The sequence below is a fragment of the Rana temporaria genome, chromosome 1, assembly GCF_905171775.1.
Source record: "Rana temporaria chromosome 1, aRanTem1.1, whole genome shotgun sequence".
NCBI lineage: Eukaryota > Metazoa > Chordata > Amphibia > Anura > Ranidae > Rana > Rana temporaria.
The window spans coordinates 391,619,793-391,763,971 of record NC_053489.1 but is presented as its reverse complement, the minus strand read 5'-3'; the positions used below and the strand labels follow the sequence as shown (position 1 = coordinate 391,763,971).

Sequence of the window (144,179 nt, the reverse complement as noted above, 5' to 3'; positions counted from 1 at the left end):
ACTGAAGGTTTTGCCATGGCCTTCACAATCTTCTGACCTCAACATAATTGAAAATCAATGGATAGACCTTAAAAGAGCAGTGCGTGACGGACCATAGCGAATGAAGGAGAGGAAATCCCCCATGCAGCACGCAGCATACCTCGCAGCACATCCCACCCCTATGGAGCCGGAGGGACTGACACACTGAGAGCCGCAGATAGGGAGATAACTCCACGCCGCATCAAGGAGCGGAGTTCACGCTGGCAACTAAACTTCACAGACGTGAGTATGTTGAGCCAGCTGACAGGCTGAGCGCAGATGGACTCCTAGCGCACCCTCTCTCCCACGGACCTGGAATGAAAAAGGTACACTAGGTGTTTGACTAAGCTATGTTGAAGGGGGCTCAGAGGACCGGCTAGTAGTGTGTTGATTGAACTTACTGGGAAGGGAGACATATTAAATACAGTGGAAAAATCCCAAAAAAAGGTATGACACGCTGTTGGCTGCATGATACGTTAAATGAGATATTACCCTTATTACATGACTGAATTATGGTTGCTGGATGCATAAGGGAAATGATGTCTAACAAATATATGGTCTGAAGTAAAATAATGTACACTAAAGTATGAACAGGAGGACACATAGAGGAGAAGCGGTGAAGTGAATTGGATACTTGGAGATAATCAACTGCCTCCCCCAGATTAAACAACTGAATAAACAGGTTAGACAATGATACATTAATGAATCAACTAATTAATCAACTAACTAACTAACTAATGAACTAACTGAAGGGGATTGTATATATCTCAAGTGGGAAAGCCTGGAAAATGGTTTAGGCAAATTTATACAAATATATGTATTTTGGCTCTCTGTCTTTACCTCATTTCCCACCCCCCCCTCTCTTTTCTTTTGGGAGCTCCGGTCCCTCAAACATACGGCCTTAAAGGTGGGTCTATTCCCCGATTCTCCTGGGACTGTGGCTGCCGTCTAAAGGACATTTATTAGTACTCCCTATATTAGGGAATTGCTGGAACTACCGGAGGTTTTCTGATTTAGGCCGTTTTTCGCAGCCCCCTCTTTTTTATTTGGATTCCCGGGTGTAGAGAGGAAAGGAAAAGAAGGAAAAGTAAAAAAAAAAAGGGAAGGGGGAAAATAGGAAAAAAAAAAAAAAAGGAAAAAAAGGGGAGAGGGGAGGGAGGAGGTAAAGGAGAGAGAAAAAACAGGAGGACTGAAGGGGGAGAAAACCGACAGTCACTCAGCCCCTCCCTCTTGGTTACCCCAACTGTGAATGGTAGATAGGCGAGGCCCGCTCGAGCGCCCTTCTGCACATGCAGACCCTGTCCGCACAGAGCCGGATCAAGTATTAATTAAAACTATCTATAAATATATGAAAGAGAAGACGGAGGAGGAATAAATCCACTAGGATATCCTGCGGTTGTGCGGTACAGGATCAGCCAGGCAATCTTGGAAACCCCGTAGAAAACACAGTTCAGACATACTGACTCCCCGGCAAAGCCGACCCCGGTGCCAGTTTGTTGGAAACAAGGGGTCAAACTGGGGAAGAGAATCAGAAGGAGGGGGATCAATATGAGCAGAATGACAAGTAGATCGACAAAGGGGGGACCCCCTACCACTCCAAGCAATACAACTGCAACAAGCTCAATAAGACCCTTCATGACCAGAGGAGAGAGTCCACGAGTTATTGGAGCCCAGACAACAACTAAGCAACAACCAGCAAATAAGGCAAAAAAAGCTGAGGATAAGAAATCGCAGAAGGAAGACCCCAGAGAAACATCTATGGAATCAAGAGAGGAGGGACCCCTGGGAACTGGATTGGAAAGCAGTAGGGCTGAGGAACAAAGCCCAGACTCACAGTCCCCCTCTAAGAGAGAAATGGCAGAGATGCTGTTAAATTTGGAAAATGTGATAAAGGGGGAAATACAGAACCTGAGAACCGATGTTGGCCACATGTTATCCAGAATAGAATCAGCAGAGGAACAATTAGAGAAACAAGAACAAGAATCAAACCTATTAAAAGATCAGATTGATCGGATCCAACTGCAGCAGAGACACATTCTCTATAAACTAGAAGACCAGGAAAACAGAAATCGGAGACAAAACCTTAGGATAAGATCTATACCAGAGAGGAGGGGTGAGGACCTAAGGACAATAATTCAGATGATATTTAACCCATTATTGGAAAGAACAGCAGACAACCCAGCTAGGATCGAAAGGGTCCACCGAGTAGGAAATCCGAAAAGAGGGGCCTCTGAGCGAACAAGAGACGTTATAATAAGGTTTCGATTATACGAAGACAAAGAAGCAATCTGGAAGAGATTGAGGGGACACCCCCCGATGGTATTTGAAGGGGCAGAGCTCCAGATATTTACGGACGTAGCCCCAGAAACTTTGGCAAGAAGATGGTTGTTAAAACCACTCCTAAAACAAATGATAGATCTGAATATCAAATATAACTGGGGCTTCCCTTCTTGTTTAATCGGGACAAAAGAGGGGAGATCCGCGACACTGAGATTTCCCGAGGAGTTAAATGATTTTTGCAAGAAACTGGACATGCAGGTGCCTGATCTACCGGGTTGGGAGTAGGGGGGAGGCGGAGACGGGAGGGAGGGGGGAAGTGGGGTTCCCCCCCCCTCTCTTTGTCTCTCTGCTCGCTCATGTGATGTACCCTCTCCCTGGGGGCCCCTCGGGAGGCTCTTTTTCTCTTCTTCTTCATTTTTTGTAAGCCACTGTTTTTTTGGGGACCCGGGAGGGCCCCCTTGGAGATAGGGAGGAGATAGGCCAACCTCCACCCCCACCCCTCCTGGTGAAAGAACAGCAGGAGGGGGGGGGGAATTCCCAAACCTCACCCAGAGCGAAACTGAACCAAGATTTGGAAGATGGTTCAGGGGTCTGTGATAGGCCAACAGGGTGGGTGGGAGGGGGGGGGAGAGGGTGGGGGGAGGGAAGGGGGAGGGGAGGGAAGGAGGGGAGGAGGGGAGGGGAGGGGGGAGGGAAGGAGGGAAGGAGGGGAGGGGAGGGAAGGAGGGGAGGAGGGGAGGGGAGGGGGGGGAAGATACCCTATCTCACCAAAACAATCGGAAGAAAGCGTAACTAATAACCAAGATGCCGGTAATTAAATGCTTATCTTATAACGTAAAAGGCCTCAATAGTCCATCAAAGAGACATAAAGTACTAAAGGAACTAAAGAGGTATAGGTCAGATGTAGTCTTTTTACAAGAAACCCATCTTACACTAGGATCAAACATAAAGCTATATTCCCCTGACTTCCCCATATGGTACTATGGTGATACCATTACTAAAAGGGCCAGAGGGGTAGCAATCGGAATAGCTAAGGGGACTAGGTTTGTGTTAACAGACCGATTGACAGACCCAGAAGGAAGATTCCTCTTTTTAAGGGGAAAACTAGAGGAGGAGGAATATACTCTTGTAAACATATATGCACCGAATACCTCCCCGAAGAAATACCTCCTGGGAATCCTGGGGAAATTAAAAGACTTCAGGAGGGGAAAGACAATACTGGGAGGAGATCTAAACTTCTGTATGGACACAAAGGCCGATAAAACACACCAGACATTAGAAACTCAAGAAAGGCAATTAAGAAAGGTAAAGGGTAGTCTGCATAGAAGCCAATTAGTAGACACATGGAGGATCTTTAACCCAAGCAAACGAGATTATACATTTTATTCTCATGTACATGAGAGCTACTCCCGGATCGATCACATTTTTATTGAGCATAGAATGTTAGATGCGGTGGTCGAGACAAAAATAGAGACCATGACGATTTCTGACCATGCCCCAATTAGCATATCCATAAATATTATAGGCAATCAAAGGACCTATTCAAATTGGAGACTAAATGAGAAACTACTAATAGAAGAGAAAAGTTTAATGAGGGTTAAAAAGGAATTAGAGGAATATTTTGAGATAAACAAGACAGACGAAATTTCGGCAGCAACATTATGGGACGCCCATAAGGCGGTGATTAGAGGGGTGCTAATCTCCAAAGGAGCAAGGAGGAAAAAAGAAATGAACAGTAAAAAGGAAAAATTAGTAGAAGAGATCTTCAATTTAGAACTAACACATAAAAAAAATGGTAAACAACGAGATATATATTTGGACCTAGTTAATAAGCGGAACGAACTTAAATATCTGATTGACCGGGAAACAAGAAGGGAATTTAACTTGGTGGCAAGGGAGAGATACAGGTGGGGAAATAAAACAAGCAAACATCTGGCTCGGATGGTACAAAGAAAGAAATCAAGGAATTATATAGATAAAATTAAAAATGAAAAAGGAGAGGTCTTGCATACAACAAAAGATATTGCTGAAACATTTAGATTATATTATGAAAAACTATACTCAGTAGAACAAAAAAACTGGCAAAAAGGGGAGAAAGAAAATAAAATCTCAGCATTTTTAGAAGAAGCAGGGTTATCAAAAGTCAGTCAAATAGACGCAGAGGGGATGGACAGGCAAATTACGGAAAACGAAATTAAATTAGCACTATCAAGCTCTGCCTCAGGTAAAAGTCCGGGGCCAGACGGCTTTACAGTAATGTATTACAAAAAATTTAAGGAGATACTTCTGCCAAGGCTATGCCAGTATTTTAATGGGCTCGGAAAGGAGTACGAACTAAGTAAAGAGGCATCGGAGGCAACTATCACCGTTATCCCTAAGGAAGGTAAGGACATCGAAAATTGTTCAGGATACCGGCCGATATCTCTGCTCAACACAGATTTAAAACTGTTTGCAAAGGTATTGGCCGGGAGAGTCAAACAGGAAATGTCGAAATTGGTGTACCCGGATCAGACGGGGTTTGTCCAGGGAAGAGAGGGGAGAGACAATGGGGTTAGAACACTGTTAATCCTCCGGAAAATGAAGGCAACGGGGTCCCCAGGTGTACTCCTGTCAATAGACGCAGAAAAAGCGTTTGACAGAGTGGACTGGGGACTTATGTTGCTCACCCTGAAGGAAATGGGGTTTGGACAGAGGATGATGGAGTGGATTGGCACCCTCTACAGGTTCCCCACGGCCAAAATAAAAATAAATGGAAGTCTCTCTCAAACCTTCTTAATGAGAAACGGTACAAGGCAAGGGTGCCCTCTATCGCCACTACTGTTCGTGCTCTCATTGGAACCCCTGCTGGCTAGGATCCGAAACTCTCAAAAAATAAAAGGGGTTAAAATAGGAGAGGAAGATCATAAACTTGCAGCTTTTGCAGACGACGTCCTCTTCTACTTAATGGAACCCAAAACATCAATCCCAAACCTTCTAAATCTATGTAGTGAATACGGAGAAATTTCAAACCTTAAATTAAACATCACAAAAACGGAGATTATGAGTATAAACATAAGCAAGATAGAAGAGCAACTCCTGAAAACGAAGTACAAATTTGCTTGGGTTAAAGAACTTAAATACCTAGGGATACTGCTAGCTAAATCTACTAAGGAGATGTATACGAAAAATTTCATCCCTTTATTGAATGAAATTAAGACAGAAACAAAAAGGGTGGAAAACAGGGCAATATCATGGATAGGACGAATTAATTACTGCAAAATGGTTATTTTACCAAAAATCTTATATAAATTCCAGATGATTCCCATTGCCCTCCCCGGGACATTGCTCTCTGCCCTTAGAAAATTAATAATGAATTATATATGGAGAAATAAGAAACACAGGATAGCACTTCAGACACTAAAACAACCAAAAAAAAAGGGTGGATTAGCGGTGCCCGATGTCAAGAGATACTATGAGGCGGTGATATTAACAAGAGTGGTGGAGTGGGCCAGAGCTAGCAAAGAAAAAAGGTGGGTTAGGGTACAAAATGAATTAAAAAAAAAAAAAAAAAAAAAAAAAAAGAGCAGTGCGTGACAGACAGCCCAGAAATCTCAAAGAACTGGAAGACTTTTGTAAGGAAGAATGGGCAAAGATACCTCAAACAAGAATTGAAAGACTCTTGGCTGGCTACAAAAAGCGTTTACAAGCTGTGATACTTGCCAAAGGGGGCAGTACAAGGTATTAACTCTGCAGGGTGCCCAAACTTTTGAAGACGCCATTTTTTTGTTTTCTGTAATTTTTAAAGTGTAAATGATGGAAATAAAATCTAACTTTTTTTTACATATTATAAGAATGTCTAATCTATATTTTTATGCCTTTTGGAGATTTTTACATCTTTCCTTGGCTTTGTTATGCACATGAATACAAATCTTTACCTGGGGTGCCCAAACTTTCGATCCCCACTGTATAGTCTGTTCATTTTCTGATAGTGATATCCCACTAAGGTTAAAGATTCCTTCGTTATTTATTTATTTCTTCTTTTGGGTGTTCCGTTTCCCTCCCCTGCATCCTCTCTTAGTCTTCCTTTCTTGTTCTGTCCTTCCCCTAAAAAACCTTCTGACTTATTCCTAAGGGGGGCCAGATGTGACGGTTCCTCATATGGTCTGGAATAGTTATCTCGTAAAGATCCATAACCATCTCTTGTGTGTTCTCCCTCATATTCGCTTTCATACCCCTTTTGGGCTTTAAGTATTTAGGCTTTCATGAGCAGCAGCATCACCTCTTGAATCATATATATTTTCATTCACCCCATAATTTTGTATTTATTCATTTTATTTATCTTCACTTGATATTAGGTTAAGCGCAGAGTTTTCTTCTCTTTTTTAATGGCGGCGATCAGCAATTTTTATCGGTACTGCGACCTTATGGCGAACACTTCTGACACATTTTTGGGACCATTGGCATTTTTATAGCGATCAGTGCTATAAAAATGCATTGATTACTATAAAAATGCCACTGGCAGGGAAGGGGTTAACACTAGGGGGCGAGGAAGGGGTTAAGTATGTTCCCTAGGTGTGTTCTAACTGAAGGGGGGTGGGACTGACTTGGGGAAATGACAGATCGCTGTTCATACATTGTATGAACAGCGAACAGTCATTTCTCCCCCTGACAGGACCGGGAGCTGTGTGTTTACACACACACAGCTCCCGGTTCTCGCTCTGTAACGAGTGATCGCGGGTGCCCGGCGGTGATCGCGACCGCTGGGCACGCGCGTCGGGACCAGGGGCGAGTGGGGGGGCACGCGCCCCTATTGGCTGCCTAGCGAGATGACTTTATAGCTACGTGATCTCGCACAGCAGAGCTGACCTGCCGCCATATAACTGCGACGGCTGGTCGGCAAGCAGTTAATGACATTAAAAAAAACATAATTTTTTACAACCCGAAAACCGGAGTTAAGCTTACCGGTAACTCTGTTTCTAGGAGTCTTCCAGGACAGCCTCCTGAGACCTTGGGCTCCTCCCTCTGGGTCAGGAAACACGCACACCCCTTTCTTTAAATGTGGTCCTCCAGGCCTCCCTCCTCAGTTTACCCGAGAACTACCAGAAGGACCTGAAAGACATAACACACTAACACACTGTTAGCTCATTATTACAGTTATACATTAACACCGGGTGGGAAAAACCCTGGCTGTCCTGGAAGACTCCTAGAAACAGAGTTAACGGTAAGCCTAACTCCGGTTTTCTCAAGTCGTCTTCCAGGACAGCCTCTTGAGATGATAAGCAAGAACTTACTTGTTTAGGGTGGGACTACTGTCTGGAGGACCTTCCGTCCAAAGGCTTGTTCTTTGTCCGACAGTAGGTCTAAACGGTAGTGTCTTGCAAATGAGGAGAAAGAAGACCATGCTGCTGCTTTGCATATCTCCTCCGAGGGAGGCTCCGGCTCTGTCTGCTCAGGATACCGAGACTGCCTGGGTTGAATGTGCTTTGACCAAAGGCGGTTCTTTACCCCCTGACTGATAAGCTTCAACTATCGCCATCTTAAGCCACCTAGTGATGGATGACTTGGATGCTCTGTAGCCCTTACGGGCACCCGGAAAATTAACAAAAAGAGCGTCTGAACGCCTAAACTCTTTAGTGGTTTCTAAATAGAACAAAAGATTTCTTTTGACATCTAATAAACAAAATAATTCCTCTTCATCTCCTTCTGAGGAGGAACGAAAGGTTGGCAGGACAATGTCCTGGGTCCTGTGAAACATAGAGGCCACCTTGGGCAAAAAACTAGGGTCCGTTTTAAGGATGATTCTGTCGTCCAGAATCACCAAACATGGCTTTCGGACCGATAGTGCCTGTAGATCACTGACCCTCCTGGCTGATGTGATTGCTACTAAGAAAACAGTCTTTAGGACGATGTGTCTTAGTAAAAAATTTCTCCAAGGGCTCAAAAGGCTTCTTGGTAAGGGCTCTAAGCACCAAAGATAAGTCCCAGGTGGGGCAGGCTCTTACCTTCACAAGTTTGGACCTTGCCAGTGCTTTGAATTTTTTTTTTACAAATCGATTTTGCTGGAGTGGAGTCTCAAGAAAGATACTCAAGGCTGCTGTCTGCACTATAAGGGTACTGATGGATAACCCCATCTCTACCCCTGCCTGTAGAAAATCCAGTACTGCTGGAATGCCCCGACGAACCAATCCTTTCTCTGCTAGCCAGGAACTGAACTTCTTCCAGACTTTGGAATAGATCGCTCTTGTTACCGGTTTACGGCATTCCAAAAGGGTTCTAATCACCTTATCTGAGAAACCATGAGCCTTCAACAATTGTTCCTCAGAAACCATGCCGTCAACTTCAGATTTTTTACCTGAGGGTGAAAGAACGGGCCTGAGGAGATTACGTCTTCTCTGACCGGAAGGGTCCATGGCGGACAAAATGCCAGCTTCTTCAGGCTGGCGAACCACGGCCTCTTGGGCCAAAACGGTGTAATCATAATCAGGTCTGTAGATTCCCTGATGTACTTCTGAATGACCTTGGCAATCAGCCTCACCGGAGGGAAGGCATAGGCCAGATTGTAATGCCATGGGTTGGCAAAGGCATCTATTCCCGTAGCTCGGTCCTGCGGGTGAATAGAGAAGAATTTTGGCGTCTTCTTGTTCACTTCTGTGGCAAAGAGGTCCACTTCTGGCTGCCCCCAGAGAGACACTATCTCTCTGAACACCTCCCCGTTGAGGGACCATTCGTTCTGGTTTATGGGCTGCCGACTGAGAAAGTCGGCTAGAGTATTCAGTGAACCCTTCAGGTGTACAGCTGACAAGGAAGCCAGATTCATTTCGGCCCAGCTCAAAATCTGGGCTGCCGTGGCCTGAAGGGCCGGGCTCCTTGTGCCCCCTTGTTTGTTTATGTAGGCGACAGTAGTTGCATTGTCCGTCCTCACCTGCAGGTGTTGTCCAACTACCTGAGATTGGAAGGCCTCTATGGCTCTAAGAAACGGCCAAGAGCTCCCTTTGATTCGAGGACCGATGGGCTTCCGTGGGTAACCAAGACCCCTGGGCCCAATTCCCCTCCAGGTGGGCTCCCCAACCTTGCCTGCTGGCATCGGTTGTTACCACCAGGGCTGTCGGAGGATCCCAAGACAAACCCTTTTCCAGGTTTTGGAGGGACCGCCACCACCACAAGGTTCTTTTGATGCTGAGTGAGTGAGTGAGAAACTTGTAAAGCGCAACACATGCGAACTGAATCGGAAAAAGAGAATGGTGCACATACCACATAAATTAAAAAAGAGAATAAAGCAGCGACTCAAAAATGTTATACAACATAAATACTACAAGATAAAAAACTGGAATCGCGCTAAAAAAGAGGATTGAAGATACCTTAGTGAAAAAGTAATTTGCAAAATAATATAAAAATTAAATAAAAAAACATCTACAGATCTGTTAAATATCTGTGAATAATATACTGAAAATAAATAGTCCAAATGACGAGAAAAAACTTTTCTTGCAAAGTCTTTGATATATAGAAAAAAAGGTCCAAAAAAATATAATAAGATCGTGTTCAGTCTATAAAGTGTTAAATTAACACACTGCTGCAATAGATGATGAAATTATGGAAACCACCACCAAAACAAAAATACTGACCCTTACCAGAGTCTAAGCTCCTAACGGATCAATAGTGCAGGAAGTAACACAATCCAATGGATAAATGTAGCGTGCCTCCTGACGGGGTCCTCAGTAATCATCGATAATGCCACAGAACATCCAAAGAAAAAGATACTAACATCCGTAAAAACAATCAAAACACATAGGACATCACCCGGTGATTGATTGACGAACAGTGTGGAATTTAGAAAGGCTAGCCAACACCACTAAACACGCTGACCCTTACCAGAACATATGATCCCAATGGGGATCAAACAGAGCAGGGAAGGTGTAATCCAGCATGGGGAACCGGAGCGTCCTTAATGTTATGGTCCTCAAGGTCACCAATGGAGTGGCAGAGTGTCCATAAACAAAAAGAGACTCGCATAGTGTATTACCGCAATAAAAATTTAATATAAGGATAAACGGATACACTTACAATTGTGAAGATAATAACAGCATAAAATATAAACAGCCGGCCGGCGTGGCAGAACGAGGATTCGTCCTCAGCGTGCGGTGACGTCAGAACGTCGCCTCCCTTTTTATCTTTTTTATCATGCGAACTGAATCGCCTCTGGGCGCTGTATCCATTTCATGGGTAAGGAACCCCTTGACCTCAGAAGAGATGGGTTTTAATCTTTCTCCTGAAGGCCAAGTGGTCCGACTCCAGTCGGATGGTGGTTGGTAGTGCATTCCACAGGTGAGGTCCCTGGACTGCAGATCTTCGATCTCCTTTGGACTTGTATCTGGCTTTGGGTATCTGGAGTAGGTTTTGATTGGTGGATCGCAGAATGCGATTGGGGTTATGGGCTTTTATTTTTTCGCATAGATATTGGGGGGTGTTGCCTTGAATACACTTTTGTATTAGGCAGAGTGCCTTGTAAGTGATTCTGTCTTTTACTGGCAACCAATGAAGGGATCTCAGCGAAGGTGAGATTGATTCCCATGTTTTTTTTCCGGTCACTAGTGGAGCGGCCGTATTTTGAACGACTTGCAGACGAGTGATTTGGTATTTGGGGAGTCCTAGATAGAGGGCATTTGCGTAGTCGAGTCTGGAATTGATGATTGTTCCCACCACTACTGCAATGTCCTCTTTCGGGATAAAGGGCTTAAGTCTGCGTAGTAGGCGCATCAGATGGTGGGATCCGCTGACTACTGACCCTATTTGTGCATCCATTGTCATGTAGGTATCGAAAATGACTCAGAGACTTTTGACTTTGGTGCTAGGGGTGATAGTTTTACCCAGAATGGCTGGGGGAGTCCATGTTGACGCGGGGTGATTTTTCCGGTTAGCGTGAAACAGGAGAAGTTCTGTTTTCGAACCGTTGAGTTTAAGATAACTGTTTGTCATCCAGTTATCTATTAGAGAGAGGCATTTCTCTAGTCCAAGAGAATGATCCTTTTTGTTGCAGATGCGGAAATACAGTTGTGTGTCGTCTGCATAGGAGTGGTAAAGTAACTTCTGGTTACTGATGATTTCAAAGAGAGGGCGAAGATAGATATTAAACAATACGGGCAACAAGGGAGATCCCTGAGGGACTCAGCATGATACCGTACCTTTTTCAGAAGTGAAAGACCCCAGTTTCACTATTTGTGATCGGTTTTCCAAGAAGGAGGAGAACCAGGGTAAAACACCTTCAGCGACTCCGGCTACTTCAGATAGCCTAGCCAGTAGTAATCCGTGGTCTACAGTGTCAAAAGCCGCGCTTAGGTCCAGCAGTATCAGGAGACAAGATTCTCCTTCGTCTGCGGCCTCTAGAACGTCATCCCATATTTTGAGCAGCGCCGTTTCTGTTCCATGACCCGGACAAAAGCCTGATTGAAACGGGTCTAGTAATTTATGGGTGTCTAAATGCAGTTGCAGCTGTTGTAAAAATAGGATTTTTGTACTCACCGTAAAAATCCATTTCTCTGAGTTCATAGACGGACACAGCCTTCTTTGACATTAGGGTTATGCTTCTTCCTACCAGGAGAGTTTAGGCAGAATTTAACAGCAGTGTTAAAACCTTTCCTTCGTGCCGCTCCTCCCAGGGGGCGTGGCTCCCCCAGGCATAACCCACACCCTGCTCTAGGAGCCTCAGTCCGTAACAAGCAGTACAAACCAAGGAGGGGTGGGTGCTATGTCCGTCTATGAACTCAGAGAAATGGATTTTACGGTGAGTACAAAAATCCTATTTTCTCTTCCGTTCATAGACGGACACAGCCTTCTTTGACATTAGGGACGTCCCCAAGCAGTGTCAAAAAATTTGAGGGGTGGGAAAGTAACACAGCAAACCAGGTTACACCCCAAACAAAAACCGGAGTTGCTCAACGGTGAAACTCCAAACATAAACTGCCGCCCGTAACACCTGCGGCTGAGGAAGGCATCAAAAGATGCACAAACATCCACCTCGTAAAACTTTTAAAACAGCGTGGATTGACGACCAGGATGCATCCTAACACCGCTGTAACACAGAGGCATGATGCCGGAAGCCCAAGAGGCCCCGATCGCCCTGGTCGAATGCGCCACAACCCAAAAGGGGGGCGCACGCCCCTTCAGGGCATAGGCCTGAAGCACAATCCGTCGGAACCACCTAGGAACGGTGGCCGACGAGACTGCCAGGCCCTCTTGTAGGGCCAGCCACCGACACGAACAGTGAGCCCGACTTCCGGAACGGAACCGTAACATATAAGTACACTCGTAGGGCCCGAACCACATCCAGAGGATGCAAAGTGGCCTCCTCCTGGCATTTCGGCTGAGGACATAAGGATGGAAGAACAATGTCCCCATCAATTTGAAAAGCCGAAACGACCTTGGGGAGAAAAAACGGCTGCGGCCGCAGCACCACCTCATCCTTACGGATGACCAAGTAGGGAGCCTTGCAAGACAAGGCCGCCAGATCAGACAGACACACATCTGATCGAGGTAATTGCTACCAGAAATAAAATCACCTTTTGTGACAATAAACAAAAAAACCTCCCGAATGTCCTCAAAGGGAGCATCCCGAAGCACTGAAAGGACTAAAATCAAGTCCCATGGGGGTAATGGAGGGCGCACCGGAGGGGCCACCTGCCAGACCCCCTGACCCAACGTACGCACCCAGGAGTGCGACGCCAAGGGTCGCTGCAAATAAAAACAGCCAGAGCAGAAATCTGGCTCCTAACCGTACGTAAGGCGAGAGCCTGAACCACACCCTGCTGCAAAGACAGCAGAACCCTGTACACAACGCATGTACGAGAGTGCCAGTTCATCTCCCCACACACAGAGACGTAGGCCTTCCATGTATGAGGAAAAAACCTACGTGAGGTAGACTTCCGTGCACGCAGCACGGCAGAGACCACCGTGCCCAATAGGCCTCGGTCCCTAAGCCCCTGGCTCTCAACAGCCACGGCGCTAAGGCCGGTGGCTGTGAAACAGGGTGGAAGATCGGACCCTGTAACAGAAGATCAATTCCCAGGGGAAGACGCTAGGGGACGTCTGCCACCAGACGCATCAGGTCCGCGTACCAGAAGCAATGCGGCCAATCTGGGGCAATCAGGACTAATAGAATCCCTACAGCTTCCACTCTGCGCAGCAGGCGAGGAAGAAGCTTCCGAGGAGGGAAGGTGTAAAGTAGGCGACAGTGACCCCAAGGAGCCACCAACGCGCCTGACGTGTCCGCCCACGGGTCCTTAAACCTGGCCACGAACCGTGGCACCTACCCATAGAGACGGGACGCTAGAAGGTCCACGTCCGGAGTGCCCCACTTTCGGCACAGACCCCGAAACACCTGCGGGTGGAGAGACCACTCTTCTTGGCCCAGTGCAGTGCGACTTAGGTAGTCGGCTAGCCAATTCCGTATTCCCTGAATGTACCCGGCCGATAGAGCCGGAACGGACCCTTCGGCCCACCGAAAGGATGTGCGCGACCCTCGTCGCTGCAACAGAACTCCGTGTGCCTCCCTGATGATCCACCTATGCCATGGATCCAGGGACCACCTGGCAAGGCAAAGCTTGATTGCTCGGAGCTCCAGAACAATGATCAGTAGGCAGGACTCCACCTGAGTCCAGTGCCCCTGGGCTAACTGGGTGCCCCAAGCGCCCCTCCCCAACCGGAGAGGCTGGCATCCGTCGTGACCACTGTCCAGTGGCCTGCAGAAAAAAACTACTTTCCGGCCCGAAGCACCGGAAACGGCAGCCACCACACCAGGGGAGACATGATCAGAGGACTCAATTGAATCTGGCAATCCAGAGATGACGGAAGCTAGTCCCATCGTGACAGCAATTCCTTCCTTAGTACCCTGGCGTGGAATTGGACATACGGAACCGCCTCAAACTAGGCCACCAACGGACCCAGAACCTTCCTGCAGAAATGCAGAGATGACCGCTTCTGGGTCGGCAACTGCTGCACAGCAGAGTCTGAAGTTTGTCCGTTAGGAGAAAAACACTCCCGCCCCGGCGGAATCCAGGACTAGCCCAGGTAACACGTGATAGACGCGGCTCCACCAATGCAGAGCTCGAAGAAGCTCGAAGGAGAATGTCGTCCAGACATCCCATGATAACAAACCCCCGCTGACACAGCCGGGCCAGTATCGAGACGAGCACCTTGGCGAAAACCCGCCGAATGGGAAGGACACCAATTAAAAATGGTCCCCCCCGACCGCAAAGCACAGAAACTCTGGTGCTTTGAGGATACGCAAACATGTAGGTACACGTTCATGACATCCAAGGATGCCAGAAAAAATCCCCCTTATGGAGTGCCGCTATTACCAAGCGAATCGACTCCACCTGAAAGTTTGCACCTTGACAAAACAAACGAGGGACTTGAGGCCCAGGATTGACCGGGCCCCATCCTCCGTGGGGACACAAACAGAATGGAGTAAAACCCCTGAGACCGTTCCAACAAGGGAACTGGCACAATCACTCCCCTGACCAGAAGATCCTGGACAGCCCCTGACAGAGTCAACCGGCGAACCGGAGGAGGCCAGAGGCCGGAGGGAAAAAACCTGTTTGGCAGATGAGAGAAACTCAATCTTGTACCCCAAGGAAACCATTTCGCAATCCCAACGGTCGGAGAGGAGAGACCTCCACCGAGCCATGAACGTGCAAAGCCAGTCTCCCACCCGAGAGACGGGCAGGAGCAGACCTACAGGCGGAAGCAGGTACGTCCGCAGACTTGTTAGGCATGCGGTATCAGGTGCGCTGCTACCCCGCGGCGGGGATTTAAGCACCATGTAGACCTACCCCCACCGCACAGGGCGGGCGAAAAAACGCTTGGAGGTAGTCAAGGAGGGTCCTTGCACAGGCCCGAGGTCCCTAGCCCTTCCCAAACTGTGGGAACAGCATGCGCTTACCACCCGTGGCATCCACAATGATGCCATCCAGGGAAGTCCCAAAAGGACCGTTCACCCTTAAAGGCCATCACCAAGGCCTCCTTAGAGGACTAGTCCGCAGATCAGCTCTTCAGCCACACAAGGCGGCGCAGAACCCTGCATAGACGGAAGCCCCGGAACGTATCCATGGCCGCCTCGCAGAGAAACTTCTGACCCTGAACTAATCGTTCAGCCAGGTCCCTAGGACTCGGAAGCGTCCCCTTCTTCCAGCTCCTGCAGCAGGAGCTTCGCCCTGTCAGTCGGGGCCTGACCAGGGCCCGGCCAGAGCCGGCCTCACCGCCGAACCCACCACCGTGAGTAGGGAGCGGGCCACGGCCTCCACTCTCCTATCAGCGGGATCCTGAAACGCAGAAGCCCCTTCAACAGGCAATGTGGCGGCCCTGCTCAGTCTGGACATAGGGGGTCCACTGGCGGAGGAGAGACACACTTTTTTTTTATTTTTTACGTTTTTTTTTAAGTTTTTTGACAAACTTTTTGCGGTGCATTCCATTCCTTGCATAACATATTGTCCAAATAAGGAACACAAGGAAACACTTCAGCGGTGCGTGGCGGTCTGCGAAATCCAAAAGGTACTGACACGGTGGTGTCTCCGCCACAACCTCAATTTTTAGAGTCCCACGCACCGCAGAAACAAGAGCTCCAACAAAATCTTGCCAGCAACTGACACTGCAGCATAGACATCCTCACTATCCATGTGGGTCAAGCCCGCAGCCTCTGACATACCAGAACCAGATTCCATGTCAGAGACATCCCCAGAAGCAGGCTCAGGGAGGGGGCGCTTTTTAACCCCCCATCCGGGCACTAGCTGCTTCAAACCTGGCAAGAAACCCAGGACAGCCAACATAACAGATGTGGCAGGGGAAGGGGCGTTAAGGGTTAACTCAGGCCTAGTGGAGAGGGAGACCTGGCTCAGGTTCCATAGCGCCAGCGCTGAGTCACCCACCCTGCAAGGCAGAACAAAAACCCCAACTGATCCCCTCCTTGCTGCTATTGCAGAGTATGGAGGCCCCTGGTACTCACCACCCCACCCAGCTGCAGAGAGAGCTGAAAACCTGAGGTGTGCTCTGATGTGCTGGCTGTGATGTGTCTGTCGCCTCAGGGAAGAATCATCACAAGAGACCAGAGGTTGTGCTGTGTCTGTCACCTCAGGGAAGAAACGCAGCGTTTCACAGCACTAAAACTGTCCCACAGACCAGAGGCTGTGCTGTGTCTGTCACCTCAGGGAAGAATCACAGCGTTTCACAGCACTAAAACTGTCCCACAGACCAGAGGCTGTGCTGTGTCTGTCACCAAGAGATTTCCAAGATGGCCACCGTCTGAGGTAAAAATCACCCCATACAACACAGCAGCACCCCCCAGAGTAACAACACAGTCCCCCAACAACACACGGGCCCCGGTGGTAATAAAGAAAACCCAGGAGGCCCCCCTTCACAGCCACTACCCAGTCAGGGGAAGGAGGGAGAGGAAGGGGAGAGAGGAAAGCAGGGCGGACCCTAAGTCGACCTCCCCAGGGAAACATTCCAGCCAGACCACTTACCTGAGTAAGGGGCCACTACTTACCTGTCCTGCGACTACCCGGCTGGAGGTATCCCAGACAGAACCAACGTCCGTAAACGGCATGGCTGTCCAGACACACTGTGACACAGCCATAGAGACCGGTCATATGTGTGCCCTAGAACCGAAGTTCCCCGGCTGCCCCTGGAGCAACGGGGCCTGTCGTGGATGTCCCAAAGCTGAGCTAAGGGCCGGCACACGCTTGATGGCCGAACATGGGGGGACTACAAGAGTCGAGGACCCAGCCTGTCACCCAGTCGGCTGTTGATAGAAGAATCGCAGGATTCAAAAATGCAGGAACAAAAAAATAAAAGCGAGAAAAAAACTCCAGAGTACAGGAACTCCAGAGAGCGCCTGACTCTCCTGTCGTTAGGCAGAAAAAGACTGAGGCTCCTAGAGCAGGGTGTGGGTTATGCCTGGGGGAGCCACGCCCCCTGGGAGGAGCGGCACGAAGGAAAGGTTTTAACACTTTAAGTGCTGTTAAATTCTGCCTAAACTCTCCTGGTAGGAAGAAGCATAACCCTAATGTCAAAGAAGGCTGTGTCCGTCTATGAATGGAAGAGAAACTACTTTCTCCATTACCTTGGAGAAAACATTTAGACCTGTTATGGGCCTCCAATTGTTTGGGTCTTTGGGGTCGAGGGTAGGTTTTTTTAGAATCGGTTTTAGTGTACCTTTTTTCAGCAAGGTGGGCACCATGCCCTCCTTGAATGATTGGTTTATGAGCTGTGTGATAGCTGGTGCCAGTATATCGGCACTTTCTTTCAGCAGTTTAGTGGGGATGATATCATTGGGTGCTGTGCTGTTATGCAGAGTCCCGATGATATTTTTAGTGGCATCGATGGAAATGGGTTTTAGAGTGAATTTTGGTGATTGCGGCGGATTTATGTGGGTATTAGGTTTGTGATTTGGGGGGGGAGTTGGTGACAGTTCCATTTTGCTGAATACTTTCATGGATTTTTTCAATTTTATTAATGAAATAATCCGATAATTCGTTGCAAAATTCTTGTGAATCAGAATTGGGGGCCTCTAAACAAGCTGGATTCATAGTCTGAGTGACCAGCTTGAAGAGTTCACGGGGGCGGTTAAGGGCATTTGCGATGATGTTGGAGAAAGGATTTTTTTTGGCCGTGATGATCTCTTTGTGATATTTCTTTGTTATTATCTTGTAAATGGTGTGGTTTTTATCTGAAGAGCACCTTTTCCACGCAGCTTCTGCTCTTCTACGCTCTTGCTTTAGCGACGTCAGCTGGTCATTAAACCAGCTGGAGTTGTTTTTCCGGATGCAAGTTTTGCGTTTTGGTGCTACTAAGTCAGCTGACTGTAGTAGCGCCTTGTTGATGGCGTCCAGTGTTTCTGTAGCTGTTTGTTTTTGTTGGATTGTTTTTATTTTGTTCCCTAGTGTTGTTTTGAAGAGTTCCGAGTGGAGCTTCTTCTGAGATCTAGTCCAGTGAGTTGTCACCGGTTTTGTAGTTTTTTTTTGGCCTGGCGTTTTTGGTGATTGTGAATTTAATGGCATGGTGATCTGTCCATGGTTGCGGGTCATTTTCCAGGACATCAATTTCCAAATCTTGTTTGAAAATGAGATCGAGCGTATGGCCTGAGGCATGAGTGGGGCCTTGTATTAGTTGCTGCAGACCTAATCCTTCCAGATGGTCGATGCAGGCATCGGCGACGGGGTCCAGCGAAGAGTTGGCCCAGAGGTTGAAATCCCCAAGCACCAAAAGGTGTTTTTTTTATAAATTCTTTATTTTATCTTAGTTTTCCTTTTTTTTTTCAAATTAAATGGTACATACTGTATTGATACATTTCCAAACAAATAAACAGATAATCCATTTCTAAATTCCATACATTGATACACATAATATAACCAACCTCTTCACTGCTTCGGAATTTCTAAGTTTTAATGTACACTTAACCATCTCCTATACAAAAGTAATCCCTCCCTTCCCCCCTCCCATCCCCCCCTCTCGAGGAGGATAGTAAAAAAAAAAAAAAAAAAAAAACCCTTCCCTGGGCCACTCCCGCGTCCACGTCCCCCTCCCCCCATACTTCTCATAATTCCCCTTCTCTGTAATTTACATATGGACTCCATATCTGTCTATATTTTTCCTCTTGCTCTCTAATGCCCATGGTGAGCTTTTCCATTTGTTGAATTTCCGAGATTCTATTTAACCATTGCTGTTTATTTGGTGTGGTAGTACTTTTCCACAAGATTGGAATGCAGGCCCTTGCTGCAACCAGTAGATGTCTTATCAGGGAGCCTTTGAACCTGGCCATGGAGACTGGTATGTCCAACAGTAAATAAGTGGCCGGGCTACTACCCAGATCCACCTCCAGGATATCTCTCACAGTGTCCATGACCATTTTCCAAAAATCCACTATCTTCTCACAGGACCAGAAAAGATGTAACATGGTACCTTTTTCCTTACCGCAGCGCCAACATCTGTCTGAGACTTCCGGAAATATCCGGTTCAGGACTACAGGGGTTTTATACCACCTAGTTAAAATTTTGTAGCCCCCTTCCTGGTATCTGGTAGCTAGGGAGGCTTTATGTGTAAAATTAAATATTTTTGTTATCTGCTTTTCCGAAAAAACCACCTCTAACTCCTTTTCCCAGGCTCGTATAAACGTCAGTTCCCGCGGTGTTGTTTCCTCCACCCAGAGGCCATACATCAGCGAGAGACCGTGTCTCAACTCCACTCCCTTAAGGCACAGTTCCTCATATCCTGAGAGGTCTCTTATTGGTCTCCCTTTTGGGTTCAAAGCTCTAGTGGCCATTTTTAATTGATTTTGTCTCATTTGGTCAAGTTCCTCTCTTATTACCTCATCTCTTTCCTCGCTTCTGATCCTTGGGTTTTCTCCCTCAAAATGTATTACCCTGCTCCATCCTGCTCTTTTTACCCTCTTAAAATGTGGGTCTGATATCCCAATTTGGAATTTCGGATTACCAATAACCGGAGTGAGTGGACTTGGGGCAATCGAAAGTTTTGTTTTCCTGAATAGTTTTTTCACCACGCTCAGGGTTGCCCCTATGGTTGGATGTTTCTTAACTACCCCTGGTATATCCACTTCTTGTATCCATGCCAATCCCTCTAAGGGGATATCTGTACTTTTCTGCTCTATAAGTAACCAAGGCTTATGCTTCTCCTGCGTGCACCATTCCGCCACTCTTGACATGTGTGTTGCTATATAGTAACCTACTGGGTCTGGGAACCCCACTCCCCCTTTCTCCTTGGGTAAAGTTAGTATTTCCCTCCGAATTCTCGCCGCTTTCCCCGACCAGATGAACTTCGCAAACTTGCATTTCATATCCCTTAGATAACTCGGCGGGATTTTTATCGGTAAGGTTTGAAATAAATAGAGCAATCTTGGTAACACGTTCATTTTTAAGATGCTGATTCTCCCAAACCATGAGTACGTCTCTTTTTCCCATCTAATAAAGTCAGATTTCATTCGCCTTATCAACGGAGTAAAGTTCAATTCGAGGATTCTATTTAAATTTTTGGGGATTTTTGTCCCTAAGTAGAGTATGTGAGAGTCCGTCCAATTAAAGGAAAAATTTGCTGTCAAGAGGTCCTTGATTTGTTTGTTTATTTCTAGCCCCATTGCCTCTGACTTGTTATAGTTTACCTTAAAGTTAGATAGGTCACCATATGCCCTTATCTCTCTCATCAAGGGGGGAAGTGATAGTTCGGGAGCCGCTATTGAGAACAACAGATCGTCCGCAAAAGCAGCTACTTTATGTTCCGTTCCTTTAATCTGAAATCCTCTTATATCTGCTTTCGATCTAATTGTCCTCAGTAGCGGCTCCAATGTCAAAACGAAAATAATCGGGGAGAGTGGGCATCCTTGCCTTGTCCCATTCCCAATTGGAAATGGGTCCGATAGTACCTCATTCACCTTCACCCTTGCCGACGGACATGAGTAAAGGCTAGCAATCCACTTCTGCATGCCCGCACCCAGTCCTATATGTTCTAATGTAGCTTTCAAAAAGCCCCAGTCCACCCTATCGAAGGCTTTTTCCGCGTCAGTAGAGATAAGTGCTAGTGGTTTATGGTGGGTTTGGGCCAGATAAATGGTATTTAACACCCTTTGTGTGTTTTCCCTACCTTCCCTTCCCGGTACAAAGCCTACTTGGTCTGGGTGTATAAGTGTAGGGATATTAGGAACCAGTTTGTTTGCAATTATCTTTGAAAATATTTTTAAGTCTATGTTTAGCAACGATATAGGTCGATAACTCGCGCAGACTGTGGGATCTTTCCCTTCCTTGGGGATAACGGCAATATGGGCTCCTAATGTTTCTCTTCTCATCTGATGGCCTTCTTTCAGTGAATTAAAGGCCTCTAGAAATTTTGGTATTAATTTGTCTTGAAAAGTTTTATAATATGTTAACGTGTAGCCATCTGGCCCTGGTGATTTGCCTGGTTTCATCTCGCTTATTACCTCTTGACATTCCTTCACTGTGATCGGACACTCCATACTTTCTATTATTTCCTTTGATATTTTAGGCATTTCTGACTTTATTAGATAATCTTTTATTCTCTCTTCTCTAGTCTGTCTTTTCTGTACATCGAGTTGATTATCTATTTGATATAGACCATTATAGTATTCTTTGAAAGCCTTTGCTATTAAATGTGAGGGGCTTACTAACTTATCACCTTGTATTTTTATTTTCTCTATGTGTTTCCTTGATCTCGATTCCCTAAGTGCATTAGCAAGCATCTTGCTGGGTTTGTTGCCAAATTCGTAGTAAGTTCTTCTGCATCTGTTCAATTGTGCCTTAGCCCTATCCATCAATAGTAAATTAAATTTTTCTCGCAACGCTACCAATTTCTCCTCATTGCTTGAATTTTGCACTCTCTTGTGTTCTTTTTCTGTTGTTTTAATCTCTCTCAATAGCCCCTAGTTTTCTCTTCCTGTGGACCCCCATAGATATTAATATTCCCCTCAGATAGCACTTGTGCGCCTCCCACCTGCAGAGTGGGGAAGTCTCATCCGCACTGTTCCTTTCAAAAAATGTGTCTATTTCCTGCCCTATCAGCTCTTCATATTCTGGATCTTTAATTAAGGTTTCATTAACCCTCCAGTTCCATTCCCTGAATCCTGATACTCCCCAGTCAATAGTACAGTTAATTGGGGCATGGTCTGAGATTGTAATAGATCCGATTGAAGTATCCCTTAAATTCGTCAATACCGCTCGGTCTAGGAAAATATAATCAATTCGAGTATAAGTTTTGTGTTTATTGGAATAGAAGCTATAGTCTCTATCTTGGGGGTGTTGAATCCTCCAACTGTCTACTAGTTGCATATCGTACAGTATGTTTCTTGCTTGTCTCAGTTTAGATTTAGATATGCCATAGGATCCCTTGGAGGAGTCTATACTTGGATCTAATAACATGTTCATATCTCCTCCTAGAATTAAGACCCCCTCTTTGTTTTCATTTATTAATTCTGCAAATTTACTCAGAGCTGCCACCGGGTTTTCATTGGGGAGATAGATGTTTACAAGTGTCACCTTCTGGTCATCAATTGTCCCTTTTATCAGTATAAACCTGCCTTCTTCATCCGTGACCACTGTCGATTCTTTCCAACTTAAATTTTTTGCTAAAAGAATAGCTACCCCATTTGCTTTTGAGGATTGGGATGCCCCCATATACATCACTGGGAATTTCTGATTCCTCCATTTTGGAATCTTATCCTGTCTAAAATGGGTTTCCTGCAAAAACACGATTTGAGTTTTTAATCTCCCTAATTCTATCATCACTTTAGTTCTTTTCTCGGGGATGTTTAGGCCTTTGACATTGTATGATGTTATGTTTAATCTATGCATTTCCGAGGTCCCTCCTATTCCCTTTGTATTACTTCGCTATCCCCTTCTCTAGGTTCCTCTAACCTTCACTCTCAAAATAGTGAATTTGCTGGACAAGGGAGGTGACCTGCGGGAGCGACCCAGGGAGAGGCCCAAAAAAAAAAACAAAAAAAAAAAAAAAATCCCTACTCCCCCCCTATGACTCGAACTCAAGACTCCGTCCAACTGTCCGAGTACAAACAAAAAAAAAAAAAAAACGGGGGTGATCCAACCGACCCCCCCCGCCCAATGCGTCTCCGACTTCCCTCCTATACGGAGGAGAGACGCTTTGGGGAAAGTGTGAAAGCACAGCGGAGAGTCTCCCGCGATTCTTATTTCCCGTGCCCCTTTTCTTTATTTTACAGGTCCGTTAGCCCCCACCTCCTCCTCTGCCCTTGTTACCTCTCACTCCAAGGCCTTGGAGCACCGGGCTGGTGAATCATATTATACACTTTACGCATATTTCCCCCCTTATGCTGGGCATTTCCCCTGAGTGATCTCTTATTCCCTTTTTTTCCCTTCCTTTCCCCTTGCCCCCCTTCCTTCCCCCATTTTTCTCCTTTCTTTTCCCTTCTTCCCCTTTTTCCTTCCCCTCTCTTCTCCTCCTCTCTCTTCCCTTCCCCTCCTGCAGGTGTTTTCAATATTGACTTATATACATATATGCTCACCCGGACTAAACACATGCAGTGAGATGATAATAATAAAAAAAAAAAGGGGAAAAAACACAACACAAAAAATACAAATTCATAAATTAACATCTATGGAGTGAGCTGTATTAAACTTCACCCATTTAAGCGTTGCTAATTCTGTGTCTCTTGTACGCTTAACTCTTACGTATACTACCCCTCTTCCCCCCAATTCATTTATTCACTCTTCCCTTTCATCTCTCCCCATTCCCTTCTTCTTCCTTCACCCCCTCTCGTCTCTTATCTACTTCCCATAGGTCCCCCTCCAATTGGGGGTGGCCCCCTCCATCCCTCCCAACCCCCCTTACTTCTCATTACCCTCCTCCCACCCCTAACCTATTTCCCACCCCCCCCCACCCTCCGTCAACGCCCAAAAAAAAAAAAAAAAAAAAAAAAAAAAACCTCCCATCCCCGTCTTCATACACCCCCCCCCCAAAAAGGGGAAGAAAAAAATAATTAATACTATATTAAACCACGCGACAAAACTATTACATCACCTCTACAATGTAACCTCTAGAGTCCCCCCTCCCCCCTAAAAAAAAAAAAAAAGCAACCCCCACGTGTTATCTTCTTGTGTTCGTACTTGTGTTGGTGGCTCCCAATCCCCCCTCCCCTCCCCCCCCCAAAAAAAAAAAAAAAAAGAGAAGGGTCAAAAAAAAACCTTCACAACGTGATAATTCCTACGTGATCATCCCAATTGTGTCTTTATCCTGTGCCCCCCCCCCCTACCCCCCTACCCAACTCCCACCCCTTGGACTTGGGGACCTCCCCGAAGAGATAGAGAAACAGGGCCAGTACTATTTATATCTGTGGGGGTTCTGTATTTCCTAACAGGCAATTATAGGGATCAATAAAGGACAAAGAAAGGACTAGGAAGTAGCATGACTCCCTCAAAAGGGAGTAGCCCCAAGTACCAGAAAAAAAAAAAAAAAAAAAAGGGGCCAACCACCGTGGGACATATTACTGACAATTAGCATATGGAAAACCTCCATATCCCTATACCGCTTATATACATAGTATACTTAGTACATGGTAGATGGTCCATAATTAATTCACCGATTTGTTACTATTTGTTGTTAGGGTCTAGTATCTAGTTCGTCATTCGCCCAACCTTAAGTCCCTTTAATGAACGAGAGTCAAGGCATAGAACCCTAAAAAAAATAAAAAAAAAGGAGTCCAGGCGAATTCCTTCCTTTAACGCTCCCCTTATTAATTTCATCCTTTTGACGCAGGGAGAAGAATTGTGCCCCAAAAACACAAAAAATAAAAAATACCACTCTAGGGAGAGGGGACGAGGGAAAAAAAAAAAAAAGAGAAGTTTCTTTTCCTTTTTTTTTCCTAGATGTATCTTTTCCTCTGTGAGATCCTCATAAATGCCGCTTGTCATCCCCAAAATGCCCATATGCGTTAAAAAGCCCTTGATGCCCCTGGCGTCCACAAGCTCACATTCTTCAAAAGTCTCCGGGCAGTGTTTGATGTTTAGGGTATATGTAGAGATGAATTCCTTCAACGACGTGAGAAGGGGCGTTTTTGGGCCTGGTGGTCTATAGCAAAGTAGCATATGGACCGTATCTTGGGGATTTGTTTGCAGCTGCAGAGTGAGGGTTTCCATGAATGGAAGCGAGTTTTGAAGGACTGGTTTGGTGATCGAGAGGTGAGTCTTGTGGATCACCGCCAGGCCCCCCCCTCTTTGCCCCACTCTGTTTTGCATTTGAATGCGATAATTTGCTGGCACCAATTCTGTTAGAATGGTGTTGCAGTCGGCTGTGAGCCAGCTTTCTGTAATGAAGAGGCAGTCTAGATCGTGTTGAAGGATGTCGGTGTTTTACTGCCGATCTTGTGTTGACCAAAGCGCATATTATGCGATTGGGCTGGGGTACCTGCGCGTTGTTTTTGACTGTTGATCGTCGATTGATTCTCAACAGTCGCTCATTCCTTAGAGCTTTTTTGGTGACAACTGGGAGTATAGAGGCAAATGGTTTTAGTTCCCGGATGGTTTCTGCAGAGTATTTTAGGTAACCCATGGTCGCAGAAAAAAACGCAGGGAAGTAATTTTGATTGGGGGGGTCTTTTATGGTGATGGGCGGAAGACTGTCCAAGTGAGCCGTCACTCGTTGAGTCTTCTCTACCCGATTGGTCCAGAGGAAGGCGAAAAACCCCAGGCGTGCTGTGCTAATCTGCAGCGATGTCAGGGACTTGGTAGGAGGCCGAGATGCTGGGAGGGCTCCCCTTGCGGCCGAGTGCAGCACACCACTGAAGGTGACACAGCAGGTGTGGTGCCCACAGAAGCACGGGTGCCTGGATGCTGAAGACAAACGTGCTAGGGAGGTCCGGGAGACAGAGACCAGTGGAGCAGCTGGAAGCTGAGCCAGGAGCCAAGGATCATTCACCGGAAGATCGTCCGTAACCAGAAAGACCAGGGGTGAGCAGAGTCTTAGTACAGGAAGCAGGATAAACAGAGTTCAGTAAACAAGCCGGGGTCAGATGCAGGGAGCAGACAGAAGGAGGTCAGATGCAAGCCAAGGGTCGAGCCAGTGGATCAGGAAGAGCGGGTCAGAACTAGCCGGGTCGGTACACAGGAGATCAGATCAACAGGAAATTCAGGACACAGGAACACAGGGGGAGCTGAAGATAAACCAGCAAATGCAGACACTAACAGACTTCCTTATATAGGCCCATGTGACCTGCTGGTAGAGATACTGGGTCCTAAAGTCCCTCTCCTACCAGAGATACTGGGTCCTAAGGTCCTTCTCCTGCCAGAGATGCTGGGTCCTAAAGCCCTTCTCCTGCTGTTGGTTCCCTGACAGTGCTTTTGCCTATGCAGGTTTGCCAACCCTGCACCATTACGCACAGGGATGCGCCTATTTCCCTGACAGTGCCCCCTCCCAACGGGCAGCCTCCGGATGCCCATTTGCGCCCATTTTGCAGGATGACTGTTGCGAAATCTTTGTATAAGCCTAGGGGCATGCACATGACTCGCAGGTTCCCAAGAGCTCTCTTCTGCAGGGTATCCTTTCCACTTAATTAAAAACTGAATTGTCCTACCTCTCCGACGACAGTCAAGGATGGACTCCACTTCAAATTCAGTCTCGTCTCCAACCAGGACCGGAGGTGGGGGTATTTCTTCTCTCCCTGGAAAAGGACTGGAAATTACATGTTTAAGAAGTGCAACATGAAATACAGGGTGGATTTTATACGATTCAGGCAAGGCAAGTTCGAAGGCAACTGGATTTATTTCCCGTTTTATTTCAAAAGGGCCAATAAACTTTGGTCCCAATTTTCGGGAAGGACAAGGCAGTTTGAGGTTTGCAGATGAGAGCCACACTTTGTCCCCCACCTTAAAGGCAGGGTTTCCTCTCTTCTTCTTGTCATACTGTCTCTTATATCCTTCTTGGGCTTTCCGCATTGTGTCCTGGAGAATCTTATAATTGGTTTGGATGGAATTTATTCTGTCCTGGACTGCTGGGACTGAAGATTCGGGAATGACATTGGGTAAAAATGAAGGGTGGTAGCCATAGTTCGCCCAAAAGGGTGATTGGTTGGTAGCCGTGTGCACCGAGTTGTTATATGCGAATTCCGCACAGGGCAATAATGAGATCCAATCGTCCTGAGAAAAGGAACAAAAACAACGCAGGTATTGCTCTAAGGTCTGGTTAGTCCTTTCTGTTTGGCCGTTACTCTGGGGATGGTACGCTGTGGAAAAACATGTCTCAATTGATAGTGATTTGCAGAGGTTCCTCCAGAACCTAGAGGTGAATTGTACACCTCTATCTGACACAATGTCATCTGGTACTCCGTGCAGTCTGACTACTTCTTTAATGAAAATTTCTGCTGTGTCCATGGCAGAAGGTGTGCCCATCATTGGTAAGAAATGCGCCATCTTGGATAGCCGGTCTACTACTACTAGAATGGTTGTAAATTCTTCTGAAGGGGGTAAATCCACGATAAAGTCTAAGGAAATGTTTTTCCAAGGTTGCTCTGGAACTGGCAGTGGTCTTAACAGGCCCCAGGATTTCATGTTGGACCCCTTATTCCTTTGGCATATTGTGCAGGAGTTGACATAGTCCTTACAATCGGCTCTCAGAGTGGGCCACCATAAAGACCGTTGGACCAGTTCGGTCGTTTTTCTGACCCCAAAGTGGCCAGCCAACTGATGATCGTGGAAAGTTTTTAGGACCTGAAGCCTGGCTTGCTGTGGGACAAAAATCCTGTCTTGATGCCAAAGGAGTCCTTCCTGGCTTCTGAGGGAAGAGATTTCTGTTTCCGTGCATTGAGTGGATGCTTGTTCAATTGAAGCCCTTAAATCAGGCTGGATCAAGAGGAAGTTTTGAGGGGACAAGATTGGACTAGGTGTGATCTCTTCAGGGGTATCAGGAAACATCCTGGACAAGGCATCGGCTTTTCCATTTTTAGACCCTGGGCGGAAGGTGATATGGAAATTGAATCGAGAAAAGAATAAAGCCCATCGAGCCTGGCGGGGTCTCAGTCGCTTGGCAGTGCGGAGATACTCCAAGTTCTTATGATCTGTAAAGATCAAAATAGGGTGGACGGCGCCCTCCAGGAGATATCTCCATTCCTCCAGGGCGGTCTTTATTGCCAAGAGCTCTCGATCCCCTACATCGTAGTTCTTTTCAGGCTGGGTCATCTTGCGTGAAGAGAAAGCCACGGGATGAAGTAGGGCTTTGGGCCCTTGACGTTGGGAAAGAACTGCTCCTGTGGCTACTTCGGAGGCATCAACTTCCAGGACATAGGGCAGGGCAGGATCGGGATGCTGTAAGACAGGTGCAGAGGTAAAGAGGACTTTTAGTTGATCAAAGGCTGTTTGTGCTGCTTCGGACCACTGGAATCTGGTATGCTGACGTGTTATCTGGGTAATTGGTGCTACAATGGTAGAGAAGTCTCTTATAAATCTTCGGTAAAAATTTGCGAAGCCGATGAACCTCTGAACACCCTTTTTATCAGAAGGGGCTGGCCACTCAAGGATGGCTTTCACCTTCTGAGGATCCATGGCTATCCCATTGGTGGTGATAATCAGTCCGAGAAACTGGATTGTTGTCTTCTCGAAGTCGCATTTTTCGGCTTTTACATACAATCCGTGTACCCTTAGGATGCCCAATACCTTTTTTACATGTGTTCTGTGAAGCTCCAGAGTAGCTGAGAATATGAGGATATCGTCGAGGTAGACGATAATGAAGTGGTCTAGGTACTGCCGGAAGATATCGTTTATAAAATGTTGGAATGTGGCTGGGGCGTTGCATAATCCAAATGGCATCACTAAGTATTCAAAATGTCCGAACCTTGTTCTGAACGCTGTTTTCCACTCATCCCCCTCACGGATGCGGACAAGATTGTAAGCTCCACGTAGGTCTAGTTTAGTGAAGACATGAGCCGTACGGAACCTCTGGAAGAGTTCCGGGATGAGGGGTAGTGGGTAGCGATTTTTAAGAGTAATTCTATTCAATTCCCTGTAATCCACACATGGCCTCAAAGTTTTATCCTTCTTCTCAACAAAGAAAATGCCGGCACCGGCAGGAGAGGAGGAAGGGCGGATAAATCCCTTTTCAAGGTTTTCATCAATATACTGTCTCAAAGTTTCAAGTTCAGTCTCAGAGAGGGGAAAAATACGGCCAAAAGGAATCTCAGCCCCCGGTAACAACTCGATGGGGCAATCGTAGGGACGATGCGGGGGTAGGGTATCTGCTTTCTTCTTGTCGAATACATCCTGGAACTCCTGATAGGCTGCTGGTATATTGGGATCCACACTCTGTGTGGGTAGAACAGACATGCAACTGGAAGAGTTCTTGGTTTCAGGAATAAGACAATGCTGCCGGCAGTAGGGAGAGGTGAAGAAAACTTCCCTTTTGGACCAGTCAATCTGAGGGTTGTGCGCCTGTAGCCATGGAGTTCCCAAGATGACAGGGAATATAGGAGAGCTCAGGACATCAAAACGCAGAAATTCCTGGTGACCAGAATTGATGGAGGTAAAGATAGGTGCCGTTTCCTGGGTGACATGGCCGGAACTGGGCATTGAGCCGTCAGCCAGGTGGACAGTCAGTCTTTGGCTCTTGTGGTGGAGAGGAATAGCGAGTCTCTTAGCCAGTGTCAGATCCAAAAAGCAACTACATGCCCCGGAATCCAGTATTGCTTGGAGATGAACTTCTTTTCCTGCTATCAGTAACGTGACAGGAAGAGTGATGTGAGTTGAAGAGGACCTGAGCACCTGACAGTTGACCGGGGTGCGGAAGACCGATTTCCTGGGTCTTATGGGACAAAAGGTTATATAATGACAGGTTCCCCCGCAGTAAAAGCAAAGGTTCGCCTGTCGGCGACGAAGTCTCTCCCCTGCGGTTAATGCTGGATGGGCCAGGCCAAGCTGCATAGAACTAGATGTGGGCGGAGCTTCGAGCAGTTGGGGGGTTTTGATGCGTTCCGACCGGCGCTCACGTAAGCGTCTGTCTAGTTGAATGGTCAGTAGGATTAGACCCTCTAGGGTTGAAGGGTTCTCGACTCTAGACAGTTCATCCTTAAGGAATTCAGACAGTCCCAGTCGATACTGATAACGTAACGCTGCCTCGTTCCATCCTGAGTCTGAGGACCAGATACGGAATTGCACTGTGTAATCTTCCACAGGGCGCTGACCCTGCCGTAGGGCATGTAGAGCAGCTTCAGCAGTGGCCGCCCGCAGGGGATCGTCATATAACTGGGCCATTGATTTAAGGAACTGGTCCACAGAATTGATGAGGGGATTCTTCTGCTCCAGTAAGCCATGAGCCCATACTTGGGGTTCATCAGTCAGTAAGGAAATAATGAATCCCACTTTCACTGTTTCAGAGGAAAAAGTCCGTGGTTGCAGAGCCAGGTACAGGTAACATGCGTTTTTAAAGGATCTGAATTTCTTCCGATCACCGGAGAAGCGTTCAGGTGTTGGCACTCTGACATGGCTGGTTTATACTGTCAGGGACTTGGTAGGAGGCCGAGATGCTGGGAGGGCTCCCCTTGCGGCCGAGTGCAGCACACCACTGAAGGTGACACAGCAGGTGTGGTGCCCACAGAAGCACGGGTGCCTGGATGCTGAAGACAAACGTGCTAGAGAGGTCCGGGAGACAGAGACCAGTGGAGCAGCTGGAAGCTGAGCCAGGAGCCAGGAGCCAAGGATCATTCACCGGAAGATCGTCCGTAACCAGAAAGACCAGGGGTGAGCAGAGTCTTAGTACAGGAAGCAGGATAAACAGAGTTCAGTAAACAAGCCGGGGTCAGATGCAGGGAGCAGACAGAAGGAGGTCAGATGCAAGCCAAGGGTCGAGCCAGTGGATCAGGAAGAGCGGGTCAGAACTAGCCGGGTCGGTACACAGGAGATCAGATCAACAGGAAATTCAGGACACAGGAACACAGGGGGAGCTGAAGATAAACCAGCAAATGCAGACACTAACAGACTTCCTTATATAGGCCCATGTGACCTGCTGGTAGAGATACTGGGTCCTAAAGTCCCTCTCCTACCAGAGATACTGGGTCCTAAGGTCCTTCTCCTGCCAGAGATGCTGGGTCCTAAAGCCCTTCTCCTGCTGTTGGTTCCCTGACAGTGCTTTTGCCTATGCAGGTTTGCCAACCCTGCACCATTACGCACAGGGATGCGCCTATTTCCCTGACAAGCGACCAGGGAAAAAAATCCTTCCTGACCCCTCAACGGGCAATCGGTGCAACCCTGGTTCAATTGCCTAGGGGGGGGGGATATGTACCCCTGTGTTAAACTATGGGAGTCTGCTGTGTCTGCAGCTTTAGGGCTGGGGAAGGGGAGTGGGGCTATGTCCCAGCAATATCACAGTTGCTGGGGTGTAGCAAGATGGCTGCCGACTGGGACTAGGCCCGAGCCGGGGGCTGTGCAGCTGGGTGAGGCCTGGCTGTAGGGAGGAGGGGGCTCTGGGGCACCAAGGGGCGATGGTAGAAATCCTCCAGGGGCAGGGGTGGTTTAGTGAAGTTTGAGGGGGTTAATAAGGAGCAAGCGTGGCGCACCGCTAGGCCGAGGTGGGATTGAGGAATGGAGGCAGTGGAGTTGCCCTGATCGCAGCTGGGAGTGTGGGGGATGGAAGATCTATCCGTTTTCCCCTTTGTTGGGCTGCAGCCACCACTTATCCTGAAAAGGACGGTCGCGAATTAGCCCAAGGGGAGGTGGATAGGCCTGAACGAAAAAAGGCCTTACCTTGATGATGTTGGGGAGGAAAGAGGGAGGCCAAAGGTGGAGGAAGAGTAGCTGTCCTGGATCCTGGCTGAGGAGACCCCTGCCTGTCTGGCCCTAGGAGTGAGAGTTAGGAGTCGGTGCTGGGGGTGCAGAGTCCTGCTGGATGTCCGGCTGGATGTAGGAGGCTGGAATATCGCTGGCTGGACTACCTAACCTTCCTCTGGCAGCAGGTGCTTCAAACCTCACTGCAAGCAGAACAGAGGGCAAATGACAATTGATTCTGGGTGGAATAGGCATAGGGAGGTCCAACCCTTCTTTTTGGCCATCCCAATGCCTCAGCATAAGATTCTGTAGTGGACGTTGATGTAACCTGGCCCATGGCACTGCCGGGAAACAGGCCGACATCAACCCCAAAACTCTCATCACATCCCTGACCAGGGCAACCTGGTTGGTCTGAAGCTGGGCTACTGCTTGCTCCACCTTCAGAACCTTCTCCTTGGGAAGAAAAACCTTCCTCCACACTGAGGAGATTCTATATCCTAGATATAGGACATCTTAAGATGGAGATAACTGGGACTTGTCCTTGTTGATTAACCATCCCAGAGACCGCAGGAAGCTCTGGGACTCCTTTAGATCTTTCTCTAGTTGGGGACCTGAGGAGGCAATGAACAGGAGGTCGTCCAAATAAGGGACCACTGTGATGCCTTGGATCCTCAAAGGTGCCAGGGCCTCCGCCAGGACCTTGGTGAAGATCCTCGGAGAAGAAGAAAGTCCGAAGGGTAGAGCTCTGAACTGGTAGTGTCTGATTATCGGACCTCTCTGTACTGCTAGCCTCAGAAATTTTTGACATTCTGGACGAATAGGGACATGCAAATAAGCATCCCTGAGGTCCACTGTGGCCATAAAACAACCTGGGAAGAGAAGTTTGGTTACTGAGAAAATTGACTCCATCCTGAAACGCTTGTACCTTACAAACCTGTTGAGAGGACGAAGGTTCAGGATCAGCCTGTACTTCCCAGAAGGTTTCTTCACTACAAATACGTGAGAGTATACCCCCTGGCCTTCCTCCTCCCGGGGAACCTGAATCAGGACTTTTTGGTCCAATAAGTCCCCTAGTAAAAGCCCTAGGGCTTCTGCCTTCTTCTGGTCCCTTGGTAACTGGGTGACCAGAAATATCGGGGGAGGGAGAGAATCGAATTCTAGCCTGTAGCCGTTCTTTATGATGTCTTGAACGAACAGGCTTGATGTTGACTTGTCCACTGTGGAAGGAACTCCCCCAACCTTCCTCCCACTGGGACGCGGGCGTCACTGGAACTTGGGGCGGCCTGAGGAGGATTAAACAGGATTCCTCCTCTACCTCGCCCTTTTTGGCCTGACCAATGTTTCTTGGAACAGGCATCTCTATCATTTTGGCTTTGCTTGAAGCCACAAAAAAAAACATTTACCCTTGTTTTTCTTTTCTGGGAAGGCTTTCTTCCTATCTTGTGTTCTCTCTAATGCCTCCTGGATGCCTGGACCAAATAAATGGTCATCCGAGAAAGGTAGGCCGCAGAGTTTTAGCTTAGATGCCGAATCGCCCGTCCAAGTCTTTAGCCAGACTGCCCGCCTGGCTGCGTTTACTAATGCTGCTGACCTAGCCGCCAATTTAACCGACTCTGTTGAGGCGTCTGCTAGGAAGCCAACTGCTTTTAACAGCAAGGGGAATGATTTCAAAATCTGCTGCCTGGAGGTGCCAGCAGAAATGTGAGCCTGCAACTGACCAAGCCAGCATTCCAAATTCCTAGCCATACAGGTGGCTGCAAGGGCTGGCTTTAACCCTATTGCGGAAGCATCCCAGGCTCTTTTGAGCAGTACTTCGCCCCTCTTGGCCAATGGGATCCTTCAGCGACCCCAGGTCGTCGAACGCCAGGTCAGTTTTTTTAGACACCTTGGCCAAAGGCGCATCTAATTTTGGAACTTTGTTCCACGGATGGGAACCATCATCCTCAAAAGGAAACCTTCGCTTGAGATTCCCCGCAAAGAAAGGTCTTCTTTCCAGTTGCTCCCACTCTAGTAAAATCGCTTCAATAAGCGATTTGTGTACGGGAAATATCCTGGCTTTGTGAGCACTGCACCCCTGATACATCTGGCTGTGCTTGGAAAGTTGGACTGGCTCCTCACAAATTTCTAATGTTTCGTAAATCGTCTTTAATAATAAATCCCCTACATCATCAAGGGATTGTTTGTACCTCGCCCCCCTGGAGGAATCTTTTTCCACCTCAGAGCCAGATGCTGAGTCCACCTGAGAGGAGGTTTGGGATCTGGAAAGACTTTCCCTCACTGACCCTCCTGCCTCCTCCTCCTGCTCTATCCCTACCACTGAGGGCTCAGCCAAGGATGGTGCACTAGCTGCCCTGTAAAGGGGGAACGGCATCTGTACCCTATCCATCATACCCCTAAATGACTGCAAGGTAGATGCTAGCTCGTCTTTAACTGACGCCAAGACTTTTTGGCACTCTGCTGCTGAGTCATCTTTGACGAGGCGATACAATCTGGGCATAGTGGCTTCCTCCAATTTAAGCCTAACTTAGCCCCACAAACAGCACATTTCTTCTTAGGTATCTGAACCAGCGTCTTGTCCTGGGCTTTAACCTAAAAGCAAACAATCAAGGACAAGAACCAATTAGAACAGTGCCCTGACCCACTTCATCACTGTGATTGAGTCAGCCTAAGAAGTGCCCGAAACCCATCACCTTAGGTTCCCCACCCAGGGAGGGAATAAGCAAGGTCCCATCAGAAAAAAATACCTAATCCTAGGGCTGCACGATTCTGGCCAAAATGAGAATCACGATTCTTTTGCTTAAAATGAAGATCCCGATTCTCTCACGATTCTCAATTTTTTTTTTTTGACTGTGGTAATATTCATTATATTAGAAGGGACAGTGGTTGCCGGTATTTTAAGTCCACACTCCTCACAGGCTCACATCACATGCCCCCCTTTAATAGCCTGACTGCAGTGTCATCTGCAAGGTCTGGGGTAGCAGACTGTGGTTGTATTGATAATATGGGTAGCTGACTCAGACTGTGTGGTAATATTCATAATATATTATAAGGGGGACACTGACAGTGGTTGCTGGTATTTTAAGTCCATTCCTCACGTGCCCCCCTTTAATAGCCTGACAGTCAGACAGGCTATGAAAGGGGGGCATGTGAGCCTGTGAGCTGAGGAGTGGACTTAAATTACCGGCAACCACTGTCCCTTATGAATATTATTACCAAAGGCTCTTAAACTAAAGTAAGCCTTATAGCAGTTGATCTGTTTATACTGTAACAGTCTTGCTTAACACATATATAGATTTCCGGCATTCCGGCATTTCCGGCATTTTGTTCAGGCCACTACACACAAGATCTCACCCCATGCTGAACCTCCTCTATCTATGGAGATAGTGTCTAATCACTGCGCACATCTCTATAGCTCCATAGATGAACACTCCCAGGCAGACACAGGACACAGCTCTCTGTGTGGTAGGACATACAGCAGAGAAGAGGTCTGGACTAGAGAGAGCTGATGTAAGGATTGGTATTACTTACTGCCGTGCAGTGTTATTTATTGTGTATGGACCGCAGCTGCAGAGGCTTGTCAGGTCTAACCACCAGGTCACTCTCAATTTAGTTTAGAAAGTTTGGGGTTAAATCATCATATCCTCTAACCGAAACCAACTCAAACTAGCTTATTACCTCATAAGCTCAAAAGGAAGGAATAATGAGTATACTCCTTTAAATGGAGTATTAAGCAGATATTGAGATATTGATATTAGTGCATATACATCCTCAATAGATAGAAACTATATTGTTACTTCACAATAGAGTGGATCATAGAGATAGATATAGTCCATTTATATCATGAGACATATGTAATGTGAAACCAGAGAAATCACCAATGTAACTAGTATCAATGTAGAAAGGAAATCAGATTATACACCAATATACTTGAGGTTCTGCTGAGAGCAGTAGTCCATGGATTAGGGAACTAGTGATAATACTGACAGCTGAACAGATTGATTATCAAAGATACTTGCGGTTCTGCTGAGAGCAGTAGTCCATGGGTTAAGCAACTAGAGATAATACTGAGAGTTGAACAGATTGATTATCAAAGATACTTGCGGTTCTGCTGAGAACAGTAGTCCCTGGGTAAAGATCCTGTCTGTATAGAGATTGTCAACAGTGAAGATGGAATGAGAGGATCAGTGGATGTCAGGTAGAAGTCCTCTGAGGTCTGTGCTGTCAAAGCGCTGCTGACTGTAGATCAGGTCTGGTCTCTGGAGGTGACTGAGGTGGAGCGTGTAGGCAGGGTGTTCCAAGGTGACGGCAGGTATCCGACAAAATAACAGAACACCCTGCCGTCATCTTTGGGGGTTTAAATAGCCGCAAATTCGCGGGGAAATTGGAAGAGACGCTGGTCGCACTTCCGCGTTCCAGCGTGGAACGCACATGTCCGCGCACCGGAAGTGACGCGGGTAACCTGCAAAACCAAGCGCAGCTGTCTGAATCGGACAGATCTGGGACTGTATGAGAGAAGTAGCATCAAAGATGTTACATACTCCCCTCCTCAAGGGGGCACCACGGGTGTTCCCAGAAGGAGATGGTCGGTCTGGATATCTTTGGTGAAAAAGTCTTACTAAGCGAGGGGCATGTATGTCTGAGGAATTTTCCCAAGAATCATCGTTTTGATCATAACCCTTCCATCGTACCAAATATTGAAGGGTAGAAGCACGTCTTCTAGAGTCTAAGATCTTTTCAACTTCGTATTCCGTCTGACCAAGTATTTCCACAGGTGGAGGTGGGCAAGGTTTCCTGTTAGGGAATGGATTAGGAACATAAGGTTTAATTAAAGAGACATGGAAAGACGAATGAATTTTCCAGTCTGTGGGTAGAAGCAATCTAACCGCATTAGGGTTAATCAAATGGGTGATTTGGAAAGGTCCCGTGAATTGCGTGCCTAACTTCTTTGAGGGTATTTTAAAATGAAGATTACGTGTGGATAGCCAAACCAAATCCCCAACCTTATATTCAGGAGGTGTTGACCTATGGGCATCATAATTCTTCTTTTGTCTTTGTTGAGCGATCTCCAAGTTGGAACGTAGAGTAGTCAAAGTATTTTTAAGAGTAGAAAGGTAATCATCAACTGCTGGAACAGCGTTTGGGGGGTAGTTGGTTGGTAAACTGTTTGGGTGAAAACCATAATTGGCGAAGAAAGGTGTGAATCTGGATGAAGAACTGGTTGAGTTGTTATATGAGAATTCGGCTAATGGAAGTAATTGATACCAATCGTCTTGTAGGTGTGTACAGTAGCATCTTAGATACTGTTCAAGGATCTGATTGAGACGTTCTGTTTGACCGTTGGTTTGCGGATGGTAGGCGGTGGACATTCGATGGTCGATTTGTAGACTTTTACAGAGGGTCTTCCAAAATTTAGAAATGAATTGGGAACCACGGTCAGAGATTATTTGAGAGGGAAGTCCATGAATTTTAAGGATATTGGAAATGAAAGCATTAGCTGTCTCAAGGGAAGTTGGTAATTTTTTCAGGGGTATGAAATGTGCCATCTTCGTGAGTAGATCTACTGTGACCATGATGGTATTGGCACCGTTTGACCTAGGTAAATCAACTATAAAGTCAATCGACAAAACATCCCATGGTCTTTTAGGTATTGGAATAGATGTAAGTAGACCAAATGGAGGTTTCTTGGAATGCTTGTTTCGAGCACAAATCTCACATGACGTCACATAGTCGTAAATCATTTTAGAAAGGTTGGGCCACCAATAGTCTCTCTTAACGAGATGAGTAGTCTTGTTGATCCCAGGGTGACCTGCTAAAGGTGAATCATGAAGATGTTTAAGTAATAGGAGTTGTAAATTAGGAGGGACATAGATTTTGTTGTTGTAAGTATAGACACCATCTGAAGATTTGGTAAGATCCTTTGGTAGAGAGGTGGTATCTGCAGCGAGTGATTGTGAGATTAATTGTCTGAAAGAGGTGTAAACTCCAATGAATCTATTAGATGGAATAACAGAGAGTGGAGGAATCTCAGTGTCTTGATCTTCATGTAATCGTGAAAGAGAGTCAGCCTTCACGTTTTGTGAACCAGGTCTGTAGGAAATGTAAAAATCAAACCTGTCAAAAAAAAGACTCCATCTGACTTGGCGGGCTGAGAGTGTCTTACATGTTTTTAGATGTTGTAAATTACGGTGATCCGTGAGAATGGTTATTGGGTGTGTAGAACCTTCTAATAAATGTCTCCAGTTTTGTAAGGCGTCTTTGATTGCAAGAAGTTCCTTTTCTCCAATAGGATAATTTTTTTCCGCAGGTGATAGGGTCCTGGAGTAAAATGCGACAGGATGGAGTGGTTCGGAAAGGGTTGGACGTTGTGAAAGAATAGCACCTAAAGCATAATGGGAGGCATCCACTTCCACGGTAAAATGATACTGTGGGTTAGGTAATTCTAAAATTGGGGCTGTAGTATAGGAGAGTTTAAGAGAGTCAAAGGATTCCTGGGCTTCCTTAGTCCAGGAAAAGGGTGTCTTGGTGCTGGTGAGGGTACTTAAAGGTTTGACAATAGCTGAGAAGTTTTTTATGAATTTACGATAGTAGTTGGAAAAACCAAGGAAACGTTGAAGAGCTTTCCTTGATTGAGGAATTGGCCAAGAGATGATACAATCCACCTTTGAGCGGTCCATCTGGATACCGTCAGGTGTAATTTGGTACCCAAGGAATGAAATGCTAGACTGGCCGAAAACGCATTTCTCCAGCTTGGCATATAGAGAATGCGTTCTAAGCCTAGCTAGAACCCATCGAACATGTTTGATATGTTCTTCAAGTGAATCGGAATAAATCAATATATCGTCCAGGTATATTACTACACAGATGTCAAGCAAATCTCTAAAGATGTCATTTATGAACCACTGGAATGTCGCGGGTGCATTACACAACCCAAATGGCATAACAGTGTATTCATAGAGTCCATAGCGGGTTTTGAAAGCGGTCTTCCATTCGTCTCCTGGACGAATCCTGATTAGGTTGTAGGCTCCTCTAAGATCTAGTTTTGTGAAAATTTTTGAAGTTTGGAGACGTTCGATAAGTTCCGGAATGAGAGGAAGTGGGTATCGATTCTTTATGGTAATAGTGTTTAAGGCTCTGTAGTCAATGATAGGGCGTAAAGATCCATCCTTGTTTTTGACGAAGAACATAGCAGCACTTGCTGGTGAAGTGGAAGGTCTAATAAAGCCCTTCTTTAGATTTTCGTCTAGATAGAGCTTAAGATGTTCAAGTTCTGGTTGTGAGAGCGGATAGATACGAGCAGTAGGAATTGGACAGTCTGGATTTAAATCTATAGGGCAGTCGTATATACGATGAGGGGGAAGATTGTCTGCGTTAATAGTGATTCTATCTTGGTCCCACTGTAAGGTAAGGGAGACATAAATGAAACGATTAGTGGTACTTCTGGGTGGAATGGTCCTACATATATTAGATATGTTACCTTCAATGTTCCTCCTTAGGAGTGGGCAGGTGGAGACTAAGTGATCTGGAGCTGCGCAATATAGACAGAGATTATGAGCTCTACGGCGCTGTTTCTCTGCTTGTGACAGAGGGCCCTTGACAGCTCCCAGTTCCATGGGAACCTCCTTTGGTGGTGATTTAAACCTTTTGAATTGGGGGGGTAAGTAGGTGTTGCCTCTTTCAGTCTTCCTCTCTCTGAGGCGTCGGTCTATGGTGAGTGAAAGATGCATCAGCTCTTCTAGAGTTGCAGGAAGTTCCACACGTGCTAACTCATCTTTCATGGATTCAGACAACCCAAGTCTGAATTGGTTTCGTAAAGATATATCAGTCCACTGAGTTTCTCTACACCAACATTTAAATTCGGATATGAACTCCTCCACTGGTCTCTTTCCTTGTTTAAGGCTCCTAATATTATTTTCCGCTGTTAGCTGCCTATTAGGATCTTCATATAGAAGTGACATCTCATCCAAAAAGGTCTCGAAAGCACCAAGTAATTCACCATGTTCAAGCAGATATGCGTCAGCCCAGAGCCTAGGTTCTCCCTTTAAATAGGAGACAAGGGTGAGAATGCGAACCCTGTCTGAATAATAGGTTCGTGGGCGCAAATCAAACATGAGGCGACAGGAGCTAATAAACTGACGGAAAATCTTTCGGTCTCCTGAAAATGGTTCTGGGGTGCAGACCTTAGGTTCAGGCCTGTCCCTAGCTTGGACAAAATTTTGGTTACGCAAAGTATCATTTTCTAGGCGAAGTTCGTTCATCGTGGCTGTAAGGTTATCAACTCTTTGTGAAAGTCCAACAAGGTGGTTTGCAAGCTCTGCTGGTTCCATTACAATAATTTTCTTATTTAAGGGGTTCTGTTATTATGTAAGGATTGGTATTACTTACTGCCGTGCAGTGTTATTTATTGTGTATGGACCGCAGCTGCAGAGGCTTGTCAGGTCTAACCACCAGGTCACTCTCAATTTAGTTTAGAAAGTTTGGGGTTAAATCATCATATCCTCTAACCGAAACCAACTCAAACTAGCTTATTACCTCATAAGCTCAAAAGGAAGGAATAATGAGTATACTCCTTTAAATGGAGTATTAAGCAGATATTGAGATATTGATATTAGTGCATATACATCCTCAATAGATAGAAACTATATTGTTACTTCACAATAGAGTGGATCATAGAGATAGATATAGTCCATTTATATCATGAGACATATGTAATGTGAAACCAGAGAAATCACCAATGTAACTAGTATCAATGTAGAAAGGAAATCAGATTATACACCAATATACTTGAGGTTCTGCTGAGAGCAGTAGTCCATGGATTAGGGAACTAGTGATAATACTGACAGCTGAACAGATTGATTATCAAAGATACTTGCGGTTCTGCTGAGAGCAGTAGTCCATGGGTTAAGCAACTAGAGATAATACTGAGAGTTGAACAGATTGATTATCAAAGATACTTGCGGTTCTGCTGAGAACAGTAGTCCCTGGGTAAAGATCCTGTCTGTATAGAGATTGTCAACAGTGAAGATGGAATGAGAGGATCAGTGGATGTCAGGTAGAAGTCCTCTGAGGTCTGTGCTGTCAAAGCGCTGCTGACTGTAGATCAGGTCTGGTCTCTGGAGGTGACTGAGGTGGAGCGTGTAGGCAGGGTGTTCCAAGGTGACGGCAGGTATCCGACAAAATAACAGAACACCCTGCCGTCATCTTTGGGGGTTTAAATAGCCGCAAATTCGCGGGGAAATTGGAAGAGACGCTGGTCGCACTTCCGCGTTCCAGCGTGGAACGCACATGTCCGCGCACCGGAAGTGACGCGGGTAACCTGCAAAACCAAGCGCAGCTGTCTGAATCGGACAGATCTGGGACTGTATGAGAGAAGTAGCATCAAAGATGTTACAGCTGACCTGTAGAAGATGGGGTCTCTGCCATTTCATTTGCAGCTTAAGCCGAGCCAACAAAATCAAATCAAAATCAACCGCCGGCCGAGAAGCATGGTGGTACCGCCCACGTCCAGGCATCACGCTGCATCTGATAACTGACGTCCGTTCCGGTTGCGGACGTCAGTTCCTTTATCCGCCATTTGCGTTCCACGCTGGTTACGTGGACGGCGGTGACATGTAGGAGAATCGTCGGTCATTCTGCGGGGAGATCGCGGAGGAGGAGAATCGAAATCGCGATTCTCTCCGCGATTATTTGTGTAGGTCTACCTAATCCCCCAGTGTAAGGTATGGCCTACCCTTGCCGCCTTACCTGAGAGATGCCAGGGCCGGTGGAACCGGAGTCTGTAGCCATACCAGCTTCCTCCATAGCCCCTGGTGTCTGCGCGGCCCCGCCGAGCTTGTTAGCACCGCTCCTGGTGCCTGCTATCCCACGCCGCGCTGCTACAGGACGGGACTGTATCCATGCGGCGCTCCTTCACGACCCCGTTCCGCCAGCGACGTTACTTCCGCCCGGTGGAACGCAGAGAACCCGCCCCTCAGCGTCGTTCCGGAAGGAGGAAGCCAACTGCTTACTGCGCAGAACGGCATGGCAAGCCAGCGTCTCTCGCCGCCGCCACCGCTGCTGTACCTCCTGGTCCGCTGGAAGCTCCCACCTGAAGGAACGGTCCGGAGCTTGTTTGCCCAGCACTGTCCGAGGACAACCCGGATTACAGGTACCAGGGCTTGGGGGACTGGTGCCAAAAAGGAGTCCTGCTCTCTCTGAGCAACCGACAGCCGTGGGAACGGCAACCACCTCTTCTTCCTAGAACAGAGGGGTGCCGCAGGCAGAGGAGAGTCCAGCAAGGGTCTCCTACCCAGGACAGTCCTGGGAATTAGAGCTCCCTAGTCCCTAACGTGCTCCTTCCCTTCTGGCAGGAAACACAATAACTGAGGAGGGAGGCCTGGAGGACCACATTTAAAGAAAGGGGTGTGCGTGTTTCCTGACCCAGAGGGAGGAGCCCAAGGTCTCAAGAAGCTGTCCTGGAAGACGACTTGAGAAACGGTCGTGTGTACGCGGCATTAGACCCCTTTCACAATGGGGCGGTTTGCAGGCGCTATTGCACTAAAAATAGCGCCTGCAAACCGACCCTAAACAGCAGCTGCTGTTTCTCCAGTGTGAAAGCCGAGGGTATTCACACTGGAGCGGTGCGCTAGCAGGACCGCTCCAAAAGTCCTGCCAGCAGCATCTTTGGAGCGGTGTGTTTACCGCTCCTTCCCATTGAAAGCAATGGGAAACCGTGGCTATACCACCGCCAGCGGTATTTATACCATGCCAGCGGTATTTATCCTTTTTCGGCCGCTAGCGGGGGTTAAAACCGCACCGCTAGCGGCTGAATACCGCCGCTATACCGCCACCGCACCTGTGAAAGGGGCCTTAAAGTTATTAAAAGCCCTCAGGGGGGTTGGAGGCACTGTAGGCCACTATGGGAGGTTGGGGGGCTATGAGAGCTGGAAGGCATTATGGGAGGTTAAGACCCCTTTCAGACTGGGGCCGAGGCAGTGCTAAAGCGCTGTTAGTTTTAGTGGCACTTTAGTGCTGTTTAACCACTTCCATACAGGGCACTTACGCACCTTCCCGCCCAAGCCAATTTTCAGCTTTCAGCACTGTCGCACTTTGAATGGCAATTGCGCGGTCATGCTACACTGTACCCAAACAAAATTGGCGTCCTCTTTTCCCCACAAATAGAGCTTTCTTTTGGTGGTATTTGATCACCTCTGCGATTTTTTTTTTTGCGCAACAACTAAAAAAAGACTGAACATTTTGAAAAAAAAATAAGTTTTTATTTTTTTCTGTTAATTTTTTTGTAAATAAGTAAGTTTTCTCTTTCAATTTCGGGCACTGATATGGCGGCACTGATGGGCACCGATGAGATGGCACTGATGGACATCGATGAGGTAGTACTGATGGGCACAGATGAGGTGGCACTGATTGGTGGTGCTTGTATGTGGCACTGATGGGCACACATAGGCAGCACTGATGGGCACACATAGGCGGCACTGATGGGCACTCATGGGCAGCACTGATGGGCACTCATGGGCGGCACAGATGGGCACTCATGGGCGGCACTGATGGGCACTCATGGGCGGCACTGATGGGCACTCATGGGCGGCACAGATGGGCACTCATGGGCGGCACAGATGGGCACTGAAATGGTGCCCATTTGTGGGCACTGATTGGCATCTTTTTTTTTTTTAATGCTTTTTTTTTTTTTTTTTTAACAGACTTTGGGCCAAATTCTCAAAAGAGATACGCAGGCGGAACTGCTGTTCAGCCTGCCTATCTCTGTGCCTAACTTTGGAAACGATCCTCAAAAGGCTTTTTCCAAAGTTAGGCAGAAGATCTGACATGTGTAAGACACTTACACGGTCAGATCTTAGGATGCAGTACCGCATCCGCCGCTGGGGGCATTTCTCATTGAAATGCCGCTTTGAGTATGCAAATGAGGACTTAAGCAGATCCACAACGCTTTTCAGCATTGTGATTTCTGCGTAAGTTCCGATTTGCTTGCGCAAAACTAGGGCTGGTTTTACAATGTGGAAAGTTAGTCACACCATGTAAAAGCCCATTCAAGCGACGGCATTTGGTATGCATTCCCGAGGGAGAACTCCACGGCAATTTGTAAAATCAAAACCGGCATGGGTTCCCCCCCAGGAGCATACCAGGCCCTTAGGTCTGGTATGGGTTGTAAGGAGACCCCCCCTACGCCGAAAAATCGACGTAGGGGGTCCCCCTACAATCCATACCAGACCCGTATCCAAAGCACGCTACCCGGCCGGCCAGGAATGGGAGTGGGGACGAGCGAGCGCCCCCCCCCTCCTGAGCCCTACCAGGCCGCATGCCCTCAACATGGGGGGGTTGGGTGCTCTGGGGCAGGGGGGCGCACTGCGGGCCCCCCCACCCCAGAGCACCCTGTCCCCATGTTGATGAGGACAGGACCTCTTACCGACAACCCTGGCCGTTGGTTGTCGGGGTCTGCGGGCGGGGGGCTTATCGGAATCTGGGAGTCCCCTCAAATAAGGGGGCCCCCAGATACCGGCCCCCCACCCTAAGTGAATGGATATGGAGTACATCGTACCCCTACCCATTCACCTGGAGGCAAAGTGATAGTTATTAAACACACAACACAAGGGTTTTTAAAATCATTTATTAGTCTGCTCCGGAGGCCCCCCCCTGTCTTCTTTAGCTCTAATACCAGGGAGGGCTTCTTCTTCCGCTCTCCGGGGGTCTTCTCCGCTCTCCGGGGGTCTTCTTCTATCTTCGCCGCTCTCCGCTGTTGACTCGGCGCACCCCGGTTCTTCTCCAGCTGTCCGGTGCCTTCTCCTTCAGCGCTGGCTGCCTGCTATCTTCGTGTGTTAGCTCAATTACTAGCAGGCAGCCAGCGCGGTCTTCTGTGACGTCATGTTCTTCTATTCTCTTCTTCTCCCTTCTTCCGATTTTGACACGTCGCCTCTTCTCACTGTAATGATGGAAGCGCACCTTGCATCCCATTTATATAGGCCTCACCGTCCCATCATGCTCCGGTAGGTACCCACGTGGTGGGTGCCTACCCACGTGGGTACCTACCGGAGCATGATGGGACGGTGATGCCTATATAAATGGGATGCAAGGCGCGCTTCCATCATTGCAGTGAGAAGAGGCGTCGAGTCAACATCGGAAGAGGGGAGAAGAACAGAAGAGAAGAACATGACGTCACAGAAGACCGCGCTGGCTGCCTGCTAGTAATTGAGCTAACACACGAAGATAGCAGGCAGCCAGCGCTGAAGGAGAAGGCACCGGACAGCTGGAGAAGAACCGGGGTGCGCCGAGTCAACAGTGGAGAGCGGCGAAGATAGAAGAAGACCCCCGGAGAGCGGAGAAGACCCCCGGAGAGCGGAGAAGACCCCCGGAGAGTGGAAGAAGAAGCCCTCCCTGGTATTAGAGCTAAAGAAGACAGGGGGGGCCTCCGGAGCAGACTAATAAATGATTTTAAAAACCCTTGTGTTGTGTGTTTAATAACTATCACTTTGCCTCCAGGTGAATGGGTAGGGGTACGATGTACTCCATATCCATTCACTTAGGGTGGGGGGCCGGTATCTGGGGGCCCCCTTATTTGAGGGGACTCCCAGATTCCGATAAGCCCCCCGCCCTTGCAGACCCCGACAACCAACGGCCAGGGTTGTCGGGAAGAGGTCCTGTCCTCATCAACATGGGGACAGGGTGCTCTGGGGTGGGGGGGCCCGCAGTGCGCCCCCCTGCCCCAGAGCACCCAACCCCCCCATGTTGAGGGCATGCGTTCTGGTACGGCTCAGGAGGGGGGGGGCGCTCGCTCGTCCCCATTCCTGGCCGGCCGGGTAGCGTGCTTTGGATACGGGTCTGGTATGGATTGTAGGGGGACCCCCTACGTCGATTTTTCGGCGTAGGGGGGTCTCCTTACAACCCATACCAGACCTAAGGGCCTGGTATGCTCCTGGGGGGGGGGAACCCATGCCGGTTTTTTCTTTGAAAATTGGCATGGAGTTCTCCCTCAGGAACGCTGTCAATTTTTCATTTTTTTTTTCACCCGTCGCAACTTTATTGTCCCGTCGCAATCCACAAAGCCCGGCGTAAATTACGTTCGCGCGCTGCACGTCGGGAAAATTACGTCACACGCATGCGCAGTACGGCCGGCGCGGGAGTGCGCCTCATTTAAATAGTAATCGCCCCCCGGAGAGGAGGACCGCCTTGCGACGGAGGCACTTAAGTTACACGGCGTGTAATTTCTAGGTAAGTGCTTTGTGGATCGTGCACTTAGGTAGAAATTTTAAGGCCGTGTAACTTAACTGCTGAAAGTTAAGTTAGGCAGCTTTTTTGAGAATTTGGCCCTTTTTTTTTTTTTTTGGGGCTTTTTTATTTATCTGCCCTTCCCTGGTGGTCCAGGGTGGGCTTCCCTGGTGGTCCATGTGGCGATTAGAGATGTACAGAACTGTTCGCCGGCGAATAAATAGCGGCAAATTTTGCGCGTTCGCCGATGCGCGCGAACATATGCGATGTTCGATCCGCCTCCTATTATTTTTCATTGAGCAAACTTTGACCCTCAATTTCACAGTCAGCAGACACATTCCAGCCAATCAGCAGCATACCCTCCCTCCCTGACCCTCCCACCTCTAGGGCAGCATCCATTTTAGATTCATTCCGAACCTGCATTCTTAGTGAGAGGAGGGATAGTGCTGCTGCTGCTGAATTGATAGGGAAAGAATAGCTAGAGTAGTGTTTTCAGTGTCCTGATCCTCAAACCTGTGATTGTTTTGTGTCCTCCACAGATGGCCAGGAGGTTGCAGGCCCATCAGGCCAGGAGGTTGCAGGCCCATCAGGCCAGGAGGTTGCTGGCCCATCAGGCCAGGAGGTTGCTGGCCCATCAGGCCAGGCTGCTGCACCACCCCCAAGACAGGCTGATGATGAGTCCCAAGAAGGGCAGGATTCCCCAGGGGAGGGGAGTGGCCAAACCTCCCCTCATGAGGAGGTTGAGGGGGAGGAGGAGGAGGATGAGGGGGTGGAGGAAGAAGATCTACAGCTTGGCAGGGAAATCCTTCTGGCCTCTGATAGGATGACCTTTGAGGCTTCCCCAGAGGCTGGCAGCAGTCAGGCCACCATCAGGGGTAGCCCCTCCCACTCCTCCCCCAACAGGCCGCAACCCACAAGGGTCACTCTCTCCCCTCCTCCCAGGCCACAAGCCTCAGGGGCAGGCAGGATAACGACCCAGGAGACCAGGGGGGTGGCCGAGCGTCTGCCGGTCAGTCTGCTGAGGGACAATGCCCGGCAGACCCGCACTCTGGCTCAAATGAAACAAAAAGTGACCCAGATGGAGCACAGCCTGGGTGTAATGAAGGAGGCACTCGGTGATGTGGCCACCAACTCAGTGGCGGTCATCACATGCTTGAATGACCTGCAGACCGCCACAACAGGCGTGGCCCAGGAGGTGAGTGCCCTGACCCAGGCTGTGCAGGACAATACCAGGTCTGGCCAGGCCAATGCGGCTGCCCTCACTGCCTGTCTCACAAGGATAGCAGTGGCCTTGGAGGGCAGGCCAGCAGGACAGTCACCAGGGGAGGCTCCTCCTTCCCCTGCTCACCCCCCCCAGGAGGATCCTCCTTCCCCTGCTCACACCCCCCCCCCAATGAAGATCCTCCGGTTGGCCGTGGCCAGCCCAGGCGTAGCACTCGCCGCCGCAACTAAATTAGCAGGGATACTTTTGTTTTTTTATTTTTATGATTTTTTTTTTATTATTATTTATTTTGGTATACTGTATTTATGATTTGATTTATGTGTGTGAATGTGGGGGGGGGGGGGTGATTGGTATTCCTGATAAAATAAGGGTGTCACCCTCAGTTTTGGTGGAGAAGGGATCCCCAGGACCAGGGAGAAGTGATCCCAGGTTCCTGAATGGTGTATGAATGCACAGTGACATAATTGGAGCCGTGGCGTGGCGTTACTGCTCCCAAGTACCAAAGGGGGGGGGGGGGTACTTGGATCTAATCCAATTCGATGTGCATGTGATGTGTCTGTGCTAGGGACCACAGTGGTGTGCATTCATGCATTCTCATTGTGACATAATTAATGTGCGTTTACTGTGCAAAGAAACATTCTCATTGTGACATAATTAATGTGTGTTTACTGTGAAAAAATGCCTTCTGCGAGGCGTCTCCTGGCTGCTGTGCCCTCAGCAGACCGGGTAGAGTTGGTTAGGGGGGGGGAATGTCTGGGTCGGGGGTCAGGTCAGCACGTATGTCAATCTCCAGGCCCCTTCTCACTGCAAAGTTGTGCAGAATACAACATGCACCGATGATCTGGCACACAAAGTCTGGGGAATACAACAGTGTACCCCCAGACTTATCCAGGCATCTGAAGCGGGACTTCAGGAGCCCAAATGTGCGTTCCACAACTGCATGGGTACGAATGTGAGCCTCAGAACTTTGCTCTCCTGGGGTTTGGGGGTTCCGGAATGGGGTCATCATATGGGGTCCCAGTGCATATCCAGAGTCACCTGTAAGGGAAAAGACAGGAGGATGTTAGTCATGCATGTGCCCCTCGTGATGTCTGCATCATGGGGGGGGGAGTCATACCTGACACCCATGTCACTCACCAACCAGCCAGCTGTCCCCATACATGTTCAGCTCCAAATCTCTGGAGATGTTGGTCTGCCGGAAGATGTAGCTGTCATGGCAGGATCCAGGGAATTTTGCACAGACGTGCCAGATGAGGGATTGTGCATCCACTATGACCTGGACATTTATGGAATGCCAGTGCTTCCTATTACGGAACATGTGCTCTGTCTCATGGGGGGGGCTGTAGTGCCACATGGGTACAATCAATGGCCCTGATGGTCCGTGGGAATCGGGCAATGTGGTAAAAGTCCGTCATGGTTTTCAATCGCTGGACCTCCTGGGTGGGTTTTTGGAATTGATTGCCCATGCGTCTCAGTATTGCAGGGACTACTTGGTGCACACACCTGCTCATGGAGGATTGTGCCATCCCAGCCAGACCGCCACATGTGCGTTGGAAAGAGCCAGTGGCAAGGAAATGGAGTGTTGCCATTACTTTGATCAGAGGCGGCAGGGCATGGGATCGTTGTGTTGGGGTGGTGAGATCATCCTGCACGATTCTGGTTAATTCCAGGATGGCTTCACGGTTGAAACGGAAGTTGCCATAGACCTCAGAAGCAGTCATGCCAAAGAGATCTCGGCGTGGGCGGTATACCCTCTCCTGTGCCCTCCTCCTCCTCTGTGCCCTCCTCCTTCTTTGCGCCTCTAAAGTAACGAGTGCAGTTAGGAACATGGATGGCCCTGGCATGTTGGCAGACAGATTGTAGTCCAGCAAATGTGTGTGCTCAGCTCTTCCTCAATGGTGTTGCTTCAGCAGACATTTACACGGCAGGTGTAAAATTAGGGCTGCTTTTATAAAGTGTAACTTCCCGCCGGGAAACTAACAGGTGCGCACAGGGCGTAATCTACGGCGCACACACTTAATTTTGTGGATCGCCCTATCTCCCTCATTTGCATCTTTGCCTATCAAAAACAGCGGCGTGACTAGCGTAATTTGTGTCCGTGGAAGCCCCGGAGTAATTTTTTTTTTAGGTAGGACGGAAAAACCTGGTTTTAAGGCGTATCTCGTTTTGAGGATCGGGCGCAAAGATACGCGCGGTGTAAATTTAGAAATCTCGAGTTAAGTCGGCGCATCTGCTTTGTGGATTTGGCCCTTAATGCTTGCTTATTTTTTCATTTATGTGCACATTTGAGTTTGATGCAGTGTTTTTCTTTGTACCAGTTTTTCATATGAATAGCGCCCTATTCTTTACTTTATAATTCTACACAGTTTAGTGATTTGTTCGCAGCTGTTATATGTTCTTATCCACAAGGCGCCATTTTTTTGGTATACATTAAAAGCGCCCGTGTTGTAGCTCTTCCGATGGGCTTTGGAAGCGCTGACCATTCATTTCAATGGGCAAGACGTTTTGGGAGTACTAAATACAGGGCACCCAAACTGCCCCAAAGATGCTGCTTGCAGGACTTTTCCTAACATTCCACTAACACACCGCTCCAGTGTGAAAAGTCACACTGAAATGAATTGAAGATGGATTTCAGGCACTATTTCTAGTGCTAAAATGCCTAAAAACCGCCTCAGTGTGAAGGGGTCTTAGGGATCTTTAGCTGGCTGGAGGCCTGAGAGATGGGAGGTTTGGCAGTGGCCTATGACCCAGTGGTGGAGAACCACTGATTTAGCTGGCTGGAGGCCTGAGAGATGGGAGGTTTGGCAGTGGTCTATGGCCCATGACCCAGTGGTGGAGAAATACTGATTTAGCTGGCTGGAGGCCTGAGAAATGGGAAGTATGGCAGTGGTCTATGGCGGAGAACCACTGATTTAGCTGGCTGGAGGCCTGAGAGATGGCAGGCTTGGCAGTGGTGGAGAACCAGTGATTAAGCTGGCTTGAGAGATGGGAGGTTTGGCAGTGGTCTATGGCCGTAGCGGAGAACCACCAATTTTGCTGGCTGGAGGCCTGAGAGATGGGAGGTTTGGAGGTGGTCTATGGCCGTGGCGGAGAACCACCGATTTAGCTGGCTGGAGGCCTGAGAGATGGGAGGTTTGGCAGTGGTCTATGGCCCGTGACCCAGTGGTGGAAAACCACTGATTTAGCTGTCTGGAGGCCGGAGAGAGGGGAGGTTTGGCAGTGGTCTATGGCCCGTGACCCAGTGGTGAACCACCAATTTAGCTGGCTGGAGGCCTGAGAGATGGGAGGTTTGTGGCCGTGGCAGAGAACCACCGATTTAGCTGGCTGGAGGCATGAAAGATGGGAGGTTTGTGGCCGTGGCAGAGAACCACCGATTTAGCTGGCTGGAGGCATGAGAGATGGGAGGTTTGTGGCCGTGGCAGAGAACCACAGATTTAGCTGGCTGGAGGCATGAGAGATGGGAGGTTTGGCAGTGGTCTATGGCCCATGGTGAAGAACCACTGAGTTAGCAGGCTGGAGGCATGAGAGTTGGGAGGTTTGGCAGTGGTCTATGGCCGTGGCCCAGTGGAAGACCACCAATTTAGCTGGCTGCCAAGTCACTGTTGGGAGGGGGAACACAGAGTAACATGAACTACTGAAAGAAGTGTTCTTGGTGCTAACTTTAAATTATTCTACAATGCCTGCAACTACAGAGGTGACAGAGTAATGTTTTATAGCTAATTTACCGCTTTTTAAGACGACATCCAATTTTCAAAGCCTGCATCCTGATCTCAATTGCATTTCATCTATGACTGGAAAGGCCTAACTTCACTCACGAGCCTCCATATTATTATTTTTTTAAACACAACAAATCATATACTACTCTTGCACTACGTCCTTCAAGCCTCCGGCATCTACACACGACCACTGTTCAGAACAAAAGAGCTCCCGAAAGGTCAACATGGCCGCGGCTATCGCGATAATTGCGTCGCGGCCGCTACGGATACAATGTCGCGGGCGCTGACAACAATAGTACACCTCACGGCTTTCTCCTTCCGCCATGTTTTTCAAAGAGTGCGTCTCAGCACGTGGAGCCGGGAGCCAATCAGCACCGTCCAATGTCGGCGGAGTGATACGGCTGCCGGAGGTCCAGAAAGTGACCGGCGGGAGCGGAATGGAGAGGAAACGTTGGGAATGCTCGGCGCTGCCGCAGGGTTGGAAGAAGGAAGAGGTGACCCGTAGATCAGGGCTGTCCGCGGGGAAGAGCGATGTCTATTACTATAGGTGTTTATTCTTTTACTTCCTAACTAGTGTGGGCTGCAGGACACATGTTAGGAGAGATTGAGGAATCCCAGGGGGATGGGGGAGAGCGGCTCAGGATGGTGTGTGTGTGAATGGGCAGGCAAGGTGGAGGGGAGGGGGGTCTTCATATAGGGGGGCAGAGCACATCAGAATAGTACAAGAGCTGCACGCGGGTAGGTTGTATAGGCGCGCTATAGAAACATGCTACTAACTTCCATAGGAGGATAAACAGCTCAAGTCACTACGCTAATGTCTTTATTTTAGCCATGTGACTGTTCTTATCAAATCCTATTGGACTCCAACTGAAAATAACTGTTACCTATACCATCCTTATACTGGTATAAGGAGACTTTCTTAAAAAAAAACGTGACAGTTATTTTCAGCTGGAGTACTATGGGACCTGATAAGAAGGCTCCATGCACACAGGGCATCAGTTTAAGTAAACATTTATCATATTGCAGCTTCCCAACTACCTTTCCTCTGGATCAACTGTGGGTATAGGATTTGTATGTGAGGGTTTCGATGTGATTTTTTTTCTTTTTGGTTGAACTATATGGACTTGTGTCTTCTTTTTCAACCAGACTATGCAATTAGCTGCGATGGCTGCATTTGTTTTAATTTACTTTTTAGGCCTCATGCACACTGGACGTTAAAATAACGTTATAAAAACGCCAGTAGCTTTGCAGTGAGTTTTTCAGCTTTTTCCAAAGTTTTTTCAATAGCGTTTTTCCGCTGAAGAAATTTTATTTTTTATTTTTCAATGGCTCAATAACATTAAACGCTGGTGAAAGACGTTTTTGAGCATTTATCAGCGTTGGGCTCCATGCACACTGAAGCTGATAAACTATAGTTTATTGGCGTTTGGCTTTTTTTTTTTTTTTAAGTGGAACCCTCTGCCCCTCCGGTGTCACATTTGACACCTTTCAGGGGGAGGGGGGTGGGAATACCTGTCTAAAGACAGGTATTTGCACCCACTGCCGGCCACACAGTCTCGGGCATGACATCACCTCCCGTCCACCCCCCGTTGTGTTCTGGGAACACTCGGCTCCCAGTACACAGCGGGAGCCAATTGGCGGGCGTAGCGCGACTCGCACATGCACCGTAGGGAACCAGGCAGTGAAGCCGGAGCGCTTCACTTCCTGGTTCCTTCACCGAGGATGGCGGGGGGAGCAGCAGAGTGACGAGGGATCGCTCGTCCTCTGCTGCAGACGGCGCTGGACTCCAGGACAGGTAAGTGTCCTAATATTAAAAGTTAGCTGCTGGCTTTTAATATTTTTTTTTTCAGCGGAGCTCTGCTTTAAAGCCCATAAACTGAACTCTATGTTAGTCTATGTACCCATGCACACCTGGGCGTTTTTTAGTGTTAAAGAGGGGGTTCACCCTATAATTTTTTTTCTAGCATTAAATTAAGCATAGTAGCGTGAGCTACAGTATGCCTTTATTTATTTTTTTGCCCCGTACTCACTGTGTAATCCTATAGTGAAGATTCTGACTCCCCGCGGGGAATGGGCATTCCTATCCAGAGGGAAGATTATTGACGGCCGGCTCTGGCGCGTCACGCTTCTCCGGAAATAGCCGAAATAGGACTTGGCTCTTCACGGCGCCTGCGCCTAGTCTGTGCGCAGGCGCCGTGAAGAGCCGAGACCTACTCCGGCTATCTTCGGGGAGCGTGACGTGCCATAGCCGGCTGTCAATCATCTTCCCTCTGGATAGGAACGCTCATTCCCCGCGGGGAGTCAGAATCTTCACTATAGGATTAAACAGTGAGTACGGGGCAAAAAAAATAAATAAAGGCATACTGTAGCTCGCGCTACTATGCTTAATTTAATGCTAGAATGTTGTTATTGAGGGTGAACCACCGCTTTAACGAGCTTTGCTTTTCGTTCAAAGTGCCGTATTTCGGCCGTGATAAACGCTCAAACGTGGCGCCAGCGTTTTTTAGTGTTTTTTATCCATTAAAAAACAAACAAGCTACACTGAAAAACGCTGATTAAAGCTACTGCAAAAACACTAAAAAACGTTGCAAAGCTACTGGCGTTTTTTATAGCTTTTTTTAGCTTCAGTGTGCATGGAGCGTAAGGCCCCTTTCACACGTGTGGACCGTATGTCTGATTTTTCATCCATTGGCGGATGAAAAAGGGACATACATTGGTCCCTATGAGATCGCGGATGAACATCTGCTGACACCAGATCTCGTCAGCCTCCGCAAAGATCCGATTTTGCAGACGGAAGAAACCCCTATTCTTCCTTCATCGGATCGGATGAACACGGACAAGACGGTCCGTGTTCATCCGATTTTTCCCCCCCCCCATAGGGGAGAGCGGAGAAAAGACAGGGCGGTCCCTGCACAGTGTGCGGGGAGTGCCCTGTCATCCGCCGGCTCAGCTGGGATCAACGGAGCGATTCCCGCTCAGCATACGGAGGTGGATCATTACTGATCCGCCCCGTGTGAAAGGGGCCTTAAAGTGTTTTTACAGCTGAAAAGAGCCACTAGTTTTTATTTTTATTTTTTTTTACTGCTCAAAAACGCCACTGCCCAAAACTAACAGCCTATGTGTGCATGGACACATAGGATAACATGATGGAGAGTTTGACTGTAGAAAAAAACGTCTACTGCCAAAAACAGCTGCTGTAAAAACGTCCAGTGTGCATGAGGCCTAAGGCTTCCTTTTATTTTTCATCTGGTGATCCAGGTAGCATCTCTGTTGCTTGTCAAAAGAAAAGCTCTCGCACACAGTGATTAGACCAACCATTTTACTGTGACCGGCTTGCTTAAAGTGGAACTTCCGCTTTAAGTACTCCTTGCCCCCTGACGTGCCACAATTGGAATGTCATATTTTTTTAGGGGGGGGTGTGGGTATCTGTTGTTTTTTTTTTTTTTTTTTTTTTTTTTTTTTTTCAGAGGGACTTCCTGTCCCACTTGCTCCTCCCATCTTCTGGCTGTCTAGACTCTTCCTCTCCCCCTAGGCAACCCCAGCTGCAATCTTCTGGGACAGGTTCCAGAAGATTGCCTGGCCACTGACAGTGCGCTACCGACTGTGAAACCGTAAGCTGTCACTTACAATGCCGGCGAGGGGGAGAGGAGCGAGGCATCGGACGGCCACACCACTGGACCGTGGGACAGGTGAGTGTCTGTTTATTAAGTCAGCAGCTATGCTTTTTGCAGCTGCTGACTTAATAAACTTAACAAGCAGTGGAACGCCTCTTTAACCACTTCAGCCCCAGGAGGATTTACCCCCTTAATGACCAGGCCATTTTTACGATACGGCACTGCGTCGCTTTAACTGACAATTGCGCAGTCGTGTACCCAAGCAAATAGAGCTTTCTTTTGGTGGTATTTGATCACTTCTGCGGTTTTATTCGCTATAAACGAAAAAAAGACTGACAATTTTGAGAAAACAATATTTTTTGCTATAATATCTCCCCCCCCCCCCCCCCAAAAAAATAAAACAAATTACTTCATCGGTATTTTTTTTGGGCCATTGACCATTATACTGCGATCAGTGCTATAAAAATGCACTGATAACCCTTTTCCTGTCAGTGTAATTTATACAGTTAACACTAGGGGGCGATCAAGGGGTTAAATGTGTTTCTAACTCGGGGGAGTGGACTGACTACAGAGATGCTGTTCCTAATCACTAGGAACAGACTATCACACTGTACTTCCCTGACAGAACAGTTTACATTGACAGATCCCCCCCATTCTGGCTCTGTGGAGCGATTGCGGGTGGCTGCCGGACATTGAGGCCACCGGCGCCGCACACATTGTATCTATTGCACGAAGCGCCGTACACCTACGTCGATTAGAGCCGATCTGCAGCAGTATAACTACGACGGCTGATTAGCAAGTGGTTAAAGGAGTTGTAAAGGTATTCTATGCATTAAGATAAAAAGCCTTCTGTGTGTAGCAGCTCCTCTAATCTAGATCCAGCGATGTTGTATGAAAGACTGCTGCTTGGGACTTCTCTTCTCATTGGCTGAGACGGCAGCGCAGCGCCATTGGCTCCCACTGCCCTCAATTAGGAGAGAGAGGGGGCGAGGCCGGGTTGCTGCTCTGTGTCTTAATGCATACTGGGTGCCCCCATAACAAGCTGAGAGAAGTGCCAGGAGCACCGAAGAGGGACCATTGAAGAGGAGGATTTGCGCTGTTCTGTGCAAAACCACTGCACAGCGCAGCCAAGTATAACATGTTTGTAAAGTGTTTTTAATTTTTTTTTTTTTTTTTTTTTTTACAAAAAATAAATAAAAAATCACTTTAAGATAAAAAGCCTTCTGTATGCAGCAGCCACCCTAATACTTACCTGAGCCCCATCTTTGTCCAGCGATGTCCATGACTGCCTCAGCTGTCAGGGACTCTCCTACCTGATTGGCTGAGACACAGCAGCGGCACCATTGACAGGAGGGAGGGGCCAGAAGCAGTGAAGAGGGACACAAGAAGGGGATCTGGGCTGCCCTGTGCAAAACCACTGCAGAGAGCAGGTAAGTATAACATGTTAGTTTTTTTTATATATATATATATATATATATATATATATATATATATATATATAAAAACAGACTTTACAATCACTTTAGCCCCTTGGCGCTGGTGCCTCCCGACCCTTTTATGTTCATGTGACCACTGTGATTGGTGGTTGCATGATCGGAAAACTGATCGCAAGCAGTGAATCTGTTAGCCGCTAGTAACTGTGCGAGGAGCACGCAGGGCGTGCGCTCTGCGCACAGCTGTATTTGCAATGTGGTACCCAAATACCATGCCGGTATTTGCAATTTTCGCGCTATCGGGGTATAAGAGGTTAAAACGATCACCTCTTCCATAAAACCTTTTTCCTAAAAGTAAAAAAAAATGTTTGTTCTAACTAATTATGCAGTGTGGGGACTCATTCCCTCAGACTGACAATGCTACTGTCCAAAGGTGCCACCTCCTGTGCTTTCATACAGAATGAGGGCACTCTGAGGCTGGGTTCACACTGATACTACACCAGGGCTCGACAAATCCCGGTCGCCAGGTGGGCAAAAAAAAATAAAAATCTGTTCCATAGGATCGGCGCTCCGCGGACTAGGCCGAAGCCGCGGCCTCGCCTAAAACATCCTGCCCGCAGCTCGCCGTGATCCTGGGAAAAGGCCGCGAGTGGCATCTGCCACTCGCAGCCTTTTCGCAGGATCGCTGCGGGCACAGGATGTTTTAGGTGAGGCCGCGGTTTTGGCCTAGTCCACGGAGCGCCTTTTCCCCAGGATCACGGCGGACTAGGTCCCCGCCGCTCGATCGCGGGGGGCCCGTGATGTCCGGTAATTGAGGCCGCGGCCTTGTGAAGTCCCCAGCTCTTCCTTTTGTGAGCTGGCGCCATCTGGTGGTGGCCGTTGGTATTACAAGTTAAGCATTACAAGTTCAAGTGGAGGTTCACCCCAAAAAAAATGTTTAACATTACATTCAGCCGAGTTGTCCTAATGACAATCGGCTGCTTTTTTTTTTTTTTTTTTTTGTACATACCATATTTTCACTGCCGCTTCTGGGTATGTCTTCTGCGGGACTGGGCGTTCCTATCTGATTGACAGGCTTCCGACCGTCGCATACTACACGTCAGGAGTTGCCGAACGCAGGCGCCGTATAGAGCCGCACCGACGTTCGGCTTTTTTCGGCAACTCGTGATGCGCTGTATGCGATGGTCGGAAGCCTGTCAATCAGATAGGAACGCCCAGTCCCGCAGAAGACCTACCCGGAAGCGGCGGTGAAATACGGTATGTACGGGGAAAAAAAACAGCCGATTGTCATTAGGACAACTCGGCTGAATGTAATGTTAAACATTTATTTTTGGGTGAACCTCCGCTTTAAACAGCAATTCTAATGTGATTTTTCACTTTTTTCACTGCCATCTTCTTCCCTCTAATTAGAACCCCCAAACATTATATATATTTTTTATCCTAACACCCTAGAGAATAAAATGGCGATCGTTGAAATACTTTCTGTCACAGCGTATTTGCGCAGCGGTCTTACAAGTGCACTTTTTGGGAAAAAAATTACACTTTTTTTAATTAAAAAAATAAGACAACAGTAAAGTTATCCCCATTTTTTTTTTTTTAATATTATGAAAGATAATGTTACGCCGAGTAAATTGAAACCCAACATGTCACGCTTAAAAATTGCGTCCGCTCGTGGAATGCCGACAAACTTTTACCCTTTAAAATCTTCATAGGCGACGTTTAAAAAATTCTACAGGCTGCATGTTTTGAGTTGGAGGAGGTCTAGAATTATTGCTCTCGCTCTACCAATCGTGGCGATACCTCACATGTGTGGTTTGAACACCGTTTACATATGCGGGCGCTGCCCACGTATGTGTTCGCTTCTGCATGAGCTCGTCGGGATGGGGTGCGTTTTCTGGCTCCTAACTTTTTTAGCTGGCTCCTAGATTCCAAGCAAATTTGTCAAACCCTGTACTACACTACAGTGAATACGACTTTCATCCTACTTTGCTCTGCGACATTGGTCCTACATTGGTCTGACATCCATCTGACTTTCATGAACAGGATACTACTTTGATCCGACTTTGTGACAGTCTGACTTGTCCTTTGACCAATCAAAACAATCCCAGTGTGAGATAATTTTTTTTACTGCGGTTGTAATCACATGTCTGATGTCAAAAGTCAGATGGTTAGGACAAGGATCCTACTTTGATCCGACTTCGATGATATTCGATGGGATGAAGTAGGATCAAAGTCGGACCAAAGTAGTAGAGGGAGCATTTTCAAAGTCGGACCGACTTGTGTCAGACTGGTTAAGACAGCTCTCATAGGGAAACATTGATTTTCATGCGACATGAGCTCCCAATGTCGGAGCGTTTGTCAGACAAGTGTGAACCCGGCCTAATCCAGGAGGTGTGTGATAGACTAGATCAACAAGTGAATACCTAAAACTAGGGTTGTCCAGATACCGATACCAGTATCGGTATCGGGACCGATACCGAGTATTTGCGCTAGTACTTGTACTCGCGCAAATACTCCCGATACCAAAATAGAATACTTTTTTTTTTTTTTTTTTTTTGTGACATCGAACACAAATTGGATGGCACCATTGGATGGCACTGATAGGTGGCACTGGCATTGATTGAATGGCACTCATAAATGGATGGCACTGATAGGTGGCACTGGCATTGATTGGGTGGCACTGATGAGATGCACTAATAAGCTGCCTCCCTGCACTGATGCACTAATGGGCACTGATCTGCACTGATAGGTGGCACTGGCTAGCTGCACTTTTGGGCACTGGTACCGATGAGCTGCACTGACAGTGATCACTCCTTCAATGATATGTAGTTTTCCAGTACCGTATGCTAAAAAACAGCCCCACACCATGATGTACCAGTTCTTCATAATTCTAAAGAAAATATCTTTGGGCTGTATTGTGGTTTGAAAACGGTCACATGACATTAAAAAAAAGTATCAGTATTCGGTATCGGCGACTACTTGAAAAAAAGTATCGGTACTTGTACTCGGTCCTAAAAAAGTGGTATCGGGACAACCCTACCTAAAACAGTCATTACATTTAACTGTATGGACACATAGGCTAACATAGAGGTGCTTTTACAGGCAGAAAAAAAGAACTGCTCAATGCTTGTAACGGCATCAGTTTTTAAGCTCTGTGTGCATGAGGACTAACAGTCATATGATTAAAATACAGATCTATAGCTTTGTGACTAGCGCCTTAGTGGTATATCCTCATCCACTATAGAAGTTGGTACTATGGTGTGGTGTCCGTATTATGAAGCAGTGAAATCTATTCACTGCTTCATTCACTGGAGATCTCCTTGGAGGAGGGAAGCGATCTACAGATGCTTCTAACACTGGAGAACGGCCCCTGATACTGGAATCTCGTGAGACTACGAGATTACAGTACCAGAAATTCACAGAAATGCTGAGATGTCAGTTTATTAAGCAGTAGGGCCGAAACAACTAATCAATTAATCGATTACAATTTTCATAATCGATTAATCGGCCAGTAACATAATGGGGTTAAAAAAAAAAAATTGGCCCTTTATAGTACAAAAAAGCAAATCGCTACTGTAAATATCACTTTCACTGTCCCACAGTAAAAAATGAACCCCTTAGGCCCCATGCACACGAGACGCTGCTAAACTCGAGTTCAGAGGCATTTGGGCATTTTTTTCAACTGCCCCTGAACACATTTAATGTTATCCTATGTGTCCATGCACACGATCACGGTTTTTGGCGTTTCAAAGCAGTTGGGTTTAGGGCCGTTTTTTCCAAACCCAAAATTTGGGGTTCAGAAGCTTTCAGCTTTTGCGTTTTAGACGCAAAACGCCGCTAAATGCGGCAAAACGCGGCACAAATAGTTTGATTCTGAGCTTGGGGAGGGTCTACAGTGTTTTGGGGATAAACGCTGACAGCCGCAAATCGTGGTAAAACGCCGCAAATCGCGGCGAAACGCTGCGCAATTCGCGGCAAAAACGGGCGTTTTAAATGCCGGTTTTTGCCTTTGAAAAGCTGAGATTAGAGGCGTTTGTAATAGCGTCTCGTGTGCATGGGGCCTTACAGTAGCAATTTTTTGCTCTTTTTGTACTTATTTTTGTTTTTTTTAACCCCTATTATGTTACTAATCATCTCAGGCCTGGGTTCACACCTCTGTTTTTGGTGCTTTTTGCAGAAACGCACTACAGTTCATTTACATGCTTTCCTATGGGACACGTTCACATCCATGATTTTTTTTCGGCTGCTGCATATTTGGAAAGGGCAAGGACTTTTTAAACGCATTATTTTCTTCCTTTTTTTTGGTTTAATATACTTCAATGGAGAAGCTGCAGAAAAGCATGTAATGTGTTTTTGCGGCAACTTGTGTTTTCTAATCTGCCCAACAACAAATCGGGCCAAAAAAAAGTAAAAAAAAAATTATATATATATATATATATATATATATATAAATATATATATATATATTTAAGACTATTATCCGATTAATCGAAACAATAATCGGCCAACTAATCGATTATGAAAATAATCGTTAGTTGCAGCCCTATTAAGCAGTGATAAATTATCACCTCTCAGTACACTGACGGATGTGTGTGTGATATATATATATATATATATATATAATTACAGGGGGACATGGTTAGTGAATCTCCCTGATTCTCCACCTCTGAACTGGTGAATCAGGGAGTGTGAATTCTGACACAGATCACCAGTAAAGTGCCGAGATCGCAGCTTCATAAACTGGCTGTTACTGTGCCATTCAATGAGACTTCTCGCTGTGCAGAGGTCATCGGTGGGAGAACAAGTTCAAACATTTCTCCCCCTATTATCTCTGTTTCATAAACTGTTTGTGGACTGTGATCAGTGGCGATCCTTGGGATCACTGCTTCATAAACGGACACCTTTGTACTTTTTATGAATAGAGCCTGTGATATTTGTCATGGATGCAACATGCCGAAAGTTTCCACACTAGTGATTCTATCAGGCACAGATACATTCCAAAAGCCACACATGTGAAGGAACGAAATTGGCTGATTCCAGAATGGCCTTTTCAGATTAGGGCAGTGTAGTTTGCCCTTTGTCATTTGTAGATATGGAGAACTGCTCATGCACACAGGCAAAAGAAATGCTGCTGTTTGGGGCATCTTCTTTTTTTTTTTTTTCTAGGCCCATGAACACAGCTGCGTTTAACCTCCTCCTGCCCACGCTATAAACAAATGACCGCTACAGTGCAGGCCTGAATTGCTGGGAGGCCGTCATGACCTGCTCCCATTTCATGAGCTGCCTGTGTGCCCCCTGTAATTGCTGTATCTACGATCCCGGCCCCTTACCATGTGCTCAGCTGTCAGCCAATGACAGCTGACCATATGATGTAAACAGAAGATCGGTAATCCTTTATTTTTTTCCCTCGCGCTATCTGCGAGGGTGAAAAAAAAAAGCAGATCACTGGCTTCTGTCAGAGAGCCGCGGCTGCCTTATCTGTGCCCACCAGTGCCATTTTTACCAGTACCGTTTTTCAACATTTTATAATGTACTATAAGGTCTTATGCACACTGAATTAAAATAACGTTATAAAAACGCCAGTAGCTTGGCAGTGAGTTTTTCAGCTTTTTTCAAGGTTTTTTTTTCAATAGCGTTTTTCCGCGTTGGCTTTTTTTGGCTTTTTTTTTTTTTTCAATGGATCAAACAACATTAAATGCTGGTGAGTGACGTTTTTGAGCATTTATTGACGTTTATCAGCGTTTATCAAACGTCTCTCAGAACCCACTAGTTTTTTTTTTTTGGAAAAAAATGGATGGATAGTTTATTGACTATAGAAAAAAATGTCTACTGACAAAAACAGCTGCTGTAAAAACGTTCAAAAACGTCCAGTGTGCACGAGGCATAAAATGTATTTATTTTTTTCAAAATTGTCGGTCGTTTTTTTTTTTATGCAAAAAATAAATCCAGTGGTGATTAAACACCACCAAAAGAAAGCTATTTGTGTGAAAAAAAATGACATTTTAATTTGGGTACAGTGCTGTATGACCGCGCAATTGTCGTTCAAAGTATGAGAGCAAAGAAAATTGGTCTGGGCAGGAAGGCGGTTTAAGTGCCCAGTAAGCAAGTGGTTAATGTGGCCATGCACATGTGTATGCACGTATTGATATAACCGCATTCAAAGATAAAAAAATGCACCAAAACTGCATTTGGAGAGAGCCTTATGAACATAATTTACACATGTATGCGCATAAATGTACAAGTGTGTAAATTCTAGTGGTTGGAATGGTGGTTATACAGCATATACATGAGATTAGAGGCATTTTCCTGAAAGCATATTTGGAGCATACCCAAGTGCATGAGGCCTAATGGAAATCTTTGGTAATTCAGAGCAACTTGAAATGTTTGGTTTTTATTTTTTTAAGTGTGTCTGTGGTCAGAATTTAAGGCCTCATGTACACTGCTGCTGGTAAACGGGTGTTTAGGAGCAGTTGGGCATTATTTTTCCAACTGCTCCTGAACTCTCCTCTGTTATCTTATCAGTTCATGTACACTGGTTAATTTTTAGTCGTTTCTAGGCAGTTGTGTTTAGAGGCTTTTTCTTGAACCCAAAAAAATGCGTTCAGAAGCTGTGTTTAGAGGCAGCTGAAGCGGCAACTTGCGTTTTAGCAGCATTTCGTTTCAAATGCTTCTAGACGTAAACGTGGCTAAACAGCCGTTTTTAGCAACTGGTTTCTAGCTGTCAAGTTAAATTGTTCAGGAGAGGTTGAACAACGTCCCGTGTACATGAAGCCTTAAAGGGTACATTCTTTTCACACAAAAATGAGTGAACTATCCTCAAATATCCTGGTGACCCTGCCACACATAGCAGCTGTGATGCCCCTGTGCTAGTCCATATACCCCAATTCGTAGCCATAGTGAGTACCCATCATGTGACTGTGCTGACCAATGAAAAGCACGTCTGAGGCTGATTATTTTGGTAAGGTGTCCCAAAAGGGGGAAAAAAAATCCCTTTTTGGCAAGTGTGGTAAGTCACACTGACCAAAGAGTTCTTGCCATTGTGAGTAATATGGATGGCTGGATATTTACTCCAGGGTGGTGTATTGCAGTTTAAGGGCTGCTACACTGGCAGCATGGGGCATCACACTATGTGCAGTGGGGTCCTGAGGGGTGACCAGGATATTTTGTAATTCATCTTTTTTAATTTTTCATGAAAAGGTCAACTTACCCCTTATAGTGGAATTTCAGGCTTATCCCAACTAATCTTAAAATGCTTCCACTCACTTCTAACACTGAAACTACCTGTGGCAGAAAGATGCACGTGTTTGCTATACTCAGGCTGCTCCAATTTAGTCATGGCTTTAACTACAGGGGAGAAGAGAGAGTGCTCCGTCAAAAGCTGGAATGCCTGAGCGGTGGTATCGCCAATAATTTACTATGGGCCATCTGTTGTCGGTGCTCCCTCTTCTCCCCTGAAGCTGCTGCTAACTGACAGAGGAGAGCTGATCATGAGACCCAAAAATAGGTTGGATATACAGATCGATCTTCCACAGGGTAATGTGTTAGGGGGGCAGTTTTAAAGCCGTTGTAAAGGTTCTTTTGTGTGTTTGTAATGAGAATAATAAAATTAGTTATATTTACCTGCTCTGTGGAATGGTATTGCTCAGAGTGGCGCCAAACCTTTTCTGGGGTCCTCTGCTGGCACGCTGTTTTTTTTTTTTGTGTGCCACCTTAAGAATTCACTACCTATGGGTGGCACACATGTGGGCTCAATCCTGAGCCATGTTTTGTGCCTATTGACACTGTATTTGACAGCAGTAGGAGCCAATGGCTCTTGCTGTCCTTACTGAGTGCTGTGAGGGGTAAAGAGTGGCGCCACTGCTCTCGGGCACAGTGCTTGATCGAGATCCAGCTCAGGCAAATATTTAGGGGGGCTGATCATAAAGGTTTTTTTTTTTTTTCTTCCCTGTTAATGCAGAGAGTGTATTTACGGCCACTTAAAGATTAATTAGTATAAGCCCAGAATTCCACTATAAAATCATACATTTTTATTCTTTCTAGCCTACTTCCAAGTAATTGATTGTGAAGCTTGTAAACTTTGAAGATCCCACACATTTACTTTCTTGAATTCTGTAACACATATTCACTATGCCCTATGAGTAGGCATTGCTGTGTTGCAAATTTCCTAGAGCCTGCCTTCTGAAATGCAGTGGTGCAGAGAGGAGCTGTCTCTGGAGGCAGAGTCAGTATAGGAAACACTGCTTGCAGGCAGTCTTTGGAAATTTAAAAGTACACAGCAGAGGAGCAGCTGCAAAGTATGCAGGGAATCAAGAAAGTTGCAAAAAGAGAGCCAGCAGACAGGGAGAATTAATAACCTGAAAGGAGATTTTTCATGTAGGCTTATATTGAATTGTCAAATCTGTTTGTATTGTTATTACAATGCTGATGATGTAAAATGAAAGTATGCTGTGACCATAGATCTTCTTTCACGTGTTTGACTATTGCAAACTGAAGTCTTATTGGTTGTTGCATCAACTTCTGGAGCACTGTACAGATCAAATGCATATTTGGGTCATGCTAGTAAGATTGTTTCCATTAAGTCTAAAGCTGACCATACACTATGCAATCTCTGTACAGTCTCCTTTAGATTTACCAAAACAGTGTAATGTGTTGGCAAACCTAAAAGATTTGTTAAATTTGTATTGACTCCGGCAGATCCTTGCACTACATAGTTAATGGTAGATCTAAAGGAGATTGCACAATCTATTCGTATAGTGTATGATCATATATATATATAAAAAAAAATTTCTTTGCTTATGCCAATAACGATGTTCTTGTGTTTCCAAAAGCATTACCATATACAATAGTACAGTGATGCACAGCCATTCATGTTATTGCCAGGCTGTACACTGCAAGGAAATATGCCAGGAATTATGCTTAACAGGCTCAGCTGGCCCATGTGCAAGAGCACATTTTGAGTTTTGTAAAAAAAAAAAGTCTACTAGGGCATTGTACAGAATCCTATTACATAGGGGCTCATTTATTTTTTATTTTTTTCTAACTGTAAGCAACTCATTTAGCATTATAAATTGCAATATAAATGTGACATCTATACAAAATCTTGCTGCTCAAAGATTTCTCTTGCCAGCCCCATGGGTTGAATGAGCAAAAACACTGAACTTCCTTGCCCGCACTAAGTATGAGTGAATGAATCTGCAATGCTGGCTATTGTATTCTAATGGCCTGTACCCACATCTGTCAGAAAACCTAAACCGTGCTTGCATCATTTTCTGCCTCCCCTCCGTTGAGGAAAGTCCATTGAAAATTGAGTTTGGTTGAGCTGTGTGGTGCAAATCAGGCCAAAGAATTTTTTTTGGCTGATTCAGTGGAAGTCTGCAAAATCTGGTCCGTGTATGGACAGCTGTTGTCCCAGTCACCTGCAGGATCTTTGGTATTGGTGTAGCGGAGGTTGAAATGGATGCCTGTAAAAGCTGCTAGTTCTGCTGTCATGTCAGTGAATGTAATCTTTGCTTTCTTGCAGAGCTGTACCACAGCTAAAACCTGCAGCATCTGACACCCCCATGTTTGGTTACCTGTATCTCACTGCCATGTGCTCTGCTTTCTATCTGCTGGCTGCTAGGTCACTACTTTATCTCTGAGAACACACACTAGTGACACCTTGGCTGTTGGCACAACAGTGCGCAGCAGAGAGATGCAAAAATCCATCGCACCAGAAATGTGTGACTGGTATAGCTTTGCAAAAGAGATTCCATACACTGGTGAGACTAGTTAGTATTAATATTGTACATTTAGTTTTCATGTTTAATTGCAGTAAAGGTACAATTTTTTTTTTCTTTTTTTTTTTTTTTCCTAAATAGCTTCCTTTACCTTAGTACAGTCCTCCTTCACTTACCTCATCCTTCAATTTTTGCTTTTAAATGTCCTTATTTCTTCTGAGAAATCCTCACTTCCTGTTCTTCTGTCTGTAACGCCACACAGTAATGCAAGGCTTTCTCCCTGGTGTGGAGTGTCGTGCTCGCCCCCTCCCTTGGACTACAGGAGAGTCAGGACACTCTACATTGCAGATAAAGGAGCTGTGTGTTAGTGGGCGTCCTAACTCTCCTGTAGTCCAAGGGAGGGGGCGAGTACGACACTCCACACCAGGGAGAAAGCCTTGCATTACTGTGTGGAGTTAGACAGAAGAACAGGAAGTGAGGATTTCTCAGAAGAAATAAGGACATTTAAAAGCAAAATGGAAGGATGAGGTAAGTGAAGGAGGACAGCACTAAGGTAAAGGAAGCTATTTAGGGAAAAAAAATTGTACATTTACAACCCCTTTAAAGCCCATTTCCCGGCAAATAAAAATAAATATCCTTTGCAGTGTGACGGCACTGCAAGGGTTATTGCTCATTTATGTCTAGGGGAACATTAAAAGGAGATTTATTTACCTGATCCTTTGCTCCTCCCTGCACCTAGACTGGTTCCCAGAGCATCCCTATGCTACACCGGTCTAGGGTCCTGACATCCAGACAAGAGTGGGGTCTATAGCCCTGCACTTGATGTAAAGGATGTTGAGTCCACCACTGGCTCGTAGTGGAACGCTAGCAGAGTGGAGGATTCGAAAAGTAAAGCTGTTTCTTCTCACACCTAGACAACATGAGCAGCTTGCGCTTTTAGTGGGGCAGCACCACTGCAAGGGATATTTTTGGTCTTTATTTGCTTGGAGTTGAGTGTTAGTGTATACGCAAAACTTTTTTGGGTTTATGAGTAGAGAAGAGTTAAAACCCCTCATACTGAATTCCTTCTCACCTCCTATGTGAACTACAGTTCTTAAACGCAAAATGTCACTCCCTTTCTGTTTCGGCGGCAGTGTTTACCAGTACAAATACAGAAGTGAAGATCCTCAATGTGATCTTGGCTACAAATACCTAAGGCTCCATCCATGTACATGGGACATTTTTATAACTGCTCATAAATGATTAAACTTCACAGATGGTAATCCAAGTTTAAAGCGCCCGCTTTGCCGCATTTACATGCCGCGTTTGCGTTTAGAAGCGTTTCTAAATGGTGAAAAAACGCGGCACCGTGGAAATCTCCGACGTCTGAACTAATTTATTTTTTTTGCTTTCAAAGAAATGCTGTTAAAAGCAACTGCCTAAAAACGACAGTAAACGAGACTGTGTACATGGTCACATAAGATAACATTGAATGTGTTCAGGGGCAGTTGAAAAAAGCATCCAACTGCCTCTGAACGTGCGTTTAACAGCAGCAGTGTACATGAGGCCTAGAAGATAAAATACTTCATCAATATACAAGAAAAAAAATGCCTAGCAATGCACTGGCACAACAGTATTGCGTTGTAAAACATAGATGTTGCCAGGTTGTTTACTTTTTTTCGATTCAGCTTGGTTTCCCCAGCCACATCTCGGTAGGTTTGTGAGTCTGTATTCGGTCTGATTGGGGAAGTGTAGAGGAGGCTTTAGGGTTCCAAGAAATCCCTGCTACCTCCACAAAGAGTACCTGTCACTCTGCATATTATCACATCAGGGTTTACCTGGGAAAACAAAACAGTCATGCACATACAAATGCTTGAATGGGTACATAAAGATTTCACAATACATATTTGGTATCGCTGAACACTGTGTAGTGAGGGATCATTCTAGAACTTTACAGGTAACTAAACTGAGGCACTGTAAAGCATTTGAGTGTCCTATGGATAATTCTGGGTGTTAATTTGTTGCCATTATGACAAACTCATACCCACGCTAATTACTCAACACTGCCTCAATATACAGAAAAGTTGGAGATATTGTTTTTATTTGTGTGTACTCAAATTGATTTGAATGTCTTCTTTTTTTTTTTTTTTTTTTTATGAAAATATAGATTGTGAAACAGTTGCACTAATGTCATGCAACCTAAAAAATTGCCTTTCAGAAAATATGTTCAGATGTTTTCATGTAAAAAAAAAAAAAAACACATTTTAGCATGTGTGCGAAAAACTAAAAGGGGATCTGGCAAAAGGCTGAGGGTAATTGTAAACAATATTGTATTCTGATAAATGTATGTTTTTATTACATGAAGTGATCATATTTGGTAAGTAAAATCCTTCTTTTCTATTTTACTTGCCTTTATGTTTTCCACCACATTTACATACAGATCAAGCTGTCCAGTGACAGGAGTGCTTGACCAGTTGCAGAAAGGTACCCCCTCCCCAAAAGGCGTCTTTACAGGACAGCATTTGAGAGAGCAAGACAACACCCACCAGAGACAGGAGACACAAACCACCGCAGGTTTAAAAGGAGGCTCCTCCATGAAGCCAGTTATTGTGTTTTCTCCTCCAGACAGAAACATTCCTCTGAAGCTCGGGTGAGTGAGGCCAGGCACTCAGGGGGTGCTGTCCTGCCCATGTTTGGTTTTTGCTTACTGGGCTTGGGGCCTTAGTGTTTCCCCTTGCAGGTACTTCAGTTTGATATCTTTTGCCGCCTGGGCCACAGTTATAGCTATCTAGGCTAACTCCTGGGACTCCATGCTCAGGGAGAGCCAGAACTGCTTGGAGTTTCAGGACTGGTGGCACGTGTTTCCTGTGGCCACTGGTATTGATTGGTGGTGCCATGTGCCACAGGTACTAGTGGCACCACAGGTAAGCAGAGCCATAGTAGTCTTTTTTCAGGCAGAACCCCAGACAAAAATAACAAGATAAAATGAGCAGCTTATTAAAAAAACATAACCAGCTTTTGCTGCAGTATTCACTTTCAATCCAGAGATTTCCCCTGCAGAAATGTTCTGCTGCTAAGTGTGCTCAGTCTGATAGTTGTCAACCAACTTCATCTGAGCACAGGTTGTCCTGGACTTGACCCAACCTGTGACTGAACAGTGAAAGGAGATGCGGCACAGTGGTGAGGTTTGTCACGGTATTCTCTTCTTCCATCAGTAAATTAACCGATTGGCCCTTTGTGCTGCTACTTCCTTTCACTCCAGCCCAATATATACGAGGGATCTTGAAAAAAATTCTGCACTTTAAAAAAAAAGAACCCTTGTATATTTAGGGCTCTTGCACATGGGAACCTGAGCCCCTGCATTGTAAATACCAGCACTCCCTGACCCCTAACTGGGCAGCCCAGGTTCTGCGTACAGCCTCCGGTAGACATGATTGGCTGTGCATGAGGCTACGCGCGCACACACACACAATTGTTACATACAGGCATATGGAAAATTTTCTATTTATTGTATATGCCTATATGATATACTTGTGTTTATGCATTGCATGGGCCCTGCATCCCATGTTCAACAGTCCTTAATGATTACAGAGCTGCATTCATTTGTGTCTTTTTATATTTGCCTAGAGTTCAGCTTTGACTGACTTTTTTTTTTTGTATATGCTGAGTTGTCCTGGAACTGACGTGGGCAAATTGGGCTTGTGTAACTGTTTCCCCCCCCCCCCCCCCCTTTTTTTTCTTTTTCTTGGTGCGATTGACTTTGCTGTTCTGGCACCCAAATGTATTTTTTTCTTTTAGAGGGTTAGCACTGCAGTAGCCTCGAACTTTTTGTGTTTTTTTTTGTTTTTCATTGCAGACTAAAGCTTCAGAAGAACCAAGTCCTCAAATTCCTAATGGGAAATGTGTCTCTTGTAATTTTCACAATTTCAGAAATGTGTTTAACAATCTTTTGTAAGAGTCGTCTGCCACAACCTGCAAAGATGTTTTGTGTGAAAAGTTGTCAACTTTTTAATCACTTGGGTGTATGCTTTCTGGCCCTAAACCCCTTAGTCAACCACATAATCTCTTCCATAAAACTACAGAATGGGTGTAACATTTTGACTCCCATTGGCCACAGTATCGGTACCTTATCTATTAAACCTTGTTGGTCCTCTAGTGCTATATGGCTCAACTCTTGTCCAATTCGGTCTTTTGCATCCAAACACCAAGACTCTTTCTGGATATCATCATTCACGTGACATGCAGGATTTGTAGATTATTGAATGTATGCATGAATGTTCAGATCTGACTTTCATATAATTCTATACTGGCGTGTTACTAATGTAACAGGTGTTTGCTGTCCTACCTCCAAACTTCAAGACCCCTTGTGATCTTCTTTGTACTTTCAGTTTTGTGTTCCACTAGTCCCTTCACATAATGTGCTCTTCTCTCTTTTGTGGCCAAAGATTGAGGAGGAAGATGACAATGCCTGTGAGCCTAGTAATACCCTCTTCAACTCCCCACTAGAGGAAAGGTGGGCTAGGGATGACATGATGTCCTCTATGCAAATATTAGGACTTGAATCATGTTGATGACCTTTTATGGTCAGTGCTATCTCTGTTCTGCGTGACTAAAAACCTAAAATATTGGTTGGCACAAATTAAGGACTATCTTGAAAACGCACCCAAAGAGAAGGTTCTAGATTTTTGCTTTGCAGAGAACTGCTCAATAGATTTGGTAAGGATGTCTTTCAGATCCTCGGCTGTAAATCATTCCACGGAGTGTGGCGTAAAACCTAACTTTTGTGGAGTGTCTTGTCAGATACAGAAACGATTTCGGGATAATTTTGGCAGATCAAAAGCCCTTTCCTATTAAAAGAAAGGGTACAAAGATTTTTTTGGGGAGCAAACCAGGCACAAAATACAAATGATTTGGGACAAAAAAAAAAAACATGGACTGGTCAAAGGGACGCAAAGACTGGATCGGTGTTCAGGAACACGCCTAATTTTCCCCAGCACCAAGAATATTATTTTTCTTTTGTTGTAATTCAGCTAAGGAAAAGGTGTTCTACCTCGATTGTAAGAGGATGTATGCTACTGTATCTTGAGCACAACATTTTTTTGGCTTATGACTAGGACACCGAATCAAACAGTCGGGTTGTACTGCTGCCTACAGAAGTTATTGAACACCGTCGAAGGCATGCAAAAAAAAAAAATGGTGGCCAGTCAGATATAACCCCTTCCACTCATGCATTCTTTTTTATTTTTTTGCTATTGTCCCAGGAGGATGGACTTTTTTTTTTTTTATTGTTTTGGGAAAACATTAGCAGCTTTTTGCTACAAATATAAAAAAAATTGTAAAAATACTTTATTCTTCTGTCAAGACTTCATCATGCCACTGCTGCGCACACTGCTACACAGCTATCCTGTATAGCTAATCTTTGACGCTGCCTCAGGGGCTGTAATCGGGCCGGAGATTGCACAGCTTACCTATCATGTGACTTTTTGGCACTCCCCAGGTACAAAACTGGTTTGTTGGCTGCAACGTGCTTTACAGGCCCAAAACTATGGCACAGTCTCGGTTGTGACCCTGATGACTCTTGCACTAAATGTGATGTTGAAAATCTGGCTCTGTATACAACACTCTACTGTACCCCAATACTGTGTTTGTACGCAGCAATGTTTTTCTCAAGGCCTACAGTTATGACAAGTCTCTTTGAATTTGCCCCTATAGGAGTGTGGCCACTGTGTGTTTTCCCTGTTCTCAGACAAAGGTGTAACCTGCTGGAGAGAGAAGTTCTGCATTAGTAACTGTAGTGTTGGCATGGCATTCAGTGTCTACCCCATCTCTTCCTGCCTTGGTCTTTTTTTGCAGTGAAATGTGAGCTTTGGGGGCTGCCTACTGTGTCCTTTCTGAAGGACCTTTACAAAATTTGACAGCTATGCTAGATTTTATGAACAAAATTGCTGCCTTTTATAGCGCAGGGGCCAAATGTGTACTTCCACACCTATTCCTGACATTCCTTCAACTAGCAGCTTTGAAGTACTCGGCTGTGAATGTTCTCTTTAATGAGGAGTCTCGCAAACCCATCTTGAATGATTTTTGTATTAGTCTGTCTATAGCTCCTAGACTTGAATATCATATTGTTTTTGTTAAGGCAGTGTCCACAGCATTGTGTGCCTAAAGCCACTACTGTTGCTAGTCTAGGCTTCCTTAATGGTAAATGACTGTCTAAACTTTTACAATGCATTTTCTCAGTTGAATTGTTGAGGTTCTTTCCAATCCTTTGTTCTTCTTAAGACTATTCTTTGCAACCTGCTATAGCTGTCACATTGAGTTGTCAGACTTTAGGTGACTGGATTAAATGTATGTTAAAGGAACCCGAAACGGTCCTTACTGACCAATCGGAAGCGTTTTTTTAAATGTCACTGGCAGAATAATGTATTCTTTTATCACTTCAAGAAAACAACTGTTCCTTTCACTTTAAACAGCACATTGTGTCTCTGTCTCTCAATCGGACCGTATGGTGGGCCCTCCTAGCCCCCCTGTACTGCTCACCCCCTGTTCACTGCCCTACATTCTTACACTGGCTAGAACTCGGAGCAGAGAGCCAGGCCTAAAACTAGTTGAGTCGGCCTGCATGAACAGATGTTCTGCCCTCAAGGTGGACTCCTGCATCAGACTTTTGGGGGTGACCAATTACTTCCCAGGCATGAAAAATTCTAAATAAAAGTGAATGCCAGGGTGTTTAATATTTTCACAGTAAAATTGTTCTATTTGATTTTTCTTTGCCCCCCCCACCCCGCTTGCTAGTTAACCCTTTCACGCCGAGCGTACGCATATATGCGTCCTCGGCTTTCAGGGGTTATACCGGGATGATGCCTGCAGCCGCAGGCATCATCCCGGTACCGTTGTTTAGAGCGGGCGATCGGCTTTCCAAACATAACAACCGATGCGGCTAAAAGTCGCTCGGTTGTTATGCCGGATGAGCGGGAGGGGACATCCCCCCCCCCCTCCCGCCGCCTCTCGCCGCTCTGACCGGGCCTCCCGTCCCACCGGGAGACCCGATCCACGATCCGGCGCCTCCAGCGTCTCGGCGCGCTCTGAAACAAAGCCGTAAACGGCTTTGATTCAGTGTCCGCATTGAAACCACGGAAGCGGCGTCATGACGTCACTTCCGGGTTTCTCAGATGCCAATGGCGCCGGATTTAAAAAAGTACACAGTATTCAGAATCGCCGTTTTCGGCGATCTGAATACTTTGAAGTGCAAAGGAGGGCTCGGGGGTCTTTTAGACCCCCGATCCCTCCATAAAGAGTACCTGTCACCACCTATTGCTGTCACAAGGGATGTTTACATTCCTTGTGACCGCAATAAAAGTGATCAAAATGTAAAAAAAAAAAAAATTAATATTAGAAAAAATAAATAAATAAGAAAACAAAAAAAATTTTTTTTTAAAGCGCCCCCCTCCCCGCGAGCTTGCGCAGCAAAGAAAGCGCATACGGAAGTCGCGCCCGCATATGAAAACGGTGTTCAAATAACACATGTGAGGTATCGCCGCGATCGTAAGAGCGAGAGCAATAATTATAGCACTAGGCCTACTCTGTAACTCTAACCTGGTAACCGTAAAAAAAGTTTAAAGCGTCGCCTATGGAGATTTTTAGTTACCGTAGTTTGTCGCCATTCCACGAGTGCGTGCAATTATAAAGCGTGTCATGCTTGGTATCTATTTACTCGGCATAACATCATCTTTCACATTATGCAAAAAAATTGGGCTAATTTTACTTTTTCATTTTTTTAAAATTCATGAAAGTAAATTTTTCCCAAAAAGTTGTGTTTAAAACACCGCCGCACAAATACCGTATGACATAAAATATTGCAACAATCGCCATTTTATTCTCTAGATTCTCTGCTAAAAATATATATATAATGTTTGGGGGTTCTAAGTAATTTTCTAGCCAAAAATATGGATTTTAACTTGTAAACACCAAATGTCATACATAGGCATAGGCATGAAAGGGTTAAAGGAGCTGCACCTGGGTGATCTTTGATCTCTTCCTTGGAGACCTTCCCTTCTCAAAGGTTGCCATTGCCAACCCCTAGTATAATAAACAGGGCACACCCTGGTGCAAAATTACCACTTTACGCAAGTTTTCCCAAGTAGTCTGCCAGGATAGAAAATGTGAGACTTGAAGATCATTTTCAAGAAAAGACTGACCATAATCGCTACACATGTGTGGCCTCAGGCATATGCATATCTAAACTATATAAAGCAAAGACATGAAATCTTAACTGAAGAAGAGCCCATTCCATATAATCTTTATGTAAATGGCCAGCGTTCACCTAACGGCCTTTGACTAACTTAAAGTGGAACTAAACCTATCCATTTAATTTTTTCTCAAAACGGTTACATTCAAGGCATTCTATGAATAACTGTCAGTTGCTTGTGCTCTCAACTGAACTGTCAAGCCATCAAATGGCTGATATAAGGATAGGTTCAGCTTTTGGAACATTTTTACCCACTGGGGGCTGCAGATGTACAAAAATATAATCTTATTGATGTATATGTATATAATTTATTGCAGCTTACCAGTATGTAGATGTTATGTGCAATAGTTTCCTTTTTGATACCTGCTGATCTTGCTAGAAATGTCTTTGTCACTTCTGGGAGCTGAGCAGGAAGCACAAATTATTTTGTAAAATACTAATATCGGCCACCATGTAATAAAGATGAGAGAGGGCAGACATGTGTAAAGGCCAGCCTTGGTGGAAACTATGGCTTCCTCCTATAGATAAGAGTAGAGAAGTGAGCAAAAGCCACTTGGCAAGAAAACGTAAAATGTAGACAAGAAAGATGTATTTTTTTGGGGGGGGAGGGTGGTAGATATAGTTTAAAGGCTAATGTCACCTTTTTACACCCATATCTAGTGTGCAACGTTGTACCAAGATGAAAAATGTCAGGAAGGTATCCTTCTGGAAAGTAAAGCAGTTATAAGCATTGTCAAGTGGATGACTAATATTTCTGAGGGGTAAAAAATAGTTGGATGTGCTTATAGTGACACAATCAATATTAGGCATACTGCATGTAGCATAAAAAAAATGACGGGGTCTACTTTAACCTCCCTGTCGGTCTCATTTTATGTCAGTATTTTTAAATGTCAAAGCAGTACATAGTTTTGCATGGCAATTTTGTTTTTTATATTGTAGGCCTGTAATTCTTAGGGATAACTCGCCTAAATCTGTCTAAACAGAAGTTTAGTTGACATCCCAGGTATGATAAAGTTTGAAACACAAAATCATAACTTATAATATGACTATAAATAATTATAAAAAATCTTATTCAATAATGTAATCAAACCAAAAACACTGAAATTTGTCCAAACAAGGATGCAATATTACTAATCGTTGTACACTAGACACTGCATATTGGTTTAGTAAACATCCCGGGTATGAAAATTTTTGAAACGTGGTACTTCAAAAAGTCCAACGTCACAATCTGGACAATGGAACCTGGTTTCCTTTCTGATTTTCTTTCTACTGTCCTTGCTTTGAGCAAAAAACACACACAACTTGGTGCTGACTTTTTCACGGTTGGTGGGATGTAGTCCATGAAATGACGACTAGTCAGGCGTTCTGGGTTGACGACGCCAACAGCTCTTTTCACACCGATTGATGGTGTTTGGTTCGGCAACTTTTTAAAATAGTCTGAATGAATCACAGGCTTGTTACTCCATCTTCCTTTTTTTTTTTTTTTGAGCAGAATGTAGGCATTGCTCAAGAAGATGACCGAAGACCTTATAGTACTTATTTTGTCATTTCCTCGTTGCTTGGTAGGATGTCATTGCTTGGTCGGCTCTTTCGACACCTCCCATGGTGTTATTGTAGTCTATCATTAATGGTGGCTTCATTTCTTTCCCACCTTTCGTGCGTACCATTATGAATACTCATTAGGCACTCGTCTGTCTTGTCACATAATTGCAGTGCCATCATTTTTTTTTCTTCCTTTCTGCCAGCAACCATTTCTCCAGTCTTCAGTGTCTTATTGCCAAACATTGGCAATTGTTCCATAGGCATCTGTTTTTGTTTTGCAGAAGAAACTCAAAGTTCAGGAGATGTATGAGAGCCGGTTCACACTGGGGCGATCTGGGATCCGACTTCAAGTTGCCCGGTTGAGAAAATGAATGGGAGCCGTCTTAAAGTCGCTCCGACTTCAGAAAAGGTTCCTGTACTACTTCAATCCGACTTCTAGGCAACTTGTGCCCTTTGATTTCAATGGAAGTCGGATCACTGTCTTAACTGAAGCAACAATACAGGAAGATAACATACGTTTCTCAGGCAAACCCCTCCCTCCCACAGAGCTGATTGTTGTTTGATTGGCCACTGGAAAGCCTCCTGTCCTGGAGGCGACTTAAAGTTGCCTGATGATTCATACTTAAGTCGTGACCAAGTTGCCTCCCAAAGTCGTGCTAGAAGTCGTGTTGCCCCTGTGTGTATGGTCTCTAAAAGTTATCGAATGTTGCACAATAGCCCTGATTTAGCAATGGCTCAATGAGTGAAAGAACAGAAGATGTTGCCATTCCATAGTTTTTGTATATGACTGAATACCAAAGGTTGATGCATGTAGGATTTTACGCCAAATTGTGCTCTTTAATGCAACGTATTGTACCCAGCTGAGCCTTCACTTGTATGCCCTTTGACTTTCATCTATACCAATATCTCTTTCTGGCACATAACTCCATTGGAAATTCTTAAGAATCATTTGAGATGCTTCCCAGAAATTTCCAAATGTCATCTTTGGTCACTGGTTCCCACTTTCTGCTTCTTGGAAACTTTCAATGCGTAGTGGCTAATTGTTGCTCTTTGTCTCAGTAACTCCTCCTCCTTTTTATTTTTATATTATTTTGTTTCCAGTAACCATATTGATCAGAAATATTTAATTCTGCCAAGGGGTTGTGTTTAATGTCTACTTTCATACCAGATGCTCTAGTAAATGGGAACCTTGGGGGCGCTGCCTAATCCGTAATAGTCAATAGTGCACCAAGTTCGCACATCAATGAGCTCGGTCGCAGAATCGTTGCTGTTGTCCCTTTCAGTGTCTGACGAATTTCTTCACAAATCACTATTGCTCAATTCTGCAAGTGATTCTAATTCATCGCTGTTTTCTACCTGGTCTAAAACCACTTTTGACCTCAAAGGATGCTTTTTGGATGCCATGAACGTTCTCAAGTTTCCAGGCAGAACGAATGGTAAAAGTGCAGGCAGGGCACTGGACAAAGTACTAGGGACAAAATCCCCATGTGGTGCTCGCAGGGAACGGAAGACAGATGCGTCGGTCAAAGGACACAGTGGGAGGACATTGCGGGATCGTAGGGACAAGGTAAGTAAATGTACAGGGATATCCTGAGTGTGGCTCGGGGTTACCACTTTTGGTACTGAAAATTAACCCTGAGCCACACTCCAGGGAGGTTAAGATCCTAGGCAATTTAACCACCAGAAATGCATTTCCACCATGCTTTACTGCATTGCTTGTCAATACAAAATAGTGGTTAGTGATATCCTGGTCTCCTGCAATGACAGGTGGTTATTACATTGCACCCTCAGAGTCTGTCTTCTACCCATTCCCCCATAGCTGAAGTGCATGGGGTACAGCACCCCTGCAAGGGATAACCTTTTCCCAGAATGCAGTTTTGGGTATAGATGTGTTATGTCTAAAAGCTAAGCTCACTTTTAAGAAAAAATAACTCCAGAACTCTGCAAAGCATTGTAGCTACAATCGGTGGGTAAAAGGTGAAACGTAGGGCTCCTGCAGACATCGTCCACCTGAAAGCTGTCAATGGACTACAAGGGCGCCCATCAGTGACCAAGTAGTTAATTGAGAACTGCAAGTCTCCTGCAGAAGATGGGACTTGTAGTTTATGCATTTAAAGTTCACAGCGAAAAAATGACGTGGGTGGAACTCCGCATAGCTGCTCCAATTTTTAATGATAGGATGGGAGCATGTTGCACCCTTAATACTTTACTTATTCTTTAGCAGGGTATCTTGAAGAAAGGAGTGAAATATAAAAGAAACAAAGGGACGTGGGGCTGTAGAGTGGGTGGGGTACTGGAGCTGTGGTATATGGATGTATTCTTTAGGATGCCAGACTATTGGGTTTTCCAGTTTGAGGCGTTTGAATGTAATTTTCAGACTTTTGTTCTGTTGATGGCTGCTCTTTTTCCTAACTTCTCTGAAATTTTCTAGAGGTTTTGCAGGGTCTTTCTGTTTGGCTTCGCAGATATATGTGATCAGCATAAGTAATTTTAGGAATAGGTTTGTTGAATAGTGTTTGCCAAGTGTCCTTCCTTTTTTTTTTTTTTTTTTGATTGCAGAAAAGAACTGCATTAATGGGGTCATGTTCCATTACAATGTTGTACTTAAGGGCTAGAAAAAGCAGATCTGTGACAAGTACCAGTGTGACAACATGCATGAGCCCACACGTTGTCTAGTCTTCCTGTCCTCCATATTCTCAAAGGATCTTTTTTAGTCTTTTATTTTCATCTGGTGATCCAGACAATAAGTCTTGGTTCTCTTTCAACAGAACAAGGTCTCCTGCGAATGCATCAGTTAGGCCACATTCACATCTGCGATTTAGGGACATCTGCTCCCCTTCCCTTTTTTGTGTTGGATATTTTTGTCTTGGTGTTTTTGTGCTGTTTGCTGCAACTGAGCAGGATGTTTAGAGTAAGGGCTATAGTCTATTTGTAATATTTTTTTATTTTTTTGCAATCCAATTCTTCATACATATTATTCCCGCCAGTGTTATTGTTTTTTCCCGACTTGATTTGTACAGCTATGCTGGCTGTCAACCTATTGCCATTTCCGGCAGAATGAATAAAAGTGGCTCCCGCATGGAGCCTCGCTGTCATTTAACTGTACAAAATCCAGCACTGCATGTAATACAGCTTAAAAACCCTATAGCAGCCAGGTATATGAATTAGAATTGGCTTAATATGAAGTGAAGCTGTTATTTTTACAGTGCTGTGGTATACTGTGATGGCGGCCATTTGTAGTAAGGGCAAGTGAAGACCATGGCTTGTCTCTTCCTGGAACACCTAGACACAGATGCACATACAGTCTCTCTGCTCTTCCCTGCAGTAGCAGCCATCGCTACTCATAGTAACCTGCTTTTATCCTTTCTGCAGCAGCAGCCACCGCTATATATGGTAAACTTCTTTTATCCTTCCTGCAACAGCAGCCACTGCTATACATAGTAAACTGCTTTTATCCTTCCTGCAGCAGCAGCCACCGCTATACATAGTAAACTGCTTTTATCCTTTCTGCAGTAGCAGCAACCGCTATACATAGTAAACTGCTTTTATCCTTCCTGCAGTAGCAGCAACCGCTATACATAGTAAACTGCTTTTATCCTTCCTGCAGTAGCAGCAACCGCTATACATAGTAAACTGCTTTTATCCTTCCTGCAGCAGCAGCTTCTGTTACAGAGTAACCTGCTTTTTATCCTCCCCGCAGCAGCCACCGCTACAGAGTAACCTGCTTTTATCCTTCCTGCAGCAGCAGCTTCTGCTTCAGAGTAATCTGCTTTTATCCTCCCCGCAGCCACTATACAGAGTAACCTGCTTTTTATCCTTCCCGCAGCAGCCGCCACCGCTATACAAAGTAAATTGCTTTTATCCTCTCCGCAGCAGCTGCCACCGATACATGTAGTAAACTGCTCCAATCCTGCCTGCACCAGCTGGCAGAACCTCGGGCTGTGCACAGTGGAAGCTGACTGACTCTTCATCCCATCAACTTCCCATGCAGGCACACACCTTTAACGCATTGCTCCTGGTTTGACTGCCCAAAGACTCCTGGGATATGTGATGATATCTCAGTGGGTCAACTGGACTAAAGCTACGATTGTCTCGGGGGGAGAAAGAATTACAGGGGGACACTGCATATTTAAGGTATTTTCAAATTATGTTCTAGGAGGGACAGATATTTACATTTACAGGGACTTTAAAAACGGTGTGAAATCATAAAGGATAAAAAAAAAAGTATTTCTAGTGGAAATATTGCTATCTGTTTGGTTAAACTTTACAGACACAGCACTTTCCAGTTGTCATACACACTTTTTTTTTTTTTTTTTTCATTTGGATTTGTTGGTCAATCAAGACTTGTTCTCATGATATTGGCTGTAGTCCCACCCTGAAGGATTTCTGTACCTGTGTATGCTGCTCATGGTGGAGGTGAAGTTTTGGTTTGTGGCTCTTTTATTGGATATGCATGTCCAACCCTTCCACTCCATTTAATTTTCTTTGACTCGTGAGTAATGGTGACACCACTCCTCCTTCTCCTCTTATCTCAAGCTTCCTCACTGACTTGTATTGCTGAGGAAGGGTGGCGGTGTGTGCTAGGTTAAACTTATTAGATTTGCACAATGACCAAAGGTTTATCCCCTATTCTAATGCTTGCTTTTTCTTATTTATAACTTTTCATATTAACATCTCCAGACCTTCACACATCAGAGCCTTTCTGTATGGCATATGCCATGTCAATGCCTGACTGGTACTACTCTGTTCTTTTGGTGCTTTGTGTGCCCTGATGAGAAGCTAGCATCTATGATGTTGGGTTTATGGGCTGGAGACTATTTCCTTGGTAATTGGCCAGACCACCTCTGATCTCTACTTCTGATTAAAATGTGCCTCTTGTCTGAATGAAAGTCATTGCATCGGCTAGGCTGCATTTAGGCAAGTCCTATAATAGAATGTTGATTAAATTCTCCCACTGAAAATGAGTGTGCATCTATGGACTGTCATTGATAGTTTGCAAGCTTGCGATCTGCCTGCTATCAGGCACCTATTGGTGTGGTTCTTCTCATTAAATTGCCATGGCTGCCAATCTTAAAGTAGAACTAATGGCAAAACTGTGTGGTGTGTGTTTGTTTTTTTTTTCAGGACAAATCCCTTCAAAATGAAGGAAACACCAGGGTGACACTAGAACTAGTACCCTATTAGACTATTTCCTATCTAAATTTTTTTTTTTTTTGCATTTTCTTTCTTTAAACATGACAAATGGTGAAACTCCATAGGGGGACACAGACGGCAGTAAACATGATGAGATAAAACGTTTTTCTGTTAAAAGGGCAAAATAAATTTTTAGTTTTTGAAGTTGCACCTTGATTATGGCAGAACTAAGCATGTGTTTTTTGTTAGGTTGTTTTTGTTTTTTTTATTGCAAACACTTTAAAATTCCAGATAAAAGATGGTTTTGCTTTAGCATTAGTGGGAGAAAATTAAGGGGTACTACCATCAAAAGTTATAATCATTGACTCACGGGAAGTTCTATGTAGGAATGATTTTATTTAACAAGAAGGCTACATTCATACAGGCTATTGAGCACACCCTACATTTTCTCTGCGGATTCTTGCATATTGAATTGAAAGGAATGTACGAAAAGCTGCAGCTGCTCAACCTGTACAATGCAATCTCAGGATCACATGATGGATTTTTAGATCCATAAAAGGGCAGGCTGATTGTACAACCAGCCTGTTTGATTTTTATACATACAGTTACAGCCATCGTCTACAGCCGCTAGCAGTAACCACTATATTCTGCCATCTGGGCAGGCTCCCCGTGCCCCCAGCTGGAACTGCCAGAGGCATTCCCCCATCAACACTAAAAGTGATGATTTAAAGAGGGGGGGGGGGAAGAGAAGAGTAATCTATGGCCTGCCTTCAAAAAAGCCTCAAGATGCATAGTTTTTGCAAGCATGGTATGCACTACCCTTTTTAACTTGTGATTTTTAGATTGTTTGCATTATAAAAACAAAAATGTAATTCTGCTTTAGATTTCTTAAATATAAAATCATTCAACCATGGTACTTATCAAGACCGTTTACAAAATAAAAGCCTTTTTTTTTTTTCAAAATGAATTTTCAATTGGTCAGTGCTCCTTATTGCGTTAACGGCTGCAAAACTGAATCTGTGGTTTTTTTTTCTGGGCATCTAAACTTCAGTTGTTTATGAAAGAGAAAAACGAATTGTTTGGGACTTTTGGTCAGTTGTTTATGAAAAAGTTGAGTTTTGCCAAATTCAATGCCTTTGTTGCCATTTTGAAGAACTGTCTCCATGGTCCTGGCACTGACCACATTAAAAGCTTCAGACCGCTTTCTGCCATAGTGTTAACCATGAAACAGAAGCTGCAAAGGCTAATTTTTTTTTTTTTTTTAATCTTTTACCCTATGATTACTTGACATGATCTTTGCAGTTATTTGTACAGTTAGTCAGTATGTAGTCTCGTGCAATTTTGTTTTTCAGCCCCAGTGGGAAGAAGTTCCGCAGTAAACCTCAACTGGCACGATACCTTGGCAACTCAATGGATCTCAGCACTTTTGATTTTCGAACAGGAAAAATGTTGATGAGCAAAATAAATAAGAATCGGCAGCGAATGCGATATGATGGGCTTAATCAAACTAAGGTAGGTTTTTTTTTTTTTTTTACATTACAGGTGGTGATAAAAAGAAGCTTAAATATGGAAGCAAAGTACAATTACATTTTATTTAAACAAGTATCACTAAAAGTTGTAATTGTGTGATAGTTTGCATTTCGCTAATTGGTTGTAAAATAAATCTGGTATCTGTCTACTGGGAAATGTCAAGATGATTCGAAAAATATATAATGCATTGTAGACCTCTGTCATGGGGAATACTAATGTGAGACTCAATGTCCAGAGAGACTAAAACCATTTCAGGGGGAACCACCACATCATGTAAAATGTTAAGTATCTTGAACGTACTAGGGGAATGTGGTTATGTGTGGTTTAAAACTGGCCATAGATGAGTAATTGTGTGTGTTTGTGTCTCCCCCCCAACCAGTGGGTTGAACCAAAAAAATGTACCCAGTCAATCCGCTATGTTGCCTTCTGGTGGCAGGAAGGCTTCTCTGCCATCCAAATACACTGATAGCAGGCTATAGACTGCAGCACTAATCGAGAGGAAATTTTCCAGCTGGGCACCACAGTGCCCATACATGTATTGAAATGTGACAAGCCCCTGCTAAACTGGCTGAATTGAAATCCATCTATAGGCAGCCTAGATCAGGGGTCTCCAGACTTTCTAATCAAAGGGCCTGTTCACTGTCATTCAGACTTTGGGGGGGGGGGGGGGGGTGGACAGTGGGAGTAGAAAATGCCCCATTCTCATTGGGACTAAACAGTGCCTTAGGCTTGGTGATCAGTGGGAAGAGGAGTTGTGCCGCATCACTGGTAATTGTTACCCCATCATTGGGCCAGTGGGAGGAATGGTGTTTCCCATTGTTGGTGCCAGTGGGATTAAGGGTGCCCCACATCGGTAGAGACTGTGCCCCAAGGGCCGGATAAAGACAAGCAAAGGGGCCACATCTGGCCTGAAGTTTGGAGACCACTGCCGTTGACAGGTATGAACTAACTTTTAGGATGCCTTGTCCATGTTGCCATGCTTGTCAGCCGACTTAATTTCAATAGAATTGCATCTGGACAAGGTATACAAAATGTCATTAACCACTTGACCCCATTAAGATTTACCCCCCCTAACTAGGCCATTTTTGCAATAGGGCACTATAACTGACAATTGTGCGGTTGTGCGACACTGTGCCTAAATAAAATGTTTATTTTTTTTGCACTATAAATAAAGATTGATAATTTTTAAAAGAAACAATATTTTTTACTTTCTGCTATAAAACATATCTATTAAAAATAAAAAATCTAATTTCTTCATAAATTTAGGTCATGTAGTCTGCTACATATTTTTGGTTAACCACTTAGTGTTAACCCCATTTTTTTTTTACAGATCCTGGTGCCGTAACCACTTCAGCCACGGAAGGTTTTACCCCCCTAATGACAGAGCATTTTTTGCAATTTGGCACTGCATTGCTTTAACTGACAATTGTGATTGAACAAAATTTATGTTCCCCCCCCCCCCCCCTCCTCACAAATGGAGCTTACTTTGGTGGTATTTGATCACCTCTGGTTTTTATTTTTTGTGCTATAAACAAACGCCAGTTTTGAAAAAACACGTTTTTTTTTGTTTTTTTTTGCAGTAATAAATATCCTTTTTTTTTTTAAACATATTTCTTCAGTTTAAGCTCATATGTATTCTACATATCTTTGGTTAAAAAAAACGCAATAAGTGTATATTGATTGGTTTGCGCAAAAATTATAGCGTCTACAAAATAGGGAATTTTATGTTCATGGTTTTTATATAATTTTTTTTTTTAAATAATCACTTTTTTTTCCAATTACAAGGAATGTAGACATCCCTTGTAATAAAAAAAAAAAAAAAAAAAAGCATGACAGGACCAATATAAGCACTTAAGAACCAGCCGCTGCAGTTGTACTGCGGCAATGTGGCTGGTTCCCGCTAATCGCTGTCATTGTACATTGGGTTGTACACACCCCCCCCCCCCCCCCCATACAGTTAGTAAATGCATGGAGGGAACACATTTAATCTCTTGATTGCCCCTAGTGGCAATGTGGCTGGTTCCCGCTAATCGCTGTCATTGTACGTTGGGTTGTACACACACCCCCCCCCCCCCATACAGTTAGTAAAGGCATGGAGGCAACACATTTAATCTCTTGATCGCCCCTAGTGTTAATCTCTTCCCTGACAGTGTCAATAATACAATAATTGCATATTTTTAGCACCGATTACTGAAATGTCGTCACTGGTTCCCCAAAAAAATGTCAGGTGTCCGATCTGTCCGCCGCAATGTCGCAGTCCTGCTAAAAATCAATGGTCGCCGCCATTACTAGTAAATAATAAAAATGACATATTTTATATCTATTTTGTAGATGCTATAACTTTTGCACAAACCAATCAATATATGCTCTTTGTGATTTTTGTTTTGTTTTAATTTTTTTACCCCAAAATGTGTAGAATACATATTGGCCTAAACTTAAGAATTTTTTTTGGGGGGGGGGGGGATTATTAAAGCAAAAAGTAAATATTTTTTTTTTTTTTTTGGTTTATAGCGCATAAAATAAAATCCCCACATATGATCAGGTACCACGAAAGGAAAGCCCTACTTGTGGGGGGGACACATCGCTGAGTTGTAGAGGAAAAAAAATTCACCTTAATGCAATCTATGCATTAAGGTGAAAAAACATCTGCTGCTGCCGGCCCCCTTCCCCCCCGTTTTTACTTACCTGACCCCTCGAAAATCCCACGCGGTCACGATATCCTCTTCGCCGCTCAGCCTTCCTGCTGATTGGCTAGAGCGGATGGATTGAGAGCAGCGCAGCAATTGGCTGGCACTGCTGTCAATCACATCCAGTGACGCGGCGAGCCGAGTGATACAGTGAGCGGCTATGGCCGCTCGCTGTATCACGGGAGCGCGCCCGCAATTGGTGACCACAATGCGAGCTCTCGCATGACTGTGGTTACTAATTGTGGGGAGGACCAGAGACAGCCGCCTGAGGGACGCCAGAAGACATGGATCGGGGGCACTCTGCAAAACGAACTGCACAGTGGAGGTAAGTATAACATGTTTGTTATTTAAAAAAAAAAAAAAAAAAAAAATTTTTTTTCCTTTAGTGATCCTTTAAATTACCTTCCTTTTTTGGCAGTTCTAAACTAATAACTGGTCAATGTCTGTAGTGGCATGACTGTCATCACTCAAGCTGCTTCTTTTTCTCCAACAATGGGGCACTATTCCTCCCACTGACCACCAATCGTGAGACCATATTTTCACTGATGCTTTGCAGGGTGAGGCTGAATGCTGTACTCCGTAGTAACAGTGTTTTAAGGTCCTACGTGTTTTGGCACTACTCGGTACAGTGCTCAACCCAGCTGAAGCATGCCATAGACTGACAGGTTACAGGCAATGGGATTGGACACTGCACTTTTTTTCCCCTAGGCGCATTAAAACGCCAGGAGATGTGCACAGCAGCTAGACGAGCCCCATGTTCAAGGAGTCTTAACTGGTATGTAAACCTTTTACAAGGTATTTTTTAACAATGAGGTCAAAACTTCCTGTGCTGACCATTGATACAATTGTTCTCTGAAGACTGCAGTACCATGCCCCCTTGTTACTGGTAATAGAAGATAGGACTAGAGAACACTATTCCTCTCCTGTCTGTCATGGAACAGAATGACATGCAATTGTTGTCACCCTAGGACTGGAAGTGTTACTGAGAGAATCACCAGATGAAAATAAAGAGGGGGAATAAAAGCTTGACTATAAAAGAAATTGTAGCGATCAAATCTAAGGACTTGTAAACTGCAATACATTAAAGGTTTGGTTTTATATAGGCTTTTAAGCAAAGGTTGTAGAGTAAACCTCCTTTCTGTTTTCAGGGCAAGCCTGATTTGAACACTGCCCTCCCAGTCCGGCAGACTGCGTCCATCTTCAAGCAACCAGTCACCAAAGTGACAAACCATCCTACCAACAAAGTGAAAAGTGACCCTCAGAAAGCAGTTGACCAGCCACGTCAGGTGAACTTGAGGGCTTATTAAAGAAAATCCAAAATTAACTGTCCTAATTGTCTATTGCTGTACTTGACAACAAACAATAGGGTTGATTTACTAAAGGCAAATCCACTCTGCACTACAAGTGCACTGCAAATACACTTGAAAGTGCAGTCGCTGTAAATCTGAGGGGAAGATCTGAAATCGGGGGAATCTGCTGATTTTATCATCATGCACAAGCAAAATGCTGTTTATTTTCCTTGCATGGTCCCCTTTGGATCTACAGTGACTGCACTTAAACCCCAGTGTGTCTTAACCTTCTGAAATTTTGAGAAGTTCTATATCCCCCAAAATTGTGAGCAGCCACTGTTTAAAGGGATTGTAAAGGTTTGTTTTTTATTTTCTAAACCGGTTCCTTTTAAGCTAGTGCATTGTTGGTTCACTTACCTTTTCCTTGTAAATATTTTTTTCTTTGTCTGAATTTCTCACTTCCTGTTTCTCCTCCAGTAAGCTTTCCACCATCCGAGCAGTCATCCGAAAAGGTTAGTGAACCAACAATGCACTAGCTTAAAGGAACCTATTTGGAAAATAAACAAACCTTTACAACCCCTTTAAGACCCATTGTATCTGTTAAAGTTGCAGATCAGCAATAATCTGTGCAGCAAAGAGCTTTTTGCACACATCATTTGACAATTTTTTATTTATTTTTTGTGAAAGGTACATTATATAGTACATTATAAATTCGGGACAAATTCGTTTCATTGGGCAACTGTGTGGCAATAGAGGTTTAATGTTGATAAATGCAAAGTTATGCAATTATCTTACATACTAGGAGAAACACTGGGGAGTCAGTGGAGAATGATCTGGGTGTTCTGGTAGATCATAAGCTTGATAACTGCATTGCAATGCCAAGCTGCAGTTTCCAAAGTGAGCAAAATTCATTCTTGTATTGAGAGGCATGGACTGCAGAGAGAGATCATTTTGCTCTGTACAAATTATTTAGCAAGACCTCATCTGGAATATGCAGTTCAGTTTTGGGCACCAGTTCATCAACATGATATTTTGCAGTGTGCCCAAAACTCTGCAGAGAGGAGCAACCAAACTGATAAGAGGCATGGAGGGGCTTGGCTGTGAGGAACGATTAGGTGAACTGAATTTTAATCTCTTGAGGCGATTAAGGAGGGGGTATAATCAAGATGCATAAGTGGTCTATATAGTGAACTTGGTGTGGAGTTATTCACTTTAAGGTAATCACAGAGGACAAGGGGGCACTATTTACCGTATTTATCGGCGTATACCGCACACTTTTTTGCCCTGAAAATCAGGGCAAAATCGTGGGCGCGCGATATACGCCGATACCCGCTTTCCCGCGCCGAGTTTGAATACTGCGCCGCCATATTCCGAGCGCAGTACACTCGTGTATAGTCGGGCAGTCTCGGCTCCTCCCGCGCTCACGTCCTGGACGTACAGGACGTGAGCGCGACAGTAGCCGAGCCTGCCCGAGTGTACTACGCTCGGTATATGCCGGCGCGATATTCAAACTCGGCGCGGGAAGGACGCCGGACCTGACGAAGAGGACACCCGACCCGACGAGGCCGCCGATGGACGCCGCGCAGGACACCAAAACTGTAAGTACAAAATCCTTTTTTCCACAGGAATTTCTGGCCAACTTTAGGGGTGCGCGCTATATGCGGGAGCGCGCTATACCCCAATAAATACGGTATGTCTGGAGACATCTCCAAATACAGAAAGGCTTCATCACAGTAAGAACTGTTAAAATGTGGTTCTGGCCAGCTCAGATTGTTTTAAGGAAGGCCTGGATTCTTTCCTAAATGTACATAATATAACTGGATACTGATATTTCTATGTGAAGTTGATCCAGGGAATATCCAATATTACATTTTTTTTTTCCCTTCTATTGTTTGAACTAGATGGACTTGTCTTTTTTTTTTTTTTTTTTTCAACCAGACAATGTGTACGGTTGTATTCATAAATTTACATACCCTGACAGAATTTGATTTCTTGAGAATTTTTATGAGAATATGAATGATAACACAACAACCTTTCTTTCACTCATGGTTGGTGTTTTACAGGCAGTTGTGGCTGAAATTTCAGTTGGTCTACCTGACCGTTTATTATAAATCGTCTGTGTTTACTCTTTTTAAATCATATTGACAACAGAAACTACCCAAATGAAGCTTGCATACCCTGGTGATTTTGGCCTGATAACATGCACACAAGTTTGTCACAAAGGAGTTTGAATGGCTATTAAAGGTAACTATCCTCACCTGTGATCTGTTTGCTTGTAATTAGTGTGTGTGTGTGTGTGTGTGTGTGTGTGTGTGTGTGTGTGTGTGTAAAAGGTCAATGAGTTTCTGGACTCCTGAAAGACCCTTGCATCTTCTCATCCAGTGCTGAACTGAGGTTTCTGGATTCTGAGTGGGAGAAAGCAAAAGGATTGTCAAGAGATCTGCGGGAAAAGTTAGCGGAACTGTATAAAACATGAAAGGGATATAAAACGATATCCAAGGAATTGAGAATGCCAATCGGCAATGTTCAAACTCTAATCAAGAAGTGGAAAATGAGGGGGTCTGTTAAAAGCAAACCACGGTCAGGTAGACCAACTAAAATTTCAGCCACAACTGCCTGTGAAATTGTTTGGGATTCAAAGAAAAACCCACAATTAACAGGTGAAATACAGGACTCTCTGAAAACATGTGGTGTGGCTGTTTAAAGATGCACAATAAGGAGGCACTTGAAGAAAGGTGGGCTGCATGGTCGAGTCGCCAGAAGAAAGCCAATACTACCCAAATGCCACAAAGTATCCCGCTTGCAATACGCCAGACGAGCCTCAAACCTTCTGGCTCAGTCATTTGGATTGATGAGACCAAAATGTAGCTTTTTGGCCACAACCATAAACGCTACATTTCAAGAGGAGTCAACAAGGCTTATGATGAAAGGTACACCATTCCTACTGTAAAACACGGAGGTGGATCGCTGATGTTTTTGGGATGTGTGAGCTACAAAGGCACAGAAAATTTGGTCAAAATTGATGGCAAGATGAATGCAGTATCAAAAAATGGGTCATTTGGGTAATTTCTGTTGTCATTATGATTTAAAGTTGATTGACACAGTTGATTATGTCTGCGCCAAACACTAACCATGAGTGAAAGTTTTTATCGTTCAGATTCTCTAAAAAATGGTCAAGAAATATAATTCTGCCAGGGTATGTAAACTTATGAGCGCAACTATATATAAGGATCATTGACACTCCTTTTTTTTTTTTTTTTTAGTAATTAATAATAAATTGTAATAGTTTGTGGTTAATATTTGGGTTTTCAAACAGGCTAGCAAATTGCACCAGTTGAATCACACACAACTATAGGTTTTCTAAGAGATCACAGCAGAAGTGGTTTTGTTTGTCTGACTGATATTTATGATGGGTGTTTAGCTTGCGTTTACCGAGATACTGTAAATTGGCATTGTTCAACAAAGCAGACAAGTGCTTGGAAAACATGCCAAAAGGTGCAAAGAATTACACCTGATGGCTGCATATTAAAATAAAAACTGTTCATATGCAGTAATTCATCTTTACCAGATTTGTAGTTCTGATGGAATATTTTTAGGATGGTATCTAGAGATTTTTCAACTGCTGTATTTCTGTTACTTTCTACATTTGGTGGGGTATTTTTGAGGCACTGTATAACACATTTTTAATAATGAGATGTTTCTTTACACATGCAGGTCAAAGCAATCCGGCTTACTTTAATGTAGCCCTCCCCTGCAGCACATACTTGCCTTTCCCCAGTTTCCCTACCACTTCAGGGAATGCTGAATATAAATGTTCTTGCCTTTTTATAAAAATCAGCGTAGCCATGGTATCATAGTACTTTTTATAAATTGGGTTTTGAAAAAAAACATTGTGTGTTTTTGTTGCCTCCCAAATTTCATAGTGGCCATTCAGACATTGGAACTTGGCCACAGACCTGGAAATTCAAAGATTTATGAATAAGGCATCGTATATGGGGGTTGATTGTGTTCAGTACTTAGTATTTCATACTTTGCACTCACACCAATTCAGTAATATGTTTATCTTTTCTCCAACTGCAGCTGTTTTGGGAAAAAAAACTAGCTGGTTTAAATGCTTTCGACATAGCAGAAGAGCTGGTGAAAACGATGGAGTTGCCAAAGGGACTGCAGGGTAAGTGTCTGTTTTAACATATGTGATGTGCAGCGCAAACTGCATACATTTCTTCTTTTTTTTTTTTTAAGAAATGGGACAACTTGTACAAAGTGAATTGCACACAACTAGTGTACATAATTTAATTGTGCATGATATGACCGTGAAGAAAAAAAAAAACCCCATATGAAATAGTTACTGAAGTTCATAAACCACAACACATCTGTGACCAAAAATTCTTATGTAATACAAAATATAATCCAGACGTGATAACTACTCCTCCCAATAAACCATCCAATTGAGTGAACAAAAATCTGATGTTAAAGACAAGTCCTTAACCAGCTGCCGACCGTGTCACGCATACTATGGCACGGCTGGGCGACATCATGTACGGGTACGGTCTACCTGTTTTTCGCCACCAGAGGGCAGCCGCGTGCATGCGTGTACACATCCCTATGCTGTCAGAGGAGCCATAGCGGTTGGAAAAACCTATATGGCTTCTCTCCTAGTCATTCACATCCCCACACAGTTAGAACATGTAGAGGGAACACATTTAACCCCTTGATAGCCCCTAGTGTTGACCCCTACCCTGCCAGTGACATTTACACAGTAATCGGGGGGGATTTATATAGCACTTGACGCTTTTTGTGTTTTTTGGTTTATAGCGCAAACAATTTAAACCGCAGAGGTGATCAAATTCCACCAATAGAAAGCTCCATTTGTGGGGAAAATTACGCAAAATTTAGTTTGGGTACAGCGTCGACCACCACACAATTGTCAAAGCAACGCAGTGCCACATTGTAAAAAGTGCTCTGATCAGGAAGGGGGTAAAACCTTTCAGGGCTGAAGTGGTTAATTTATGACTGTTGCGGTATTGGTGTAAAATCTATCCTGTTAGGACAGACCCATAAGTGCAGACGCGCCACCCCTGTGCACACTAAAGCAGCTCACCAAAGCTGCATGACTTTTGTGCAAAGAATAGTCAACAGCGCTTGAGGTAAAAAAATGGCGTGGACTGACTGGATGCTCCTTCAGGTCATGGGGGGGATTCTGCAGCACTTCCACAATGTGCAAATATACCCAGAAAATCTAATAGAGTACAATCCATAGTGTAAAACTGCTAAGTAACTTTTAAATAAAAACATAGATTAAAAGCACTAAATTGCACAATGGTTTATCTGCCACAGAACACGAATACCAGGAATCGCATGTAACAGCTGGCCGCTCGGCATCCAAGATGGTGTCCACACATCCTACTAGCTCCACCCAGGAATGCGGTTCCTGAAATTCATGTTCTGTTTCCAATTGCTTCTCTTGTTGCTCTTAAGACTAACCACAATTTTCTATTCATCTGTCCCCTTTTTAGAGATTTTAACCCATTTGGAACATAGCAGTAAACACTGACAGAGATTTACCTTTTTCCCCCCACTTGCAACGTTGAATAAAGTTTTTGTATCCAGAAAAGCGTTAAAATGACACCCACCTTACCAGTATCAGCTTCTGCGTTATGTAAGCAAAAGGCTGCAAAATTTACTGCAATGCCAAATTTCTTCAATCCATTATTTGCATGGGCTTAAGCCTACAACAGCATTCCCCTCCGTGATAATGCACAGTTCTGACCATAGGTTGCTCAGGCACAAGTTGACAACTTAACCCCCATTGACATTTCTCATATACGTACATATAAAAAAAAGTCATTTGTTTTGCTAGACAATTGCTTCAAACCACCAAACATTACACTTTTAAAAAAAAAATTCTGCAAAACAAAAATTTTTTTTTTAGTGAACACAATATGGCTAGCTGCCATAACCCTGGTATTTAACGTCAAAGTAATGATATATTTTTACTATGGTCCAGTCGGCAAGTGGTTAAGATTTACATATACACTATCTGCACTTTTTTCATACATTCCCTCCGTGAGGAAAATTGTTCAAAGTAAACAGAAAAACCTTTTGTTACTAGCCTTTATTGTGCTGCCAAGTTGGAAACTTATTAGACTGGATAGTTTGGTTCATGTCTGTAGAAGTCCATATTTAGTTTGACTTCCAACACTTGGTACTTAATCCCCTCCAACAATGCAACTCTGTTTTGTTCTTAGGTGTTGGTCCTGGGTGTACAGATGAAACTCTTTTGTCTGCCATTGCTAGTGCTCTACACACAAGTACTATGCCAATAACTGGACAACTGTCTGCTGCAGTGGAGAAGAATCCTGGAGTCTGGCTTAATACTTCACAGCCTCTCTGCAAGGCTTTTATGGTGACAGATGAAGACATAAGGTACAAAGCTAAAATAGGCAGAAAATAAGGAAATAGGGCTGTGTTCTGGAGAAATTACTGATTCAACACTTTGCTTTTTCAAGGACGATTTGAGTCCTATAATTGTATTTTCTGTCAAATACCTTACTGCCAGTCATATGCATATTTGTGGCAGCACAGTGGTGGGCTTAAATTTTGGGCTGCCGTGTACATGCGTACAGCCAGTGCCACGGTTGTCCTGGGAGCGCGCTCCCTTCGTGCCCCCTGCACTGTGTGACCAAGCTGTTTTGGTTGGGAATCTGGAGCGTGCTCGAAATTACATGGTCCTTGCAACCAATTGGTGATCACATGATCAGGGGCTCGCCTATTGGCCTCTGGCATGAAGTCCATCTTAAATGGCAGAAAAGGGGTTAAGTAGGAATACTTCTGTTACCAGATTTGCAGTGAAATTATGTCCTATAGTTTGCCTAAAGTCCCACAAAACCCATGAATACTTTATTTTTATATATATATATAATCAGCTATTTTATCCCAAAAGGTTCCTAGTCAGGTCAGACTGCACAAGTGCTTATTAGGCAAGTTGTTTTGGTACTTCTAGAAAGATGCTAGCTCTGGTACTAAGACATTTGGTGGTGTACCATATGTCAACCAAGTGGAAGAACTAAACATTTGAACAGCTCTGTTCCCAAAAGTGATAATTTTCCTATTTCATTTTTAATGGCTTATTCTGTATTTTTAGGAAACAAGAAGAACTTGTGCAGCAAGTGAGAAAAAAGCTGGAAGAGGCTCTTATGGCAGATATGCTAGCTCATGTAGATGAAATTTCAAAAGATGTGGGTCCCCCCTTGGAAAAAGATCTAGATGATGAAGATGAGGACGACGATCCCAGAGAACAAGTTTCAGAAGATGTATAAGACTATATTGCTTAAATATTGCAATAAAAGACCTGGGACATATTTTTTCCACCCTCTTTTTGCATTCTGTGGTTTGAACAATACTGCATGCAAAATAACATTTTGTAAGGCAGCCTTGGTTGACTATTTCTTCTGGGTCCTTTTCGGGAGATTTGTTCTGATAAGCTTTCATGGCAAAACAAATATGGGCAAATTTCTACTTGAAGGCTCACCTTTTACTGAAATGTAATCTGCGAGTATTGAAATATAGTAACCACCATTGTTGACTTGGTTATAAAGGTGAAAGCTCCAGGTCTGTTGTCCAGTGGCTGTATGCTTGTTCTAGGCTTTGAGCAAAAAATATCTGTAAAAAGGTCCGTAAATTAAATCGAGAATGGCGGTTTCCATATTTCTGCCCTCACATGTTGACTTTTGGTGTGAAAAATCATGATTTTCATGCGGACACAATTTCAATATTTATTAAAGCTTTTTTTTTTTTATTGTCTGAGAATAAACATTCCCTTTTTTTATTTTTTCATAATGGCACAAATGAAGATTAAAGTTTTAATGTCACTTTAGGAAGAACAAAAAGCTGTCATTGCCTTTTGCTATGGCAGAATGTTGGGCCATTCTGAGCAGGTAGAACTGGCACTTCTGGTAGTGACAGAGCTTGCCTGCTCCCTCTGGACACAGATTTGTATTAGCCAATGAAGCAGTCCTACACACACCATGAAAACCTGGTAGAAGTTTTTTTGTATGCCCTTTAAAAAGTTAGTGCTTTCTAATTGACATAACTGATTTTGCTAAATATGTTAAATGAGGTGGACAATGAAAGTTTGTGAAATTGTCTCCTCTGTGATGGCTAGCAATCTTATTGCTTAGTTTGCTTTAATGCAAGTGGTACTATCACAGTAGTGTCTTTAAATATTTTGCAGTTATTGATTATACCAGTTATAAATGTCACTAAGGATGTCTGTACAGAACATTTTACAAAATATAAATGTGTTTGATAAGCTGTCAGCTAATTCTTATTAGGTTCACTTCCTCACAAGGTAGATGTTGGCTGAGCAGATTACTTGGAAACTAGTCTGATTCTTCTGAATTGTGAACCTTTTCTATTGAATAGAGTGCACAGAACGGTGCTACTAGGTAGATTTCATAGAGACTGGAAAATGGACTCTCATACAGATCTTGAATCTTTAAAACCTTGTAAAATTGGTTACAAGGTTTTTTTTAAGTTTAACTTTGTCTTGCCTTTTTTTCCCCCACTGTTGTAACTAGTCCTTTCTGATGGTAAAACCATTACTCTTAATACCCTAGAACTAATGCTGCAACAGCTATCTTGAGCCCACCCTCACTTCCTGTCTGAACGACATCTGTTCATCAATCGCCTCTTTCTGATCCATACTGTTTGACCACCTCTCACAGCGGCTTACTCTGCAATCAGACATTTCTGGCTAGCTTTAGACAAGCAGACTTGAGCTGTGCAATCTGCTGATCAGTTGTTTGATTAGAAATCAATAGGAGCAAGTCTGTTCAGACTGAAAATGAAGGCATTGCAAACATAGTCTGCAGCTTCCAGTGGCCAGCAGGAAGGGGCATATACCGGTACTTTTTGGGCTAGTTTACACTTGCTTCAAAACATGGCTTCGGTCACGCTTTGCTAAAGCTGTCTGAACGCTAGTCAAAGCCCCTGTCCCTAAATAAAATGGTTGGCTTACAGTCCTGTTTACACCTCGCTTTGTGCTTTGATGAGGCTTTGGTGGGGCTTCAAGCGAGCTTTGCCATAGACTTCCATGGATGCTTTGAAGCACCACTAAAGCTACATGGGGTATATATTTTGAAGCAAAGCCTGTCCGAAACCTTGTTTTGAAACCACTGTAAACTAGCCCTTAATGTTCGAAGCCGAAGCAAGTGTAAATGAGCCCTTAAAGGGCTGCTGGGGATGTTTTTTGTCATAGAAAGCTGACTTGGGTAAAAAAAATCACATGAGGCAGGGTGTTGACATTTAGGTGAGCCTGCCAGCCCCTCCCACCAAATTCTAAACACAGATCAGGGTGCAGATTCAGTGATGACTTCACCAGGTCCTAAAAGAGGTACTTCTTGAAAAGAAAATCATTTGAAAAATGTTGATTGGGAGGTGATAATGGAAGGTATTTGCATATGTTTAAACTGCATTTTTTCTAAGCTGAAGTGTATCAAGCATTAGCAGGCACATGTGGAGTCCAAAAAATGCAGTTGTTCCTCAATTTAAAAACTACTGCATGGAAATCTTTCTACTGGAATTTTTAAAAGATGTAATAAGGGGGTGGGTTATTGTTATCCAGGATTCTGCCACCTAGGCAAAGTTGGTGTTCAATGTATATAAAATGTTTCATGGAAAACCAATAGTGAGAGTGTGTAGTATATACATTTTGTTGTGATATTTACTTTACTCAGTGTTATGTGGTGCTACTTGCGCCAAGACTTTTTTTTTTTCATGTATTAATATTAAAACATTTGTACAAATTTCCATAATGTGCTTGCTTACATGAAAATGTGTAACTAAGATATAACTTAGTCTACAAACGGCTGAATAAATTTTAACACTTACGGTTGCCACCATTGTAGATCATGTTGGTTATTCAAATCAAATTATTAGAACAAATAGTGGCATTTCACTTTGCTTTTTATTTTTTTGCAATGTTTATACCGTCTAATTCTTGTACATCAGAGTTAATTCCTGGACTTATGGTGTATGCTCCACCTCCAGGTGATTCGACACCCAGCATAATCCCTTCCACTTCTAACATTGACTGAATTTTTTTTGCTAGTGTTTGTAGAATATGGATTCATCTTTCTGAGAACCTTTTTTTTTTTTTTTCTGCTTTTGGTGTATAGAATTTTATACACTCTAGCAGTGGGCATTTTTCAGATCTGTCTCTTTAGATCGTCAATTTCAAAGGTACAGTATAGGTACCTCCAGAGGAAGTATGGGACCTGTCAGCTGTGTTGGCCCTGCATTCTGTGTGTGTAACTCGCTTTGGCAGGCAATTTTTGTGAGTTAGCTGGTAGGGTGCTTCACAGGTCCAGGGTTGTGGTCTACTATGTATCTAATTGCCCCATATTATGGGGAGGGGGCTGCCTTTCTGCTTTTGAGCAGCTTCTGCGACCAGTGGTGCAGGTATGCATCTCCATGCCTGTCCTAGCATGTTGCACCACTAGAGGGTGCTGTGAGAATCATTGTATTGGAGCAGTGCACATGCTTCCCTGTTAGTGGGAGACTGGTCTCAGATTCTTTTGCTAGCCTACTGCGCATGGACAGCCCTGTGCTACTGTGCAAGCATGGTTGAGAACCTGAATGGGGTATGCACTGGTGCATTATTGGAAATGCCTATTTTCTCAGAGGACCTGCTGCTCCTACAGCACAGGCCAGGTTACAACCAGGGACCTTGGCGCCTCCTAGTTGGTGGGACACTTAAGTATGCACAGCTTCTTTTTAGACTTGGAGGTCAACATTCCGAAAGTTTGTGCCAAAAGATCGCTGTCCTTGGAATGCCCCAGGTCTCTGAACACCAAAACCAACCTTTCTTTGGAATAGTGGCTATCCAGCCTTTTGCTGGAATCCCATGTGGCGTGAAAAGTATTGACAATGGATGCCAGTTTGTCAGGCTTAGTGGGATCCTGGATTCCCTGCCAGTTCAGGGGACATGGTCACCAAAAGAAGCTTGGTTGTCGAACATTTTACTGCGATTTAGAAAAATACAGTATATTCTATATCAAAACACCCAAATAGTATCAAAACGGTATAAATTCACATCTCCATTTGCCAAATCGTATGCAATCAAAGTGTAAAAAAAAAAAGCAGCCTGTCTTGATCCTATAATATATAGCTTACATTTTTACAAACACAAACCTTTAATTCCCTTCCCTTTCGTATAATTTATTTATTTTTTTGGAAGGGGGAGGGAAAACAAAAAAAGGGGGGGGAAACAAAATCTTGCGAAAAATAGATATCCAGTATATAGGAGTCTGAAATTAATTTGTAGTACAATAGTCATTTTTTGTTTCCAATATTTTTTATTAAGTTTTACAAAAAAAAAAGGGGGTATACAAAAGAAAGAGGGGAAGGGGAAAAACAATCATAGTCATCATCTGGAGGACTAGCATACAGATACAAATTTTTGCAGATAGAAATATAACATTAACACAACTTATGTCTTTGAGTGCTCCTACTACAATTATCTATCAGTACGGATAACTTCAGACCCAGCTCAGGATCTTTCATTCGGAGCACTAATAGTCGTTTTTAAACTCAAGACCTGGGCAAAATGGCTTGAAATGTCTCCTGTCCAACTCCCTATTGCTGCATATTAATTCCTCCATTAACCACTTAAGGACCGCTCACTGTGTGTATATATACGTCATTTTTTGCGCTGCTGCCACAACCGAGATATCCACCTCTTCAGTGTGCAGTCCTGTCAACGATGACGGTGGTCTCCGCGTGCGGCTAGCCCCCCTTCTTTTAGGGCGTTATAAAATATTACTTGATATTCTAGTGCACTGTTCCTTCCAGATAAAGTGTGCAATAGTAGATTGAAGCGTTGAGAAAAATCCTGTGGGACTCCTAGAGGTAACATTTAAAAAATATATAAAACTCAAGGAAGGACATTCCTCTTTATGACATTGATCTTCCCTAACCACGAATGGAAAAGGGAAGACCATTTACCTAGTTCTAATTTAATGCTATTAAGCAAGGGGAGATGGTTATGTCAAAATAAACTAGTAAGATAAATACCTAGATATTTTAACATTGATTGCCAAGTAAAGGGAAATAACGGTTTCAAGGTTTGTTTCAGGTATCGGTATTGAGATATTCAATATTTCAGATTTAATCTTAACTTTAAAATGTTGATCTAGATAAACTGTCAGAGTAATCCTTGGTTATTAAACATGAAATAACACATCAGCATATGCAGATAATTTATGTTCCTTTCCCTTCACTTTCTCACCATGTATATTTGGTTAAATCTGTACAGTCGAAAGAAAGGGTTCTAAATAAATGGCAAATAAAATTGGTGACACTTGCCATCCCCAACACATACTGTTAAGAGCGAATGTGTTGCTTAATAAACCATTAACGTTTATGCGGGCAGTTGGATGGGCATACAAATATGCAAATCGGTGAAACATTCTTAGGCCTAATCCCAGGAACTACATAGTTATCATCAGGTATTCCCAGTCCACCCTGTCAAATGCTTTTTTGGCATTGGCTGAAAGTACCAGGTTGGGCTGGAAATTGTCCCTAACATAGGCAATAATGGAAAGGGATCGTAGGGAGTTGTCCCTGGCTTAACGTCCAGGGATAAATCTGTCTGATCCAGTCCTATCCACTGTGGGATCAAAGTGAGTAATCTAGTAGCTATAACCTTTGGCATACGGCTTTAAATCTGCGTTAAGTAATGATTGTTGGCTGAAGCTTCTGCAGCAAGTAAAATCTTTCCCTGATTTTGGTAATACGGACATATGTGCAATAAGTGACTCCGGTTTAAAACCTTCCGATCCTGCAATAGAGTTGGCATAAGAAGTCAAGTATGGGACAAGGATCTCTTTTTAAATCTTTTATAATAGCACATGGTATATCCCATCTGGTTCTGGGAATTTACCTGACTGAGCTGCAAAAAAATTCTTCCTCTGTAAATTCTGGTTCCATTTTTTTTTCCAACGACTCAATAGGGAGTTTGGGGAGCTGTGCTTGTTGCAAATAATGTAACATTTTCCTATGTCTTTCCCCTATAGGTTCTGGTATTAGTTTATCCCTCACATTGTACAGGTCACGAAAACCTTGAGCAATGTGTGGTGCAGTGTATACATATTCCCCAGAGAGATTTAATCTTATGATTAAAGGTAGTGTTTTTTTTTTCTCCTGTAAGGAAAGGGCCAACATTTTGCCTGGTTTGTCTCAGAGATGGTACGAATTTGGAGACACAAGCTGAGAGCGCTTTTTAAGATCCAATTCAAGTAACAATTTTGAGCGCCTCCCAATTCTGCGTAAGGTTTACCAAAGCAGCTCCATGCAAAGATCGTTTGTGTACCCTTTTCCAGGTCAGCTGCCTGTCGTAATAACTCATTTTTTTTTTTAATGGCCCCCCTATTCAATTAGCTTACCCCTCATATATGCCTTATAGGCTTCCCATAAGGTAGACTCAGATATTTCAAGGGACTCATGCCGCGTACACACGATCGTTTTTCGGCATTAAAAAAAACAACGTTTTTAAAATCGTGTGTGCGCTCCACATTGTTTTTCGGCTTCTTAAAATGTATTTTTTCGGGTTGTAAAAAATTATCGTGTGTGGGCTAAAACAATGTTTTAAACCCGCGCATGCCAATAAGCGAGTTATGAGACAGGGCCGCTCGTTCTGGAAAAACTACCATTCATAATGGAGTAAGCACATTCATCACACTGTAACAGACAAAAAAAGCGTGAATCGTCTTTTACTAACAAGGAATCGGCTAAAAGCAGCCCAAAGGCGAATAGAACTTTCCCTTCAGAGTGCCGTCGTACGTCACCGTGCTTTGTTCATCATTTTTCAAAAACTATGGTGTGTGAGCAACATTGTTTTTAATGATGAAGTTGGGAAAAACGTCGGTTTTTTTTTTCAAATGCCGAAAAACTACCGTGTGTACGTGGCATCATTCTCTGCAAAATAACAGACCAGAGTGGTTGAAAGATCCGTATAATCTGATGTCTCAGAGAAAATAGTCATTCGGCTTCCAATTATAGGTGGTGATGATGATGATCAACACAAATATTATCTATTCTAGAATAAAAATCGTGTTTTAGAATAATAATAATCACGTTCTTTGGGGTTTAAAACCCTCCAAACATCTACCAATTGGGTTTTATGTAATTTTACATCCGAAAGGTTCCTACAAGAGATATTAAAATGCCCACATTATGTATCCAATAAAGGGTCCATGGGCATGTTGATATTTCATGCTAGATTTTGCTTAGGGTGTTACCATTCTAGCAGTTTGGACAATATGCGAATGAGAAAGGTTGATTGTTTAGTATTTGGGCATTATATAGTTACAAGGTACACTGCTTCCCAACCACCGTGCCCCTAAGAAATAAACTACCATGGTCCTAATTTGTTCTATTATAAATAATGTGTTCCTGTGAAAAGCCAATGGCAACACCTTTTGCCTTATTAGCATCTGATAGACTGTAATACCAAACAGGATATTGCATAGAATTTATACGAGTTAATATACAGTGAGTTGTGTTTCTTTCAAAGACACAATAGACACGTTGTAGTTCTCTTAATAGCTGATGTCGTTTGCCCAAGGTATTCAGTCCCCTAACCATAGGCGTGCGCACAGGGTGTGCCCAGGCACACCCTAATTACCCCGTGTGCATTAGTGTTATCGCTCTGTATAGCAACAGGAACATGGGAAAGATCTCCCTCTTATCGTCTCTGCCATAAGAGAAGCGTTTATGCTCTTCTATTTTGCTGTGCTAGCGGGGAGATCAATGTGCCGGGCAATGCTGTATCCTGGCTTAGGCCAGCACTTTGCAGGGGGGCAGCATGGAAAGAGTCCACGCCGGCTTGCGCTACATTAGATGGAGTAAGGGAGGGTTATAACCTGTGTCGGTTTATTTTATTTTTACCATCCCTGTCCCATTGCAGAAATTTCCCATTACTTCCTGCCCCATAGCCAAACAGGAAGTGAGGCAAACTATGCAAATTAAGGCAATCCACTGCCCCCCAGGCCCTCAGAACTAATGCCCCCACTTGAAAATTTCAGGGCGGGTCTTAAACAGCAACGGGTGTGGCCTTGACAGAAAGCGGTGGGTCATATTTAAATTAGGGGGGTCACGAGTTTAGTCAGGCCTAGGGCAGCACAAAACCTAAATACTCTACTGGTGTCGGGGTCATTTATTTATATATATATATATATATATATATATATATATATATATATAATGTAGATGCATACACATGCATGTGTGTTTGAGCTTAAGGGTGCACACTGTGGCTGTTCTATTAAAACATTCCATGGTCGGTGGACTCTATGAATTCTGTTAAAACGTGTAGTGTTTGACTCGGATTGCCCCAGTATGAAGTTTAAAATTTGAACGTTTGACAGGTCTTCATCTTTAACCATCTCCGTTATCCCCTGCAAGTGGACATTATTCCTCCTTTTCTCTAAATCTTCCATCTTCTATAATGCTGCTCTGTTGGCTGTTGTTAACTTTGCTACTTTTTCTTGAAGCTCCTTAATCTCTTTTTGAGTATGTTGTCGCTGTTCAATATCTTTAACATGCGAGAGGAGGTGGGATAGGTCGGTGCGAACAGCAGACATCTCTCTTAAATGGATTTTTCTAAGTTTTGAAACATGCCTGCCAGTTCTTGCTTCAAACTCTGCATAAGCGATGGTATTTTTGAATTCTGCTCCTCGCAGCATTTGGAGCCAGAGAGATGTAGTCAAACTCCAATTAGAGGCAGCATGTAAAGATGGCGATCTACTGCCCCTTGAGTGCCAGGTCTGCTCATTCTATCTGATCTCGCTGTTTTTTTTATTTTTTTATCTGAAGCTCTGTCCCCTGTCAAATATTTTATCACTGGGCTTGTATGCTGTAGCTGTTGTTTCTGCTTCAAAATTAGGTGGCCTTTTGGAATGTCCTTTAGAATTTTTATCTGACAGCAATGCTTGTGAGAGAGCGGGATGTAGCTAAATGGGTCGGCATGTTACCCCGTTTTTTCCTTTTTTCTCCTATCCTTTTTTCTCCTATCCTTTTTTCCTCCTCATTAAAACCAGGTTTTGGTGCTTTTGGCAGTGTGGGCAGGTACCAAGTCCTGCTGGAAAATGAAGTCCGCATCCCCATAGAGCTCGTCTGCGGAAGGAAGCATGATGTGCTCCAAATTCTCCTGGTAGATGGCTGCGTTGACCCTGGACTTAATGAAGCACAGTGGACCAACACCAGCAGATGACATGGCTCCTCAAATCAACACAGACTGGAAACTTCACACTGGACTTCAAGCATCTTGCAGTGTGTGCCTCTCCATTCTTCCTCCATACTCTGGGTCATTGGTTTCCAAATGAGATGCAAAATTTGCTCTCATCAGAAAAGAGGACTTTGGACCACTGAGCAACAGACCAGGTCTGTTTTTCTTTAGTGCAGGTAAGACGCTGACGTTGTGTGTTATTCAGGAGTGGCTTGACAAGAGGAATATGACATTTAAAGCCCATGCCCAGGATCCGTCTGTGTGTGGTGGCTCTTGATGGCTACTGACTCCAGCCTCAGTCTACTCCTTGTGAATTCCCCAACACTTTTGAATGGCCTTTTCCTGACAATCCTCTCCAGGCTGCGGTCATCCCTGCTGCTTGTGCACCTTTTTTTCTTCCAAACTTTTCCCTTCCACATAACTTTCTATTAATGTGCTTTAATACAGCACTTTGGGAAGATCCAACTTTTTTTGCAACTACCTTTTCAGGCTTTCCCTCCTTATGGAGGTGTCAATGATGGTTTTCTGCACCACTGTCAGGTCAGCAGTCTTCCCCATGATTGTGATTCCTACTGAACCAGACTGAGAGACCATTTAAAGGCTCAGGAATCCTTTGCAGGTGTTATTGCGTAATTAGCTGATTAAAGTGGGATACTTTGAGCCTAGAATATTGCACCTTTTCACAATATTCTAATTTCTGACATTTGTGTCTGCATTTAATAATGATATAGGTCTATAATTTGAACATTTGGTGTTATCTTTACCTTCTTTTGCTATTATGGTGATTGATGCCAATAGAGCCTCTCTACTCCATCTCGTATCTTATTCTCAGTCCATTCATATATGTACACAATTTTGGGGTCAGATTTTCTTTGAACCTTTTTAAATATTGTGTCGTGTACCCATCTGGGCCTGGGCTTTTCCCTGGTGCAGATTCTTTTAATGCCTGATTATTTTCCTCTACAGTTTATTGGTGATTCAAGAGATATTGCTTTCTCCTCTGTTATCCTAGATTTTTTTTAGATATTCCTTTTATCCTCTCTTTTTGACCCCCCTTCCCCGTTTCTCCCTGTCTTACTGAGTATAGTTGTTCATAGAAGTCTCTAAAGACTACTGCTATATCCTTTGTGTTATGAACCATTTCTCCCTTTTTATTTTGTATTCTTTCTATAAAATAATTGTTTGTTTTCTTAACATCCTTGCCAAGCACCTACTGTTTTTATTTCCCCCTCTGTATCTTTCTTTAGCAACTTTGTTAAAAGTTTTCCTTATTTCCTATTCTAGTCATTCCTTCAACTCATCTTTGTATTACTAATTCTTGTATTAATTCCTGATCTTGCCCTCTCCCTTTTTTATGTCTTTGTTCAAGGAGGCATATTTCCTCTATTAGTAGTTCCCTCTTTTATTTTTTTTCCTTTTCTTCCTTTCTCCTGGCTCCCAGTGAGATCAGGATCCCCCTAATGTAGGCCTTATGGGCCCTCCCACTGGGTATCATCCCTGATCCCACTGGTTCCATTCAAGCTAAAATATTGTTCTAATTCTTTTTTTATTATCTCCTCTCCTTGTTTATCCAAGAGCTCTTCATTTAACCTCCAGGAATATACTTGATTCTGAGTTTCTGGTATTTTTAGTACCATAGTCATGGGTGCATGATCCGATATTGCAGGGGAGTAGAAAGTAAAGTCTTGTGTCCTGGGATGTTGTATTCTCCATATATCCACTAACTGGTGGTAATATAGTTTCTGTCTTATAGCCTTCAACCGTACGTTCCTTGTCCCCTGCACCCGGGACGTACTATCTTGTTTAGGATCCATACAAAAGTTCAGGTCCTCCGCTATGAACACTTTTCCTCTTTTAAATTCCGACAGTTTATCCAGGACTCCCTTCAGATATTAAAATATATCAAACTGAAACTAAAAAGTCCAAATGATAAAACCGTGCTTGTTTAACCACTTCCTTACTGGGCACATATACCCCTTCCTGACCAGGTGAAATTTCAGCTTGTGGCACTGCATCAGTTTAACTGACAATTGCGCAATCGTGCGACGTGGCTCCCAAACAAAATTGGCGTCCTTTTTTCCCCACAAATAGAGCTTTCTTTTGGTGGTATTTGATCGCCTCTGTAGTTTTTATTTTTTGCGCTATAAACAAAAATAGAGCGACAATTTTGAAAAAAAAAACAATTTTTTACTTGTTGCTATAATAAATAGCCCAATTTTTTTTTAAAAAACATTTTTTTTCTCAGTCTAGGCGATACGTATTCTACATATTTTTGGGGAAAAAAATTGCAAGAAGCGTCTGGTTTGCGCAAAAGTTATTGCGCTTACAAAATAGGGGACATAATTATTTTTTATTTTTTTTTACTACTAATGGCGGCGATCAGCATTTTTTTCGTGACTGCGACATTATGGCGGTCACATCGGACACTTTTGACATATTTTTGGCGCCATTCACATTTATACAGCGATCAGTGCTATAAATATGCACTAATTACTGTATAAATGTGACTGGCATTGAAGGGGTTAACACTAGGGGTGAGGAAGGGGTTAAATGTGTACCCTAAATTGTGTTCTTACTGTAGGGGGAGGGGGGGTGACTGGGGGAGGTGACCGATCTGTGTCCCTATGTACAAGGGACACAGATCGGTCTCCTCTGTCCCCTGACAGGACATGGATCTCTGTGTTTACACATAGAGCTCCACGTCTTGTCCCTGTAGCCGCCGATCCCGAGTCCCTGGCGGACATCACGGCCGTCAGGCACTCGCATCGGCATCTCAGCGATGCGGCGAGCGCGCGCCGCCGTCGGACACGCGCGCCGTCTTTTTACGGCCTATTAGGGATTCAGAACCACCCCGCGGCCGTATAAAGTCGTACGGCCGTCGGGTAGTGGTTAAAGCGGTAGTTCACCCTCCTTAAGAACAATGCAGCATAAAATCTGGCATAGTAGCGCGAGCTACACTATGCCGCTCTTAATTTTTTTATCCTGGTACTCACGGTTATATCGTGCATTGACGATTCCGTCTGCCACGGGGAATGGGCGTTCCTAGCAAGAGGGAGGGTGATTGACGGCCGGCTCTGGCACGTCACGCTCCCCGAAGACAGCCGGAGTAGGTCTCGGCTCTTCACGGCGCCTGCGCACAGGCTATGCGCAGGCGCCGTGAAGAGCCAAGCCTATTTCGGCTATTTCCGGAGAAGCGTGACGTGCCACGGCCGGCCGTCAATCACCTTCCCTGTCCATAGGAACGCCCATTCCCCGGAATCTTCTATGTACGCTATAACAGTGAGTACGGGGAAAAAAAAAAATTAAGACCGGCATAGTGTAGCTTGCGCTACTATGCCGGATTTAATGCTAGAGGGAAAATTTTTTTTTTTTTTTTTATATATAGGGTGAACCCCCGCTTTAAGTTGGTTAAATGCCCAACTGCATTAAAGCATTTGCGTGATGACGATGCAACAAAGATATTCAACAGTGATGGGTGCTTGAACAATAGGTATGTGATGGATCCTACAACTGCTCCCAATCTTCACCACAAGTGAGGCACACTTCCCTTTGGGGTACAAACTCACCAGAAGGTCAATAAAAATTAGCCTTAAGAGGTAACTGTCACTGGAACATCCGTCAGCATGGGTTAATACTCCATATGCATATATAAAGACAAGAAGGCACCAACATAGTGTAATCCCATTTTTATTGGATAAAAGAGTACCCCTTTAGCACATTAAGCAAACCCCTGCTCCAAATGCACATACCGTCGGTATCGTCACTCGATTGAATTTAACAGAGGCCCTCTGTTGAAGTCAATCGAGTGACGAAACCGGTCAGGGCAGGACTACTACGGCGATTCGTAAACCGGAAGTGACGAGTGCGCTCTACCGTTGGTTTACTCAGACCAGGAAGGAGTTTGAGCGCTGTGGCAACAACACGCAAGCTTCTGGGGACTTAGTTACCATTCGGAGACACTCTGGGCCATATTCCCGTAGATTTTGGGCGGGCGTCGCGTAAGCCATTTACACTCCGCCGCCCCAACCTACAGGAGCAAGTGCTGTATTCCCCAAGCACTTGCTCCGTAGTTTGGGGCGGCGTAGTGTAATTGGCCGGCGTATCCCCGCGTAACCCCAAGGGGGCGGCTTGTATTTAAATTAAGCGTGCCCCCGTTTCGTGCGAACTGCGAATGCCCCGGGCTAAAAATAGCCCAGTGCGCATGCTCCAGTTCTCGGCGTAAAGTCGTATTCAAGAACGACTTAGTAAAACGACGTACCCGACGGGAAAAGACGACGCGGACCCGACGCCATACTTAACATGATGTACGTGGGACTGGCGTAAGGTTACCCCCTCATATAGCAGGGGTAACCTTACGCAAACTACGTTAGCGACGGTTACGTGACGCGATTTTGCCTGGGAATCGGCGTATCAGGCTTATTTGCATAAACAAATGAGACCTGAACGCAAACGCCACCTAGCGGCCGGCGGCGAATTACATTTAGGATCCGACAGTGTAAGTGACTTACACTGGTCGAATCCTAGCCTAAATCCGGCGTATCTTGTTTTGTGATTAAAAAATAATGATACGCCGGCGGGAAATTCAATTTACGCCGGTGTATCCGTAGATACACCGGCGTAACTTGTTTGAGAATATGGCCCTCTAACTTTATTATACACTCATAAACTTTATACTGAAGGTACGTGCATTTGGAGAGGGGGTTTGCTTAATGTGCTAAAGGGGTACTCTTTTATCTAATAAAAACGGGATTACACTATGTTGGTGCCTTCTTGTCTTTATATATGACGGATGTTCCAGTGACAGTTACCTCTTAAGGCTAATTTGTATTGACCTTCTGGTGAGTTTGTACCCCAAAGGGAAGTGTGCCTCACTTGTGGTGAAGATTGGGAGCAGGTGTAGGATCCATCACATACCTATTGTTCAAGCACCCATCACTGTTGAATATCTTTGTTGCATCGTCATCACGCAAATGCTTTAATGCAGTTGGGCATTTAACCAACTTAAACAAGCGCTGTTTTATCATTTGGACTTTTTAGTTTCAGTTTGATATATTTTAATTTCTATGTGCTCTACGAGTTTTTGACTTTTGGACTTTAAATAGCTGCTTTTATTGCCATATCCTTTTGAAAAAATAGTGTTACTGGCTGCTTTATTGTGTTCATCCATCCTTCTGACAAATTGTCAGCTCAGAGACATCCTGTTTTTTGGCGCTGACACATGCATCTAGGCCATTTTTGCACCTTTTGGTCACTCCCTTCAGATATACCGTTGGATTTCTATTGAGGCAATATAAATTTGCTAATGTGCATTCCATTCCCATCAACTTCCCCCTTAAAAAGAGATACCTTCCCTCCAGGACAGTTATTCTGTTCTCCAAATCCCTCTTCTTATGCCTTGTTTGTCATAGAGTCTCCATAATACCAAGTTGGAAGTTGACGGGAATACAACCTCACACCAGTTTCATGGGACAGGTGTGTCTCTTGTAAATAGACTACTCCTGCCCCATGATGCTCAATCTCTTTTAAAATGTTGTGCCTTTTTGTAGGCGTATTCAAACCTTGTACATTATACATCAAAAATGTAACAGTAGTCTTGGTACACTAATATAGTTTGGCACCTGATTTTCACAGAGATGGGTTGTTTGTATTCTTCGTGGTGTCTCTTTTCCCTTCCCCCTCCTGACTCGTGGTTGAAATCCTCCTCCATTTTCCCTCCATGAGCTATATTTTATTAAATTATTTTCTGGGGTGTTACTCTAACCATGGCCTCCATTGCCTATCCCTCTGCTGCCCCCCTCTCACTGGGGGGTGGAGGGGGGGGAGGGAACAACAGCTCACTCCCCGGGTTACTTTTTTTTCAAATTTTTTTTTCATCTTATATCTTTTTTTGTGTCTTCAACTTGTGTCTTTGTCCTTCTCCTCATCTTTATTTCTTTGTCCACTCTGGTATATCCACCTTTTGGTATTCCAATTTCTTTACAAAAATCTTTAAAGTCCTCTGGATATCTTAGTCTCCCAAATCTGTCATCTTTCTGGGCAACCAAGGATGCCGGGAGCCCCCAACTATATTTGATGTTAGCTGTTGAGCCAATAATGGCTTAAGGGATCTTCTTCTCACCAATGTCTCTACTGATAGATCTGTAAAGATTTGAAGATCGATTCCTCTGTATTTTAAAGGTGGCCGGTCTCTTAATCTCTTCCATATCTCGGCCTTCTCTTCATACATCTGGAATCTAAATATAGTGTCACATGGTATTTCTGCATTCAGATGTGGAGGTTTCCTGATCCTATGTATTCGATCTATTTTGAATTCTTGTTCAGCCACTTTGTCCAATAGGGGGGTTAAATATTTCCCTCATTGTTTTTTTTTTAATTCCTCCCCTCTCTCCTCTGGGACTCCTGCTTTGATTTTCTTGGTTTTCTATTTTGTATATTATTTCCCTCTGGCTAATTTGTACATTTTTGATTTGTGTTTTAGCTCTTGTATTTCAAGTGCTTGTTTATCATTATTATCCTCTGTATCCTCCACCCTCTTAAAAAGGTGTCCCAGATCTGCTTGCATTGTTGCGATTTCCGTCTTAAAGGAATTTTCGAGCCTTCTTTCCAGGCCTTCAAACATTTCCACTATTTCTAATTTGGCTGGCATTTGATCTTGTATATTTTGTTCTCCTATGCCGGATTCACTCTCCATCATGGTGTTTGCCTTCGCTTTTTCCTGTTCTTCTTCCATTTTTTTTTCCCGCCAGCTTTTTTTTTCTTTAGTTACCTGTGATTTTCCAGGTATAGGGCTTGTAGGATTGCTTTCTTTTGTTAGATATTTTTGTATGTGGCTCGTATTCAAATTTTCCCTTGATGTTTTAGGTGCTGTTGCTTTTGTAGATCTCGTACTCCTATTAAAGGGTCACTAAAGGAATTTTTTTTTTAATCTAAATAGCTTCCTTTACCTTACTGCAGTCCTGGTTTCATGTCCTCACTGTTTGTTTTTGCTTTGAAGTAGCTGTAATTCTGCTGTGATCTCCACACTTCCTGCTTGTCTGGCTCCTTATAACCATGGTACTGGGAGCTTTCTCACGGTGGTCTAAGGCAGTGTTTCTCAACTCCAGTCCTCAAGGCGCCCCAACAGGTCATGTTTTCAGGATTTCCCTCAGATGAATCGGCTGTGGTAAGAACTTAGGCAGTGAAACTGATCAAATCACCTGTGCAAAATAATGGAAAGCCAGAAAACATGACCTGTTGGGGCGCCTCAAGGACTGGAGTTGAGAAACACTGGTCTAAGCTGTCATTACTGTGTGTCTAAAACTTCCCAGAACCAATCAGATTTATTTTAAAAACAAAACACTGCCCTGGATTTGTTTGTTTTTGTTCTGTGTGTCTCTCTACTTCACAGAAACATGAAGCCAGTTTAAAAGTGAAAGTGAAACTAGAGGCACATTATATGATTGATTTTTATCTACTTTTAATCATTTTTAAAAGGAAGCAGTTAACTTTTATGTCTCTATACCCTGTAAACAGTCATTTCAGCAAAAAAAATTCCTTTAGTGACCCTTTAAGAAAATAAGATAAAAAATAAATGAAAATAAAGCGCATAAGAGGGTTCCACCCGAGAGGCGGAGTGAGGGAAGATGAAGGTTTGGATTAAATTAATATTTTTCACACATTAAGTGTATCCCACAGCAAAATTAAACTGATTGTTGTAGGTGCTAACCTCTCCCCCTGTTGTTCTCCTTCTATACCCCCGGGCAGGGGGGGGGGGGGGGGGGTTATGACTGCTCCTCCAGGTACGACTGTCCCGTCCTCTGTGTCAAAGATCACTCCGCCGGCTCACTTCTCCGTTACTACAGTGCACCATGGACAGCGTCCTGGGGTGTCCCGGGGGCCTCATGGGGTTGTCGCTGCTCGGTCTCCAGCATTTCCCCGGTCTCTCACACTGCTTCGCACCAACCCATTAACCCGGAGCCTCTCAGCCGTTCACTCCAGCGCCAGTCAGGCTCCTCCCCCAGCTCATCCACGTATCCCTGACAGCCGGCCTGAAAAAAAACATTTTTTAAAAAAACTTTAAAACAGATACCAAACAAACTTAAAAACATTTTTTAAAATTATCAGTCGCTGAAAATTGGAAATTCGAAAATTCAGAATTCTAAAAAAAAATTGAAAAAAACTTTAAACAGACGGCAAACAAACTTTAAAACATTCACAAGGCCTCGTATATCTAACAATGAAGTCACTGAAAATCGAAAATTCAAACATTCTAAAATTGGAAATTTAAAAATTCTAAATTTGAACATTTGAAATTTGGGAAACTCAACTTCGAAAATTCTGAATTTGAAAATTCGAAATGCAAAGATTCTGAAATCCGAAAATCGGAAATTTGAAAATTCTGAATTCAGAAATTCGAAAATTTGAATTGTAAAACTTTAACCACTTCAGATCCGCGCTATAGACAAAAGACGTCCGCAGCGCGGACCTGAAGTGCCGGGTGGACGTCCTGTGTTTACCTGGCTCCCGCGCGCCTCTGTGAGCGCGCATCGGGGGGAAAAACTGTGTTGGCCGTGTCCCTTGGACACAGCCAATCACAGATCGTGCTGAATGGCCAATCACAGCGGCCATTCAGCACTCGATCTAGCCGTCCAATGGGAGATGATCTCAAATGTAAACATATGAGATCATCTCTCATCGCCGGCTTTCTCTCCTCACACACAGACAGCGTGTGAGGAGAGAGAGAGATCTTTGTCAAAAAAAAAAGTGAGTGAAAGAAAAAAAAAACGTTAAATCAGTGCCCCCAGTGCCACCTGCCAGTGCATTCTCGCCAGTGCCACCTGCCCCTGCCATCAGTGCAATCTGCCATCAGTGCTACCTGCCAGTGCAATCTGCCATCAGTGCCACCTGCCAGCGCAATCTGCCATCTGCCCGTGCCATCTGCCTGTGCCATCTCCCCGTGCCATTTGCCGTCAGTGACACCTGTCAGTGTCATCAGTGGCACGTGTCAGTGTCATCAACAACAATGGCTAAATGATCATTTTCAGTCGAGGAGGCGTACAAAATTCTTGCGGCCGATGTGAGCAACGGGGAGCTTCCGATTCGGATTCCTCCGCAAATTCAGACGCCGAATCTGACATTAACTACGAGCCGGTAGTTAGCAGTGGAACAGAGACATCCGAGGAGGAGGGGGAGGAAGAGAAGGAAGAGGAAGAAGAGGAGGAGGAGGAGGGTCCGCCCGTCAGACGAAGGCGTATTGCTGAGGAGGCAGTGCCATCCACCAGCACCGTGGTGCCATCCACCAGCACCCGTGTTTCATCCACCAGAACCGCTGTGCCATCCACCAGAACCGCAATACCTCGGCAAGCAAGGTCACGTACCAGTAGGTCCCATGCCAGCCTTCCCTATTCCCTTCAGAACCCCTTGTGGCTTCCTCCTAATTCAGGAGAAACCAACATTCCCCCTTTCACTGCCCAGCCAGGAGTCCAGATGGACACAGAAAATTTTGCCCCGATTGATTTTTTCAATCTAATTTTTACTGACGACATGCTTGCCTCAATTGTGGCCCAGTCCAATCTTTATGCCGAACAATTTATATCAAGTAATCCAACGTCCTATTATGCCCGTCCCTTCGAGTGGAGACCTGTAACAGTGGAGGAATTAAAACATTTTTTGGGCCTCGTATTCTGTATGGGACTAAACCATAAAAACCAAATACGTTCATATTGGTCAAAACGCCCCATCTATCACATGCCCATCTTTTCCTCAAAAATGCCCAGGTCCAGATATCAAATGATCATGAGATTCCTACACTACAATGACAATACCCAGTGCCCTCCCCGAGATGACCCAAATTTTGACAAACTTTATAAAATTCGGCCACTACTTGATTATTTTTCTGAAATTTTCCCCCAGTTGTTTACCCCGGACCAAAACATATGCGTGGATGAGTCCCTTATAAAATTTTCTGGCAGGCTCGGCATAAAACAATTTATTCCCTCCAAAAGGGCCCGCTATGGGGTGAAGCTATATAAATTGTGCGACCGAGCCACAGGGTATACGTATGCCTTCAATGTATACGAAGGAAAGGACAGCCAGCTACACCCCTCTAATTGCCCAGACTACGTAGGAACCAGCGGGAAAATTGTTTGGCAACTCCTAAACCCACTCATGGAGAAAGGATACCACTTGTATGTGGACAATTTCTATACAAGTTTGCCCCTGTTCCGAAACCTTTATAGAAAGAAGACACCAGCATGCGGCACCGTACGGTCGAACCGGAAGGGCTTTCCTCAAAGCCTTGTCACCAAAAAATTTAAAAAAGGGGAGACAGCGAGTTTACGCAATGAGGAAGTTCTGGCCGTGAAATGGAGGGACAAAAGGGATGTGTACGTGCTTTCTACCATCCACAACAACACATTCGTTACGATCAGGAGGAGGAATGGGCAAATCCGGAAACCAAAATGTATTCAAGATTACAATAAGTTAATGGGGGGTGTCGACTTGAACGACCAGATGCTGGAACCCTACCTTTCCACAAGAAGATCATACCAGTGGTACAAGAAAGTTTCCATTTATTTGTTTAATTTGGCCATGTACAACACTTATATAATCTATCGGAAATCGACTCCAAGACCCAAATCCTACCTTTACTACCAGGAGGAAACCACTGCCCTTTTATACCCCAGCAACCCACCAGCAAACATTCGATCCGATGTGGTTAGCCGACTTTACGAGCGCCACTTTCCAGATAGAGTCCCTCCCAGACCAACAGGCCAAAAACGCCAAAAGAAATGCCGGGTGTGCTCCAAAGGAGGAGTGAGAAGAAACACCACTTATTATTGTGCCCAATGCCCTTCCCAACCAGGCCTCTGTGTAGTTGACTGTTTCCGCCTTTACCATTCCTCACTAAATTATTAGTCCCTTCCTGCCATTTACCTTCATACCCCTTATACCTCTGCTTATGACCCTGGCTTGTTATTTGACCACGATTTTGCCTACCGATTTTGTTTATACCTCTGCCTGATCTGGAACTGACCCTGGACTGTTATTTGACCACGCTTATGCCTACGGATTCTGTTTATACCTCTGCCTGATCTGGAACTGACCTTGGACTGTTTGACCATTCTTTTTGCCTGCCTCTTGAACTGATCTTTTACCCTGCCAGTGGACTAGTGGGATTCATAGCACAGGGGTTTCACATATGTGAGGGGCTCCAGAATTATTTTTCTGGATGAAGAAAACTATTGTTTGTTTTCTCATTCTAGATTAGTATCTGGTTGCCCGGAGGCTTCAAAGAGATTTGGGTGGGAGAAGCCTCTACCCCTGTCCCCATTCTGTCCTGAACGAGGCCCTACTTCTGCCTGCTGCCTGTAGGACCTATGCCATCATGCCTGTTTTGACTATGGACAATATCTGTCAGGGACCTGCCAATAGGCTCTGGCGTGCACGCATGCGCACACATACTAATGGTCATAATCAAAACCAGTCACCTATTCATGTGCGCAGGCGCGCCTCACATGCACACGGATATGTGCCAAATGCGCGCATCTGCGCGCCAAATATGCGCGAGCATGTGCCTACTACACGTGCACGATGGCGGGAAAGCGTGCGTGCTCGTTGATGCGCGATTGGCGCCACTCAGCCTTTAAAAAGCTAGCAGCTGCAGTGACACTTTGCTGTCTGATCTGCAGCGTTGTATCAGTGAAATCTGTGACCTGTTGTAACCTGTTACCTCAAACCGACCCGGCTCCGTCTGACCATCCGACCCTCTCCACTCCGACCCCTGGCTTGCTCTGACTCCGCTCTGCTCTCCTGCCCACCGTTACCAGACCCTGTGCCTGAATCTGACTACGCTTGCTTAACCCACCTGATTATCTGCTTACCCGGTTTGCTTCACCAGCTTCTGCTATCCAGTGCCTGTCCCAGCTCCAGAGACGCTGTCTCCTGCAACCACCGTCCCGAAGGACCACCAACCGTGCCGAGCTGCTATCATCACCAGGCACTCCTACCTCGCCGTGCTCCCGAGCTTGCTGTCCCAACTCCAGCAGCTCCAGAGCCGGGGCTGTAAGAGAGGCCTCCTCCTGCAAACTAGGCTCTGGCTACAAGGTACGTTCCAGTACATAACAGTATCAGACAGCCATGACAGAGCCTGCAGGAGTAACCCCTGCCTTGGAGGAGATCTGCAAACATCTGGCATCCCTCACAGAAGCAGTAAAGAACCTACAGCAAGGCTATTTAAGACTAGAGGGACAAGTACAAAGTTTGTCTGCTCCCGGCGACACAGCTTCTACATCTACTGCCAGGACCGCATCTGCCGCCTCTGCTCCCTCGGTAGTAATGCTTCCACCCGAACCAAGAGTTCCAGTACCAGAAAGATTTGCGGGAGACCGAGCTAAATTCTGGGCCTTCCGTAGTGCCTGCCAGCTTTATTTTGCCTTGCAACCACGGACTTTTTCTTTAGAGGCCACCAAAGTGTGATTTGTGGTCTCTCTACTACAAGGTGAACCTCAGACCTGGGCCCATCGGCTGCTCGAAGAAAACGGTGACCAGACGCAGACCCTGTTCGCCTTCTTTGAGGCCATGGCTCAGTTATACGATGACCCACAACGAGCGGCCACTGCTGAGTCTGCCCTGCTCGCGCTCCAGCAAGGTCGCAGAGCGGCCGAGGACTACGTCACAGACTTTAGACGCTGGAGCGCAGATACTTTTTGGAACGATGCGGCTCTACGGCACCAGTTCCGCCTGGGCCCTTCCGAAAGCTTAAAAGATGAGCTCGCTCAAGTTGGGGTACCCGAGACCCTCGAAGACTTGATCACCAAGGCCATTCAAATTGACCGCAGACTCCGTGAACGCCGGGCCGAGCGTTCCTCTCAGCCAAGTCGCCCTGCCTGGATGACCGCAAGAGTGCCAATGCCTTCTGCTCGCTACCAGCCTCCCACCTGCCTTAATCCTCCCAGCACCACTATGGACACTTCTGAGCCCATGCAACTCGGTCTTATGCGACCAACACTACCACCCGAAGAACGGGCACGCCGCCGCCAACTGAACCTCTGCCTGTACTGCGGCGAGGCTGGCCACTACGTGCGCAACTGCCCTGTTAAGAGTCGTAAGTGCTTTCCTTCAGTTCCTGTTAACTTTTCAGCTCTGTCTGCCAACGCAACCCACCTTGCTCTCCCTTTCTCATTACAGTGCCTGGGAAGGACGGTTCCAGTCAGCGCTATCATTGACTCCGGCGCGTGTAGTTGCTTCATTGACTCTGCCTTCGTCAGCTTGCATAATATCCCCCTACAAGAAAAGGCTCATGGACTTTCTGTTTTTCTGGCCGATGGCTCCCGCATTAGTTCAGGACAGGTGACCCAGGAGACTCTTCCTCTGCCTGCTTTAATCGCCCCTCGACACAAGGAACTGTTGATCCTGGATGTCATCTCCTCTCCGCTGTTTCCGGTGATCCTAGGCCTACCCTGGCTCCGGGCCCATAACCCTCTGATTAACTGGGTATCCGGAGAAGTGTCATTTCCGTCCCCCTACTGTCAGCAACACTGCTTTCCTGGACCCTCTTGCTCACCCACCACCCTGCTATGCATGGACTCTGATCCCAACCTGCTTCAGTCTGTTCCTGAACCCTATCACGAGTTCATGGACGTTTTCAGTAAACGGGGGGCTAACTCCCTTCCGCCTCATCGCCCCTATGACTGTCCTATCGAGCTCCTTCCGGGGGCCGAAATTCCCTTTGGGCGCATTTTCCCATTATCAGAAATGGAGCAAGAGGCCCTAAAAGTATACGTCGATGAAAATTTGGACAAAGGATTTATTCGGCCCTCTACCTCTCCAGCGGGCGCTGGAATATTTTTCGTTATCAAGAAGGACCAGTCCCTTCGTCCTTGTGTGGACTATCGCAAGTTAAATAACATCACAGTGAAGAACCGTTACCCGCTTCCTTTGATACCCGAGCTCTTCCAGAAGCTAAGATCTGCCATCATCTTCACCAAGTTGGACCTGAGAGGAGCCTACAACCTAGTCCGTATTCGGGAAGGGGACGAGTGGAAAACAGCTTTTCGTACCCGATTCGGTCACTACAAATACCTGGTCATGCCCTTCGGTCTGTGCAACGCACCCGCCACCTTCCAACATTTTATCAACGATGTGTTCAGAGACTTCCTTGATATCTTTGTGATTGTCTATCTTTTTTTTTTTTTTTTACCACCTCAGCTTTTGTCATATTCTAGAGACCAGCTCATAATTTGATGCTTCTTACGTCTCTGATTGCAGTTTGCATCATGCGTGGTGTTTTTTTTTTTTTTTTTTTATGTATACATATGGAAAAAGTTTGTATGTTTCGCCTTCCCTCTAGGGTACTAAGAGCTTATCCACACTCCTTTATATTCTTCACCCAGCATGGGTGGCAGAGACATGCTTTCCCGTAATACATTCACCCCCCGGCCCCCCCTCCCACCCCCCCCCCCCACCCGCCCCGTGGCTCCCAGAGGTCTAATGCTTATCCAGGAAAAGGAAAAGTATAGAGATTCACCAAGATATATAAAATTTTGCAAATATCGGTCGGGAAATCAAACTTGAACCGGGTCAGCATATAAGTACTGTGTTATCCGGAATATATAAATTAAGGGCCTCTTAATCTCTCTGCATAGCTCCATGTTTTTTTGTATTCCTTCCACTTTTCCCATTTGGCCTTAATGTCACTATTTGTCTCCGAGAGGCTGTCCTTTAGCTCTTCTAACCTATAGGTTTCCTCCACTGCGTCCACCCAGTTCCACAAATGTGGGCTTTCCATTTCGTGCCACCTTTTTGGGATCAGTCTCTTGGCTGCGTTCAGAAAATGAGGAATTAGGGATTGCTTGTATTTTTTTATACCCTCTTGACACCCATGGAAGAGCACTACCCAAGGGTCTTTCTTTAACTCCTTGCCTGTGATCTCCTTTATTTGCTTTAAGATTGTGTCCCAGAAAAATTGTATTTTAGGGCATGTCCACCATAAATGGGCCATAGTTCCCCTTTCAGGGCATCCACGCCAGCACTCCGCGGGCTGGGCGGCATTAATTTTGTTAGCTTTATCGGGTGTAATATACCACCCTGAAATGCACTTATAGTTTGCCTCGGCAGTTTGTATGTCTATTGCTGAGGAATGTACTAGTTGCATAGTCCTCTGAAAAGTGTTAGTCCCTCTCGTGATTTCTAACTCCTTTTCCCATTTTTCCAGAAACGGTGCCTCCCCCCGTGACCCTATCTTAACCAGTATCCCATATAATTTCGTGATCGTGCCCTTAGAAATCTTAGATTTACATATTTTCTCCAATTGTGTCAACTCCGCCACCGTCCGCAGAGGGCAGGGGAGGCTACGTGTAAAGTGAGACAGCTGGGAGTAGTGCCACCTATCAAGATCCCAAAAATCTGTTCTAGACTTGAGATCTTCATAGGTCATTATCTCTCCGTCTTTTATAATATCGCCTAAGTGAACCGTGTCCTTTCTAATCCAATTCCCTCCTATTTTTATTTCCCCAGGTGCAAAGTAAGCATTTTCTTTCAAATTCATTAGTGGAGAATTGAATTTCCTTTCAAGTAGTGACTGGGTCCTATCCCACATACGTAAAGTGTCCCGTGTTATGTCAAATGCTTTGTGATCCAGTGCTCTGTATTGTGCAGGAATCCAGATAGAGTTGCTCAATTGTGTGTTAGCTTGTGCGTTTTCAATTTGCACCCATCTTTTTTCTTTCCTATCGCGCGCCCATTCCACCGCTCGAGACAGAACCGCCGCCTTATGATAGCTTTTTATGTCCGGCAGTGCCAGCCCTCCCTGAAGCTTACCCTGTTTTAGGATAGATAGAGATATTCTGTGCTTTTTCTTTTTCCATACATAGTTTAATAAGAGGGAGTTAAGAATTCTCAAAAATTGCTGAGGCAGGGCAATTGGAATTAAGAGAAATTTATATAGTATTTTTGGAACTATGACCATCTTCAGCATATTTATGCGTCCGATCCATGATATAGGTTTATTTTCCGTTTTTTTTAATTCATTTTTAATCTCATTTAGTAGTGGCACATAATTTATTTTATATATCTTCTGAACTGTATTAGCAAGTTTAATACCAAGATATTTTAATTCTTTTTTCCATGGATAAATACAAATTGCTTTGACACAAGCTTCTTCGCTTTTACTTAAGTTTATATTTAAGATTTCAGATTTTGTGGCATTAACTTTGAAGTTGGAGATATCGCCATATTGTTGTAATATCATAGAGAGCTTGGGAATAGATTTAACCGGATTGGTTAAATAAAATAAAATATCGTCGGCAAATGCCGAGAGCTTATGTTCCTCCTCTTTTATTCTAACCCCATTGATTTCTGGGTCGTTACGAATGGTGGCCAGGAGGGGCTCCAAAGACAAAATAAACAAAAGAGGGGACAAAGGGCAACCCTGTCTTGTCCCATTTTTCATCTCGAAGGAATCTGATAGCGAGCCGTTTATTTTAATTTTGGCAGAGGGATGGTAATATAGTGTGTTGATCCAGCGGATCATCCTGTTCCCTATTCCCATAGCTGAAAGAGTCTCCATCATAAGCCCCCAGTCTACCCTATCGAATGCTTTTTCAGCATTAACTGATAGGAATAGACCTGGGGGCGCATTCTGCCTTATATTCTGGAGCAGGAGAATCGCTCTTATACTATTGTCTTTGCCCTCTCTGTTGGGGATAAAACCTACCTGGTCGGGGTGCACCAAGAAGTGCATCACCCCTTTCAGGCGTTCTGCAAGGATTTTGGCAAAGAGCTTGGTGTCTGCATTGAGCAACGAGATCGGTCTATATCCCGAGCAGAGAGAGCTATCTTTCCCCTCCTTCAGGATTATTGCCACCGTGGCCGCTATTGCTTCCCTACTGGCTTCAAATTCGGCCCCTAGCCCATTAAAATACTTACACATCCTCGGTATTAAGATGTTACTAAATCTCTTATAGTATAGGGCCGAAAATCCGTCCGGGCCGGGACTTTTCCCGCACGTCGTGTTTTTTAGAGCAATTTTAATTTCCTCTTCAGTTATTGGAAGGCACATATTTAAACTTTCTACCCTCTCCAATCTAGGAAGACCCGCTTTCTGCAGAAAATCATGAGTTTTAGCCTCTTTTTCACCAACCTGCCACCCTAACTGTCTTATTGTGTATAATTCCTCATAGTAGTTTTTAAAGGTATCTGCAATTTCTCTAGTTGTATGTACCAATTTCCCATCTTTCCTTTTAATTTTTTCAATGTAATTTCTGGTTTTCTTTTTTTGGGCCATTTTGGCTAAGTGCTTACTGGGTTTATTACCCCATAGATACCTCTCTCTGGCAATGCAGTTCAGTTTGTTCCTTGCTTCCTGTTCCATAATCTCCTTGAGCGCATCTCTTTTCAGAATTAGATTATGGTAATTCTCTTTTTGCGCGTGCTCCTTGTGTTTACGTTCTAATATCACTATCTCTTTGATCAGGGTATCAGATTTACGTTTTCTCTCTTTTTTTTCCCTGGCGCCCTCAGCGATTAGTATCCCTCTAATATATGCTTTGTGTGTCTCCCACAGGGTTGCGCTTGAAATCCCTTCAGTATCATTGAAAAGGAAGAATTGTTTTAATTCCGCCTCCACCCTACTTGCCCTTTCTTCATCGCGAATCAAACTATCATTTAGGTGCCATACCGGCCGTTGGCTCTTTTGTATAGAGAGTTTAATTTTCATGGTCACTGGCGCATGGTCTGAGATAGTCATAATTCCAATGTCTGTCTCAGTAATCAAATCAAGCAGCCTGTGATCTGCCAGAATGTAGTCTATTCTAGTGTACGTTCCGTGGGGAGGGGAGAAGAACGTGTAGTCCTTTGTATTTGGATGGAATATCCTCCAAGCATCCACTAATTGACTGTCATGGATCTTGTGCTTAATTTTTTGTAACTGCACGTTCGTTGTCTCCCTCCCCCGGGACGTACTATCTTCTTTCGGATTCATGACGAAATTAAAATCCCCCATCATGATAGTGTACCCCTCTGCGAAATTTTTCAATTTGCCCAAAATTCTGCTTAGATAATGGGTTGGATTTACATTCGGGGCATAGATATTTGCTAAAGTGTAGGCGGTATCACCAAATCTTCCTTTTAAGAATAAAAATCTCCCTTCCGGGTCTGTCAGCCTCGCCTCCAAAATAAACGCAGTCTCTTTTGCGAAACCAATTGCTACGCCCCTAGAACGCTTAGAGATGGAATCACTATAGAACCAGGAAGGATACCTGGGTGAGTATAACCTTACATTGGAATTTATCGACAGGTGAGATTCCTGGAGAAAGACTACGTCCGCTCTATATGATTCAATCTCTGCTAGCACCTTCAATCTTTTAATAGGCGAGTTCAATCCCTTCACATTGTAAGATAAAAATTTTATTTCTGTCATTCCCTACCCTTGAAACCTTTCCCTATATTTTCCAAGAGATCTACTGGGAGCCACTTTCCCTGTCTCAACCCCTTTATGAAGAGAGAGAATACCATCTCTCCTTCCACCCCTCCCCTCCCCCCCCCTCCCATCTCCCCTCCCTTCTCCCCTCCCCCCCCTGCCCAGGCCTAAACATGACCTCTGAACCGTCGAGGTTTTCACACCCCGCTACTCGTCGGTTCTTCAAGAATGAGGTGAGGCCTACCAGCGCCCAACCCTCCCATTCACCTCCTTGGGAAAATCCCAAGGGGTTGTTCATTATCTGGGTGGGGTTGCGGACCTGCTCTCCTAGCCCTCCTCTCTGGTCCCCCTCCCTCTAACCTCCTCCTACCTCCCACAGATCCCCCTTCTCCCATCCACCCCTCATGAGAACGGGAAAGGAAACAAAGAAAAATGGAAAAGAATTAAGAAACAAAAGGACAACACCAGTCAGTGGATGGCAAGGTAGAGTAAGTAAAGCCAGAGCAATCCAAAGCTATTCCACCCAACCGGGTAGTTCCATAACTGGCATATCAAATTTGCGGCAGAAAGCTGGCAAGTCCTCTGGGAATATTATTTTTGCTGATACCCCATCTTTGTAGCCTATCAGACATGCCGGAAACCCCCACTGATAGTTGATATTGAGCTGGCGCATCTGTTCCAGTAGGGGTTTCAGATGTCTTCTTCTAGCTAAAGTTTCCCAGGCTAGATCAGTAAAAATCTGGATCTCAGCTCCATCATAGCTCAGGGGTGGCTTCCTTCTCAGTTTTGACCATACCACAGCTTTGTCTTCAAAATATCTGAACCTTACGATAATATCCCTAGGCCAATTCCCTCCCCCCTCTCTAATTCTTCCTATGCGGTGGGCCCGTTCGATTTTTAGGGGTTCCTCCGCACCGTTTTCCAACAAGGGGAGAAACAGATTGTTAAGAATTTTTCTAAGATCTTCCCCTTTCTCCTCCTTGATAGATCGTATTCTTAAATTTTTCCTTCTATTTCGATTCTCTTGGTCTTCTAATCGATATTGTAATTGCCTCTGATTTTGTTTCATTGTATGAAATTGGTTTTTTAATTCATTTAATTCTGAGTCCTGTTGTTCGATTTTTGCCTCGGCTTTCTCAACCCTCTCCAACATATAAGTTATGTCCGTTCTTAATGCACTAACTTCTTCTCGTATTACATTTTCCAGTCTCTTTAACATCCCCTCCAATTCTACCTTTGTGGGGATATGGGTGTCTATGCGGGGGTCCTCGATTTGGCTGACTTCCTGTTCGCCCTCCGTTGACGTGTCTACTATTGGAGGGAACCCCCCTCCTGCTCCCTTTTTGGTTCCACCCGTTTTTTCTACTTTTTTTCCCAATGCTGGGCTTTTAGAGCTCCCATCCGGGGTCATGTAGTGCCTAATGGTGGAAGTAGGAGGGTTGTCTTTGGGAATTTTCGGGGCATTTCCCCTTGTTGACTTATTCATGTTAAATTTTTTTGTTATTCTAATCCGTTTCCCCAGTTTGCACGGCAGGTATTACCCCTTTTGATTTTTAATGTTCAACAGTTACTCACTGTATTAAATATACTGGGGTATAATTTTGAGGGTCCAGTGATTGTGTTGTATCATTTATAATGATGGATATTATGTGTATGATTACCCCCCGCTAATTTCTCTGCAGGGGCACCGCCACCATCTCACGAATTAACCTCCCTTGCTGCGTTCTGTGTGCCGTGCTCACTAATCACCCCAGGAACGGTTATCGTGTTGCAATGAATTTGCCCAAGGGTACAAGCCCAACCCAACCGCTTGCGATGATCAAGGGAGGTTTTAAGGGAAGGTATAGTGCCTCTGTTAAAGACTGGGATTGCCCCTTTTAAACCGGGCCTCCCCCGACCAACGCCCTCCGAGAGCACCGGACAACAACCCCCGTGCCACACTAAGCCAACATAACCAGAGAGCATAAAAGGGTAGAATCAATTTTATGCCTTTGCTTGGGGGCTTATCTTCTGTACCGGTTTATTGATATTCTCTGATATTCTAGTACGTTTATATTCCTATTTAAATTATTCTTGCAAGGTGTCGCTGAGCTAATTGCGGGGTTGGGATGCTTACCCTCTTGCCGTACACCCGAAATCTAAACTCAAAGCAATAGCAGTAGACCAATTGCTGAGTACTGTTTGGGGGCCGGGGTGGCCGGGGGGGGCATTGCGTTCTGCCTGGGCAAGCACAATCAAAATAAATAGAGATCATAGAACAAGTCCCGCTGTATATTCCGTCCGTCAGTTGCTCCCTTCGCACTGTTATCTCGTCATCATTATATCTGTGTGTCACAGTCCCATTTCCAATGCCCAATCTGTGATGTATTTCAAATCAGAAAGAGTTTTAGGAGGAGCAGTATGCAATCGGTGACTCATACAAAAGAAAAAGATCTTACCAGTCCCGTGTTGTTTTACCTTGTTATTCACTCTGAGTATGCACCTTCCCCGTGGCTGGGGCTGATAAAGCAAGTATAATACGTTAGTGAGGCTGTGCTTCCAGAGAGCAGAGGGGGGGTGTCATCATCCACAGGGGGACGAGAGACAGGGAGTCCTCCAATACCTCCGTGCCGAGCGGCACTTCCTAGCAACGGCGTTCCGATCAGCTGGTGAGCGAGGGTGAGAGAAAGCAAGGGGGGGCCTCGAGTGGGCGGCACAAGGAGGACAGGAGAGAGGGACGCGTGAGATGTACAATCAGCGGGCTAGCGGCTCGGCAGTCTCGCACCCTGCTTCATAGCCACCGCCGCTGAGACGACCTTAGATCCTCCGGCGTCTTCCATCTCCCGTCAGCAGGCTAGGTCCGTGGCGTGGGCGGCTCCTCCCTCAGCGTGCGGACCTCACGTACGACGCGTCATCGAGCCGGTGATTGTCTATCTTAATGACATCTTGGACTTTTCCGGATCACTAGACAGACATCGGGAACATGTCCGTAAAGTCCTCAGCCGTCTCCGCGTACACGGACTGTATGCCAAGGCGGAAAAATGAGAATTTGAGCAGCAAACCATCCAGTTCCTGGGCCTGGTGATCTCCCCTACAGGAATTAAAATGGATCCCCAAAAGGTGTCTGCTATTCTCGATTGGCCTGAACCCCTGGATAAGAAAGGAGTGCAACGCTTCGTGGGGTTTGCGAACTTCTATAGGAGATTCATCAGGGGGTTTTCTGCAATAATCTCCCCTATCACACAATTGACCAAACAGAACCTACGTTTCCGCTGGAACCCCGAAGCCCAAAGGGCCTTTGACAAGCTTAAAGGACTTTTTACCTCAGCCCCTATCCTCAGCCACCCTGATCCAGCACTACCTTATCTCCTTGAAGCAGACGCATCTGAAATTGCAGTGGGGGCTGTTCTCTCCCAACGCCAGGGGAATAAAGACTTAATGCATCCTGTCGGGTTCTTTTCCCGGAAGCTCTCCCCCGCGGAGAGAAATTATGATGTGGGTGACCGTGAATTACTTGCCATCAAGACCGCCTTGGAGGAATGGAGGTACCTATTAGAAGGTGCAGCCCATCCAGTGTTAATCTATACAGATCACAAAAACCTCGAATACTTGAGATCTGCTAAGAGACTGAAACCTCGGCAGGCCCGCTGGGCACTGTTTTTCTCACGCTTGTTTCCACATAACTTACCGGCCGGGGTCAAAGAACGTCAAACCGGATGCATTATCACGGATGCATGATAACCCCAAAGATGTATCTGTTCCCGACACCATCCTACCTGCAGATAACTTTTTACTTCTTCGGACTGATCTGCTCTCTCAAATTAGAGAGGCATCCACGGACACTTCCAAACCTCCTGGTATCACTTTAACATCCAGAGACGGGCTGTTCTGGAAAGGAAGTCAAATTTTCGTTCCGGGAAGTAATCGAGTGGAGGTCTTGAAGCTCCTTCACGACCACCCTTTGGCAGGGCACTTCAGGGTTCGCAAGACCCTTGAACTGGTACGCCGTACCTTCTGGTGGCCAGGCTTGGAGGAGTTCTGTAAATCATATGTCAATACGTGCCCCATCTGCAATCAGAACAAGACTACAAGGAACCGAGCCTGGGGATTACTAAAACCCTTACCTGTACCTGATAGACCCTGGAAGATGATTGCCATGGATTTTATAGTAGAGCTTCCATGTTCTGAAGGGTGTACGGCAATTTTTGTGGTCGTAGACCGTCTGTCTAAAATGGCTCATTTTCTCCCACTAAAGGACACCCCAACGGCTGCAGAAACGGCTCGTGTCTTCATCAAGGAGATTATCCGACTACATGGAGTCCCTACAAACATCGTGTCTGATAGTTCACGTCACGTTTTTGGAGAGCCCTATGTGAGACCTTGAAGATCGAACTTGCCTTTTCCTCAGCCTACCATCCTCAAACCAACGGGCAAACAGAGAGAACCAATCAAACGCTGGAGCAGTACATTAGGTGTTTCACGTCCTTCTCTCAGGACGACTGGGTCTCTTTGTTGCCCTTAGCGGAGTTTGCCTATAATAACGCCAACCATTCAGCCACTGGGCAGTCCCCCTTCTTTGCCAATTATGGCTTTAACCGAACATTTTTACCTGACTTTTTTCCAGAATCTCCAGTTCCGGCAGTGCAGAGCACAGTGGAGTTCCTCAACCACAACAATCGGGTGTTGCAGGAAGCAGTGACCAAAGCCCAAGCCGACAGCAAGAAATTCTTTGACAGGAAGAGGAGAGGTGAGCTGGATCTCCAACCAGGTGACCAAGTGTGGCTATCTACAGCTAACCTCAGGTTGGCCTGTCCTTCCAAGAAGTTGGAACCGAAATTCATGGGACCTTTTTCAATACAAAGAAGAATCAATGAGGTATCGTATGAACTGTCTTTACCCTATTCCCTTAAAGTTCATCCGGTGTTTCACGTTTCACTGTTGAAACCTGCAGTTCCTGATCCCTTTCCTGACAGAGGGGCCAGTCCTCCGGAACCTATTGTGGTTGATGGTTGCGAGGAATACGTGGTGGAGGCCATCCTTGACTGCAGAAAACGGCAAGGGCAAACGCAATTTCTAGTTAAATGGCAGGGGTATGGTCCAGAAGACAACTCTTGGGAACCTGAAAGCAACATTCATGCACAAAGACTGGTTCGTGCTTTTTTTTCTGCTCACTCTGAGAAAACGGTCCGACTTGGCATCCGGAGGCTGCCCCTTGGGGGGGGGCAATGTCAGGGACCTGCCAATAGGCTCCGGCGTGCACGCATGCGCACACATACTAATGGTCAGAATCAAAACCAGTCACCTATTCATGTGCGCAGGCGCGCCTCACATGCACACGTATATGTGCCAAATGCGCGCATCTGCGCGCCAAATGTGCGCGAGCATGTGCCTACTACACGCGCACGTGCACGACGGCGGGAACGCGCGCGTGCTCGTTGATGCGCGATTGGCGCCATTCAGCCTTTAAAAAGCTAGCAGCTGCAGTGACACTTTGCTGTCTGATCTGCAGCGTTGTATCAGTGAAATCTGTGACCTGTTGTAACCTGTTACCTCAAACCGACCCGGCTCCGTCTGACCATCCGACCCTCTCCACTCCGACCCCTGGCTTGCTTTGACTCCGCTCTGCTCTCCTGCCCACCGTTACCAGACCCTGTGCCTGAATCTGACTACGCTTGCTTAGCCCACCTGATTATCTGCTTACCCGGTTTGCTTCACCAGCTTCTGCTATCCAGTGCCTGTCCCAGCTCCAGAGACGCTGTCTCCTGCAACCACCGTCCCGAAGGACCACCAACCGTGCCGAGCTGCTATCATCACCAGGCACTCCTACCTCGCCCTGCTCCCGAGCTTGCTGTCCCAACTCCAGCAGCTCCAGAGCCGGGGCTGTAAGAGAGGCCTCCTCCTGCAAACTAGGCTCTGGCTACAAGGTATGTTCCAGTACATAACAAAGGGTGAAGACACCTCACAAATGTTGTCACTATCAGGGGTGCAGACATCCCCAAAAAATTAGCAGATAATACTTATTTGCAAATTAATATTTTTTTAGTTAACATTGGGTGGTGTTTGTGGGGGGGCCCTAACACACACATTCATACATATTAGCAACTCTGTATCCTGGCCTATTGGCATGGTTATATTTTCTTAGGCCTCTCAATAAAACTCTCTGAAATTTGTGCTTAAACTAGAACTATAATCAACACTTTTTATTTTCTTTACATTTGGATAGAGTGAGGGAGGGTTATAGGCCCTGTCAGTTTATTTTGTATTATCTGTGTCCAATTGGGGAGATTTGCCTTCACTTCCTGCCCCATAGCCAAACAGGAAGTGAGAGAAAAACTATGCAAATTAAGGGAATCCAGTAACCCCCTCCCCCCCAGAACTAGTGTGTGGGTCCCCTGAAAATTCCTGGGTGGGTCATACAAAAACAGGGTGTGGCCTTGACAGGAAGGGGTGGGTCATTTTTCTATTAGGAAAGCACAAATCCTAAATATACTACTGCATATTAGGGCTTATTTATACCGGATCCGATTTACAGCATGTTTTTATATTGTGGGAGGAAACCCACGCAGGCACAGGGAGAACATGCAAACTCCAGGCAGATGGTGTCACGGGCGGGATTCGAACCAGCGACCCTTTTGCTGCTAGGTCAAAGTGCTATACACTACACCACTGTGCTGAACGAACATGATTGCAGCTGAAAGCATGAGATTTTTTTTTTTTTCCAATACCATGCTTTCCAGCCTTATTGACCCCACCTCTTTCCATAAAGAGGACCTGTCACACACTAGTCCTATTACAAGGGATGTTTACATTCCTTGTAATAGGAAGAAAAGTGATCCAAAATAAAAAAAAGGGACAAAAAAGTGCAAAAAGAAAAATATTAGGTAAAAAAAATAAAAATAAACGTCCCTGTCCCTAGTAGCTCGCACTCAGAAGCGAATATGCATGTAAGTCCCGCCCACATATGTAAACACCATTCAAACCACACATGTGAGGTATTGACGTGTGCATTAGAGCGAGAGCAATAATTCAAGCCCTAGACCTCCTCTGTAACTCTGAACTGGTCACCTGTAAAAAAAAATCAAGCATCGCCTATGGATATTTTTATGTCTCGATGTTTGGCGCCATTCCATGAGTGTGTGCAATATTAAAGCGTGACAAGTTGGTATCTATTTACTCAGTGTAACATCATCTTTCACATTATCCATACAAATTGGGCTAACTTTACTGTTTTGTTATTTTTTAATTCATGAACCGTTTTTTTTTTGGGCCAAAAAAAAGGCGTTAGAAAAATTATTGCGCAAATACCGTTGGAAATCAAATAAAAAATGACCGCCACTTTATTCCCTAGGGTGTCTGCTAAAAAATTATATATAATGTTTGGGGGTCCTGAGTAATTTCCCAGGAAATAAATATAATTTTTACATGGAGGAGAGAAGTGCCAGAATAGGAGCGGTATGGAAGTGGTTAAAGTGAAATAATAAAAGTGAAATATTCCTTTAAATTTCATACAGGGGGGAGGGGGGGTACACGCATGTTTCCCGTGCTTAGAACTGTCCCTGTACAAGATGTCATTTCTGAAGTGAAAAGAAAAAAGTAATTTAAAAGTACTCATGGCTATAAAGAATACAGTCATTGCTCATTAAAACTAAAAAAATGTATGGGGTCCCCCCAAATAAAATTACCAGGCCCTTCAGGTCTGGAATGGATATTAAGGGGAACCCCGCCGTATAAACAAAAAAAATGGAGTGGGGTCCCCCCAAATATCCATACCAGGCCCTTCAGGTCTGGTGTGGATTTTAAGGGGAACTCCACCCCAAATAAAAAAAAAATGGCGTAGAGTCCCCCTAAAAATCCACACCAGACCCTTATCCGAGCACGTTAACCTGGCCGGCCGCAGAAAAGAGGGGGGGACAGAGTGCGGCCCCCCCTCTCCTGAACCGCACCAGGCCACATGCCCTCAACATGGGGAGGATGTCCCCATGTTGATGGGGACAAGGGCCTCATCCCCACAACCCTTGCCCGGTGGTTGTGGGGGTCTGCGGGCGGGGGGCTTATCAGAATCTGGAAGACCCCTTTAACAAAGGGGACCCCCAGATCCCGGCCCCCCCCTATGTGAAATGGTAATGGGGTACATTGTACCCCTACCATTTCACCCAAAAAAAGTGACAAAAGTGTGAAAAATGACATAAAATACATTTAGCCCTTTCAGTCTTTTTCGGATACTGGTTTCTGTAAGCCACAAGGGTACACTCTGTGACTAACCACTTCAGGCCCAGGCCAATTCTGACACTTCATTTCTACATGTAAAGATCATCTGTTTTTGCTATTTTTTGCTAGAAAATTATATAGAACCCCCAAACACTATATATTTTATTTTAGCAGAGACACTAGAGAATACAATGGCGGTCATTGCAACTGTTTATCTTGCACAGTATTTGCGCAGCAATTTTTCAAACACGTTTTTTAAAAAGAAAAAACAGTTCCTTCCTTTTAAAAAAAAAAACAGTAAAGTTAGCCCAATTGTTTTGTATAATGTGAAATATGAAGTTACGCAGAGTAAATAGATACCTAACATGTCACGCTTCAAAATTGCACATGCTCGTGGAATGACGCCAAACTTTGGTACTTAAAAATCTCCATAGGCGACGATTTAATTTTTTTTACTGGTTACATGTTTTGAGTTACAGAGGAGGTCTAGGGCTAAAATGATTGCTCTCACTCTAACGTTCGCGGCGATACCTCACATGTGTGGTTTGAACATCATTTTCATATGTTTGTAGGTCTTACGTATGTGTGCGCTTCTGCGTGCGAGCACACGGAGACAGGGACACTTTAAAAAAAAAAAAAATTATTATTATTGTTAATTTTACTTATTTTTTTTTACATTTTGACACTTAAAAAAAAAAAAATTTGATCACTTTTATTCCTATTACAAGGAATGTAAACATCCCTTGTAACCTTGTAATAGGAAAATGCATGACAGGACCTCTTTACAGTGAGATATGGGGTCAATAAGACCCCACATCTCACCACTAGGCTGGGAAGGCTAAAAAAAAAAAAAAAAGATCACTGCTTCACAGGTTTTTTGAATGCAGAGGCCGGGGCTTGACGTCATAACATCGTGCCCGTCCTCAGACGGTCATAGAGACTTCGGTGACCATCTGGTCCGCCGGAATTCTCTGTGATCTGCATCCGGGGGCTGGTGGTTCCTGTCACCAACTCACTGATCGCATAGGTGAGTTGGTAGAAGCACCTGAGGGCGGCGGAAGGGGGGACGCCCCCTTTCACCGCCTGTAGGATCGATCAAGCGGCGGAACAGCCGATGTGATCGTTCCTATGGTGTAGGGAGTCACCGGATGAAAATGCTGATATCTGAATGATGCCTGTAGCTTCAGGCATCATTCAGATATAGTCCCACAAAGCCCAGGACGTCATATAACTTCCTCTGGGTGCCAAGTGGCTAATGAAACTAGGGATGTCCCGATGCCACTTTTTTAGGACCGAGGACAAGTACCGATACTTTTTTTTCATGTACTCGCCGATACTGATACTTTTTTTAAAAATGCAGCCATGTGTCCCCAAATGCAGCCTTGTGTCTCCCAATGCAGTCGTGTCTCCCAATGCAGCCGTGTGTCTCCCCAAATGCAGCCGCGTGTCTCCCCAAATACAGTCATGTGTCTCCACAAATGCAGCCGTGTGTCTCCCCAAATGCAGCCGTGTCTTTCCCCAAATGCAGCCATGTCTCCCAATGTAGCCGTGTCTCTCCCCAAATGCAGCCGTGTCTCTCCCAAAATGCAGCCATGTGTCTCCCCAAATGCAGCCGTGTGTCTCCCCAAATGCAGTCGTGTGTCTCCCCAAATGCAGCCGTGTGTCTCCCCAAATGCAGCCGTGTGTCTCCCCAAATGCAGCCGTGTCTCTCCCCAAATGCAGCCGTGTCTCTCCCCAAATGCAGCCGTGTCTCTCCCCAAATGCAGCCGTGTCTCTCCCAAAATGCAGCCGTGTGTCTCCCCAAATGCAGCTGTGTGTCTCCCCAAATGCAGCCGTGTGTCTCCCCAAATGCAGCCGTGTGTCTCCCCAAATGCAGCCGTGTGTTTCTCCAAATGCAGCCTTGTGTCTCCCCATGCAGCCATGTCCCAAAATGCAGCTTTGTGTAGGTCTCCCCCCCGCCATCTAGTTGATCGGCGCTCGGGGAACATAACAGCTTTCATTTGAATAGCTGTGTGTTCCCCGCCGCGCGTCGTCATATATAGCCCCTTGTCCGGGCACTTTGATAGACCCGTCCAATCCTGGGATGGGTGATCTGTCTATGAAAGTGCTCGGACAAGGGGGAGGGGCTATATATGACGGGCGCGGCGGGGAACACACAGCTATTTAAATGAAAGCTGTTATGTTCCCCGAGCGCCGATCAACTAGACGGCGGCAGCAGCTCTCCTCTCCAGTGGCATGTTTTACATACCCGGACTGCTCTGCTCTCCACCCCCTCTCAGTCTCCTCTCCAACCGCTCTTCGCCCCCTCTCAGGAGGAAGAAAAAAAAAGTATCGGTGAAGTATCGGGAGCATTTGCGTGAGTACAAGTACTCGTGCAAATGCTCAGTATTGGTCCCGATACTAGTATCGGTATCAGGACAACCCTAAATGAAACAGTCATGATTGCTGTACCCCTCCTTTTCCTTAGGCAAAAACTAAGGTGAGGTTTAATCTTAAAGTGGATGTAAACCCCCAAAAATATTTTTTATTAAAACTTCTACCTGGTACAGCAGAGGATGTCATGTCATCTGTGCCCAGGCTTGCCAAAAAGAGTTGATCCAGCTTTGAGTATTCCTCTTATCTTTTTTTCAGTGCAATAAAAACCGACACACAGAGAAATCTGTGCCATTTCTTCCCATTGTGCTGTGACTGACAGGTCATTTACTCATCTCATGCATGATTGTGAGAGAGACATTCTGGGGGTTATTTACGAAAGGCAAATCCACTTTTCACTACAAGTGCAAAGTGCACTTGAAATTGCACTGACAGTGCACTTGGAAGTGCAGTCGCTGTAAATCTGAGGGGTAGATCTGAAATAAGGGGAAGCTCTGCTGATTTTATCATCCAATCATGTGCAAGCTAAAATGCTGTTTTTTTATTTTCCTTGCATGTCCCCCTCGAATCTACAGAGACTGCACTTCCAAGTACACTTTCAGTGCCTTTCGTAAATAACCCCCTCTGTGTACTTTCCCAGCTTCCCCCTCCTTTCTTCTCCAGCTCTCCGATGTGCTAAGTGTATGTGCACATGCGCAGGAGTGACATGGGGCCGTGAGCACGCTCTTCTTCCCAGAACGTGCTCTGCTTCTCCTGTGCTCGCACTTTTGACTCTCCTGGCACAAGGTTTGTCCTCACGACGCTGCCTGGCCAAGGGGAGTGTAGAGGTGGGCGGAGAGTCTGGTGATGTCATGACTCCGCCCACTGAGCGCCAAACAGACCCCGCCCACTGCATCCAGAGTTTTGCGGGGCTCCAAATACAGAAGGGGGAGATATTTGAAAGGTAAGGATGCATGCAGGAGGCATGTATATACTTATAGATCAGCGCTATGCCAGTACTTTCTAAATTATGAGAGTGGGTTTACATCCACTTTAACTCTTTTATGTTTATTGCCTATTAGAATGCACTGGATGGTACCTTTTATTTAATGTGTTCCTAAAGTACTTCCACTTATCCTCAGTGGTTATTGTTTCTAGGATTTGGTCCCATTTAATATCTTTTGTAGTATTGAGCGCAGTTTAGAAAAGTTGGCTCTTTTGAAACCAAGTTGTGTTCTACTACCTTTGTGCCACCTTTTCCTATTATTTATGCTGAATGTACCGTATTTTTCGCACCATAAGACACACCTGACCATAAGACGCACCTAGATTTTAGAGGAGGAAAAACAAGAAAAAAAATTCTGTACCAAATGGTGTACTAAAATATTTTCCAGTGCCCATGAAATGCAGAGTGACCACAGCCATAGAAAATGCAGAGTGACCACGGCCATAGAAAATGCAGAGTGACCACGGCCATAGAAAATGCAGAGTGACCACGGCCATAGAAAATGCAGAGTGACCACGGACCAAAAGAAATGCAGAGTGACCATGGCCCAAAAGAAATGCAGAGTGACCATGGCCCAAAAGAAATGCAGAATGACCACGGCCCAAAAGAAATGCAGAGTGACCACGGCCCAAAAGAAATGCAGAGTGACAACAGCCCAAAAGAAATGCAGAGTGACCACGGCCCAAAAGAAATACAGAGTGACCACGGCCCAAAAGAAATACAGAGTGACCACGACCCAAAAGAAATACAGAGTGACCACGGCCCAAAAGAAATACAGAGTGACCATTGCTAAAAACACAGGGCCAGATCCACAAAGCACTTACGCCGGCGTATCTCGAGATGCGTGGCGTAAGTGTATATATGCGCCGGCGTAACTATGTGCCGTATCCACAGAACTAGATACGTTTGAATATAGGCTTTTTCCGACCGACGTAACTTTCCTACGCCGGCACAGCGTGGGCGCATATATATGCTGGACGCATCTGGCGCTCCTATTGATTTCCAATTCAAATATGCAAATGAGAGAGATACGGCGATCCACAAACGTACGTGCGCCCGACGCCGGCTACGCGCGCCCCGCGTAAGTTGTAGGTCCGGCCTAAAGTTACCCCTCATAAAAGCAGGGGTAGGTCAGCAGCATGGAGAGCAGCTGCATCAGCACCGTTACGGACGAGCTGAGCATCCACACTTGCAGGACAACAATCTGTACGCCAACATGCCAGGGGCATCCATGGTCATAGCTATACTACTGGCTTCACAGGCGCGTAGAAGGAGGGCACAGGAGAGGATATACCGACCGCGCATAAACATCTTTGGCATGGGGGATTCGGAGGTGTATTGCATCTTCAGATTCAGCTCTGATGCCATCCTGGAATTAGCCACAACCCTGCATGATGACATCACCAGCCAGACAGATCGCTCACATGCAGTGGAGCCACTGGTCAAGGTACTGGCAACACTCCATTTCCTCGCCAGTCGCTCGTTCCAGCGTACAAGTGGAGTTGTGGCTGGGATGGCACAATCCTCCATGAGCAGATATGTGCACCAGGTTGTCCCCGCAATCCTCAGACGTATGTCCCACCACATCATCATACCCACCAAGGAGCATCTTCGGCAGAAGGCAATGCGTGATTTCTACAGTATTGCAAGATTCCCACGCACCATCAGGGCCATTGATTGCACACATGTGGCACTACAGCCCCCCGTGCCACAGAACACATATACCGTAATTGGAAGCAGTGGCATTCCATCAACGTACAGGTGATAGCCGATGCCCAATCCCTCATATGGCACGTCCGTGCCAAACACCCCGGGGCCAGCCATGACAGCTACATATACCGTCAAAGCAACATCCCAACGGAATTCGAACAGAACGTGTACGGGGACAGCTGGCTGGTTGGTGAGTGACATGGGAGTCAGGCATGACTGTCCGACCCCATGATGCAGACATCACGAGGGGCACATGCATGACTAACAACCTCCTATCTTTTCCCTTCCAGGTGACGCAGCATATGCACTTGGGCCCCATCTCCTGACTTCATTCCAGAATCCCCAAACCAGAGGAGAGATAAAATACAATGATGCACACATACGTACCCGTGCAGTGGTGGAACGCACATTTGGCATCCTGAAGTCCCGTTTCCGATGCCTGGATAAGTCCGGGGGGACCCTGTTGTATTCTCCAAACTTTGTGTGCCAGATCATCGGTGCATGTTGCATGCTGCACAACTTTGCCGTCAGAAAGGGCCTGGAGATTGGCATACATGATGACCTGACCCCCGAACCACACAGTCCCCCCCTGACCGAGGCTACCCATTCTGCTGATGGAACAGCAGTCAGGAGGTGACTCGTGGAACGTATCTTTGCACGTTAAACACACACATTCATCATGGCACACGGACAATGCACGCATGCACACCACTGTGGTCCCTAGCTCACACACCCCACATCCTCATCACATTGGATTAGCCCAAGTCCACCATGCACGACTTGGGAGCAGCAACGCCACGCAAAGGCCCCAATTATGTCGCTGTCCATTCATACCACATTCACACGGCCATGGGGATAACTTCTCCCCAACGAGCTAGGGTGACACCCCTTACTGGCAGGAGTGTCACCCCCACATTCACACACCAGTCACACTGTAGCCTGCACTACTGACCGTGTGCTGGGTCTACAAACCAAAAAAACTCATAACCTGAGCATCCAAAAAAAAAAAAAAAACGCACTCATCTGCCCTGTCGTGGCCCATGCCTGGTGCCACGGCCCCGGCTCCTTAACTACATGGTGGGAGCCTCAGGTGGGGGGGAAATGAGGAGGAGGAGGAGCATCCCCTGGTCTCTTCATGGCTGGCTGCCTGCCCTCCAACGCCAGGGCAATGCGGGTGAGGACCGCATTGGTCTCGGCCTGCAGCAGCCTTGACTGCCTCCCCTTCGCCTGGATGGCAGCAGTATTGTCCCGTATGGCCTCTGCCAGGGTCTGGACCTCTGCCACGAGGCCTGCTGTGGTGGCCTGCAGATCCCTCAGGCAGGTGACAACAGCAGCACAGTTGGTACTGACATCCAGGATACTGTCATTGATGTTGGCAGAGGAGGCCATGCTGTCTGCCACTCGCTGCATCTGGACAGCAACCTCACCCAGATGGTGGGTCTGGCGGGCCTGTTCCCTCTTGAGATGTTCCGGGAGGAACTCAGGCACCACCCTAGTCTTCCTGTGGCCAGGAGAGGCTTGGGGCCGTCTATAAGGGGAGGCCCTTGAGGGGGGTGACCTGTTGGGGGAGGACCCTGAGGGGCCATGCGAGTGGCGTGGGCGGGCGGTGCCATCCGCGGCGGGGGGCGGAGCCTGTCATCTATTCGCACAATAAGACGCAGGGACATTTTTCCCCATATTTCTGGGGGAAAAAACTGCGTCTTATAGTCCGAAAAATACGGTAATTATCCTGTGATCGCTGGATCCCAGGTTGTTCTGTATTTCCACATCTGCAATCAGATCTGTGTCATTTGTAATTGGTAGGTCTAGCAATTGATAATTTATAGTCGGGGCATCCACCAATTGGCACATGAAGTTGTCCAGTAAGACATATAAGAAAGACATATCAAAATAAAAAAAGATCTGATTTAAAAAAAAAAAAAAAAAAAAAAATGAGGGGCCTTAAATTAGTTGTTCCTACTGCCCAGTCTATAGCTTCGTACACACACTCTGTTTTCCTCTGCAAGAAAATAGCTGGCAGAGCTTTTTGCAGAGAAAACCGTTCGTGTGTATGATTTTTCGTCGTGAATCTCGACGAGAAAAAAAAGAGAACCTGTTTTCTATTTTCTCGTCGGGAGACTCAATTGTCTCCTCGTGATTCTCGTCGGGCTGGTTTACGACGAGAAAAACGTTTGTGTGTATGCTTTTCCGAGTCTTAAAAACCCGGGCATGGTCAGAATCAAGTATGAGACGAGAGCGCGCACCTTCTGTTAAAACTAGCGTTCATAATAGGGATAGCACATTCATCACGCTGTAAAAATTATTGCATCGTTTAAATGCTGCGCATTTAAATCTTCTTTAGAATGGTACAATAATGAACTTGTTTTGCTGCTGATATTTACACAGAGTTCTGACTAACTTTTTGCAACATTTTTAATGCTGATCTCATGAATATTATTGATTATTTTATAGAGCAAGATCTTATTTTTTTTTTTAATTTTGAGTACAGATCTGCATTTTAAACTATAATTTAATTTCTAGTGATCTCCATGATTTGATTTTTAATTTTGTTGTGTCAAGTTACCCCAATTTAAACATTATTATCTTGTATTTTTTGACCTTCAAGGAGATTGTTTGGTGTTATCTGTCCCTTTTTAATTAGACCTTTTTTATTTTTTAAAGTTACCTGCCTACTCACAAGCTACATTTTTAGGTTTAATAAAAACACATAGGCAAGTATTAGCTGTTAAAAAAAAAAAACATTTATTCTGGTATATAATAAAATAAATAAAAGGCAGCGCTGGAGAACCTGCTGCAATTTGTGCAACTCAGCGTGGACACTAAAATTGGGACCTTGAGAAGCACATACAGTAGGGAACCCAATCTGGTCCTGGACTCCCAGAGGTCAGGAACAGCAGCAGGTGAGATATATGTCCCAAGTCTGTGGTACTACAACATCCTGCCTTCTGTCAGACCACATTGAAACAAGGCCATCACTTTCTGGTCTTCCTGGCAGCCTTCCCTGCATCCTTCATTGCTGCTTTCTCTGCAGCCTTCTCTGCAGCCTTCCTTCTCCGCTTGACTGGAGCCTGTGCCTCTAGATGTGTACTTGTGTCAGGAGGAGGAGAAGAAGGTGGTGGAGGAGGAGGAGAAGAAGGTGGGGGAGAAGAAGGTGGAGGAGGAGGAGGTTGAGAAGAAGGAGGTGGAGGAGGAGAAGGATGGCCGTGATCACAAATTACAGTTGTTTCTGTGATTGTCCCCATCAACCCCTTATTTAATAGGCTAATTAGCAGGGGCTCACATAGGAGACATTGGCCCATCGACATCTGGCTCATTTTAACGCCAACTAGTGTGGCATAGCCCTCTTCGGGGGTGGTTGGCTGTTGGAGGGTGGCCTGTGCCTCTTTAATCAGGGTCAGTGCTGCCTCACTCACAGTCCTATCCCTCCTGGCCCTTCTTGTTGGAAGGCGGATGGGAGGCACCTGGCACCTTGTTCTGCAACTTGGCCCTGCCACCTCCTCTCTGCCACTCACCCCGCCACCTCCTGGCTGCCACTTGGCCCGGCCTCCTCCTGCCTGACACTTTCCAGCCTCTCATCCTGGCTGTTGTCATCCTGTGTATAAAAAAGGGACATAGTTTTAGCTTTGGGTTCATCGATCACACAAAATTTTCAGCTCATGACTGTTGCTAATTGAATGAAAATAAATAGAAAAGAATCATTCTGACCCCAGCAGTTTTCATTCTTTCCTCCCCAACTTTTTGGGCCACTACTGTCTATTGATATGTAAAACACTTGCTTCAAGGTGGTCGTTAAGAAAGGCCAGTCTGTTGTAGTACCACAACTTCAGGGCTCCCCTGCCACCCAGGTGTTAGGTTGTCAAGCCTTGGACATGTTATTACCATGCCCAGGTCTTGTAAATCCAGGACACAATTTATTTGTGTCCCTGTGATCCATCAGCAGTTAGGCGCCATTGTCATGGTTGTGTGATCCGGGTCTGGACACAGTGTATGTCCTGGGCCATGACTTTGTTTTTTGTCTCCTTGGGAGCTGCGATGCTCCCGGCGTGCCCCGTCTGCCTTATTTCCCCCTCCCGCCCCTGTTGGGGCGGCATGCGATGCGGCGGTGGGATTGGCGCGCACGGAGCATCGGCGTCACGTATACCCACCCAGCGTCTGACGTCAGGTTCTGGCGCCGTGACGCTGGGTGTCTGTCCTCCATCTCCATTGGCCAGCGAGGAGGTGAGCTCGGTCCGTGGGCGGGATTCTCCGCCCACGTCGGGGTCCCCCCCTGTACATGCCGCGTTCAGCGTGACGTTGGTGACGCTCGGTGTGCACCCATTTGGGAGGCTATATTTGAGTTCCCCCCACAACACTAGTTCAGCTGTCACAGTTTGGAGACATCACAGCACACCACTTCACTGCACCTTCCTGTCCCTCTGCTTGGGATTCAAGGACGTCATAGAAGGGTATTTTACCTACTCTATTTATCTGGGCTTATCTTTCCATGATAATGCATCTACATACTCTGATACATTGTTCCTATATTTATTTTGTAGAATCCTCTTTTGGCAATCACTACTTGTTTACCTTTTGTTCTACTATGAACACCTACATCTCTTATGCCTGTGGGGGGGACCGTGCAGCATGTCCCACTGGTCTGCACCTCACGTTACCTCAGTTCCCATGACGGACTCAACTTCTGGCCTCGGCTCCATACCTATCATTCCTACCACACTTCCATGTAAGTACATCAGATGGGCATTACTGCCTCATCGTTTATCTATCTAATCATAAACCATATTCAATAACCATATTCTACTATACACTTTATAGATACCCCAAAACACCAGCCCCTGATCAGTGTCTTAAATACACGAAACGCGTCGGGCAACTGGGACACAGATGCAATTACTCTCCAATCTGCCAACATTTAAACTTTTTTCTGGTTTTACTGGTTACAACAATATAATGATTATTTTTATTGTATTTATTTTTTTCGCCTTTTGCTGCCTATATGACATTGTATATATAAATACTCATTACGAATGTACCCATCTACTAACACTGATCACCCTATGGCGCTGGATTGTGCACTGTTGTATTTCCAATGCCGTAGTACATGCGCACATACTATATGTGTATGTGGGAACAATATATACTCAAATGTTGTCTCCTTAAAGTGATTTTTGCTGTATGTGATATGTTTTACATTTTCTATTGATAAATAAATATGTACCTCTTTTTTTCAACTTACCTACACCATGTCTGCAGCCTCATTTAAAGTCCCAAAACTCCCTTATTTTTATTCTTTCAGAATCAGGGATAGAGGTGCATTTTTATGCGCCTCATTTAAAGTTTCACCTCCCCCCTTTTAATACCAACTTCAGGACATATACCTTCCCTGCTGATGCTCCTGACCTCTGAGAAGCCAGGACCTTAAAGCGCTCACTCCTGTATGTGCCTCTCAAGGTCCCAATTTTAGTGTCCAGCTGTTCAATGGTTACGTGGGGCATGTGTGTATGCACAAATGGGAGCAGGGTCTCCAGCGCTGCTTTCCTCATCCCTTTTCTTTTCTTGTGAATTGTGTTTTTGGTCTCCCAAAGAGCTGGCACCTCCCTTAACCGATCAATGAACTTGATCAAAAAATCTTTTTCCAGAAATGGATTATTTCTGCAAGACAAAAATACTAATGTCAATCACAGTCTAAACTCTAGTAATCTTTATTCCCATATAGGCCTCAATCTCTATGCAGTATAGGCCACTGATATCCAAAGTTAGAATCATACCTTCGGTCTGACGTTCAGTGCTTTTATTCCTTCCTCCGCACACAGAACATAGGTACGACACATGTGTTAGCTTTTGATACACTACGCATGCGTGACACTCCGCACACGTCGCTTGCCCATGACGTTCCTTCTTGAATTTTCCCCGCCTCTTCTCTTTCAGCGCGCAGACGACATGGCGGAGTCTGATGAGCAGGTGTCTGCAATTATTAATTAGTCTGACGACGACACAACAAGCCTGGAGCGGGAGGAAACGCCACGAACAAGGAGCAGATACAAGGCATCTAACATGTCCTTCGTGGAAATGGTGGACATATTGAGAAAGTCATATTATGATGGCAAGCGTGGGCCGTACACTCACCCTAATCTAAGGAAGGCCAAAATAATGAAGAAAGTTGTCAAAAGTCTGAAGAGACATTTTGGGGTGAAAAGATCAAAGGAGCAGCTTAGAAAGAGGTGGTCTGACCTCAAACTAAGGGAGCCGGAACAGTTAAGGAGCATTAAGAGAATGCTTTAAAATCTCCTTTGATCCTATTATTGTATTTCATAACTTGCATGTTGCTCCATGTTGTTGCTTTTTACTATTGGACCTTAGAAAATATCATCTTGAAAAATGTTGTGGGCACAGTAATCGGTCGTTACAGACACATCGTTCGCCCATTACATACGATCTTTATGGAAGATACAGGGTTACATTTTTTTTTACATGCCTGTTTGTATTCCATAAATTTTATTACATTATTGTCTAGATGATGTGTTTGTAACTAGAATGAAATGCAAACTTGAATCAGTGTAAAGGAGAGGACACTCAGCAGCTGTTTACACATCTGCACTCATGAGCACTAGTGTGGGCCACCAGAACAACCTTTTTAGTGTGTCCCACACAGGTGGTCCAGTGGATACTTGGGGTTTCCTCATGTGTGAAACTTGTCCCAAAAAGGTGAATATTTGGGTTTTGAAAAATCATGTCTTCAGCTTGTAACTCTGCCCAGACACTTGTACCCCACTTCCAAGCAATGTTTATTATTCCTATTTTTACCTCAAATATCTGTGTGCTAAGTATACCTTTTGTTTCATTCTCATAGGGGAGAGAAGACTGGGAGGACTCCTCGGAGCCCAGGAACTCCAAATCTCAGAGAGAACACCAACCTGAGGATGTGGAGGAAGGAGAAGTGGAGGAAGGAGAGGTGAAGGAAGTGGTGGAAATTGTCGCCACAACAGGTCAGTGTCTGTCACCACAGCTTCAGGTAATAAGAGATGTAGGCCTGCAGATTTATAATACCTTTTTTTTTATTAGGGGATAACCATTTTGAAGAAAGGGCTCTTTTCTTAAGTGCTAGTGCCCAAACCATCATCCTACAAATAATGTTGTGTAGTAGGGAAATGGATGTCATAAAGAAAAAGATGAATGTTATTGAGCAAACATTTAAGGACATCATTGATGTCTTGGGGCGAATAGAATAACCCCCCCCCCCCTTTTTTTTAAGTTTTTATACCAATTTTTTAAACTTTTCAAACAAGCCAAAATTTGAATATGCACACAGTGGGTCAACATGTGCTATCTGCCATCACAGGATATCCATGTACGTGTTTTGTGGGTGCAACCCCTTCCTCACAACTCAAGTAGGTGAAAGGAAGAAGGGGTTGCACCCATAAAACACGTCCATTGATCACCCATGATGGCAGATAGCATATGTTGACAATAGGGATCAGGAAGGAAAGACCCATTTTTAACCCAAAAAAACTGTGTGCATCTTCAAATTTTGGCTTGTTCGGGGGAGACAACACCCCATCTTATTAAGGGCAGATAGACATTTTTCTAAAACTAGAATGTCCGAGAAATTGCCCAGAGGTTTACAGCGTTGTATTTTGTGGTATGTTAATGAGTTTATGGCAAAAAAAAAAAAAGTGTTTTCCCCTAAAAAATATTATAAAGACCATGTGTGCATATGCAGTAAAAAAAATTGAACATCAACAAAGTGTGGCTTCTTTTTATCAAATCTGCTATAATCTTTTTGGTGTTTAGTTTTGGTGTTACCAGTGAAATGGTTATTTCCTAAGGAAAATACACTTGGCACTACAAGTACACTTGGAAAAACTAGGAGACAGCTAAAAGAAACACAAGTAATACATCAAAAAGGTAATTTAACCAGATTACACATTGCCTGGCATAGGAATGGCCCCCCTACCCGTGAAATATTCAACATATTGCTGCCGAACTGCACAGGCACTTTGAGGGGGCAAGCCAGGTTGGCCATGTTCTAGGCCTGGCAGGGCATTGTCAGCTGATAAAAGTCCGGCCTCGGGCCCAACTGTGGCCATATAAGTTGGCGATACTTTTCGCAAATAATTGTGCAGGATGCAGCAGCAAAAAACTAGGTAGTTCATTTTGTACTCCGCCATGTGAATAGAAGTAAGAAATAGGCGGAACTGGCTGGCCATTATCCTGAAGGCATTCTCCACAACCCTTCAGGCTCTGGCCAGCCGGTATTTGAACACCCTCCTCTCCGGGATGAGGGTCCTCTGGGGGAATGGCCTCATGAAATGCGGTCCCAGTCCAAAGGCTTCATCAGCCAGAAACACGTGGGGGAGTCCTTCCACATTCTCTGCATCCAGTGGCAATGCAAGGTCATCACTCTGGAGACGAAGAGCAAACTCCGTCTGGCTGAAGGCTCCCCCATCCGACCGTTCTTCCCCACACCCATATAGAGGAATTCATATTGTGCTGACACCACCGCCATCAACACAATGCTGTGAAACCCCTTATAATTAAAATAATAAGAACCCAAACAGGGTGGTGGCACGATGCGGACGTGCTTCCTGTCGATTGCCCCTCCGCAGTTGGGGAAGTCCCACCGCGTGGCAAACTCGGATGCTACAGTCTGCCATGAAGAAAAAGGTGGAGAAGAAGAAGGTGGAGGAGGATGGCCGTGATTACAAATTACAGTTGATTCTGTAATTGTCCCCATCAACCCCTTATTTAAGAGGCTAATGAGCAGGGGCTCACATAGGAGGTGTTGGCCCATCGCCATCTGGCTCATTTTCACGCCAACTAAGACAAGACAAATATACTAATGTCAATCACAGTCTAAACTCTAGTAATGTTTATCACCATATAGGCCTTCAATCTCTATGCAGTATAGGCCACTGATGTCTCAAGTTAAAATCATACCTTCGGTCAGACGTTTGTCGCTTTTACTCCTTCCTCCGCACACCGAACGTAGGTACGACACATGTGTTAACTTTATATACACTACGCATGCGTGACACTCCACACATGTCGCCTGCCCAATACGTTCTTTCTCAATGTTTCCCTGCCCCTTCTCTTTCGGCGTGCACACGACATGGCGGAATCTGATGAGCAGGTGTCTGCAATTAGACACATTTCATCAAACAATGACGACATGGCGGCGTCTGATGAGCAGGTGTCTGCAATTATTAATTTGTGTAATGACGACACAAGCCTGGAGCCTGAGGAAATGTCACGAACAAGGAGCAGACACAAGGCATCTAACATGTCCTACGCGGAAATGGTGGACATATTGAGAAAGTCGGATTATGATGGCAAGCATGAGCCCTATACCCACCCTGATCTAAGGAAGGCCAAAATCATGAAGAAAGTTGTCAGAAGTCTGAAGAGACATTTTGGGGTGAAAAGATCGAAAGAACAGCTCAGAAAGAGGTGGTCAGACCTCAAACTGAGGGAGCCGGAACAGTTAAGAAGCATTAAGAGAATGATTGAAAAAATAGGATTTTTGTACTCACCGTAAAATCCATTTCTCTGAGTTCATTGACGACTGTAACGCCACCGCCGTTATACAATACAGAACGGACGCAGCTGTACCTATTCTTGAACAGCTGCGCTCCGCTCTGCAAAGCCCCCGCGTCACTTCCGGTGCGCGGACGTCTGCGCTCCAGCCTGGAACGCGGAAGTGCGTCCCTTCTAGCTGCAGCGCGCTATTTAAACGCCCAGGGGAGACTGCAGGTTGTTCAATTATTTTCGTTGGACACCTGCCGTCACCTGGGACCCTCGATTCTGGACCCTATCTCTCTTGGACCTTACCTATCAGCTGGACCCTGGACCCTGTCTCCCTAGCACGTCTACCAGCAGCTGAACCTAGGATGGACCTTCAACCCTCATTGCAGCTATCTGTCATTCCTGGAACATTCCAGCAAGATTGCCTTGTCAAACCACCTGTTGTCTCAACAGAACCGCAAGTACCCTGATATACAAATATCACAAGCTGTTATACCTATAGTATCTGGACTATGTTAGATGTACCGTATTTTCCGGCGTATAAGACGACTTTCTGGATGCAAAAAAATGCATCCAAAGTCGGGGGTCGTCTTATACGCCGGGTACGGTCTCTGCCATCACTCACTTTTTTGTGAATAGGCGGTGCGGTGACAGTCTCTGGCTGCTGCGAGCGTCAGTGATTTAAAAGACGCTCCTTCTTCTCAGCGTGTTCTGTGATAGGTGGAACACAAATCTTCCCAGCAGCGCCTCTGTTCTGTGTTCCTCCTATCACAGATGCCTTTTCATCCTCGGACGAGATGAGAAGACGACCGTGATAGGCGGAACACAGAACAGAGGCGCTGCT

At 45.1% G+C, this 144,179-nt stretch overlaps 1 protein-coding gene across 3 annotated transcripts; it reads left to right on the top strand.

Annotated features, from left to right (window-relative positions):
- Positions 1-51,045: 51,045 nt before the first annotated feature.
- LOC120912609 (methyl-CpG-binding domain protein 3) lies at positions 51,046-95,773 on the top strand. 3 transcript variants are annotated; one of them, XM_040322621.1, is made up of 7 exons: positions 51,046-51,255; positions 67,891-68,100; positions 81,723-81,882; positions 85,736-85,873; positions 89,957-90,047; positions 92,125-92,302; positions 93,021-95,773. In XM_040322621.1, exons 1-7 carry the CDS (start codon positions 51,146-51,148, stop codon positions 93,193-93,195), a joined length of 1,062 nt encoding a protein of 353 aa, XP_040178555.1. In that variant the 5' UTR covers positions 51,046-51,145; the 3' UTR covers positions 93,196-95,773. The 3 variants fall into 3 exon arrangements, with proteins under 3 accessions (XP_040178555.1, XP_040178556.1, XP_040178557.1); XM_040322623.1 differs by having other exon boundaries at positions 51,121-51,202; XM_040322622.1 differs by lacking the exon at positions 67,891-68,100 and having other exon boundaries at positions 51,050-51,255.
- Positions 95,774-144,179: the final 48,406 nt, after the last annotated feature.

Bases quoted from the DNA above. Each gene is read 5' to 3' on its own strand.
- LOC120912609 (XM_040322621.1), top strand. From the start codon at position 51,146: ATGGAGAGGAAACGTTGGGAATGCTCGGCGCTGCCGCAGGGTTGGAAG. The intron at 85,874-89,956 runs GTGAACTTGAGG...CTCCAACTGCAG, and splicing joins CAGTTGACCAGCCACGTCAG to CTGTTTTGGGAAAAAAAACT. The intron at 90,048-92,124 runs GTAAGTGTCTGT...TTTTGTTCTTAG, and splicing joins GTTGCCAAAGGGACTGCAGG to GTGTTGGTCCTGGGTGTACA.